Genomic DNA, 144,179 nt, shown 5'->3' with positions numbered 1-144,179 from the left:
GTTCTGAAACTGTGATCTGTCATCTGTGTGAGTTGCCATAAAGGAAAACACCTGTGTCATAGTGCAAAATCTGTATCATAATGCCAACAATCTCCCCCTTTGGACTTGATGGCAACCCCAACTGACTCTCCCCCTTTGTCATCAAGGGCAAAGGGTTATGCTCCCCCTGAGTACATGCTGAATTCTCTGATACGCAGAAGTGTGTTGTCCATGCTCCCCCTGAATGTAAGCAAGGTTTGAAAAAAGATGACTTTATACATCATAAATGACCTTCCTATCACCAATGACTTATACATACATCCATCTCCCAACCAAGTGGGTACATACCAACAGTTTATACATGTTAAAACAAGAACATTACATCATCCATCCCATGCATAGAGGGGAAACAAAATGGGTCATTTCATAACCTTGACATTAAAAGATATACATGACATAGAGGCCAAATATTTGAAATAAGACTATGATAGTTATCAACATCTATCATCAGCAACATCTGTCAAACACCACCAAAAACCATGATCTCCCCCTGAACCTGAATCAAAAACAGCTGAAAATTTGTAGTAAGATATTCTAAGATAATTCCAACAATGCATTACTATAAGTATATGATCCCCCTAAACCTATGCCAGATGAACACTATCAGACCATATCAAACTCCTTTCATCCACAGTTTTTCTTCAACACATCATATACGTGCCTGTATCCACAACAATCGGCGTATGTACACGGATACGCTTCATGAAACTCGCGTACAACCACTTTTCTCTGAAATAGATAAGTTTTAACAGCATGATGATGCATCAACTACTCCCAGCTTCTGTTTGAGATATTCAAATGTCTCTCTGGGCAGTGGTTTGGTGAATATATCAACAACCTGTTCTTTGGAGGGAACATACTCCAATTTGACCTTTTGTTCAAGAACTTGTTCACGTAAGAAATGATATTTGATGGGTATGTGCTTGGTCTTGGAATGCATGATTGGATTCTTTGAAATACTGATTGCACTTGTATTATCACATAGAATGGATATGGGTGGAGTACATGTGATCTGAATGTCTTGCAATGTTTGCATCATCCAAAGGAGTTGTGTGCAGCAAGATGCAACAACCACATATTCTGCTTCAGCTGTAGATAATGCAATTGAACTTTGTTTCTTGCTAAACCAAGACACTAATTTGGAACCCATATAGAATGCACCACCACTAGTGCTTTTTCTGTCATCCATGCTTCCTGCCCAATTTGCATATGTATATGCATGAAGTGTAAGGTTTGTATCTCTAGGATACCATAAACCCAAGTTTTGTGTTCCTTGAAGATAGTTGAAGATCCTTTTGACTGCTTGAAGGTGTGATTCCTTTGGATTTGCTTGGAATCTTCCAACTATTCCCACTGCATGTATGATGTCTGGTTAGGTACCTGTTAGATAAATCAAATTGCTAATCATGGATCTGTAGGTTGGTTGATGTACTGTTGCTGATTCATCATTTGAGCTGAGACTACATCTTGTTACCATGGGGGTACATACTGGTTTAGAATCTTCCATGCCATATTTTTTTAAGATCTACTTGAGATACTTGGTTTGTGATAGAAAAATACCATCTTTATTCTGTTGAACTTGTAGGCTGAGAAAATATGTGAGCTCACCAAGCAGGGAAATTTCAAATTCTTGCTGCATTACCAAAGCAAAGTTTTGACTCATGGCTTCTTCATTGCTACCAAAAATGATATCATCAACATACACTACAAGTATTAGCAATTTGTCATTATCAATCTTTATATATAGATCGTTGTCAGTTGATCCTTTTGAAAAACCTTGTTGATGGAGGTATTTGTCAAGACGGTAATACCAAGCCCTTGGAGTTTATTTTAGACCACAGAGAGCCTTTTTGAGCCGACATATAAGTTTTGGATCATTTCCAAGGATGAATATGTCTAGTTGCTCAATATATACTTCTTCTTCTAAGTCTCCATTAAGAAAAGAAGATTTTACATCCATTGGTATACTTTCAATTTTTGAAAGCTAGAAAGAGTAAGGAACATTCTTATGGCTTCAAGTCTAGCAACAGGTGCAAAACTTTCTTCAAAATTTATACCTTCTTGTTGAGCATATCCTTTACAAACAAGTCTAGCCTCATTTCCGATCACTTCACCATTTTCATTCAGCTTATTTTTAAATATCCATTTTGTTCCTATGATGTTCTTATCATGAGGTATAGGAACTAATTCCCAAGTATTATTCTTTTCAATTTGCTCAAGTTCTTCATTCATGGCCTTGACCCAACATTCATCTTTCCATGCTTCATTTACATTTTTGGGTTCAATGGAGGAAATCAATACTAGATAGCTTGAAGCTTCTGAAATATTTCTTCTTGTCTGCACACCTGCCTCTTTCTGTCCCAAAATTTGAGTCTCTGGATGATTTTTCTGAACATACCTGGATGGAATCTTTTCTTCTGCCATTATCTACTCTTTTGGTGATTCATTGGTTTCTTTCTCTTCAGAATTAGTCACATTTGATGTGGAAGGATAATCCTCATCATCTTCCCACTCTTCGGATTTTACTCAAACACTTGTTTTGTTGAGGATAGTGACGTCAGCAAATGCAGATTCACCCCATAAGGTTGTAGGTGTTCCAGACTCATCTAGCATGGTCCGAGCCATTTGTTGGATAGTTCTGTTCATCCTTTCTACCACTCCATTTTGCTGAGGAGTCCTTGTGGTGGAGAATTCTCTTTTTATACCATGTTCTTCACAAAAATCGAAGAATTCATCTGAGGTAAATTCCCCTCCTCGATCAGATTTGAGGCATTTGATTTTGTGATCTGATTCATTTTCAACCAATGCTTTGAAGGCTTTTAACTTTTCAAATGCTTCATCTTTATGCTTTAGAAGTCCTATCCAACACATTCTGGAAAAATCGTCAATGAATATACCAAATATTCTTCTCCACGAGGTGACTTTTTCCTTGATGGACCACACAAATAAGTATGAACAAGTTCAAGAGGCTTACTAGCTGATCCTTCTTTTTCAGGGAAACGTGTTCTGTTTTGCTTACCAAATTGACATGATTTGCATATTGTATTTTCTGGAATGCTGATATCAGGAAGATCACAAACAACCTGGTATTTGCATACTTTCCTTATTTGAGGGAAGCTTAAATGCCCCAATCTTCTATGCCATAGCCAATGTTCATTATTTTTACTTAGATAACATTGTTGTTGTTCTCCCTTGAGTATGTATAAGTTGTTTGGTGTTCTTATGCATTTGATCATAGTTTCCCCTATATCAAGCTCACGAACAACACATCCATTTGATTGAAATACAACTTCATTTCATTGGTCACACATTTGACTGACACTTAAATAGGTTATGCTTTAGACCATCAACATACATAACATTCCCAGCTTTAACCTTTTCTTTTAAGAGAACAAAACCTTTACCTTTTATGACTGCAGGAGTGTCATTTCCAAATGAGACCTTCTTTTCTTTTTCTAAGGCATTGTATGAATGCAGTTTATCTTTATCACCTATCATGTGTTTCGAGCATCCACTATTGATGTACCACTGATTTTCTTGTCCTTCTGCATACAAGGCTATACCACATCTTTTTGTTTGTGGTTATTTCTTTCTCCATATTTTGGGATTGAATGAAGTTTGCTCCTTCTGAGATGTTTCCCGAAATTTAATCCTGCATTCAGAATCTTCATGACCGAAGTTGTTACAGATAGAGAATTCTATTTCATTTTCAAGAAGCGAAAAGTTATTGTAGGTCCTTTTCATGATCCCTGTCACATTTCTTTGATTTCGTGCCTCTCTAGTCATGATGGTTTTGTAGGCAACACATTGAGCAACTTTGTGTCCAAAGTTGTGACATGAAAAACATTGACCATTAAAGAAGTTCCTGCAATTATCGAATCTACTGACCTCGTGATTGTAGTTTGCATTGACATTCCTTCTTGAAGTAGACTAAGTGTGATTTACCTGAGGTTGGTTGTAGCTTCTATTCATCCTTAAAGAAGATTGACCCTGATTTACTTGGTGATCTACTTTATGCCTTTTCTGACGGTTGTCAAACTGTTCACTGCTCTTTATTGCATCAAGGTAGCTTTTAGAGGAGGTGGACGGTTTCTGTGCTTCTTCAGTATATCCAAGACCTGTCTTTATTAGAGGAGAACGCTGCACTTTGATAATTTCATTTAGGGTCTCTGATCCTTTAACAAATCTAAGATTGAGAGCTTTTGTTTTCTCAATATCCTTTCTTAGACCCACAATTTCACATTCTAATTTTTCATTGTGTTTTTCCCTTTTAGCAAGTTGGAATGTCAAAGTATCTATAATCATATTCTTTTATTCTAAACAAATTTTAAGTTTAGAGATTTCTTCATAAAGACCATCTTCATCTAAAGCATCCAAGAAATCATCATCTTCAAAATCCATCAAAAGTCTATAATCATTACTATTTTCATCTTCATCACTATTTGATAAAACATCACTTTCTTCATGCATATAGTGGCTCTCCTTACTTACACTTTGTTTTCTTTTCCGTTTTACTGATTCCTTACCTTTATCAAGCTTATCTTTGTGAGCAAATTTGGCAACATAATGATCGAATCTTCCATAAGAAAAACATTTGAAAGGTAGTTTACCTCTGAATCTTCCAGAACCCCGTTGAAGGTTCTTAACAAAGTTTGCTTCTTCCTCTCCTTCGGAAATATGTCCTGATTCATTTAGATATTCTCTTCCTGAAGCTTTGAATGCGGCTTCTCTCATATCTGATGGACCTCCTTTTCACATTTCGAAAGTAGTTAGGATTCCGTGCAGCGGTGTCATAGTAATCCTCTAAAGATCCTGTTTTTCTTCTATGGCAGAAACTTTTGAGTCAAACTTAGTAGATAAGGATCTTAAAAGATTTTCAACTAAAGTAGCTTCTTTATATCTTCACCCAAGTTCTTCATGCAGTTAACAATCTCATCTATCCGTAAGAAGTAACTGGCTATACTTTCATCATTGTGCATTTTGAGATTTTCATATTGAATTCTGAGAGATTGCAGTTTTGCACGTTTTACTTGATTATCTCCTTCGTAGCTTAGAATGAACTTGTCCCGTATTTGTTTGGCGGTTTTGAGCTGCATAACTTTGACAAATTCTGATTGTGATAAACTCCCCAGTAATGTATTGATAGCCTTGGCATTGGTTTCATATTCCTTTTTACCTGTCGTATCTATAGGAATTGCTGATGGAAATGTATATCCTCCTTCCACGTTTCCCAAACATCTGTTCCAAGAGATTGGAGATAGGCAATGGTTCTTACCTTCCAATAAGAGAAGTTGCTCCCATCAAAGATTTGTGGTCTAATGGATCCCTCTCTTTCGTAGTGACTCATGATGAAAGATCTTCCTTTAAGCGATCAAGCTTCTTTTGAAGGACCTGCTCTGATACCAATTGTTGGAAATAATACTGAGGTGGGGGGGTGAATCAGTGTTAGAAAGTCAATAATATTTCATTTCCATATTCCGATTCATATACGCTACTTCAGTTAATGAAACTTGCGTATATACACAACTGTATATAATGAAACTAGCGTATGCCCTGTAAACTTATAATTTAGTTAATTCTTCATATGTTGATCTTTAATATGTGTATCAGAACCATATAAACAGTAACCAGGAGCAATAAAAACAAAACAGACAGTCACACACATGAACACAAGATATAAGGTGGAAACACAATGTGGGTGAAAACCACCTGTTGCAATCGTCTCTATCTTCCTTTTAATAAGAAACTTCTTTTTACAATATTTTGTACTGGTGTAGTCTTATACCAATACGCAGGCTTCTACCTGCAAAAGGCTACAAACTTCTCTCATTCTCTAGTTTCTCCTGGAAGGGAGCTACAACCCCCTTGCTCTTGTACTAGTTGATGTGTTTACTAATATGTAGGTGCTGACCTACAGAAGGCTGGAACCTTCTCTTTTCTTCGAGGGACCATGTTTCATAAATGTTCAGATTGGATCCATCAATAACGTCAATCAAACATCAAAATATATCTGCATCAACCAATATTCTTTGCAGTAGTCAAAACTGAATCAAATAATCACTTCTCTGAATGTTGTAACCAAAATACAATAACAGTAACCAAAACCCAAACCAGAACCCAGAACACTGTAACATCAATCAGAAGTAGCTAAAGCATATTTTATGCGGTGTACGCTACTTCAATGTGTCGAACCCGTGTGCATACACACCTAAATCAAGGCAAACCTGTGTATATGCTGTGTTGTTATGCAGAGCCAGCATGTATACACACCTTTGCTAAAGTGAACCTACGTACAGATCTGTAAATGATGATTTAAACTTTATAACAATTTCAGACATCAGTTATACCCAGATCATTATATTTACAGATTACAACATGTGCTAGTTATTCAGATAAAAGATCAAAACCACACAAAGATACTTCTCTTCAAGCCTTAAGATCTTGACCCATCAATAGAACTTATCCTTCATCAAGCACTCAGGTTCATCCTTGATTCAGATCCAGCTGTGCACCATAACCCAATAACCTGTATTCTAGATCTTGCTCTTCATTATATATTCAATTCATGAGTGCCTTTGCCTAATGATCTTCTCCTCCTTTTATAGTCTTAGGCCTTACTCAATACCATGGTCCAAAACCACTTAGAATCAATACCTTGGACCAAATACCTGGGATCAACACTTCGGACGAGATACCTTAGACCAATACCATGGATCAAAATACCATGGACCAAAACTAAGTTTTCCAACATGTACGCGCCTTTCCTTGCATGAAAGTGCGTGTGTACGCTGTAGATGCCTTTTGTTCTGTGAACCCGCATGTACACGTGATTTGGACAAAGGGTACCTGCGTATATCTCTCTTTCTTCATTCTATGATTCTAAAACTATGATCTGTCATCTATGTGAGTTGCCATCAAGGACAACACCTGTGTCATAGTGCCAAATCTATATCATAATGCCAACATTATCCACCTGCAAAATCAATGCCTAATCAACTACACATATGCATAACCGCATGTAGTCAAGCATAAGCGATCAATTCTTGTAATCAACCTACAAGGCTGATGCATGTAATAAATAACCAAGAATGCAACCCAACGTACAAGGATAAGTTTCATATAATTGTATAACTAATCATATACTCATGATGATTCATTCCATAAAACTGACATCAAGTTCCTCATGATAACCTTACTACTACCATGATAAATATGATGCAGTGCAACAAGCACATGGAATACAAGTGTAAGAGCCACACACGCAAGTGACATGCATGCATGACCACCAAATTCACCCATATATGTAGCACCATATATGACCCAAAGAGAGTGTAACCATGCTATGATACCAATCTGTAACACCCCCTCCTAGGTCTACCGAAAGTAACCATGCCAATTGGGGTAAACATGAGGAGAGATGATACCACAATCAGATTTGACCTCCCATGTATCCTTAAGGAAGTGGAATCAATGGAACATCACATGGTCATCCAAAATCATCAAAAGAACTCTTAGGAGACAAGTCACCCACTCAGAAAACCTGTCCCTGGGTCCCATTGCTTTTCTGTAGCTCTTAAGCCATAGTCACTCTGATTCTATGAGCAAAGAAGTGGCCAGGAAACTAAAGTCACTTTCACAGGCCTGCCTGCTAGCGACTCTGGACCAGAATTTCCAGTTCTATGCCAACGACCCCAAGATTTAAGCCACTTTTCTAGCCCAGAATCCTGGCCTCTACCCAGAACTTATTGTAACTTCCAGAATTCATTAAAAACATAATGACAATTGTGATCAATAAAAAATATGTAGAAATTCCCACCTGTAGATCACTTGATAATGCAATATACTAAGGAAAAATACTTGATCTACTTCTACAAACAATTTAGTGGAAGCTTAATCGAATTGAGCAACATCAATAAGAACACATATAACTAATAAGAAGAAATCAATCACACATAACACAGAAGATATAACCAGGGGAAAGCCTCAGCCTAAAACCCCAACTCTGTATTATCATACAAGTGGAAATATAGCTAGTATTACAAAAAGAATCAACTCAAATGCTATCCTACTCTCTCTGCAATACCTCTACTGCTCATAGACAATCAAAGGCCTCTATCTAACCTCTGGTCTGCCCTCCAAGCCTCCTATTTCTTTGTGCAATTCTGATTGGGGTCCAGTGCAGCCACTTGCATGAATTTGACTCTTCACACACTCACTAACCTCTAATCCAACTACGCAGTCCTGAAGGAGATAAATCCTCATCATGGATGACCTTCCTTTATAGGAAAAATATTCATCCAACTGATAGTACACTATCCCTTCTCTGATATCAACTGGGTCTCTGTCTGAACTGACATGCATGAGTTATCCATGAGTGAATACTCAGTTATCTGAAATACAATAGTTACATGCATGCAAGCATTAACTAACTGAACTCTCATTAATTTAACAAACTGCTAAATTAATATAACTAGAGTTGACTAAGTTAACTGAGCCAACTAATTACAACTCAATATTATAACTCATCCTTATCTCTTTAACTGATGGATAAATTCCTCAATTAATAGATAAACTATTGCATGTCCTCACATAGACTTCAAGTTTGTTTTTCCTTAACTAATTAATTCAAGATGGATTAATTACTTAATTTACAAACTGTTTTTAATATCAAATTCAAATTTTATTCCTATTTCTAGTTCAGGGACTGACTAAAATAGGAATCCATACTGAACTTCTAAAAATAGAATTCTATTTTTAGCACTTCCATTTTTCATTCCCTGTTGCTCAATCCAGCACTGGTACCCAAACTGTTATTTTTAGTAGTGCTATTTTTAGCATTTCTTGTTGCTATTTTTAACACTCCCTCTCAACAAGAAAGGATTCCTCTCAAACCCGATCCTGTACCTTCAGAATGTTCTACATGAAACACTTCTACCAAGTGTGGTTACTCCAGCAACTCTTGGAACAAAAAATACTCCCAACTGACCTCTCTGTTGGGCTAGAAACATACTCTGATGCTGAAGCTCTACCTACTACTGACAAGTACTTCCTCTCTGACCTCTACTTTACTGAAACATCTCCATGCATCTCGCACCGTTGCATACCTCTCTGTGCCATCCTGCACTGGTGCAACACACTTATGCCTCTCACATTGCTGTAGCCTGCTAGCTCTGCACTGTCTTGGGATTCTTGCACTGTAGCTCTGTTTTCTGCTCCATCTGCATCTGTCTCTATCCAACCAATCAGTCTTTCTACTCCTCATTGGGGATTCTGTAGCAAAGTCGAATCAAAGAGGTTGGGTACCTCAAGGATCGTGCCCCTCCTCCTTGGGAAGATCATTCCACATCTCCCCATCTCCTACTTGGAGGTATGGCTGCATGTGATCCCTCAGCCCACCTGGCTTGAAGTTTCCCCCTACTGGAGGTCTCTACATGAGTAGATGTCTCTACTCTATCTCCACTCAGCTTCCCCTGTTGTGGCTACTCCACAACCTCCTAAAGTTGCTGCACCAATCGTGGCTCCTCCACAATCATCTGAGACTTCTTTTGGCACTGCATGTTGGGAGGTAATATACTCTCCCTCTCAACCACCAAGTCTCCATTAGTTGGCTTGCTGGTCAAGGCTTTGCATGCATCTTGAACCTCAAGAGCATAAAGGTTCTTGACCCGTGAACCAATCTACTTCACGTGTCTAGTGATGATGTGTCTAAGGAAAACCTTTCCCTTACTGAAGATTACATCATAGCCTCTGTCCTTCAGCATCACGATCAACACCAAGTTTCTCTTCATTTTTGGTACATACTTGACGCTAGTCAAGGTAAGGCGAGCTCCATGTTCCCTTTGAAAAATAATCGTGCCTACACCTGAGACACTGTACTTTTCATCTTTACCCATCGCTATGAGTATCTGGAGATCTTTCTCCTCCAAAGTACTGAACAAACTCTTGTCGCCGATCATGTGGAAAGAAACTCCACTGTCAAGAAACCAACCACTTCCCACCATGGATGAAACCATGCATGCGAAGAGTGTGAAATCCAACTTGAACTATGAAGAAAGTGCCTCACCTTCAGATCCTTCCCCAGATCCCTTCTTAGATTTCCTCTGTGGACAATTTGTAGCAAAATGGCCCACCTCATGATAATGAAAGCATTGCACTTTCGATTTGTCAACCTTATTCCCTCCATGGGAAGAACTGGATTCAGAAAGAGAAACCCTCTCCTTCCTCTTCTTCGCCTTACTCACTAAGGCACAATTTTCTTCATCCTCCATGGATGAAGAACCATCTCTGGTGCTTCTTCTTATCTCCTCCTGCATCAAATCCGACCAAAGTTGTTCCCAATCTGGCAGTTTCTCTCTTCCATTAACTGAGTCTTGGTAGCTATGCTAGCTCTTACGAAGATTGAGAAGTGCAAGACTCACCATGTCATCATCAGCTGTCACAATCCCTACACTTCCAAGCTCATCTCTGCATGTGGTGAGCTTGTTTAGATATGTAGAGATTGTGTCTCCCTTTTCACACTTGATCTTCTGAAGCTTGTCTTTCAGTGCCAACTTCCTCTGATCACTTCTATTCTGATATAGATCTTTCAATGTTTTCCACATTGAAAATGGTGTCTCCTTCCCATGGAGACTTGAGACTATGTGATCCCGAACTCCCTTCAAAAGGATAACCTTGCTCTAGCGACACATTTCTTCCATTCAACCAATTCAGTAGCACTAGTTGGCTTGGGGAATTCTTGATCAATGAAGTCCTTTAGATCGTTATCCTTTAGTACTGCTTCCATGCGATCCATCCAGGCTATATAATTCAAACTGCCATCAAGGGAATATTCGAGTCTCAAACCATTGAACACCATAGGTGAAATAGAGATGTGATAAGAAATCGATTTCTATATTCAGGAATCAAAAACTTCAAACTTATCCCTTCTTGTATATTGTTCTTCCTTGATCACCTTTGCTCCAATACCATGTAGAAATTCCCACCTATAGATCACCTGATAATGCAATATACTAAAGAAAAATACTTGATCTACTTGTACAAACAATTTAGCGGAAGCTTAATTGAATTGAGCAACATCAATAAAAACACATATAACTGATAATAAGAAATCAATCACACATAATGCAAAAGATATAACCAGGGGAAAGCCTCAGCCTAAAACCCTAACTCTATATTATCATACAAGTGGAAATATAGCCAATATTACAAAAAGAATAAGCTCAAAAGCTATCCAGCTCTCTCTGCAATACCTCTGCTGCTCATAGACAGTCAAAGGCCTCTATCTAACCTCTCATCTACCCTCTAAGCCTCCTATTTCTTTTCGAAATTCTGATTGGGGTCCAGTGCAACCACTTGTGTGAATTGGCCTCTTCACACACTCACTAACCTTTGATCCAACTACGCAGTCCTGAAGGAGATAAATCGTCATCATGGATGACCTTCCTTTATAGGAAAAATATTCATCCAACTGATAGTACAATGTCCTTGCTCTGATCTCAACTGGGTCTCTGTCTAAGTTGACATGCATGAGTTATCCATGAGTGAATACTCAGTTATCTAAAATATAGTAGTTACATGCATGCAAGCATTAACTAACTGAACTCTCATTAATTTAACAAACTGTTTAATTAATCTAACTAGACTTGATTCAGTTAACTGAGCCAACTAATTACAACTCATCCTTATCTCTTTAACTGATGGATAAATTCCTCAATTAATAGATAAATTGTTTCATGTCCTCACACAGAATTCAAGTTTGTTTTTTCCTTAACTAATTAACTCAAGATGAATTAATTAATTAATTTACAAACTACTGTTAATATCAAATTCTAATTTTACTTCCTATTTCTAGTCAAGGGATTGACTAAAATAGGAATCCATACTAAACTGCTAAAAATAGAATGCTATTTTTAGCACTTCCATTTTTCATTCCCTATTGCTCAATCCAACACTGGTACCTAAACTACTATTTTTAGTAGTGCTATTTTTAGCACTTCTATTTTTAGCATTTCTTGTTGCTATTTTCAACAAAATCACCATTAGGACTAGGTCTGAGCATCTCCAACTGGGACCGACATTCTATCAAAAACTTGGCATTAATGTAACCTACATGTCTAGGATGCAAGATAGATCATAAACAACTGAAACAACTTATGAAACATAACCAAAAGGATCACCTCCTTCTCCATTGAACTACTACATCATCAATTAGGTCTTGCATACATCCATTTAACAGTTGCAAGTAAATATATGAAATAACCATGACATAAACCAACCAATTAACCATGCTTATATCCAACATAAAACCATACAAATATTAGAGATATGATAGCCATTAAATCCACATATAAATCAGTGCAAGAGTAAGAGAACTTAGCTTTTATTAATCATAGGCAAATCCAACTAGGTTCGAGACTTCCAAATACCACCTGACCATAGACATGGCTGAACCAAATCTCTCTTTCAGGCAGTCACCCCCATGCCATATTCCAAGCATGAATGTGGGATCTCATAGAACAACCAATCCATAAACAACCAAGGGAATCCAGAGGTTAAACCACCTCCACCCTCATCAAACCATGATCACATTAAAACTGGTCTTCTGATCACAATCGAACATAACTTGGAATTCCATTCAGAATCCATCACTATCCTTGAGGAATTTTCCATCTCCTTGTCTCTTAGGCTTTACCACAATCCAAACCCCGATCACTAGGCCTTAAACTCAGATTGCTCCCTCAGGCTTTATCGTGTATCCTACCAAAACTGGTCAAGGGATTCCTAGGCCTTTGGGAATGAACCTTAAGACCACCTCCGCTCAGGATTCAGAAATCCATCTGGCAATTCCAAAGTTCTAAAACCAAAACAAGCATCCCAACAAAACATGAAATCCAGAAAAAGACTAGGTGAGGCTGAAATCCATTGTCATAACTCGGAAAAACCATGCCACTAACAACAAGAGAACCATACACCAACATTTAAATCCATGCATGTCCAAACCATCTAGGAAATCACACATGCAAAGGGTTAGCTGTAAGTATTCATGGTGAAGCTACTTGAGGCCTATTTTCCTTTCCTTGATCCTTGCTTGCTTTTCCTTTCCTTTCTCCAAACTAGAGTGTTCCAAGAAAACACTAAGTGACCGAGTGAGAGACAGAGAGAGAATAATGAGAGAGCTCCAAAATTGAACTTAACAAAATCCATGAACTTGTTGGAAATAGTACCTGGGGGGGGGGGTGAATCAGTATTAGCAATTTAACAATTTTTCATTTCCATAAACAGATTGATATATGCTACTTCTATTAATTCAACCTGCGTATATACGCAACTGTGTTTAGAGCAACCAGCGTATATCTTGCAGACTTATAATTTAGTTAGATGATCTTAATTTGTGTATCAGAATCATAAAAGAGTGATCAAGTGTAGTAAACAGAACATGAAATCACACATATGAACACAAGATATAAGGTGGAAACTCAATGTGGGTGAAAATCACCTACTGCAATCGTCTTTATATTTCTTTAATAAGAAAATTCCTTTTACAAATTTTGTACTAGTGTAGTCTTATACCAGTACGCAGGCTTCTACTTATAGAAGGCTACAACCTTCTATCATTCTCAAACTTTTCCTGGAAGGGAGCTACAACCCCCTTAGCTCTTGTACTAGCTGATGTGTTTACTAGTACGTAGGTGCTGACCTACAGAAGGATACAACCTTCTTTTCTTCCAAGGACCACGTTTCATAAATTTGCAGACTGGATCCATTAATAACATCAATCAAACATCAAATATATCTACATCAACCAATCTCCTTTGCACCAACCAAAACTAAATCAAACAATCACTTCTCTGAATGATGTAACCAGAATATAGTAACAGTAACCAGAAACCAATTCTGAACCCAGAACACTGCAACGACAAGTAGAAGTAGCTAAAACATATTTTATGAGGTGTACGCTACTTCACTATGTCAAACTTGCGTTCATATGCACTTTTATCAAAGTGGACCAACGTATACGTAGAGTTGAAATGCCAAACCAGCGTGTATATGCGCCTTTGCTATATTGAACCTACGTACAGATCTGTAAAAGATGATTCAACCTTTGCAACTATTCAGACATCAATTATATCCAGATCATCATATTTACAGATTACGTCATGTGCCAATTATTTAGATAAAATATCAAAACCACACAAAGATACTTCTCTTCAAGCCTTAAGATCTTGACCCATCAACAGAACTTATCCATCTTCAAGTGCTTAGGTTCCTCCTTGATTTAGATCCATCTATACACCATAACCCAATGACCAGTATTCTAGATCTTTCTCTTCATAAGATATTCAATGCTTGAGTGCCTTTTCCTAATGATCTCCTTCTCCTTTTATAGTCTTAGGGCTTACTCAATACCATGGTCCAAAACCACTTAGAATCAATACCTTGGTCCAAATACCTGGATTCAACACTTCGGACAAGATACCTTGGACCAATACCATGGGTCAAAATACCAAGGACCAAAATACCACGGACCAAAAACAAGTTTTCCAAAATGTATGCGCTTTTCCTTGTGTGAAATTTCGTGTATACGCATATGCACCTTTTGGTCTGTGGACCCGTGTGTATACGTGTCTTGGTCAAAGGGAACCTGCGTATACCTCTTTTTCTTTTATTCTGTGAGCCTGGACTGTGATCTATCATCTGAGTGAGTTGCCGAGTGAGTTTCCATCAAGGACAACACCTGTGTCATAGTGCAAAACTTGTTTCATAACACCAACAATCTCGCCCTTTGGACTTGATGGCAACCCCAAGTCACTCTCCCCCTTTGTAATCAAGGGCAAAGGGTTATGCTCCCCCTGAGTACAGGCTGGAATCTCTGCTTTGCTGAAGGGTGCTATCCATGCTCCTCTTGACTGTAGGCAAGGTCTGCAAAAAGATGTTCTACAAGAAGAACATGACTCTATACATCATAAATGAACTTCCTATCAAAGACTCATACATACATCCATCTCCCAACCAAGTGGGGATATACCAAAAGTTTATTCATGATAAAACAAGAATATTACATCATCCATCCCAGGGAAACAAAATAGATCGTTACATGACCTTGATAATAAAAGATATATATGACATAGAGACAAAATATATAAGACAAGGCCATGATAGTCATCAACAACTATCATTTGCAACATCTGTCAATCACCATTCAGACCAGCAACCATGATCTCCCTCTGCACTTATTCCACCTGAATAAAAAGAAACTATGAAATTGTACTAGGATCTCCTAAGATAATGCCAACAATGCATTATTAGAAGTATATGCTCCCCCTGAACTTGTGCCAGATGATCACTGTTATACCCATATCAGACTCTTTTCATCCTGAGTCTGGCCCACTGATATTCTTCAAACCATCATATACGTGATTGTATCTACAACAACCAGCGTATGTACACGGATACGCTTCATGAAACTCATGTACAACCACTATTCTCTGAACCAGATAAATGTCAACAACAAGATGATGCATCAACTACTCCCAGCTTCTTTCTGAGGTATTCAAATATCTCTCTAGGCAGTGGTTTGGTGAATATATTAGCAACCTGTTCCTTGGAGGGAACATACTCCAATTTGACCTTTTGTTCAAGCACTTGTTCCCGAAGAAAATGATATTTGATAAGTATGTGCTTGGTCTTGGAATGCATGACTGGATTCTTTGAAATACTGATTGCAATTGTATTATCACATAGAATGGATATGGGTGGAGTACATGTGATTTGAATGTCTTGCAATGTTTGCATCATCCAAAGGAGTTGTGCACAACAAGATGCAGTAGCCACATATTCTGATTCAGCTGTAGATAAAGCAATTGAACTTTGTTTCTTGCTAAACCAAGACACTAATCTGGAACCCATAAAGAATGCACCACCACTAGTGCTTTTTCTGTCATCCACGCTTCCTGCCCAATTTGCATATGTATATGCATGAAGTGTAAGGTTTGTATCTCTAGGATACCATAAACCCAAGTTTTGTGTTCCTTGAAGATATTTGAAAATCCTTTTAACTGCCTGAAGGTGTGCTTCATTTGGATTTGCTTGGAATCTTCCAACAATTCCCATTGCATGCATGATGTTTGGTCGGGTACCTGTTAGATAAAGTAGACTACCAATCATGGATCTGTAGGTTGGTTGATGTACTGCTGTTGATTCATCATTTGCGCTGAGGTTGCATCCTATTACCATAGGGGTACACACTGGTTTCAAATCTTCCATGCCATATTTCTTCAAGATATGCTTGAGGTACTTGTTTTGTGATAGAACGATGCCATCTTTATTTTGTTGAACTTGTAAACCAAGAAAATATGTGAGCTCACCAAGCAGGGACATTTCAAATTCTTTCTGCATTACCAAAGCAAAGTTTTGACTTATGGCTTCTTCATTGCTACCAAAGATGATATCATCAACATACACAACAAGTATTAACAATTTATCATTGTCAATTTTTATGTATAGATTACTATCAGCTGATCCTTTTGAAAAACCTTGTTGATGGAGGTATTTGTCCAGACGATAATACCAAGCCCTTGGAGCTTGTTTTAGACCATAGAGAGCCTTTCTGAGTCTACATACAAGTTTTGGATCATTTCCAAGGATGAATCCATCTGGTTGCTCAATATATACTTCTTCTTCTAAGTCTCCATTAAGAAAGGCAGATTTCACATCCATTTGATATACTTTGAACTTTTGAAAGCTAGAAAGAGCAAGAAACATTCTTATGGCTTCAATTCTAGAAACTGGTGCAAATTTTTCTTCAAAATCTATACCTTCTTGTTGAGTATACCCTTTACAAACAAGTCTGGCCTTGTTTCTAATAACTTCTTCATTTTCATTCAGCTTGTTTTTCAATATCCATTTGGTTCCTATGACATTCTTATCATTAGGTCTAGGAACCAATTCCCAAGTGTTATTATTTTCAATCTTATCAAGTTCTTCATTCATGGCTTTGACCCAACATTCATCCTTGCATGCTTCACTTATATTTCGCGATTTGACGGAGGAGAGCAATGCTAGATAGCTTGAAGTTTCTGTAATAGTTCTTCTTGTTTGCACACCTGCCTCTTTCTGCCCCAAAATTTGAGTCTCTGGATGATTCTTCTAGACATACCTAGATGGAGTCTTTTATTCTACCCTTATCTATTCTTCTCGTGCCTCATAGGTTTCTTCTTCAGCATTAGTCTGATTTGATGTGGAAGTATAGTCTTCAAAATCTTTAATTTTTACCTGCTTTGGATTTTTGCCTACTTCATCAACCACAACAACAATACTTTCAACAATTTTCCGAAGTCTTTTATTATAACACTTATATCATTTACTTCGAGAAGAGTAGCCAAGGAGAATGCCTTCATCTGATCTAGGTTCAAACTTTCCAAGCTTTTCATTAGTCCTTTTGATGTAACATTTGCTTCCAAAAACTTTGAAGTATTTTATAGTAGGAGTCTTACCATACCAAAGTTCATGAGGAGTTTGAGTGTTGTTTACCCAAACGTTTGTTTTGTTGAGAATAGTGATGGCAGCAAATGCAGCTTCACCCCAGAAGGTTGTGGGTGTTCTAGACTCATCAAGCATAGCATGAGCCATTTGTTGAACCATTTTTTTCATCCTTTCTACCACTCCATTTTGCTGAGGAGTCCTTACAGTAGAGAAATCCCTTCTTATTCCATGTTCTTCACAAAATTCGAAAAATTGATTCGAGGTAAATTCCCCTCCTCGATTAGACCTGAAGCATTTGATTTTGCGATCTGATTCATTTTCAACCAAGGCTTTGAAGGCTTTGAACTTTTCGAAAGCTTTGTCTTTATGCTTTAGAAGTCCTATCCAACACATTCTTGAAAAGTCATCAATGAATAATATAAATTATTCTTCTCCACGAGGTGACTTTTTCCTAGATGGACCACATAAATCAGTGTGAACAAGTTCAAGAGGCTTACTAGCTGATCCTTCCTTCTCAGGGAATGTGCTCTAGTTTGCTTACCAAATTGACAATATTTGCATATTGTATTCTCAAGAATGCTGATATCAGGAAGATCACGAACAAAACGGTATCTGCATGCTTTTCTTATTTGAGTGAAACTTAGATGCCCCAATGTTCTGTGCCATAACCAGTGTTCCTCGTTTTTTCTTAGATAGCATTGTTGTTGTCCTCCCTTAAGTATGTACAGATTGTTTGGAGTTATTACACCCTTGATCACTATTTATCTTGTAACAAGCTCACGAACAACACATCCATTTGATCGAAATACTACCTCATTTCCTTGATCACACATTTGACTGACACTTAATAGATTATGCTTGAGACCATCAACATACATAACATTCCCAGCTTTAACCTTTTCTTTTAAGAGAACAAAGCCTTATCTTTTATGACTGCAGGAGTGTCATTACCAAATGAGACCTTCTTTTCCTTTTCTAAGGCATTATCTAACTAAATTTTTTCTTTATCACCCATCATGTGTTTCGAGCATCCACTGTCAATGTACCACTGATTTTCCTATCCTTCTGCATACAAGGCTATACCACATCTTTTTGTTTGTAGTTCTTTCTTTCTCCATGTTGTGGGACCCAATTTCTCCTTCTGAGATGTTTTCCGAAACTTACTCCTGCATTCAGAATCTTCATGACTGAAGTTGTTACGAATAGAGCATTCTGTTTCATTTTCAAGAGCAAAAAAGTTATTGTAGGTCCTTTTCATGATCCCAGTCACATTCCTTTGATTTCGTGCTTCTCTAGTCATGATGGTCTTGTAGGCAACACACTGAGTAGCTTTGTGTCCAAATTTATGACATGAGAAACATTGGCCATTAAAGAAATTCCTATGATTATCAAATCTACTGACCAGGTGATTGTAGTTTCCATTAACATTTGTTCTTGAAGCAAATTGAGAATGATTTACCTGTGGTTGGTTGTAGCTTCTGTTCATCCTTGAAGTAGATTGAACCCAATTTACCTGGTGATTTGCTTTATGCCTTTGCTGAAGATTTTCAACCTGTTCACTTCTCCTTACTGCATCAAGATAGCTTTTGGAGATGGATGGATTTTGTGCTTGAGATGCTTCTTCAGTATATCCAAGACCTGTCTTTATTAGAGGAGAACGCTGCACTTTGATAATTTCATCTAAAGTTTCAGATCCTTTAGCAAATCTAAGATTAAGAGCTTTTGTTTTCTCAATATCTTTTCTAAGTCCCACAATTTCACATTCTAACTTTTCATTGTGTTTTTCCCTTTCAACAAGTTGGAATGTCAGAGTATCTATAATCATACTCTTTTCTTCTAAACAGATTTTAAGTTTAGAAATTTCTTCATAGATACCATCTTCATCTATAGCATCCAAGAAATCATCATCTTCAAAAGCCATCAAAATTCTATAATCATTACCATGTTCATCTTCATCACTATTTGATAATCCATCGCCGTCTTCATGTGTATAATAGCTCCTCTTACTTACATTCTGTTTTCTATTCCACTTAACTAGTTCCTTACCTTTATCAAGCTTATCTTTATGAGGACATTTGGCTGCATAGTGACCGACTCTTCCACAAGAAAAGCATTTGAAAGGTCGTTTACCTCTAAATCTTCCAGAACCTCGTTGAAGATTCTTGATAAAGTTTGCTTTTTCCTCACCTTCTGAAATGTGTCCCGATTCATTAAGCTCTTCTCTTCCTGAAGCCTTGAAAGCGACTTCTCTCATATCAGATGGACCTCCTTTTCTCATTTCAACATCAGTTAGGATTCCATGCAGCTATGTCATAGTCATACTCTGAAGATCCTGCTTTTCTTCTATGACAGAAACCTTTGATTCAAACTTAGAAGATAAGGACCTCAAATCCTTTTCAACTAAAGTTACTTCTTTTATCTCTTCACCCAAAATTTTCATGCGATTAACAATCTTATCAATACAAAGGAAGTAATGAGCTATACTTTCATCATTGTGCATTTTGAGAGTTTCATAATTAATTCTGAGAGATTGTAGTTTTTCACGTTTTACATGATTGTCTCCTTCATAGCTCAGAACGATCTTGTCCCATATTTCCTTGGCGGTTTTGAGCTACATAACCTTGACAAATTCTGATTGTGACAGACTCCCCAAAAGTGTATTGACAACCTTGGCATTTGTTTCATACTGCTTTTTACCTACCATATCTGTAGGAATTGCTATTGGAAAGGTATATCCTCCCACGATTTCCCAAACATCTGTTCCAAGAGATTGAAGATAGGTTGTGGTTCTTACCTTCCAATACACGAAGTTTCTCCCATCAAATATTGGTGGTCTAATGGATCCCTCTCTTTCGTAGCTGCCCATGATGACAGATTTTCCTTCAAGTGATCAAGCTTATTCTGAAGGAACTTCTCTGATACCAATTGTTGGAAATAATACTGAGAGGGGGGGTGAATCAGTATTAGCAATTTAAAAAAATTTCATTTCCATAAACAGATTGATATACGCTACTTCTTTTAATTCAACCTGTGTATATACGCAACGGTGTTTAGAGCAACAAGCGTATATCTTGTAGACTTATAATTTATTTAGATGATCTTAATCTGTGTGTCAGAACCATAAAACAGTGATCAAGTGCAGTAAACAAAACGGGCAATCACACATATGAACACAAGATATAAGGTGGAAACCCAATGTGGGTGAAAACCACCTACTACAATCATCTCTATCTTTCTTTAATAAGAAACTTATTTTTACAAATTTTGTACTGGTGCCGCCTTATACCAGTACGCAGGCTTCCACCTACAGAAGGCTACAACCTTCTCTCATTCTACAGCTTTTCCTGGAAGGGAGCTACAACCCCCTTAGCTCTTGTACTAGGTGATATGTTTACTAGTACATAGGCGCTGACCTACAGAAGGCTACAACCTTCTTTTCTTCTAGGGACCACGTTTCATAAATTTTCAGACTGGATCCATCAATAACATCAATCAAACATCAAATATATCTGCATCAACCAATCTCCTTTGCACCAACCAAAACTGAATCAAACAATCACTTCTCTAAATGCTGTAACCAGAATATAGTAATAGTAACCAGAAACCAATTCTGAACCCAGAACACTGCAGCAACAAACAAAAGTAGCTAAAAAATATTTTATGAGGTGTACGCTACTTCACTGTGTCAAACCTGCATTCATATGCACTTTTATCAAAGCGGATCAACATATAAGCAGAGTTGAAATGTCGAACTAGTGTGTATACGCACCTTTGCTATATTGAACCTGCGCACAGATCTGTAAAAGATGATTCAACCTTTGCAACTATTCAGAAATCAATTATATCTAGATCATCAGATTTACAGATTACATCATGTGCCAATTATTCAAATAAAATATCAAAACCACACAGAGATTCATCTCTTCAAGCCTTAAGATCTTGACCCATCAATAGAACTTATCCATCTTCGAGCGCTCAGGTTCCTCCTTGATTCAGATCCAACTATACACCATAACCCAATGACCAGTATTCTAGATCTTGCTCTTCATAAGATATTCAATGCTTGAGTGCCTTTGCCTAATGATCTCCTTCTCCTTCTATAGGCTTAGGCCTTAATACCATGGTCCAAAACTACTTAGAATCAATACGTTGGTCCAAATACTTGGAGTCAACACTTCAGACAAGATACCTTGGACCAATACCATGGGTCAAAATACCAAGGACCAAAATGCCACGGACCAAAACCAAGTTTTCCAAAATGTACGTGCTTTTCCTTGCGTGAAAGTGCGTGTATACGCATACGTGCCTTTTGGTCTGTGGACCCGCGTGTATACGCGGCTTGGTCAAAGGGAACATATGTATACCTCTTTTTCTTTTATTCTATGAGCCTAAACTGTGATCTGTCATCTGAGTGAATTGCCGAGTGAGTTTCCATCAAGGACAACACCTGTGTCATAATGCCAACAAAACTGATCCTAAGAAGCCTTTTTATGCATGAGGCCTCTAATTTCTTCATTTTCCATTATTTTCCTTCAATTTCCTCCTCACATGCAACCTGTGACCTTTCACCTTATTTTTCTCCTATTTTTTTTATTTCATTAAAAAATGTTTCAAAATGCCTTTTTTCCTTTTAATGCCTTTTCCTTAGCCTTTTCTAGTTTTCCTTAGCGAAAACACACATTGAGTGATGCCCACTAGGATATATTTGCCCAACATTCAACTTGGAATAAGTGTCTCTTACCCATGGTCTTATTTTTCCTTTATTAGCTTTTATTACACAAGCTTTTCACCAGGGTTATTACAGTCAAATATGAGTGACACATGTCACCACTCTAGAGGCAATGTGTGGCACTGATAACAAAAGCATGACATCGTCCCATAGGAAAGTCCCCAGAATGTTTTTGTAGTGCAAAAAGAGGATTCGACGGGATGACTTGGTAGCATGCTACATGGTAAATGATTGACTCATAGGCCTAACAAGTGGACCCAATGGGACAAATAATCCCTAAGGCTTGACCCAAAAAGGTTTAAAAGTCACATAGGCATAAGAAACATGCTAATGAGGCACCAAGCCAACACAATAGAGGTGAGGGCCAATGGGAGTGTAGGCAGGCGGCTCCATGGGACAACTCATCCTGCAAGGCTTATCTCGAACGAAAATAAGGGTTCATAGGTTATATTGTTGGGATAAATGTGTCAGGGGCCAAATGCAAGCACCAAAGCATGGTTATGTGCAACTATAAGACCAAGGGCTTAAAGTTGTAATGATATCATGATAGAAAGGCATTGCAATGGCATTACAAGTCAACCTAATAGATTTTGATTCGCTGGTGGTTGCAAAAAGTGAATCCACAAGACATGTCATTCCATAGGGTAGACCCCAAAACGATTTAAAGGGTGCAAAAGAAAAGAACAGGGATAAATGTAGTTGGGGGCTAAAGTAAAACCCAATATGTGGTCCCGTGTGTGGATGGAGACCAAGGGCATGGAGGAAGATAAGTCCTCGGGACTAAAAGGTAAAAGGGAGCGTTGAAGGTAAAAGGTTGGAGGTTAAGGTTAAGCCCTAGACAAGGTTTTGTGCAACTGTGTTACCAAGGGAACAAAGGTTTAATGTGTGGCACTTAAGCGCTCAGGGATATAGTTCAAAGCAACGCCTAATATCTCAATTTGTAGTGCTTTTATGTTTCAAGTGATTTAGATTCGTTGGGTTATTTGCAATAAAAAGCATAGTGGGAATTTGGATCGAAGGACATATGGGTCTATAGTGCTTTGGCACCATGGGCTAAGCTTGGAACTCATGCCATATTTGGAGGACATCTATAGATAATAGGAGAAGGCTTGGACATGCCAAAAACTCTTTAGCACTATGTGCTAGATTTGGAAGATGTGAAAAAAATTGGCCATTAGCCATAGTTGGATTTTGCAAGCAATGAACATGTTGACTATTGTTTGAATGTAGGTCTGGCTAATGAAGTAAATGGAAACTGTGAAGAGATTTGTATTAAGCAAGTAAGGACCACGATGCAAAAAATGAATTAATGGAGTCTGTCTTGAATAGAAATAATCCATCTCTAATAAATGAATTGAATTACATGTTAAATAACAAACAATTTATTCATACACATGATGCCATACATAAATATCTTTATTAGGAAAAATAAGTTATGCATTCCAAGTCAATGAGTTACAAACATAATAAACAATGGGTAATTTCATTTTTTATATTAAACCATCATTGAATAATGGAAACCAAGTATAAATAAGTATACAAATATTTCAAGATACATATGTCCATAACTAAGGATTTAGCAACTATACATCATTTTTTTACTACAAACAAGCATAATAATATAGGATAATTTTTGATAAAACAAATAACACCGTTTACCAAGGTAATGTAATTTTATTTGAGATCTATTAATTTCTTGTGTTCCCTTTATGCCTTATGGACATGTAGAAATTTATGTGTCTCGATTGAATGTTGTTGAGTCATTGGTTGGCATCCCAACCTACTTCTTGGGTACACTTCTTCCTCGCAGATCTTCGAGTTACAATGAGGCCATATGGAAGAATATAAATACTTGCAAGTGGATGAGAGAACTCGTGCTGAAGATTTTCCCACCCAAAGAGCTTCCACTTCAAACAAACTCAATGTAGAACTCAATAGCCATTCTAAATACACAATTGCATTAGGATAGTCATCCAATAGTAGGGAAAAATATGATCCCTTTATCATAACTCGATCCTTCTTTTACAGAATGTTTTAGTGATGACACTTGTTACTTCATGCAAAAATAATTGTTATCATTAATCCAATATTTTATTATTCATTAATTCATGTGTCAACCTCTCACCAAATCTCTCTTTAAATTATTTACTTAATTTATTATTAAAACTTTTACTCTCCCTCACCACACATTATTCCCTATTTCTTCTCCTATTTGTTTCTTGATCTCAATCTCTACTCCATAATTTTTGTTTATTAGCTTTAGTTAAAAGGTAGGTTTCAAATTTTGTACCCCAATTACTTGCTATTTTTTCTCATGTTGAAGTCCTAGTTGGAGATATTTGTGTTATGCTCTTTCCACATGGATGCTCTCTCATGCAATTTAATTTATCTAGTTTTATATTATTATAATTTAATTTCATGCACAACCCCATTTTATTATTGAGAGTAAATTATCATTCAATTAATGTTTCTAATTTAACTCTATCTCCCCTTCCCCCTTTGTTATTAGGACACCAAAAATGAGGAGGGTGGGGTTACTTATTTGGTTCAACTTTTATAATTCTGTTTATTCTCCCCCCTCCTAAGGTCTACTTCTTATTCAACTATTTTTATTCCAACAATATACTTACTACATTATGTGAATTAGTTCTTATCATTTCATGATCATTAACCCTTAATTTTCTTCCTAATGTCCAGAGCACCAAGTCGATTATACCTTTCAAGAAATTTCTTTGGAACTTCCATGGGTGCCACACTACTTTCCCTTTAAGAATCCATGACTACAAGGGGAAAATTGGGTCAAAACAAAGACCATTGCCATCCCTTTTGTCGGTATCTATGGCGAGAATAATTGTGTTGGGTAATAAGGAATCCACTTTGATGTGTGCCCCCCAGTAAATCCTCATGAGAAACCCAATATAGGTTTCACCCTCATGGAATCATGATATTCAAGGTGAAGTTATCCCAATACCTTCTATCCAAAGTCATAGTGGGTGGAATCGGGGACAATTTCCCACACCTCCCATGAAGTTCCATCTATCTTAGACAACCCCATTACTGATGCATGAGTCATTTGGTGAAACAAATGACCTATTTTTGCATCCATTATTATGCCATTAGTAATCATAATAAAATATTAATTAGAAATTTAAATTTTAGTGTAAATAGTATGCATCAATCGAACTAGAAGTCGTTGGCACATTACATGCAGGGGCATTCAAGTGATCTCCTGCCACACCTGATAATCACCATTAATATTTTCTCATAATGTTATTCATTGATATAATTGCACATACTAAATTATCATTATGGCATAATCATCAACATAATCACTAAATGTAAGAAAGAAGCTAGTTCTCAAAATATGTAAACAAGACAACATAATGAATTCATCAACTTGATTACACATACTCATCAAACAAGTCCATCACATCCATCATCATAACTAAAATAACATCATGCTAGTACTTCACAATTATTATCACATTCACCAATACTGAAAGTAAAATAACTAGATTCCTTCACCTCAGGTCCTCAAAGAATAATGCATGAGCCATAAGGTTCCATCAAGGTTAATGTAATATCAAAGTTGGTCAGCCAGATTGGGGCACTACAACTAATGCATACTTTCTCTTTTATTTTGGGAGACTACCTTATCCACAACCATATCCATTAATCGACGAACTTTATCCTTGTACTTTTAGCCTTAGTTTTGGAGGTTTCTTGTTATTTTTGAGTATGCGTTGCATGAGGGATTATTCACTTTCGTGATAATTTTTTTTTGTCTCCACTTTTATATAGTTATCCATATTCTAGAATCTCACTCTATTTTAGGGTCTCCTATTGCAATTTCATGCTATTAGCTAATCAGGAAAAATCCTTTCATATTTTTTAGTGTGCATGCACTATCGAACCCTAACCTAGTGTTCATTGATTCTCTCTCAAGGAGGGCTATTTAAGTGTATTCATATCAATCAATAAGGCATAAAAGAGTTATGAATAATATGAATAGGTCTATTTAGCTACTTAGTTCCTTTTAGTGAAATTTGAATAGGTCTATTTAGCTACTTAGTTCCTTTTAGTGAAATTTCATTCTCGCTTGTTTCTTGTTATGAAATGCTAGTGTAGTATTTTTCACACAATAGAGCTTGTTCTTGTGCTTAAAATATAGCAATATGTACTTCATATAAAATATTTCCTAGTTCTTAACAAATTTTTATTTGTAAGTGTTGGAAGTTGGATTTTGAGAATAATTACATAGTGAAAAGGGGAACAATTAAGAAAAAATGACAAACTTTAGAGGGATACAACTTTTATCTTGTGACACAAAATGAGGCATGAGTGTAGTCATTAGAAAAATGATTCAAAGGAAAGTGTATCCAAAGGATAAGAATATCCTTTTGCACATTTGTACTCATCATGAATTGAGATGAAGAATGTGTTATAGCCTAATTAATGTGTTTTTTTTCGTTATTCATAACTTATAACAACAATAGTTGCTTACACATATTGCAGAATTAGAGGCACAAACATAAAAATATAAGCTCAAGAATTACATAACAATAATATGGAGGATCCACAAAGAGACTTTAGTCATGAAAAATGATCTAAATTCCTAAACATTAGTTTAGGTAACAGGGAAGCAATGGTTTAATGGAAATATATGTAGGGTGGATCCAAAATAGTTGTAGACACTACAAGGAGTTTGAAAGTGTAGGGTTATAAAGTTAATAATGAAAGAATAATAAGAACTCAAGAGGAATGGAGTCCAATAAATACTTAGTTGCCACAAAGTATAAATCAACAACAAAGGCAAATGAAGAATGTAATAGGTTTAAGTCAAGAGGAAGAAGGAATGCTTGATGCATGGAAGGGTAATTATAGAGTATACATGCACTTAATAAGTGCTAGTAGAGATAAAAGACATCCCTACTCATCTATGTATTCAAATAGGATGTTTTATGCATATCATGAGTCAAGGAGTAGCCCATAAGTATCTCATATTAGGCACTAAATAAGAAGACATAATTTGACACCTTGTAATGAGAGCTTTGGAAGATTAAGAGACCAACCGTGGATGGTGAAAACAAAAGAGAAGATGGTGCTAAAAGATAGTTATTTGGGGAAAAAATATTCCCAGTTTTAGAGTTACTTATCCAATCTAGTGGCCATGATTACCATATATCATATACAAGGGAAAACTTATATGGGGTAAAACTAGATGAAACAAGTCAAGCACATTAATGAGAAAATGATTTCTTGGAAGTAGTTCAAGAAATATTTTTTTGCAGTAATATGTTTCAAATCAATACTATGAAAGGAAGATGCAAGAGTTATTTGAACTCAAGTTGGGAAGCATGGCTGTGGAAGAATATAAAAGGATTTTTTTTTTTTTTTTTTTTTTTCTCAGATTTTAAGATATACTTGATTTATTGAGGGAAAGGTGATAATTTAGAGGTTCTTAAGGGTGAATGCATAAATATGGGTTCCTTTTTTGGGCCAAATGTGCCAATGAAATTTCAAAAGTTTCCTCTTTTATCGAATTGAAGCCCTCAAAATTCATATAAGCATTGTGAATTTCGATTCTCATTGAAAAGATAATTTGTGGATAATTATGTTGTTGTCCTAATGATATTTTTTTCAAATTTTTTTAGTGTAGTATAATTTGTCAATTTTCCATTAAATGCAATGCTTGTCCTTGCAAATATATGCACATACTAAGAGGTATGCATGTGTTCATGTAGCATAAATTAGACTCAAATGTTTAATTTTCAAACACACACACACACACACACATATATATAAGAATGTTCTACATGGAGAGAACTAAGTTTTTCATATTAAAAAATTATTTATTTAAGCACAATTATATTTTTATTATTTTTCGAAGTTGGTGAAGTAATATTTCAATTGCATTTTATAGACACATGTGTTTGCATAATATTTTTTTCAAATGTTTAGATAAATTTAAAAACCAAGAGTACCCTTTTGAATAGGACTTGTAAACAAAGATAGTGGTATTTTTTGAATTTTTTTCATTGTGTATGTTTTATGTTATTGATTTTTTATTCAACCCTTTTGAAACCATCCCAAAAAAGTTCAAACATTATGTATAAAATAAATTAGATGAAAAATGTCATATGAATTCAAAAGTTTCAAACTCATATGCCTCTGGATAGAGGATTCTTTCATGAATACAACATGAACAACTCTGCCACTTAAAGACAAATTCTGCCCTAAATCTGCGAGGGTACAAAATGGGGTTGCAGAGAAATCTGTAGAAGGGGTGCTAAAACTATAATTTTTAAAACCTCAGTGGCTCAATCGAGTGCTTAAAAAAGTCGATTGACACCTTGAGTTTGAAATTAAAATATCTTGAATCACTAAATAAACCCTCGATTGAGCCATGAAGTTCATTAACCAACGGCTCGATCAAGCGCTTGAGTTCGAAATCCAAATAGCTTGATTGAGGATTAAAGAAACCCTCGATCAATCCATGAAGTTCGCTAACCAACGACGGGATTGATCAAGCTAACTCCTGCTATCAACGTAAAAAAAGAAATAAATCCAAATTTGAATGCATAAAAAACTAACAACAAACATTCATGCATATAAAAATATATTTCATGAAAATTACACAAAATTTCACAATAAACATGGGAAATTGGAGAATGGACCTTGTAAAGGAAAGAAATTGCCAAGCACAGAGGAGATGTGGGAAAAAACTAGAGAAAGGATGATAAAAGGATGACAAACATTGTGAGAACGAGAAGATCATGCAATTCAAGAAATTCATGCAAATACAGGTAATTTGATGAGATGGGGTCCCCTGGGTTAGTTTTGTGGAAAAAGCCCAAGTTTTATGTAAAAGGATGTAAAGTCTCTACAAATTGTGGTCCCGAGTGCGTAGATAGTTAAAGAGTAAAAAAGGGTTTTACCCTTCTTTTATGTAACTTGAGTCGACTTTTGAAGATCTACCCATGGTCCGAGGACCATGGGATTGTATAAATAAGTGTGTCTTAGGGATGTCTAAGGCAAGTAATGAGTTTTGGTCAATGGAGAGGAGTCTAAGTTAGTGTAGAAGAGTGGGAAGAAAGGCTTTGCAGATGTGTGCACAGAGGCCTAGAGTAGTGTCTGCAGCTGAGTATGTGGACCCCTGCAGTTGAGTGCGTAGGGTAGTCTTGAGTCTGTAAGCATTAACTGAATATCAATAAATAATATTGTTACAAAAATTCATATGTTTACCACTTTAATTATGTTATGTGTGAATGCGCTTTATGTTGTGATGAATAATGGGTTTATGGAATAATGTTGTATTGATGCACAACTTTACTGGATCTACATTGTTATGTGAATGCAATTGATGTTAAGTCTTTACATGAATATTATATCGTTATATGTTAAAGTTATCCAACACTTAAGCAGATCTGAATAAACACCGGGTTAGGAATAATCTTGGATGCGCATAAGTAGCTGATTAGTTTGTTCAGGGTCTGCAAAATCCAGTCTTATACCTTCGCGGAGGTCTACAGGCTGATTAAGGGAAGTTACATCGATAAGCCCTAAAGGATTGTCAATCTATGTGAAGGAAAATCTAGGTCACAAAATGACATCACAATGCTCTCTTGGTGCGGAAACTTGGTTCCAGCATCCCCCCATACTGCTTCAAGTGAGACTCCAGCCCATACTCCGTGGATTGATGCCGAAAGGGGTAGTAGTGTATGGTTTTATTTAGCGTCAGGACCGAGATCTACATAAAGAGATGTGTGATGTCGCATCACTGGAATCCGACAAAGAAGGAAATTGAGAAGTGGTTGGATAGAAAGATCCACAAATTCGCAGCGCAAGAAAACATAAATCTACACCTGATGAAAGAGTAGTGGTTGGATAGATATGTGCACATAGAAATACATGAAAGTTTCTTCTACACCTTCCCGATCAAACTATACGAGTGGATCACTAAATTGGAAGATGACCAAGGAAGATGGAGGGTTGATGGTCTGATAGTGTGGACCCCAGAGCTAGTGCAGAGGTTGGAAGCTTCTGAAGATAAGATCGTGCACATTGTTGATCACTGACTTGATTGAGTCATAGGAGGATTTGTGACAGAATTCACAGTCGACACCTCAGTCAACTATAGTGAAGTGAAGTAGTGCTTCTTCAAGGGAACACGAGGTAAGTATTTGAGATCTTTGAATACTTGGATTAATATGCTTTCATGTGAAAATAAGGTTATGCCACTGCCTTGATGTTTGGATCTATGCGAAGTGGACAAATATTTAGAAACTAGGAAAGATCAGGTCCTGAATATAGTCCATTGATAGAACCTCCTTTGAGTGATGGCGATGGAGTGGTACAAGCCTCACTATGGAGTGTTGTACAGTTGATAAGGCAGGTTTTTCTGCGAATACCTCATTTTCCCACACCACCTCCACCTTCACCTCCATAACATACACCTTTTCCCATGCCACCACCACCTCCACCTTCACCTCCACAACATACACCTTTTCCCATGCCACCACCACCTCCATTGCTGTTCAATAGGTAGAATACCATGAGGTTGCCCATTTTCAAGGGCTTGGGAGGTGAGGACCCGGATTAGTTTTGGTTTGTTGCGAAGGCTATGTGGACAACCAAGTAGATTACAGATGATCATATAAAAAAGGCGCAATTGGTAACTGCTCTACACGATCATTTGTTAGCTTGGTACATTAAGTACTACACTGATAATCCATTGGAATAGTTAGCGGATGCTCAGACCACTCTAAACAAAGAATTTGGTAGGCCTAAGTCTGAAACGCAATTAGTAGTGGGGTTCAAGGAAATCATGATGAGGGTCAGCGAAATGCTTTGGAAGCTAGATCATAGACTGGAGTGCAGGATCCGCGAAATATGAATCTCACAGATAATCAACATTGTGATTGTTTTATAGTTGTGCTCATGTCCCACTTAAGGATTTCTTTGTCACAGCAAAAGATCAGAACGCAGGCAAAAGCTCTGGAAGTTGAGATGAGATTGCATGAGGCAAATATCCATTATGCTTCTTTGGATGTTTGAGAGATTCATTCAGAGCTACAGAGCCTCTGCTTGGAGTTACAGAGCTTGAAAAAGTAAAAAGCGGTTCGATCAGAGGTGCACAAAAAAGTTTAGTGCCTCAAATGTAAAAGTCAGGGGCATGATAAAGATCACTGCACTGTCTTCACAAATTACATTATAGGGGGAGGGCTAATGCCCCTGAGCAGGAATCTCCAGCAGGACCAAGTACAGGGCCTGTGCTATGGTGCTCTATTTGTCAAGTGGTTGGAAGAATGTAACATATAATCGTCACTTGATGCAAAAGTTTGTGCAGACACCACAACAATTATTTTGCAATTTCTGTAAATCGATGGGACACGATGAGCATAATTGTCATAGCTATGAATTAATGATGGAAAGGACGCTCGCGTATCAAATAAAAGTAGAAATCGACCTCTAGATCAGGGTGCTAGGGGAGCGCATGGAGGATATCAGGGGTGCAGACGAGGCTGAGGAGGAGGAGGACTTGGTAGAGGTCAGTGACAAGTTATTTTCTATAATTGTGGAGTGCCAGGACACTATGCGTGAGAGTGTATGAGATAGACGTGACTGTCATGCCAACACTGCGCTCAGTTTGACCACACAATAGAAGAATTCCCTATATTGATAGCTAAGATGTAGGAGAAGAAGGTGCAGCCTTAGCAGTTTACCCATAATTTACAGATGATGAGGGTCGAGCCCTGCGAGGAGGATCCCAATGTGAATATTATGTTGTGAAGCAGAATGATGATGGGTGATGATAAAGGGAAACAACCTGAAGAAAGTGGGTGGGTCTGCAAGGCTCCAGAAAAAGAAGTTGGGTTTGATCTAGAGTGCGAAAAGGAAACTTTCATGGAAGCAAAGAAGAGCTTCGCTGAGGCCTCTACCTCAGGAAGTCAGGACAAGCTATTTGAAGAGGTTGACACCTCTATGCTTACTACCTTCTTGGAAACTTGTATGAAGCTATTGCATGATAGAAAGGTTGTAAAAGGGCTACAAGAACTGATAAATAAGTGTGATGGTAAGGAAGGTGCCCCTAAAGGACACCACCTAGTCAGAAAAATCGGTAAACATAAGACAAGAATAGGGCGCAAAATGAGGCTCACCACGCAAATAGGAGACTATGAGATGGGCCAGGTTATGTTGGATCTAGGCTCTGATGCAAATGTTTTTCCTAAACAGACATGGGCAAGAATGGGGAGACCTACACTATAGTGGTCTCTGATTCCATTAAGAATGGAAAATCAATAGAAGATTATCCCTATGGGGTGATTGCATGGAGTAACTGTAGATATAGAAGGTGTGATCATGTTAGATGATTTTGAAGTGATAAATATTGATTATGATACCAATCCATATCCCGCACTCCTGGGAATTGATTGGGCTATCGACATGAATGGGGTAATCAATTCAAAGAAGTGGACAATGTTGTTTGAAAGGAAATCGCTCCACATAGTAGTCCCATTGGACCTTGCAGAAGGACCGTGCTATACTAAATCGGTTCGCGACTACAAGGAAAGTGATGATGATTTGGATCAAATCTATACAATAACAGCGCGAGACCAATATTGGGTTAATCCAACTGCTGATGGACGAATTGCATGGGACCATGAGAGCTCATGTACCTCAGATTCAGATGAAGAGTTAGAACATTGGCAGAATAGGTTGCACGAAGTATCTACACTGTGTTGTAATATGATGACCAAATAGCTACATTGTGTGTCATTGGAGGTAAGAATTTTACCTTATTATGATGGTTTAACTAATGTAGATAAGTTTTTGGATGCCTTTGAAATAGAAGTACCTGAGAAACATCGCTTCCAAGCACTGGATTTGGCATTGCGCACTACACCTGCACAGTGGTGGGGCATTCATAAAGACATCTTTGATGAATGGCGCGAGTACAAAAGAATGATGATATTACGATTTGGTCGCCCAAAAGTTAATCTCACTGAGAAATATGATGGGAGAAATGATTTGCGCGATCATTTAGCAAAGTGGACTAAGTTTTATGGAACAAAACCACAACCAGAGTGGGTGCATATATTTTGTCACACTTTAGACATCATTCTTATGAATTGGTACCTGGAAATGCAGCTTCGCCATGACACCACGGAGTGGGAAATATTAAGGGAAGTATTTTTGATGACCTTCAGCTTTGAGTATGGATTTGAAATCATCGACGAAGTGCTACAGGAGGTTAAGGCAACAATATTCAGAATACCACAGGATCCTTTAGAATTGATTCAAACAGATTGGAGCACCTAGCTGTACCATGAGTTGGAGTGCTCTAATGTGACTATCGAAGGAGAGGATGAGGATCCAAGAAATATTAACATCACAGAAGTAGAAGGCCACTCCGAAGTTGAGGGAACACATATATAGAATCCATACATCACTGTACCACTTAAAACTAGGCAAGTAAACATTGGCATAGAAGTGAAGCCGAAATTTTCAAATATCGGGGATTAATGGGATGATGTCACAATAGATAAAGTCACTGAGTTGCTCCACGAATATCAATATTTGTTCCGTACAAAGTTTTCATACCTGAAAGGTATCATAGGAGACTTGGGCATGAGGAAGATTACCTTGAAACTAGATGTGAAGCCGATTAAGAAGAGACCATATCACCTTAATCCCAAATGTAAAGAAAAGGTTCACTTGGAGTTAGATGAGATGCTTGAGGCAAGCATTATTGAATCTGATCTAGGTGGCTCCAGAGAGACACATAGGACAAAGAGGGCTCAAAAATCAAAGTTGTTTGATTATGCTCAAAATAGGTTCGTGTTAAGTATCTTGTCATCCTGATCATGGTGGTGAACGATTCATCAAACTGAGTTCGTATGCGAAAGATAGAGCTCCTTAAAGTTTGACATGACAGGGGAAAAGTGGGGCCCACAGTGTGCCACATGGCATCCCAGTAAGTAGGTGGGACCCAGATGGCAGCCCATCAGCCATTAAGACTTGGCGTTCTTTCATTGGTTCCATAACCCCTTTAAACAACCATCGCATATTTTAAGGCCGACAGCCATAACCCCCGCCGGCCTTATCGCAATCGCAACATATATATATATATATATATATATATATATATATATATATATATATATATATATATATATATATATATATATATATATATATGGGATTGGCAGCCATAACCTCCACCGAACCCTCCAAAACCGCTACATGTTATGTTATAACCATATATGCCATATATATATACATTGTTGTATTATTCGGGGTGGGCATAGGCCATTGGCGGTGGACCCGGCCCACACCCTATCACCCTGACCCAATATACATGCGATAACAAATTGCCAATATACATATCGACGAAACCCCGATAAAAGTGCTGATTGTAACGCGCCGATGGCAACACCATATATAGCGCCGACTACCGATATAGATATCGGTGAAACCCATTATATCACACCGACATTTTATATCTTCGATTTTATATTCCTGATTTATGCAATGACAGTCCGTCGATACAACGCCATCGCCGATTTATAAGGGTTGATCGCCGATTTTTGCGTCGCTGATACAGCGCCATCACCGATTTTAAAGGCCGATCGCCGATATTTAGTGCACCGATTAAGGTGTTAATGTGGGGTTTAAGGGCAGGCCGCCCAATGTGGACCCCACCCCCATTAATACATCAATTTAGGTTTATTAAAATTTATATATGGAGGGGCAGGATTTGATCCCCCGACCTCTCCTCAACCAACCTCTGTGTTTGCCATTGAGCCATAATGACCTATTTGTTAGTAAATCTACCCAACAATTTTATTTGAACTCAGAGTTTTTGCCTCTACACAGAGTTTGAGGAGGAAAAATGCGGGCATGGATTTCGTGGTAGTGAATTAATTAATATTTTAACATAGGAACCATGAATTTTGTAGGAGGGAAAAATTTTCAGTTTGTCAGAAATTAACAAATTTTATATGGATTTTACACCTCTCATTGCCATGAACACAACGGTACTGTCAATTTCTTCATCGGAGTTCTGCATTTTTCGGTCATTTCCAGAATGCACGTGGAACCATGATTTCAGCAAAAACAGGGAGCGGAACCATGAGCCATGAAATTTTCCCAAGGAGGTAAAATTTTGAAATTTCAGAATATAGTAAAGTTTATACTTGTTTATCATGGTTTTCCATAGGGATCGAAATGGCGAGATCAGATTCACCATCTGAGTTGCAGATTTGCAGTCCATCCATGGAGCATAATCTTTGAGGAATCCCGGGGGAATCTAGGAGATTCCTTGAGCCCAGAATTCTCAACTTCTCAGAATTCGGATTTTGGATAGTCGATTCAACACTACTCGACACCAAAAATCTGATGGTGTCTTCAGATTTATTATTCCCTCATTTCTTCTTCTAGTTACTTTTCTAAGTTCCAATTCAGATGTCCACATTCATGTGCGAGCAACCATCTTCATACGATCGATGCCTTGAGATCGATGGTCCGAGCAACTTCAGCAGTGTGACATCCACTTCTTTAGATGGCCCTTAGTTGTGAGTTATATGATTTGTTCATGCAATTCTTCTTTATGTATTAGGTTGTATAGATCCTTGATTGATGTTGATGCAGGATCTTGTTTATTATATGTTGTCATGATTCCTTGATTTGATTTAGAATATTCTATGTGATGTACTTGCTATCATAACTCATCATGTTATGTTTTGAGATCCCTTGTTCTATGTTGCTGGGATATTCTTGTTGGCATCATGCATGTGTTTTTTTTTTACATCCCTTTTGTGCCTGTTGGCGGGATGCTCACCATGCATGTTTTTGTGTCATACTGATAGGAGTCCTTTGACTGAGAATTCTAGTAGTGGAATATCTCTTAGTGCCACTCCTGCATGAGGGAATTTTTCCTTGTATGATGGAGACATCATCTCTGTGTACATCACCATTATTGACAACACTTAATGCAGGGGTCTACACCATCTTGACACTGGGGCCCAGAGACGTAGTCCCTCTTGGACGAACTTTGTTATCAACGCTTATGTTTTCATGTGTTGATGATTGTTATGTTCCTCTTCTTTACAACATACAGATGTATTCATTAATGTTCTTTTAAAAATGCATTTTTAACACATCACAAAATTAAAGGCCTTGGAAGGGTCCTTATTCACACCTGGACTTGGATCAAGTGGTATTAGAGCGATCTTTGCGTTGATGTGAATTGAAGTGTGAACAATGATAGAGGATGAAAGAGCGATGTATGAGACCATGCTCAACATTGCCAAGACAGTGGAAATTGTGTATGAAACTCTATAGAAGGAGATAGAAGAAAAGGAGCGGTTGCAGCTTCAGTTGCAAGCCACAGAAGAGGCCATGGATGAAATGAAGCAAAACAAACATAATCCTCAAACAAAGAACGATGAATTGAAGATGTGCTTACATGAAGAGAAAGAGGAAAAACAAATTTTGCTACGAAAGCTTCAAGCAAAGGACAAGGCCTTGGAAAAGCTGCAGTGTAACCCATGTGAGGTAAAAAGTAGTTCTCCATCTTCATGTATATTTGCTGATGATGATTTTGTCGTGTTTGAAAATCATACTACAGGAATTGGCTCCAAAATTATGAAGAGAATGGGGTACGAAGGAAAAGGCCTGGGTGTTAATGGCTAAGGCATTGTCAACCCCATCAAAGTAGACGAATTACCTCGTTAGGTAGGACTTGGGCATGTTAGGAAAGAAGTTGGGAAATGCGTTGAGACAGGTAGTGAACCACCAATGACGGATGACGAGCAACCCTCATCAGTTCTTTCCAAATCGAAAGAGAAGGTAAAAGATGTTGATTTCCTTTCGATTTCATCTTCTCATAGTATGATGTCTATTGGATATTTTGATATCCAATTACACGAACAAACATGAGGCTCCTTACAAGGATGAGGCATGAGGAGAAAGAATAACTTGGTGCTAATAACTAAGGCATCACTCAACCTTTGGAGGTTGTGCATGAACATCCATTTTCAGGCTTGAGGTACACTAAAGAGAGTGCTCGAAGGTGTTATATTTGTCTAAGACATTGTCAAGGAAAGAGAATGATGGGAAAACATCCCCATCATCCCATGGCAGTTTCCATTGCGGGAAGAGAGCTAAGGCAAGCTCTCATCGCCATACTGACATCAAAAACAACAAAGGAAGGTATAACCATTTTCGATCTTTGAATGTTCATTTTGATTATGATCATGTTTTTAATAATGAACGAAGATCAAAGCATCGAAAAACATGTACCTTTTGTGGTTTACCTAACCATACATTTTATAAGTGTTAGAAAAGAATGGAAGTACTCATGAGGCATGAAAGACCCTCTAAACAATATGAAAAGAAATAGGTTAAGTAGATATGGAGGAAGAAAGCCTACTGCAGTCATTGCAATAGAAATGGCCATCAAAGAGCCACTTGCTAGAAGCTCCATCTAGAGCAGCACCTTAAAGAAAAAGCGTCGGTGCGTGGACCAGGAAGAGCAGTTGTTCGACAAGAAAAACCACCTCAAGGAGGTGACCCATTCACATTGATAAGTGAAAAATGTTTTTTTTGACATGTTGTCATTTCATGGTCATTCTTTTGTAAATCACTTCTTGCATTTTAAAATGTAAACATGATGATGTGTTTCCATCACGTAGTCAGCAACAATGATGTTTGGTCATGTTTTGAGACGTATTCTGAGTTGCATGTTAAAACAATGAAAGTGATGTTATGTTTCCATCACTTGTCAAAACAATAGTGTTTGGTCTAATGTATGTAAATCATGTGTTGCAGTGATGATTTGTTTTCCATCACTCTTTGAAGCAACAATGATATGTTGGCCTTCTTGTCATAGCTGGGGTATTACATCCATCTTGTTGTAAACTTGGCCACCGGGTATGTGTTATAAACTTGTGGCAAGTGTGGGACATTTGGGTCTTTAGTTGGTCATGTCATTCAAAGCATGTAATTTGCAAACAATGTACTATAGGTTGCAGAGGTAGCCGGTGTTGGCTCATCGCTTAAGGCTCCGAAGAACAAAGGTGAAGGAGATAGAAGCAAGACCTTTTCAGGACTCTTGTGATGTAGACAGGGTACAGAGAAAGTTGTAGATTATTTTTCATGCTTTTGGAGGACGAAAAACTCCTCAGTAGGGAGGATTGATCCAGGTGGCTCCAGATAGACACATAGGACAAAGAGGGCTCAAAAATCAAAGTGTTTGGATTATGCTCGAAACAGGGCCATGTTAAGTATCTCGTCGTCCTGATCATGGTGGTGTGAATAGTTCGTCAAACCGATCTTGTATGTGAAAGATAGAGCTATTCAAAGTTTGACATGATAGGGGAAAAGTGGGGCCCACAGTGTGCCACATGGCATCCCAGTAAGCAGGTGGGACCCACATGGAAACCCATCAGCCATTAACACTTGGCGTTCTTTCATTGGTTCCATAACCCCTTTAAACAACCATCGCATATTTTAAGGCCGACGGCCATAATCCCCACCGGCCTTATCACAATCGCAACATATATATATCTATATATATATATATATATATATATATATATATATATATATATATATATATATATATATATATATATATATATATATATATATATATATATATATATATATATATATAGATAGATAGATATAGATATAGATATAGATATATATTCGGGATCAGCGGCCATAACCTCCGCCGATCCCTCCAAAACCACCACATGTTATGTCATAACCATATATGCCATATATATATATATATATATATACTGTTGTATTATTCAGGGCGGGCACGGGCCACCAGCGGTGGACCTAGCCCACACCCTATCACCCCGACCTAATATACATGTGATAACAAATCGCTGATATACATATCGACGAAACCCCGATAAAAGCGCCGATAGTAACGCGCTGATGGCAGCACCATATATAGCGTCGATCACCAATATAGATATCGGCGAAACCCATTATATCACGCCGACATTTTATATTGCCAATTTTATATCACTGATTTATGCGATGACAGTTCGCCAATACAGTGCCATCTCCAATTTATAAGGGCTGATCACTGATTTTTACGCTGTCGATACAGCGCCATTGCCGATTTTAAAGGCCGACCGCCGATATTTAGTGCGCCGATTAAGTTGTTAATGTAGAGTTTAAGGGGTGGGCCACTCAATTCGGACCCGACCCCCATTAATACATCAATTCAAGTTTATTAAAAGTTATATATGGAGGGGTGGGATTTGATCCCCCGACCTCTCCTCAACCAACCTCTATGTTTGCCATTGAGCCATAACGACCTATTTGTTGGTAAATCCACCCAGCGATATTATTTAAACTAAGATTTTTTACCCATGCACAGAGTTCAAGGAGGCAAAATGTGGGCATATATTTCGAGGCAGTGAATTAATTAATATTTTAATGTAGGAACCATGAATTTCGCAAGAGGGAAAAATTTTCACTCTGTAAGAAATTGACAAATTTTATATGGATTTTACACCTCTCATCACCACGAGCGCAATGGTTCTGTCCATTTCTTCATCAGTGTTCTTCATTTTTCGGTCAGTTTGAGAATGCACGTGGAACCATGATTTCAGCAAAAACAGGGAGCGAAACCATGAGCCATGAAATTTTCCCAAGGAGATAAAATTTTGACATTTCAGAATATATTCAAGTTTATACTTGCTTTTCATGGTTTTTCGTAGGGATAGTAATGGCGAGATCAGATTCGCCATCTGAGTTGCAGATTTGCAGTCCATCCATGGAGCAGAATTTTTGAGGAATCCCAGGGGAATCTGAGAGATTCCTTGATCCCAGAATTCTCAACTTCTCAGAATTCAGATTTTGGATAGTCGATTCAACACTACTCAACGCCAAAAATATGATGGTGTCTTTAGATTTCTTATTCCCTCATTTATTCTTCTAGTCACTTTTCTAAGTGCAGTGTAGATGTCCACATTCATGTGCGAGTAGCCATCTTCATACGATTGATGCCTTAAGATCGATGGTCTGAGCAGCTTTAGCAGTGTGACATCCACTTCTTCAAATGGCCCTTGGTTTTGATGTATATGTTGTGTTCATGTACTTCTTCTTTATGTATTAGGTTATACAGATCCTTGATTGATGTTGATGTAGGATCTTGTTTATTATATGTTGTCATGATTCCTTGCTTGATTTGATGCGAATCTTCTATGTGATGTACTTGATGTCATGACTCATCATGTTATGTTTTGAGATCCCTTGTTGTATGTTGCTGGGATACTCTTGTTGTCGTCATGCTTGTGTTTTGTATTGACATCCCTTTTGTGCCATGTTGGCGGGATGCTCACCATACATTTTTTTGTGTCATACTGATAGGAGTCTTTTGACTGAGAATTCCAGTAGTGGAATATCTCTTAGAGCCACTCCTGTGTGAGAGCATTTTCCCTTGTATGATTGAGACATCATCTCTGTGTACATCACCATTATTGACAACACTTAATGCAGTGACCTACACTATCTTGACACCCGGGCCCGGAGACATAGTCCCTCCTGGATGAACTCCTTTATCAACGCTTATGTTTTCATGTATTGATGATTGTTATGTTCCTCTTCTTTACAACATACAGATGTATTCATTAATGTTCTTTTAAAAATGAAATTTTAACACATCACGAAAGTAAAAGGTCTTGGAAGGGTCCTACTTGACACTCGGACCTGGATCAGAACCAGTGGAAGAATCTGATTGGGTGAGCCCAATGGTGGTCCAAGAGAAGAAGCAGAAAGGAGAAATATGAATTTGCATAGATCTTAGGAAGCTTAACAATGCTAGCATTCATGATCATTTTCCGACACCGTTCATAGATGAAGTACTGGATAATGTTGGAGGGCAGGAGGCCTAGTCATTCACTGATGGGTTCTCTCGGTAGCATCAGATCAAGATTGTTCTAGAAGACAAGAGTAGGACCACCTTCACAATAGAATGGGGATGTTTCCAGTATACAGTGATGCCTTTTGGACTTAAGAATGAGCCGATGATATTCTCGCGTGTATTTATCATGGCGTTCAAAGAGTTTATTCACAAGTTCTTTGAATTATATTTTTATGACTGACCAGTGTTTAGGTTAGTAAAGCACCATGTAGCCAGTCTCTGCTTGATGTTGGATACATGCCAAAGGTATCAAATTGTGCTAAACCTGAAGAAATGCTTGTTTTGCATCCCTTTCGAAAGCTTGTTGGGTCATGTGGTGTGTAAGCAAGGATTAATGGTGGACCCTTCCTAGATCACGGTCATAGTCAATTTGGAGGCTCCAAGAAGTGTCAAAAACTTGCGCGCAACACTGGGCCATACGGGATACTATCGGAAATTCATCAAGAACTATGCTTAGATTACCGCGGCTATGGAAAATTTGTTGAAGAAGGATGCTACATTCTGTTGGGATGAAGAATGTCAACACAGCCTGGATGTATTAAAGGAAAAAATGGTCACTGCGCCGATCTTGGTATTCCTGGATTGGAAGAAGGAGTTCCATGTGCATGTTGATGCCTCATGTATTGCGCTAGGAGCAGCGTTGACACAGGCTGGTGAAGGGGAGATGGATGATCCTATAGCACTTGCAAGTAGGAACTTGTCAAAGGCTAAAAAGAATTATTCAATGATAGAGCATGAAGGGTTTTATATGCTGTGTGTGCTCTAGAAATTCAGACATTACCTTCTAGGCATAAATTTCAAGATGTACACAGACCATTCTGCATTGAAGTATCTAGTCAATAAGCCTATGTTTGGGGGTAAAATATGCAGATGGCTGCTCTTGTTTCAAGAATATGATTTCGAGGTAATTGTGAAGCCAAGAAGGTTGAACGTAGGGCCAGACCATCTGTCATGCATTGAAACAACATAGGAGCCTAGCAATTTAACGGAACAACTTCTTGACGTTCAACTCTTCGCAGTGCATGTAGCAGATAATTAGTTTATGGATATTATCCATTTCTTGACCATAGGGACAGCTCTAGAAGGATACACCAGTCAACAGAAGAAAGAAATAGTGGTGCGCGTGACAAATTTCTCTGTAATTGCAGGACATTTGTATAAGATGGGATTGGACGAGATACTTTGACGTTATGTGCCTAATTTTGAACGAAATAGTATGCTCGCTAAAGCTGATAGAGGAGCTGAGGGAGGGCATTATGCAGGAAAAGAAACAAAGCAGAATATTTTAGGCTCTGGGTTGTGGTGGTCGACACTGTATAAATATTTTAAAGCATATTTTAGGGCATGCGATACATGTCATAGAACGAGCAGACCATTGCTGAGGGATGAGCTGCCTTTGAATCCGCAGGTGTCATTGCAGCCATTTGAGAAATGGGAAATTGATTTTGTAGGATCAATTCAACCCCCATGCAAGAAAACTGGTGCGCACTATATCATCATCGCGATAGAGTATTTGATCAGATGGGCAGAGGCACAACCTATTAAGGATTGTACAAGGGAAACAAAAGCAAAATTTTTGTTTGAATATGTGTTGAACAACTTTAGTTTCTCAAAGGTTTTTATGAGTGATCGTGGTATGCATTTTCTCAATGAAACAATCAATGCGACGACAGAAGAGTTCTAGTTTTACCATCAGAAGAGTACACCATATCATCCCCAGGCCAATGGGATAGTTGAGGATTTCAATAAGATACTAGAGAATGTGCTGATGATGATTTGAAATGCACAATATAATGATTGGGACGTGCGCGTACTAGTAGTGTTATGGGCATACATGACAACTTGCAAAAATCTCACTGGTCAGACACCTTTTTCGGTTGGTTTATGGCATAAAAGTTGTGATGTCTATGGAGTATATCATGCCTAGTCTACGCATAGCGGCTTTCACAGGAATGATGGACCGCGGAGCCTTCGAAGAAAGGCTCGCGCAACTAATGGAGATTGAGGAAGATCAGTTTTTGGCTGGATTCTATCAGCAAGTTCAGAAGGAACGTGATAAAGCTTGGCACAATCAACAAATCAAACGACGCACCTTCAAGGTAAATGATTTGGTTTTATTATATGACAGTAAGCTTGGCACGATCAGAAATCAAACGGTGCACCTTTAATCATACCCCTTCACAGAGGTACTGAAGGGCGGAATAAAGGGATAGACTAACAGAGCCTAAAACCTAGTGATCTATGCGAAATTAGGAACATAAGGAATAAACTGACATCACGATCATCTCACGGTGCGGAAACTTGGTTCCAGTATCCCTGCATACTGCTTTGGGTGAGACTTCAGTCACCGCTCCGTGGGCTGATGCCGAAAGGGCAAGTAGTGTAGGGATTTGTTTGGCTAACTAAAGTTGAACCTGGGTCAGGCCCCATGCAGCCAACAACCATATGTCATCAAAGAGATTACAGATGGTTGAGCAGTTCAACTCATAAAGCTGAATGGAGATCCATTTCTAGGATCGGTAAATGGAAGCCGATTGAAGCCATAAATAGAGGATCTAGCCCAATGACTACATAACGGTAGCAAAGTCTTAGCGCTCTAGGCAGCTGCCAGGGAGCTCGGGACTATAAACTACACTGCCCGGTTACTAGAGCTACATGACAGAGCTATTGCGCGAAAAGGGGTGGTGTCACAGTACCAGAAGAGGCGTGCAGGGAGCTGTGCTATAGAGGGATATACTACGCAACACAGCTAGAAAATGACTGTTATAGTCACTGTTCATGATTTAATAGAGAAGAGACGGTTAAGAGGAGTAAGGGATGACATTTAAGGTTGAATTTAAGAGTTAAATCCTTGGAGATCTGCCACCAAATTGACATTTATGGACATATTTTGGGGGGAATGGTCGAATTTGAATTCAAATTCGCTTATAAATTACATGTGGCCATCCAGTGGAAAAAAAATTGCATCCTTATAATTTCTATGTTGTGTTGTCTATTGTGCATGAACCATGAGTTCTTTGAATATTTAACCGAAAGCCTTGTGTTCGATAAATTTCTTGAGTCAAACAGAAAGCTCATTCGCAATATCATGTTAGAACTAGGTCCCACTGAAACTATAAGCACTGTTGGGACTGTTGCCTCTGAAGGAGAAGCCCCAGAAGTCGTGAGAATGGAGGCTCCGGCTACTATGCCTACGACACCAAGGTTGCCTAGGCCAAAACCTACATCGGTGCGGGAATTCCCCAAACCCAAGAAAGACAAGCAGAAGAGGCAAATGTCAGTGCGTGAGTCACTGAGGAAGCATTCTGCTACCCAAGTTTAGAAGAAAGAAAAATAGTCGGAAAAGGATAAGGAGAAAGTGGTAGATTTGGAGGCCAAAGAGGGCATGAAGGATATAGATGCTAAGGGGTGGAGCCTATCTCCAAACTATTGGATTATATCCCTCTGCATAAGGGAAAAGTGAAGATAACCAAATATCTCATCGCAGAGAAGTTCATGATTCATAAACCTCTATTACCAGAAAGCATCACATTTGAAGGAATGCGCCTGGTGCAGGTTCCCCAATTGAAACTTGAAGACTGGGATTTGGCAGACCATGAAAGGTTTCCCCACCTTGCGACGGAGAACTTACAAGGAATCTAGTGTCACCCTGTTGGAGCCTGTCGAGTGGATTCGTAGAGTGAATCAGTCAGGGTTACTGAACTTGTTATGGGTGCCCCACTACAACCGCTCTAACATCAACCTCATTGTTATCAAGCAATTGTTGACCCTGTTGCATGACAAATGTTTGTGGCTAAGCGCGCTGATCCCAATTACTGATATGATGATCCAGTAGATCATGTTCTTGCCGCACTCAGGGTTGAATCTGGCCAAGGAGTTTGGCGAAAAGACGAGTGAGCATGACCTCGCAGAGAAGATGAAGGAAAAATTCAAGCTACTGAAGAAGCCATGCATGTACTCCATCACCTCTATCACCCTGTGGTGAAATTTTCTACACAGATCCTAGCTAGGAAAGTCATGGGAAAATGTCACATGAACAAAGTTCTCGCGCCAGTAATTTCATTGGCTGCACAGTGCGCAGAGGGCGTGCAGCTCAATTGGTCACGCTACCTCTGTAGTGAGTTCCTTGTGAACTGTCACGAGGCTCAGGATGAGAGAAAAACCTTACACTACATGTTTTGGTTTCTCTCCATTGTGCTCATAGCTTGGGAGTTGCTGAAGGATAGTTATTTTCCTCTTGTGGACAAGGGATTACCGGAGGCTACACAGTTTGCCTCCCTTTGGGCCACAAAGGATGTCGCATGGGTCACAGAGACCAAAGTCTTCTAGTTGTTAATGGAGGCGAGTCTTTGCATGGCCATCAACCAGAAGCCATGATTATCTCTAATGGTGTTTGAATAGTTATCAGAGTACACAGAGTTTAAAGCAGACTTCCACCATGTGTACATCAAGGCGCAGAAGGATCCACAAAAAAAATTGTTTGATCTGCCTTACCTAGCCATGGATGATGCCATCGAGGAAACTATCAAGCGTTGGCTAGTAGATTAGCATACTCCATCCGATCTGGCCATAGGCACCAACAAATACGCATAGAAGAGAAAGAAGGAAGTAGCAAAGCAGGCAATCCAGCAATTGGTCGGGAAGCGAACAAAAGAGGTCGAGGAGAAGGCCCAGTTGGAAAAGGAGCACTTTGCAAAGCAGTAGGTCGAACAAGAAGAGTGCTACTATGAGCGGAGTGGTAAGTCCCCTTCGCCTTAGATAGAGGAAAAGGAGCAGTCAGAGGAGGGCGGTAGCGATGAGGAAGGACAGAGCACTCCCTTCTGAGTAAAAAGGTACAAGGATTAGTAGAAGGAGGGACCCCAGAAGAAATCTAAAGTGACTAATCCATCATTGGATCTGATCACACTAACAAAAGGCGATTTTGATGAGATCAAAGACAAGGTATGTGATACCATACTGGAACTATTGCATTAGTTTGAACAGCAGCAACAGAGATCAAGTAAGCAGCCACAGAGAGCGTGACTGAAGTAGTGGTTGCACAAGTGGAGTTGGGGAATCTTTGCAACAAGATGTCCGTGCTAGCTAAGTGACTCGAGGGCGAGTCACGATCTTTGTGCTGGGGGGCTGCTAGAATGGGGTCCCCTAGGTTAGTTTTGGGAAAAAGGCCCAAGTTTTATGTAAAAATATGTAAAGTCTCCACAAATTGTGGTCATGAAGTGCGTAGATAGTTAAGGAGTCAAAAAGGGTTTTACCCTTCTTTTATGTAACTTGATTCAGCTTTTGAAGATCTACCCATGGTTTGTAGACCCTGGGATTGTATAAATAAGTGTGTCTTAGATATGTCTAAGGCAAGTAATGAGTTTTGGTCTATGGAGAGGAGTCTAAGTTAGCATAGAAGAGTGGAAAGAAAGTCAAAGTGCACAGAGGATGTTGGGAACAAGCTCCCCCAAGGACAGTTTTGGGGCTGAAAGCCGATGTTTTGGGTCAATTTTGTAATAAAGTTGTAAAGTATCCACATTTTGTGGTCACGGAGCGCGAAGGTGTCAAGAGTCATAAAGGGTTGTCTACCCTTATTTTGTAAAGTGTAAAGTTAGTTGTAAATATCCACCCATGGTCCACGAACCATGGGATTGTATAAAAAGGAGCTAAGTAAGTAAGCCCTAAGTAGTATTAAGTATTTAGTGAAGAATGGAGTGAAGAGTCTTGGTAGAGAAGTCTAACTGTTCAGTTCTTAGTGTAGGTAGAGGCTCTACAACTGAGTGTACAAAGGCCTAGGGTGGAAGTCTGCAGCTGAGTGCGCAGACCCCTGCAGCTGTGTGTGCAGGGTGGATAGAGTCTGTATCAAACTGAAGATATCAATAAAGAGAAGTATTCTACAAATTTTGAGTATTTAATTCTTGTTACTGCATCTGGTTATATTGCGTTTTGGGTTTAATTCACAATGTTTATATGATGAACGAATATATGTGATTATATTGGTTAACTGAATGAAAGTAAGAATATCAGTTTATGCAGAGTTAACTGTGATTGTTTAGTAAGATAAGTAACACACTTAAGATAACTTGGGAACCTATACAATTCGTTGTCATAGCAGCGTGAAAGTACCTGGACCGCAGGTTAAGGCTACGCAAAGGTCAATCGTACACCTTCGCGGAGGTACTGAAGGGCGGAACAAAGGGCTAGATTGACAGATCCCTAAAGCTTAAAGACATGTGAAAGTAGGAATATAAGGTATAAACCAACATCACGACCATCTCAGGGTGTAGAAACATGGTTCCATCATCCCTCCATACTACTTCGGGTGAGACTTCAGTCCATGCTCCGTGGGCTGATTCCGAAAGGGCCAGTAGTGTAGGGATTTGTTTGGCTAACTAATGCTGAACCTAGGTCAGGCCCCCCACAGCCAACAGAGGCCTAGAAAATTATCCACAACTGAGTGCACAGACCCCTGCAGCTGAGTGCATAGGGATGTCTTGAGTCTATAAGCAATAACTGAATATCAATAAAGAAGATTGTTACAAAAATTCATGTGTTTATCGCTTTACATATGTTATGTGTGAATGAACTTTATGTTGTGGTGAATAATGGGTTTATGAAATAGTGTTGTATTGATGCACGACTTTACTGGATCTATACTGTTTTGTGAACGCAATTGATGTTAAGTCTTTACACAAAGATTATATCGTTATATGTTAAAGTTATCCAACACTTAAGAAAATCAGAATAAACATCGGGTTAGGAATAATTTTGGATGCATGTAAGTAGTTGATTAGCCTGTTAGGGTCTGAAAAAGCCAATCGTAGGTATTTTCCGAGGTCTAGAGGTTTATTAAGGGAAGTTACATCGATTAGCCCTAAAGGCTTGTCAATCTGTGCGAAGGCAGATCTAGGTCACAAAAGGACATCACATTGCTCTCTGGGTGCAAAAACTTAGTTCCGGCATCCCCCCATACTGCTTCGGGTGAGAATTCAGTTTGCACTCTGTGGATTGATTCCAAAAGGGCTAGTAGTGTAGGGATTTGTTTGGAACAATTAACTCTGAACCTGGGTCAAGACCCACTAAGCCAACATAATTCAAGTGGTCTTACTTCTTATATTACTTGCTCCATATTGTATGTATTAGGAAATATGATTTAAAACAAGAAAATAATGGATAATTAAACAAGAAAACTCTGATAAAATAAGCATTGAAAGTGATACCATTTAGTTACAAATTGAGGTGTAACAACAACTAAAGAAAACCACTTGAATTCATGCAAATTATGAACCACCTTCGAATTGTAATGGTTTATGATAACCCACAAAAAATAAGGATGTGATTTAACCAAAGAAAACCATTGTAACATTTCCATATATTATTAACATGGATTAAAATTCATGGAATTAAAAGAGGGATTAACAAAAATGGTTGTCACATAGTTTCTCCAAAACCTATAAACATTAGTTTCATTGATTCTTTCTATCCTTATAGGAGTTAAAATATAGGAAATGGGTCAAGTTCTAGAAGGAGAAATAGTATCCCTCCTTCTAATGTGAATGCTGAGAAGACATTCTTTGTTAAACATATAACAAAATTAAATTTTCATGACATCCATGATCATATATAAAATTTAATGGTTCCTTTAATCCTAAAAGATGATATATACCTTTGAAAGCCTCACAAGTTTCTTCTTTTAATTCTCACATGAATGTTATGAGATTTTTTTAAAGAGAAAAACTTTTCTGAAAGACATAAAAAGTGTAGCGTAGATTCGTGCTTGCACAAAAAGAAGTGTATTATTGCTTATCACTATAATGCTCCACAGCAGGATCATGTGGTTAATCAATATTAAATTTATAAATAATAAATGCAAAATAAATAAATTAGCATGCACATATTGATGATATGCTAGAAATGTTTACAATGTTAATCTTAGACTGTGGGAATCTAATGTCGATTAAATTCATACAGTTGTTTCTCAACATGTAATCATTAAATATATTGGAAAGTATGGTTCAAAAGTAAAAAGTAGGAACCTTATTTTAAAATTTGTCAAGATTTAATGAAAATAATTGAAAACATAAAAGTTATTAGATATCCATATTTGCACGTGCATAAGAAAGGGTCCTTGTAGAAACATATAGTTTTTAAAATTATCTTAGCCCTCCTTATGCCCTATTGATTATTATGATAAAATATCCATGTACATTTTCCCAAAAAAAAACTCAAATCATTTATCCCCCTCTTCGCCACAAATGAAAACAATGTACATCCAATGTTGATAAGACCTTGAAGCATCTTCCTTCTAAATCAACTAAAACATGTATCTCTTGATTTCATTTTGTTCCCTTATTAACAATTTCAGTGGTCTTCTCATACTTCTCATCCCATATTTCTTCCACTTTTTGTTTGGAATTGTGAAATTCTCTGTAGTTATGATAAGTTCTTCCTTTAAGAAAGTTCTTCTTACTATTGTTTTATGGTAATTTTAGTTACACATTTTAAAATGCTAAATGATATGGTGCTTCTAATGAAGAATTTTTTTTCCAACTAATTTGATCTTGTATAGTAGGCTTTCAAATATTAACATACTTAAAAACTAGTTGAATATGTTCCTTCTTGTATCATGGAGTGTGTATTTATGTATTGTATGGTTTTTTAGTCACAAATTATCTTATACTTGATTAAATTTGCATAAATGTATAGATATAGATTTTGTTTTCTCTCATGAGATAAACTTGGCCCTTCAATTTGGTAATTACTACCTTGATTTTTCAAGAATCTCCCATTCTCTAAAATTCAAAATATTTTCCATATCATTAAGTTAGTAATAATTCCCTTTGAAATATGTGTTTAGACTTCCTATATAAGAATTTAAACTTAATTTCTATTAGTCAAGTTAATTAAACAACCTTGCAAATTATTATACAATATTTGCTTCATCAACATTGATATATCTTCATCCTCTTCTCATTTTTAAGCTACTCTCTTTGGCATCTTTAGCAAACTCTCCAAATATTCTAATTTTAGTCCTAACACATATTTTCTTAATCACTTAAATCTATTTCATTCTCTTCTCACAATTCCTTTTAATTGATATTGGCTTTAAATAATTTAAATATTTGGTAAATGAGATATAACACCATCCTTGTTACAGTAGCGATCACTTTTAGTTTGGGTTTTATATAGTATTTTCAAGAAATGGAAAATTGTTGCTAAGAAGAAATAATTAAAAAAAAAGGTCAAATGCTTCACTTGGTAAATGCGACTTATTGTGAAACCAAATAAATCTTCAAACCTAGATTCACTAGTAAATTTTGGGATTGTATCTAACAATAGATCACCTTTATCACACATCCTTCAATCCTATGCTCAAATGGTTAAGTTTTTTCATTTCTTAAACATGTGTTGGCGGGAGATTGAAAAAAAAATATTTCTTGTGGGACTAGATCGCTTGTGAAATAGGTATATTGACAATTTACTCTTCAATTTTTATAATTTTATTGTAAACACCTATTCTTTTAAAATCATTTTTCTCTTTCCTTCTATTCTCACAATCCCTTTTAATCGGCAATGGATTTTAATTCAAATGTTTGGTGAACGAGATATATGAATATGGATATAACACCATCCTTGAAGAAACAAAAAAGTGTTGCTAAGAACAACTAATTTTGAAAAAGGTCAAATGATTCACTTGGAAAATGGAGAGATGAAGTTAGATATATTAAAAATATATATTTATGAATTCATTTTTTTACATTATTAAATGAATAAAAAATTTCTCTTTTTTTTTAGTTGTATGGTACATTTTCTTGAAGTAATTGATTAAATACAAAAAATGTATATAAAGAAGATTAAAATATATTAACAATTTTGAAATATGATAAACTGATTGATATATATATATATATATATATATATATATAATAAAAAAATTATTTAAAAATAAATTAATACTATATTTTATTAACCGTTTATAGAAATATATAACCACACATTATAACTATATAATACACATTTCAAATCACAATTTTCAATCACTTAAATTATAATATATCATTAAAATTTATATATGATTAATTAATTTTTTTTGCCAACATAGTCATGATTTAACTTAAAAGATAAATTTAATTTTTATCATTAAAATTTATATATAAATGAGTCAATTTTTCATTGTTAGCATAGGATCATATTTAAAACGTAACCTATAAATTTAAGTGCAAATATTTTACAACTTGCATACCTTCAACTAGTTTGCAAATTTCTTATCTTTTACGCGGGGGTTCCTCTATTAGGTGTTCTCAATTATGGCATCCCTTGAAGTTAAATAATGATTTATGTATAAAAAACAAATTTTAGTTATTTAATTAAATCAAGTTACATAATTCAATTTAGTTGGTAATGGAAATATAATGTTTCTTAAAGCAATAATTTTTCATCTCCCTATATGCTCACGTATAAAGAAATCGGGAAAAGTAAGTGGCCCATTATCAACACATCGTTTCTTTTCTTGTAAGGAACAAACATCACATAGTGTAATTAGGGGAATTGTATTAAAGGATCATGAACCATATATCCACATACTTGCAATTAAAACACTTTGTATGTGCACTATTTATCTTGCACACACCGTCACTACTGACCAATTTTCTTTACTAACCATTACAAGTAGAGTAATTGCTTATATTTTACTTTAAAATTTTGCACACAAACATAGCTTAAAACTAGAAGGATTGAAGTAAGTGGCCCTAATCCACATATAATTTTTATTTATTTTTTTCTCATTCCAATTCACACCACACCTAGCGTAACTACGAGGAAAGTAAGTGGCTCTAAATCCACAATTATTTTTTACTTGTTTTTCTAACCAAAGCTTTTATTTCATTCATGTAATTTTGGGACTAGGACTTCGTGTTAGTAAAGAAAGAAGGTAGGAACTTCCTCCCTTACGTCCTTGTGGTGAACTTGTGGTGGCATCTGGAACCCTCTCAAAGAACTAAATATTCCATCTTCCTATATGCTCACATAGTATAATTAGGAAATAAGTAAGTGACCCATCATCCACACATCATTTATTTTCTTTAAAGGAACAAACATCACATAGTGTAATTAGGGGAATTGTATTAAAGGACCATGTACTAGATATACACATACTCATAACTCAAACACTTTGTATGTGAACTACTCACCTTGCACACCCCATCACTACTAACCATTTTTATTTACTAACCATTAAAATTAGAGTAATTTCTTATATTCTATTTTGAAATTTGACATAGCTAGAAACTAAGAGGATTTAGGTAAGTGGCTCTAATCCACATATCTTATTTACGTGTTTTAATCATTCCAATTCACACCACATCTAGTTTAACTAGGAGGAAAGTAAGCGGCCCTAAATCCACAAATGTTTTTTTACTTGTTTTGATAACCAAATAAATTATTTCATTCATTTATTTTCAAGACCAAGACTTGGTGTTAGTAAAGAAAGAAAGTAGGCACTACCTCCCTTACATCCTTGTGGCGAACTTGTGGTGGCATCTGGACCCTTTCTCAAAGCACTAAAGCTTCCATCTCCCTATATTCTCACATAGTATAATTAGGAAAGAAGTAAGTGGCCCATCATCCACATAAAATTTATTTTCTTACAAGGAACAAACATCACATAGTGTAATTAGGGGAATTGTATTAAAATACCAAGTACCACATATACACATACTTGTAATTCAAACAATTTGTATGTGCACTACTCACCTTCCACACTCCATCACTACTAATCAATTTTCTTTACTAACCATTACAAATAGAGTAATTGATTATATTTTACATTAAATTTTTGCACACAAACATAGCTAAAACATAGGAGGATTTATGTAAGTGGCCCTAATACACATATCTTGTTTACATGTTTTTCTACTTGTAATTCACACCATACCTAGCTTAACCAGAATGAAAGTAAGTGTCCCTAAATCCACAAATGTTTTTTACTTGTTTTTCTAACCAGAGTTTTTATTTCATTCATTTATTTTCAAGACCATGACTTGGTGTTAGTAAATAAATAAAGTAGGCACTTCCTCACTTGCATCCTTGTAGCAAATTTGTGGTGGAATCTAGACCCTTTCTCAAAGCACTAAAGCTTCCACCTCCCTATATGATCACATAGTAATTAGGAAAGAAGTAAGAGGCCCATCATCCACAAATATTTTTTACTTGTTTTGCTAACCAAATATTTTATTTCATTCATTTATTTTTGGCACCAGGACTTGGTGTTAGTAAAGCAAGAAAATAGGCACTTCCTTCCTTGCATCCTTGTGGCAAATGTGTGGTGGAATATGGTCCCTTTCTCAAAGGACTAAATCTTCCATCTCCCTATATGCCACACACGTTATAATTAGGAGAGAAGTAAGTGGACCATCATCCACAAATCATTTATTTTCTTGCAAGGAAAAAACATCAAATAGTGTAATTAGGGGAATTGTAAAGGATCACTTCATATCCACATCATTTCTCACTTTGTATGCTCACAATTTCAGTTTCACACCCATTCACCCCACATGCTAAACACACTTAGATTTTGTATAAAGGGTATTCTCGTTCAGGAATATTTGCACTTATTTTCTTTGAGCTTATATTTTGTTTCAAACCCTAAATGAAGTAAAGCCTTTCTAAAAACAATGTTAACCTAAACACACTAAATTCCCCATAGGGGCCATAAGATAATTCATAGTTCAAGATAGAGTTGTGTTGATACGTAACACATAACCCGTCATGGTTGTTTTTCATATTGAAACATTGAAAGTTTCCTTTTAGGGAGCTTAAAATCCTGCATCATCTAGTGACAAATATGGTACATGGAAAGAAACTCATGAAGGGGGTAAGGCTTTGATAGCAGATTATCATGAACCTTCATGTTGTCTCTTGACATGTGGTAGGGGTTCTAGATCCAAAATTGACAACCAGAATCTAAGATTCATCCATTCCCACTAGATGCAGGTAACTTAGTGGCCAAACCATAGGGGATGTTTCCCTATAGATTGAGGTGCAAGAGCACTTTGACCTAAGGTGATATTGATCATGCTACTGGAAGTGTCGCCAAGTCTTTTGGGATGTAGCACTAATACGTCAGGCCACTATAACCCTCTCCATACCTTGGTTGGATTTTTGGTTGTTGGAAGTGTCACTAGTGACATCTATGATGTGGCCCCAATACCCTATTCTAAAATATTCACAAGGCCCAATTTCTACTTGAGTGGAAGGACGTTAGGTCTCTTTATGAATTTTTATCATACCACAACCTCACAAAACCTTTTTTGTTGATTGTTTCACACATTATAATTAAAGGGAAAAATAATCATTTATTTTTCGCTTTGCTTTATGTATGTGATTCATTTGGTTTTCCTAAATAAGATATACATTTTTAGGTGTGCTTATAGATGTAATAGTCTTAGGTGTTGTTGACTTCTCTCCTTTCTTGCCAAATGATTTATTTCTAAGAAGAGAAAAAATTTCATTAGTTACATGTTTTGTAGGGATTCGTATCATCTTCAGGTGCCTCCTACATACAATTCATATCATCATGAAAATTATTTTTTCCAATAGAAAATTGAACCTCTTCTGAAGCAAAGGATTCATACTCATGATTCGACCCATAAATAGATGAAGGGAATTGAAGTGTCCTACCTGTTGGCTTGATAGGCCCTGAACTAGGTTCAACATTAGTCAGCCAAGCAAATCCCTACACTACTGGCCCTTTCGGCATCAATCTGTGGAGTGTAGACTGAAGTCTCACCCAAAGAAGTATGGGGGGATGCAGGAACCAAGTTTCCGCACTCTTATATGGTCGTGATGTCAATCTTATACCCTAACCCCTATATTCATGTAGATACACAAGCCCTTAGGGCTTATCGATTTTCCTTCCTCTCCAACCTTCAGAACCTTCGCGCAACCCTTACTAGTGATCTAGGTGATGAGCCCCAAAAATGGATAATTATTTGGGCTCATTCAACCTCCTAATTCGACTTAATCCACCATTCTCATTAGTTTATTGCATGTTTTTGATTATATTTATGCTAATAGAGTGAATTGGGTTAGTCATTATGCCAACAAGTCTAATGTGTGCTTTGTGTAGCCTTTTCGGTCCATTTGGAGACAAAATCAATGGTTGAAATGAGCACTTGGCAGCCAAATTCGTGGAGAGTATTTTTAGGAAGGTGTTCCCTTCATTTGTGGGCCCTTACCTCGAATTCTCCACCATCATCTCGGAGTTCAAGGGCCACCAAATCAATTAGCACAAGGGCAGCCAAGCAAGTCAAGTAGGACTGCTGTTAAATACAAGTTTTGGGCAGCCGAGTCCCTAAAGTTTAGGAGGACTGTTGGGGTCCTCAATTTGTATAAATAATAAGGCTTAGGGCCTCATTTGGGTTAGCTGGTAGTTAGCCAATGGTTAGTCATTTTGTAGGCAGAAGTTAGCTAGTTTGTATTTCGATTTTGAGGCAATAGATTAGCTTTGCTTTCAGCTCATTTTCAAGTTCTCCTTGTGGACAGTTTTGATGTAACTCTTCCTTTCTTGCTCAATAAAGATGAATCCAGCTTTGCACCAGCTCTAAATCTCTCTTAGGAGGCTATAGATCTTGGGGTTGGGCCCATCTCAAGCACCCAGTACCTCCTTTGTTTACTTTCATGTGTCTTTGCTGCATTCTTAGAATAAAATCTGCTATTTAGATTTAAATATTTTGTTGTTATTTAGGTTGCTTTTGATGATTAAAAAGGTTCTTCATGTTCAGATTTACTTGATAGGTTAATCACAGGGAGTATATTCAGAAAAAGGCTACCAAGTACTTTGGATCTCACCTCCCCTTCAGTGGAATCATGAGCTGGGACCAATGTAACCTTGCTGCCCACAAAAACACATTCTTTGCTTCACCATGCAATTAATAGTGTTGGATTCTTAGTTGTCGAACTTGATATCAGTTTTGATTGCATGCTTCAGTTTATGATTTCTTAGTTGCATAGTCATTTCACGTATCTCATTTCGAATAAACTTCTGTTCATTTCCTTTTGTTGTTAGGTCAGATTAGAGTAAAGTAACTAGGTCATAGGTTTTATAAGTGTTTGTTTGGTAAGTTTGAAAAACCACTTGCAGAGTACCTGTTATCCTTCCTTACCTGCCCATACTCCATCCAACCTACCTGCTTCACCCTTCACTTAGAACCCTTACCTTACATTTGCCTCATCTGCTTACTTTTCCATGATTCTCATATTCTTGTGCAACATCGTTTCATCCCTCCTTGAACAGATCTCATTATCTACGCCACTCCTCAACTCCATCCTCCAAGTCTTGAACTCCCCTACACCCCTATTTCACCTCCATACTCATTCCTCCACCTTTTTTCCTCCATACATGCTTCAAAACCCCATTTCTGAACATTCTGTAGAAAAATTACAGAACATCCTGTAGAAATCCTAAACATCCTGTAGAACCCCTGCAGACTTCCTGTAGAAGCTCACGAATGAGGTTTCTTGATAGCTAAACTCTGTGAAACTCTCTGGAAGGGTGTTGGGGACTCCTTAGACCCTCTCTGAACCTTCCCGACCTCTTCCAAGCATTTCTCCTCCTTGATCCACCTCTGCACAGTCAAAAATAGTTAGAAGCACATGCATGATAATCCCAACAACTTAATCAAAAATACAAAAAGATGTTTTCTTCAGATAGTGATAACTTAGACACATGCATTTTACCTTCATAGAAGTAATGGCATCTCTTTTAGTAGTTTGCATGCTCTCCTTTGCATCAATAGGACTAGCTGGTAGAATTAGGGTTTGCTAGGGTTTGTGTTTCTTTTTGGCTTTCAGTTTCTTTCCGCAAGTAGATTAACTTCCTTTGAGTTAGCTTTCATCCATCAGTTAAAAAGCTTCTTATAAGAGCTCATAAAGGTTGGCTTAAGCCCCTAACGGACTTGTGCCAATTGACCAAGTGACAGCTGCGGCAAGAGCTAGTACTTGTGCATACAGCACCGTCGCTTCCAAGTTTGTTACGAACTACCAGGTTGATAAAATTAAAGAAGGGAGTTCCAGGAGTTGTAGCATTATTGCTACAATACTAGGGCGCACCATCTTTTTGGCACCGTTGCTGGGGAAGCGTCAGAGTATTGGTGATTGTCGCTTTTCTTCTATTTTCCACTACAATCTTCTGCTAAGTAGTTTATTTCATTTCCATTCTGTAATTTTGTTTCTGCAAAAGTAGATTCGCATTTCCCGCTTTCGTAGATTAGCATTCCAATTCCACAATTTCATTTATGCAAGCGTAGATTAGCATTTCAATTCCGTAAGAGTAGACTAGCATTTCATTCCTGCAATTTCATTTGAGCAAAATAGATTAGTCATTTCCTGCTTCCATTTCAATTCCGCATTTTCATTTCAGCAAGATAGTTAGTTGCAATTCAATCTATTTTAGTTTTTGTAGGTACAAGCAGAAAGAAAGAAAAAAAACAACCAAAAAGATTTCCTTTCATGCCTTGTAGGAGTAGAGGTAAGTTAGAAAAATGTTTTCACAACACCCCCACTGCTTCACACAGCCAACCTTCTCTCTTCTTCGATGGCTGTGATTAGAGAACCCTTAGGTGGATAGCAAGACATATTTGAAGAACCTCAAGGGAAGAAGAAGAAGAAACCATTCCTCTGGAGCAAATGGCTACAAGCAGAAATGTTGGGAGCAACACCTTGTCCATATATGAATTTGAAAATCAGATCGAAGATTTCAAGAGTGATATGAGGCAGTTTCTTGCCATGCAACTGGATACCTTGCGGATCCAAAAGAAGCACGAAGAAGCCAAGAGGGCTTTGGCCATTTTTTTTCCTAGGTGCACTAGAAAGCATCCTAGGAATGAATGTCCATTGTACTCCATAGAAGTGTGTTTTGTATGTGAAGAATACCATCCTACAGATCAGTGCCCTTCCTTACCCAGAATCAAAGCTGCATATCAGAGAGCCAAAGGAGCCACTGAATCACTCTATTATATGAACCAAAGGAGGCCACATGAACCTAGATCTTATCAGCAGGAACTGCAAGGGACATCCTAGACCTATTATGACCCCTATCAAGCCACTTTCATGCCTTCTTGTGGTCCCCCTGCTCATCTTTCCTAGTTCACACCTCCTCCTTGTTCCTTCACAGATCCATATTATGCCCAACCAGTTGCTCATTCATTTCACTCTTATGCTCAGCCACAGCCTCAATGGAATGCACCTCATCAGGGGTGGAGGCCCCAATACAACACTCCTCCCGATTCTTTTCCTCCACCACCTGCTCATCCACAACCATCGCCTCCTGCTCCACCAAGGCAACCCCAATTGCCTGCCCAACCACAATGCCATCCACCTCCATCTCAATTACACACCTCCACTCAGCTACCCATACCACCATTTCCAAACTTGTCCATTGGAGTAGCTCAACAAAATTGCAATGCTAAGACACAACATGTCCAAATGACTCCTCTTGAGCTCGATGATCTTCACCATAGCTCAGGAAGAGTGTTGCAAAGCAGAGATTATCTTGAAAGCATTGAAGGACCACATCCAGCAAAAGAAGATTCAAAAGAGGAGATCAAAGAACCATGGGCTGCACTTGATGAAGAGAAGAGATCAGAATCAGAGATTGAGAGAGCTCCCTCATGGTTACCATCAAATCTTCCATGTATTTAAGAGAAAGATCATCAAACAGAGGGAGATGAGAAATTCATGATAGAAGGTGACATGAAGAATGATCCAGATTAGCAAAAGGACCAAGGACATCAAAGCTATATTGAGACATAGTTCCAGACAGTCACTAAGTTGCAGTGGTACTCTCTTCCTCAGCTATGTTTGATCCATTCAAAGTTAGATCATTTGGTCTCTAAAATCTGGATACCTGTCAAAGCATGCATTTCGAGCCTTCACATCATCTTGTCTCTAATCTCGATGTGCACATGGCTCCATTGGAAGTATTCTTACACTTGAAAATGATTTTGTTTTTCAAGTAGGGTAGGGTAGAGGAAAAAAAACAAAAAAAAAAAGAGAAAAGAAATGAAAATAAGAAGAGAATAAAAATCTAAGGTGAAAACCTCCTCGGAGGCGCCTTAGATTGGCTCATTGATTGAAAACCTCCATGAGGCGGTCAATGGGTTGGAAAGAAGAGAAAATAAAAAGGGAATAAGATCCCTGGGTGAAAACCTTCCTTGGAGGCGCCCAAGGCAGGCAATTAGGGTGAAAACCTCCATGAGGCGCCCTAGTTGTTTTTCAAAAAAAAAGAGAAAAGAAAAATAAAAATAAACCTAATTTGCATTGAATAATTGCAGGTTGCAGCAAGGATGTTTCAGGTCAGGAGGATCACTCAAAACAAGGTCAAAGGAATTTTTGTGCCTTATACAGGAAGTTCTGTATTTCTACAGGAAACATCCTGTAGAACCTTCAAGCGAGCCAGATTCGATTTTTGAAGGGAATCTAAGGCTTGGAATATATTGTTTAGGCCTGCAAGCACCTTTGTGTCCATCCCTCGCCTTGCTCCATCATTTTTCCACCTCATTGTGCTTCTCATTGTGCTTCTACAGGAAGTTCCTGTATAAATTGTAGGAAGCTAGAAATGGATTTCAAAAAGGTGGTTTGGTTAACGTGGTAGCTTCCTCAAGGGTTCAGAAGTCCTCTTGCACTTTTCAAACTCCTCCTCCATCATCTCCATGCCTGCATCACAGCCCAAGTTCATTTTTCATACCATGCAACAAAACTGCAAAATGCCTTGAAGCAAAAATACCTAGAACAGAATTTGTTTCTTCCATAACTTGAAAACCATGCATCCATTTGGAAAACCATTTTACAGAGAATCAGACAAGGGCGATGGCAACATGCTTGAGAAGTTTCAGCCAATTCCAGTGCACGGTTTCCAAGAAATCAACCTCCATCACCATCAGCCATTTTTGTATTTTCTCCATATCCGTGCATCCGTTTCAAAACTTGTTTCATGGGGAGATGCATATGGGTGATAGTAACCTACCCAAGCAGTTTCAGCCAATTCCGGTGCACGGTTTCCGAGAAATTGATCTCTGAAATCTTAAGCCATTTTCCATTTTTCGCAAAATATGTACATCCATTGATCACGATTTTGCTATGGGAGGTGCATCATGATGATAGGAACATGCTCAGAAATTTTCAGATCGATCCGGTTTACCGTTTGGGAGCAATGGCGAAAACAAGTTCTGGTCCTGTGAAAATTCAGCAGCAACAGCTTGAAGGTGCAGATCTGAGCGTGGAAATGAACTCCTGCAGCATGCATCCGGCCAGAGGACACCTGCACAAGGAAAACAACCAAAAAATCATCAGCCAAGCCCTCATGCAACCAAAGAAACCAGTGCATGCAGCAATGACTAGCCTCAGCACCTCACAACAACCATTTGACTTTAGGTACGTGACTGAAACTCGTTCTTCTATTGCACAAATCTAATATAAAAACTGCATGAATGAAGGGAATGGTGGAATTGAGCCACAAATATAGTAGGATTAAGCCGATAATTCCTTGTCCAATTCTCTATCAATCAGCTAGGAATCATGCAACGTATGTGTTAGACAACTCACGTGAAATTTGAAAAAACACAGATAGTTGTGGATATTTTAAACTCTAGTGCAACTAATGGTAAGGGATTATAGGCAGATGGCACTGCAGGGGACCATTAGTTTGCATGAGCAGCGCACATCTCTGCCACCTCACCACAAATCACGCAGTAATTAAAGGAATGCTCGGCTGAAGACTCACGTTAACTACTGATTCATTTACACTTGCAAACCTCTTCAGCTGAATCCTCTGCCTCTGAACTCTGTCAAACTAACGTCCTTCGCCAAGTTTTTCGACTTGTTAAAAATTCTCCCGCATACCAAGATCATTCAAAGGCGCAGAGACATCCTACAGGCGTTTCTACAAGAAGTCTTCTACAGGAAACGCAGAAAACAGCCATGCAAAAAGAAAACCTGGGATTTTCGGCGAATTTCAAGCTCCAAACAAGGTAGGAGTGGGGAAGCTTCGTTGTGCATGATTTGTTGGTGAAAAATAGTGAATTGAACATGGAATTAAATTTTAAAAATGAGAGGAAAAGTCTGCCTACACATTGAAAAAATGTGAAAAGTCTGCTTGCATATTTTCTGAGTTCTACACAGTACCTTTTTCCTCTGCATTTGAAGCCTGGCTTCTTCCTTCTCACCTTCTTCTGAAAAGAGAGATGCAACCATAGGAACTAGGCTTGTGTGAAAGAATGAATTTGCAAGACTGACCACTTTCTAGAAGGAAAAGAAAACTATGTTATTTGGTCTCTGTTTTGTCAAAAAAAAAAAATGATTTCTTTTCAAAAACTAAGGAGCAAATTCAGGTTGGAAAAGTTTGAAGAGAGAAAAAATTGGAAGTTGTTGTTGTGAAAAACACGAAAATTCTAGGTGCAATAACAAGTTTATAAGAGGGGCAATGAGCTATCTTTTTAGAAGAAAACACAGGTTTTTGCAAAATTCTTGGCTTCAAGAGAAGAAGAAAACAAATAGTTTTATTTGTTGCATGTTTATGCAAAAGCAGTGATGCAATTCTAGGGAAGAATCAAGCCTGGAGAATGTGAAAAAACCAATGATGAGGGAGCACAAATCATTCAAGCAGAGGGAAAAACAAAGGCAAAACATAGAAAAAAGGCTATAGTAGAGAAGGCAGAAGCTAAACAAGATGAGAAGAAAGCCAAAACAGAGCATGAGGAAGCAAGCTAACAGAGGCAGAAAAGACCAAATAAGAGGAAAAAAGGAGGAAGAGACACACCATGAGATATCAGTGACAGTAGACTGAAACAGTTTCTACAGGAAGCCAGAAAATGGCCACTACAGGACTTTCTACAGGAAGTTTGGGGAAAGGGCAGCAGAAGGAGAAATTGGCCGAGATTTTAGCTAGGGAGGCAGCACCTGTGCTGGCCACCCTAAGCACATCCATCCCCTCCATGAACACTCATTTTTTTTTCAGGGTTCGGACACAATTTAGTCATTTACAACCTTCTACAGGAAGCTACAGTACTTTCTATAGGAAGTTCTGTATTTTTACCAGAAACATCTTGTAGAAGCCTTTGGGCAGGCCAGAATAAATTATGGAGAGGGATTTGAAGCTTGAAGTTTGTTGAGGAGGCATGCAACCACTCTTTTCTTCCATCCTCCACTGGTTTCATCTCCTTTCACCACCATTGCCACCATCATATTGAATATACTTGCACAATCATACCAAAGTTGAGAATTCTCTAGGAAAAGAAGCATAGGCAGTGGGAAGAAGCAAAGAGAAAAGCATGGTTTCATGACAGAGAAGAGGGCATCACTTCAGAAGCTTGGCATCACAGGGAGGCCACCAAGGCCATCAAAGATGAGGAGATAGATTGGTTGCTCAGAGGATGAGCAACACTTTCAGTAGGGGGGTGATGATGAGCCCCAAAAATGGATAATTATTTGGGCTCTTTTATCACTGAAAATATTTCAAAGGAAAAAGGTAAGGTAAGGGAGAATTGGTCTTGGTTATTCTCATGCTCCTCTTGGTCGTGTTCATGCAATAGACATTTGACCCAATTCTTAGTTTGAGCAAACAAGCCCATGGTGAGCAGAGATAAGAAATCTTCATCAAATTCAAGCAAGTACATGAGGTACCACCAAGGGCAGAAGAAACAGTTTGAAGACTTAAAGATACAATTGAACCAGCAAAAGGGATCTCCATAAAGAAATCTCACTTCAAGTAAGGATATGCTTCAAAGTTTTGGTAGTTTTGCTTGGTATAATCTTTTCAAACATTTCCATTCAGTTTTGGAGAGTCTTGAAACATTTGAAAGAATGTTTTAATAGAAAAGTTCTCAAATAGCAAAGTTTTGGGTTGAAACTGTGATTTTTGAAACAACTCAGCAGTTTCGTAGCGCGCTACGAAACTGCTGAAGGTGACAGTTTTGTTTTTTGAGGATCTACCTTGAAAGAAAAAGAAGATTATTTTGAAACAGATGTTGCTGCAGAGGTTTAATAAGATCACTTAAGAATGTTTGAGCCCTAATCAAAAGGAAAATTCAAGAAATGAAGATACATACGCATGCTAAACCTTGCGCTACGAAATCAGTGTTTTCGCAGCGCGCTGCGAAACCCCTGTAGCAACCTGTTTCAGCAGAGAAAACTGTTTTACTAGGCAACTTCCAGAAGCTTTCCAGCGCAGCTGAGAACTCAATTTTGCAAAATGAAAGAGGATTTTCTTCCTAACATGTTGAATTACAAAAACCTCTTCAGTTTCTTCAATTCCATTCTGAGGTGGGAGAAATGTGTGGTCAAAGTTGCGCTACGAAACTGATGTAGGTGCAGTTTTTCATCTCTTGTTTTACACCTGTTTTTCAAAGACTTATTCTAGGAAGCTGGAGACGTTTTTCAAAAAACCAAAAGAGGTTTTTGTTCAGCATGGATTTTTTCACAAAAACCTCCTTCAGTTTTTCCAAATACATTTTTTACGAGAAGTTATGACCTCTGTCCCAAGACCTATTTTTCAGCCAGAACAGAGCAAGGGACAGTTTCCTGTTTGACACGTGTTTTTCAAGGACAGATTCTGAACAGTTGGAGGAATGTTTTAAAAAACCAGGAGAGGTTTTTGTTCTAGACATCATGGGCTACAAAAACCTCCTTCAGTTTCGTAAAATGTGTCATGGATGAAGAGATAAGGGCTCTGCAATTTTCAAGAATCAATCCTAAAAACAGGGAAACATGTTCCCTAATTTCTAGGGTTTGTCTAGGGTTTGTCATCAACAGTTGGGTGACCACGTGGGAGGCTTCATCAAATTCGACTTCATGGAGTGTTAGGTGTCAAAGAATGCTTTAAATGCTTAGATAAGGTTGTTGAATCATGATAAGGAGTTACACTCCTAGTTGTATTAGGTCTCTAGGACTGCTAGTTAGGTGTCATTTGCATTTAATAGTTAGTTTTGAGTGTCATTAGGTGTCAGGTCAGGTAGAATTCGAATTTTCCTCATCCTAGAAGAGGAATATAAGTTGTGTAAAGAGCTCCATATATAGCAGAAGATCTGATGTACAAAGGGTTGGATATTTTATGAAAACAGAATTCTATTTTGGCTTGTGTAAAGAACAGCTTCAGTAATACAATTGGCTGCTTGTCTTCTCATGATTCATACAGTTTTTCAATGCTCAAGATATGTGGTTTTGCTCTATCTTTAATGTTTTTTACAGTTGTATAAATACACAATCACTCAGAATTCACTTTGTTGCTCTGACTTCCTGTGTGTATTTGTAAGCTGAGGTTTTCTATGAGATGTGTTTTGAGTATTTAAACATCACATGCCCTGACTTCTATGTATGAGCAGTGTTATAGTTTACTGAAGTTTGATTAAACTCCATAAGCCCAATGGAAGTCTTTGTAATGTCTGTCCAGCCATCATGTTTGTTAAATTCACCTTGCAAGAGTTAGCCATCTTATCAATAGTTAAAATCAATAACCTTTTGAGAGAGCCCTCTCAGGCTCAGGAGGCTAAGCCTTAGTCAAAAGATTGGTCTGAAACAGTTACACAGAGTCTACTGATCAGCAGCCCTTCAGTGCTTGATTTTGTGATAACATTTTGGTGCGTCTGCCGGGAGCCTGAAGATTACTCATTCCCGGAATTATGAAGCTGAACTTCTGAAGGTAGCAGGAGCTCAGAAGGTTTTTGAGGCTGCAAATCTACCTTGGCGACTCCATTGTTGAAGAATTCGAAATTCATAGATTCATGGTGATTCCACTGGAGTTATGAAGGACCCAGATGCTACCATTCTTAGTTCAAGGTATGCATGCATAGATTTTTCAGGAATTCATGGTTTCCCAAATCATTTTCCCAAGGATGTGTATTTTCTAAGGAATGGTCCAAAATTCAATGGAGAAGATTTGAGTTTAACTTTGAAGCATATATCAGATTTTTGTGATTTTACAGAGCTTCTTAGAGTTAAACATGAGGATGTTTGCATTATGTTGTTCTATGATTCATTTCAAGGGAAATGTAAACAGTGGATTGAAAGCTTCCCTACCAAATCCATTAAGTCATTTGAAGACTTTTGGCTTATGTTTTTGGAGGAATGGATAGATAGATCAGATGTGGTGGCAAACTCTCCTTCAATTCAAGGTTTCAAACAATGGAATGATGATCATATTAATGAAGAAATAGATGAAAGTTTTTCTTTGTCCTTGTCTTCTTATCTAAAATCATTTGACTGCAAGGCAGAGGATAAGATGAAATTTTTGGATGAATTTGCCAAAGACATTGAAGGTTTACAAGGTCAAATTCAGGCATATAGTTTTCATAATCATGATCATTATTTTCAGAAGCTTTCTATAGCAGAACACAAGGAGAGAGTGTTGCTTCCTTTCTCTTTCACGATTGAGGAACTGTACACTGTTGTTGAAGATCAGTTTGCACAACCAGAAAATTACGAGAACCATCAAGCTGATTATGTATTCTGGGATCCTATAGCTGACTACATGGAAGAGTTTTACTCTCCAGTGTTTCAGTTTTTCTATGAAGATCAGAGGCAATTTCAGTGGCAGCGGTCATCACAATATCATATTGGCGCTGAACTCCGATGCAGTCAAAGAAATCAAACATCAGATAAGACAAATGATTGGCTACATTGGAAATTTCACATTGATTGAGCTGAAAGAAGTTTGAATTGTTAGGGTAGGTAGGTAGGAAAATGCAAATAAGCTCAAGGTTGACTGAGCATTTTTTTAGTAGATATAGATTTCTTTCTCCTACAGTGATCATCTAAGGTGAAGGCCCAAGAAGCTTAAAGAAGATGTTTGTCAAATAAATTTTTGTTCATCATAAGAGGATAAGGCACTGGAACTGCAGGTTCTTAGTGTACCACAAGGGCACACTATCCCAAGTGGAGCCACAGCTATTGATAAGATGGCTAACACTTGCAAGGTGAATTTAACAAACATGATGGCTGGACAGACATTACAAAGACTTCCATTGGGCTTATGGAGTTTAATCAAACTTCAGTAAACTATAACACTACTCATACATAGAAGTCAGGGCATGTGATGTTTAAATACTCAAAACACATCTCATAGAAAACCTCAGCTTACAAATACACACAGGAAGTCAGAGCAGCAAAGTGAATTCTGAGTGATTGTGTATTTATAAGCTGAGGTTTTCTATGAGATGTGTTTTGAGTATTTAAACATCACATGCCCTGACTTCTATGTATGAGTAGTGTTATAGTTTACTGAAGTTTGATTAAACTCCATAAGCCCAATGGAAGTCTTTGTAATGTCTGTCCAACCATCATGTTTGTTAAATTCACCTTGCAAGAGTTAGCCATCTTATCAATAGTTAAAATCAATAACCTTTTGAGAGAGCCCTCTCAGGCTAAGGAGGCTAAGCCTTAGTCAAAAGATTGGTCTGAAACAGTTACACAGAGTCTACTGATCAGCAGCCCTTCAGTGCTTGATTTTGTGATAACAGGCTCATTCAACCTACTAATTCGACTTAATCCACCATTATCATTAGTTTATTGCATGTTTTTGATTATATTTATGCTAATAGAGTGAATTGGGTTAGTCATTATGCCAACAAGTCTAATGTGTGCTTTGTGTAGCCTTTTTGGTCCATTTGGAGACAAAATCAATGGTTGAAATGAGCACTTGGCAGCCAAATTCGTGGAGAGTATTTTTAGGAAGGTGTTCCCTTCATTTGTGGGCCCTTACCTCGAATTCTCCACCATCAGCTCGGAGTTCAAGGGCCACCAAATCAATTAGCACAAGGACAGCCAAGCAAGTCAAGTAGGACTGCTGTTAACTACAAGTTTTGGGCAGCCGAGTCCCTAAAGTTTAGGAGGACTGTTGGGGTCCTCAATTTCTATAAATAAGAAGGCTTAGGGCCTCATTTGGGTTAGCTGGTAGTTAGCCAATGGTTAGTCATTTTGTAGGCAGAAGTTAACTAGTTTGTATTTCGATTTTGAGGCAATAGATTAGCTTTGCTTTCAGCTCATTTTCAAGTTCTCCTTGTGGACAGTTTTGTTGTAACTCTTCCTTTCTTGCTCAATAAAGATGAATCTAGCTTTGCACCATCTCTAAATCTCTCTTAGGAGGCTGTAGCTCTTGGGGTTGGGCCCATCTCAAGCGCCCATTACCTCCTTTGTTTACTTTCATGTGTCTTTGCTGCATTCTTAGAATAAAATCTGCTATTTAGATTTAAATATTGTGTTGTTATTTAGGTTGCTTTTGATGATTAAAAAGGTTCTTCATGTTCAGATTTACTTGATAGGTTAATCACAGGGAGTATATTCAGAAAAAGGCTACCAAGTACTTTGGATCTCACCTCCCCTTCAGTGGAATCATGAGCTGGGACTAATGTAACCTTGCTGCCCACAAAAACACATTCTTTGCTTCACCATGAAATTAATAGTGTTGGATTCTTAGTTGTCGAACTTGATATCAGTTTTGATTGCATGCTTTAGCTTATGATTGCTTAGTTGCATAGTCATTTCACGTATTTCATTTCGAATAAACTTTTGTTCATTTCCTTTTGTTGTTAGGTCAGATTAGAGTAAAGTAACTAGGTCATAGGTTTTATAAGTGTTTGTTTGGTCAGTTTGAAAAACCACTTGCAGAGTACCTGTTATCCTTCCTTACCTGCCCATACTCCATCCAACCTACCTACTTCACCCTTCACTTAGAACCCTTACCTTACATTTGCCTCATCCGCTTACTTTTCCATGATTCTCATATTCTTGTGCAACATCGTTTCATCCCTCCTTGAACAGATCTCACCATCTACGCCACTCAACAACTCCATCCTCCAAGTCTTGAACTCCCCTACACCCCTATTTCACCTCCATACTCATTCCTCCACCTTTTTTCCTCCATCCATGCTTCAAAACCCCATTTCTAAACATCCTGTAGAAAAATTACAAAACATCCTGTAGAAATTCTAAACATCCTGTAGAACCCCTGCAGACTTCCTGTAGAAGCTCACGAATGAGGTTTCTTGGTAGCCAAACTCTGTGAAACTCTCTGGAAGGGTGTTGGGGACTCCTTAGACCCTCTGTGAACCTTCCCGACCTCTTCCAAGCATTTCTCCTCCTTGATCCACCTCTGTACAGTAAAAAATAGTTAGAAGCACATGCATGATAATCCCAACAACTTAATCAAAAATACAAAAAGATGTTTTCTTCAGATAGTGATAACTTAGACACATGCATTTTACCTTCATAGAAGTAATGGCATCTCTTTCAGTAGTTTGCATGCTCTCCTTTGCGTCAATAGGACTAGCTGGTAGAATTAGGGTTTGCTAGGGTTTGTGTTTCTTTTTGGCTTTCAGTTTCTTTCCGCAAGTAGATTAACTTCCTTTGAGTTAGCTTTCATCCATCAGTTAAAATGCTTCTTCTAAGAGCTCATAGTGGTTGGCTTAAGCCCCTAGTGGACTTGTGCCAGTTGCCCAAGTGACAGCTGCGGCAAGAGCTAGTACTTGTGCATACAGCACCGTTGCTTCCAAGTTTGTTACGAACTACCGGGTTGATAAAATTAAAGAAGGGAGTTCCAGGAGTTGTAGCATTATTGCTACAATACTGGGGCGCACCACTAGGCACTTACACACCTTTGTAACTACGTACGGTTACAATTTCCCAAATTACCTTAAGTGTTTGCCAATTTTACCATGAAATTAAGGTTATCTTCATGTAAACATATATTATTACTTGCATTCAATTAATAGATAAAACCAGATACATTCGCGCATCAAATTAGCATTATAATGTAAACCTAGACCTTAACATAACATAATCGAATGCAATAATCAGAGACAAAATACACAGTAATTTCTGAATACTTCTCTTTATTGATGATTCAAGTTCCCAGTAGAGACTCTTTCCACCCTGCGCACACAAATGTAGGTGTCCATGCACTTAGCTATAGACTTCTACCCTAGGCCTTTGCGCACTCAGCTACAGAGCCTCTACCTACACTGAGACTCTAGCTCTTAGCTCTGTTATGACCCAGGTACATAGAACTCTACTTCTTTCTACTACTCTCCTAGAACTTACTTAGCTTCTTTTTATACAATCCCATGCTCCGTGGACCATGGGTGGATATTTACAGCTGACATGATTATTTACAAAACAAAGGTGGACAACCCTTAATGGATCTTAACATCTTCATGCTCCACGACCACACAATGTGGAGAATTTACATTTCTTTATACAAATTTCAGGCCTTCTACCCCAAAACTTGGGCTTTTAACCACAAAATTGGCCCCCAGGGGACCCGTTCCCAACAGGCCCCCAACACAAACATGGTGACTCGCCCTCAAAGTCACTCAGTTGGGGTGGAGATATTATCCTGAAGATCTCTGAGCTCGACTTGGACAACTGCTACCTCAGAGATGCATTGCACGGTTGCCTGTTTCATCTCCTTGACCAACATCTCGGTAGTTGGCCCTGTGGTATCAACCTGCAGCTTCTGTTGAGTCTCCTGCAGACTAGCCAGCTTGCCTTCAATGGAGGTCATGATCAAGTAGGCCTCATCCAACCAAGGCTTCAAGTGGGCCTTCAGCATTGCTTCCTTATGCTGAGTGGTATTGACTTGTTCTTTCAACGCCTTGGCCTCTTGCAGCTTCGTGAGTCTCTGCATGATGGCAATAGTGCACGATGTCGCTTTAACCTTGTCGTATTTCTATTGTAGTTCACGTGCTTCTATCTACAACATCTGCACATTGGGGTCTTCTTGCAGGCTAGTGAGTACCTTGAGCGACTGCTAAAAAAGAGTCGTGTAGTTTGTCACTACACTCGCTACTACTGCTATCACATCTGTCATGGCATTCACGTGTTGCTCCCTGACTTCCGACGAAGTTAAAGGCTATGCCTTCAACTGCAGTTCTTCAATTTGGAGCTGAACCTTTTCCAACTCTGTGCGTGTGTCATGCACTCCTGCAGCGAGTTTCCGAACTCGCACATGGACTCGCTCAACCTCGAGAATGGCCAGCTCCGGCACAGTTCTGCATGCCTCATCCACAACCTTGATTATGAATTGATTCTTGTCTGTTAGGTCAGTCACAAGGTTAACAACGGAGTCTCTCTGCATGACTATCTGAGCATTGTTGACCTTTTTCTCACTAATCACCTACAAAGCGCGTTGTTTGCAGGCTCGATGTTCTACAATCACACCAACCTATAGAAGGGGAAGTGCCTCGCTAGGAAGTGCTGCCAAGTTAAGTCCCACTCCCTTGAGGGCACTAAAATTGGGATTGTTAGCTTCAATCTCTTTCGCCAATGCTCCATCTGGCAGCACTATGGCTCGGGGGTCTCTTACGTGCGGCATCCCTGTGGCTTCTGAGGTGCCAAGGGTCAAACTAGTGGATGTCGCACTAGTTTGAATCTGTGATGCATGGATCTGCAGCTCACGCAGACCCATCTGAATAGCCCCCAATGCCTACTGCTTCTGTTGCTCGAACTGTTGCAATAGTTTCTTGATGGCATCTCATACTACATCCCCTATATCATTCAAATCCCCCTCTATTAGGGTGATAGGATCCAGAGACATCTTGCTAGCCTTGGATTTCTTTCGCAACCCTACCTTTTCTGGTCCTCTGGTACGCTTGATACGGAATGGAGTCATCTCCGGGTTGGCTCCTCCCTCCTCGTCTATTTATCCCCTTCTTCCTCTGTTTCTGGTGAAGGCGACTTTTGACCTCCGTCATAGCCATGCTCCTCTTCTCCTACCTAACCACATGACTGTTGCATAGCAGCACACTCCACCTTGGCCCTCTCATCAGCCTCCTTTCTCCTTTTCGCAGCCCGTTATTCCACCCTCAGCTTGGTTTCTTCCTTCTTGCGCTGTGCGGTGGACTTGCTCGATCTCGCAGCCAAGTTCAAGGTAGTGCGCCACTGTGCCAGCCAGCAATCAAGGACCGCATTGATCATGTCATCTGTTTCCAAGTAGGGCAAGTCGTGCCACTTCTGATTAGGGTCCTTTCATGCCCATATTGAGACATAGTGAAAGTCAGCTTTGAATTCCACGTACTCTTGAAATCTATCAAAATTGATAGGTGACAGCCATGGCTTGTGGTTGATGGCCATATGCACGTTCATCTCCATCAAGATCCAAAAGATCTTGTTGTCCTTTATTCATTGAGGGTCCTTAGTCACCCATAGCGAAGTGTACTTCACTGACTCTCGTAGGTCCAACACGATCGAAGGAAACTGACTGTCTTCGGGTAGCTCCCATGCTACTAGCACTATGGACAACAAGAGCCATGCATAGTGGAATGTATTACTATGATCCTGCACCTCGCAGCAGTTTGTGAGGAACTCACCACAGAGGTAGCGCACCTAATTAAATTGAACTCCCTCCGCGCATTGGGCCGCCAAAGCTATGACTGGTGCCGACACTTCATCTGCGCGACACTTCCGCATGAACTTCCCTGCCAAGAGTTGTTTTTCCACTTTAACCATGGGGTCAAAGATACTTGTAATGTCATAGCCTTGCAGCTTCTTTACTAACTTGAAATTTTCCTTCATGGCCTCCGTGAGGGTGTGCTCTCTAGCCTTTCCACCAAACGCCAAGGCCAGATTTTCCCTTGTGTACGACAACCATGTGATCCTATGGATCAACATATCAGTGATGGGTATCGGCTCCTCCAGCCACAGACACCCATTGTGTACCAAGCACAACAACTACTTGATTACCACCACTGTGATGGGCGCAGGGTTGTAATGTGACACTCGTAGCAGGTTGAGCAGTCTTGCCTTATCCACGCCTCTTAGCCACTTTCGTAGTTACAACGCGGTCATTCCCATGGTTTTGTGGAAAACACAGTTCATGAGTTGGGTCATTGCTAAATGAGAGAACCGCTCTGTGTTCGCTAAATCCCAGTCTTATAATTTCAGAAGGGGGAAACACCCTAAGTGCACTCCTTTGAACACAATTTGGTCTGGCAAGAGGGATGTGTGGAGGGTGACCTTACTCTCATCAATGTCTTTAGGCACCTTGGTCTTTCTCCTACACAGAGGAACGTACTCAAGCAGCTTAGTGATGGGGTCGAACCCCTCAATTTCAACATCCTCCATTTCCACCCCAACATCCTCATCATCCATTGGGATATCCTCAATCTCTTCTTCTTCTAGCTCTAGGTTAAATGTCTTGCCCTTTTCCTGTGTGGTGGGCTTATCCTTTTGTTGGTGTTTTCTGGGAGATGCACGCACTGGTTACGATGTCGCAGACTGCTTTCCCTTCTTGTTCTTGGGACCCTCGTTGTTCAGGGTAGGCCTTAGTCTCGGTGACCATGGAGATTTCGGTAATTCAGTTGGTATTTCTACAGGCACAACCTTCGAGGAAGTGTCGTCTTCTTCCATAGCAACCTCCGGAAAAACTCCCTTGGCTGTCATTACTTTAACATCCATGGCTACTTCTCCTAGACAAATATCACAGATGATTTTGCGTCAGTTTCTGGAAATCGATCAAACATTGGGCAATCTAGTAGCTCTTCGAAAAATGCTCGGTTCATGCACAACACATACAACAACTCACAATTTGTCAATATACAAATTGTTTTCTGCTAGGCGACCATATGTAATTTATAGTCCATTGTTAATTCGAGTCTGACCGTTCCCCCCAAATTCGGTTCATTAATGCTAGATTGGTGGTATATTTTCAAAGATCTTGCCCATAAATTCCGACTTAATTGTCGTCGGCCCCCCCGCTCCATTTGGCCATTTTTTTATCATCAAATCATGAACAGTGAGTTTAACAGTCACTTTCTGGCTACTCTGCGTGGTTGTTCCCTTGGTAGCGCATCTCTCTGTATGCTATTATGGACTATGTAACATTCCCTCATTCCACGCAATTCTCTCCTCATGAGCTCTCCAACCCAGGTAGTATAGTTTATAGTCTCGTGCCTCCTTAAAACTATTTGGAGCGCTAAGACTATGCTTCCTTCATATAGTTCCTAGTTGGATCACTGGTGTATGGCTTCAATCTGCTACCATTCACCTTCCCTGGGAAGGTTTCTCTATTCAATTAACCAGCTAAACTGCTCCACCATCGGTAATCTCCTTGATGACATATGGCCCTAGCCAATGCATCCTAAATTTCCCTGGAAATTTATCAAATTTACTGTCATATAACAAGACCAGATCATTTACCTTCAAGGTGCGCAGTTTGATGTGTCAAGTGTGCCATGCCTTTTCGTGCTCCTTTTGAACTTGTTGATGAAATCCAACTAGAAATTGGTCCTCTCAAGCTCTGTGAGCTATGCGAGCCTCTCTTCCAAGGCTCCACGGTATGCCATTCCTATGAGTGCCGCTATGCGCAGAATAGGTAAAATTCATTCCATTGACATCATAGCTTCTATGCCATACACAAGTCTAAAAGGAGTTTTCCCAATCAGCATCTTGCAGGTCATTCTATAGGCCCATAGCACCGCGGTACGTGCACATCCCAGTCATTTCTCTAAGCATTACAAACCTTCATCAATGCACTCTCCAGTATCTTATTGAATGCTTCCACCGTCCCATTGGCCTACAGATGATAAGGCATACTTTCTGATGATACACCTGAAATTCTTCTGTCAACGCACTGATTGTTTTGTTAAGAAAGTGCATACTGTGATCGCTCATCAAGATCTTTGGATAGCCAAATATTGTCAACACATATTCAAAAATAAACTTTGTTGTTGTTGCACCTATACAATCCTTCACAGGTTTCACCTCCACCCACTTGGTCAAGTACTAAGTCACGGTGATGATGTACTGTGCACCCGTCTTCTTTCCTTGAGGCTGAATTGGACCCACAAAGTCAATCGCCCATTTCTCGAATGGTTTTAATGTCACTTGCGGCATCAGAGGAAGTTAATCCCTTCGCGACGGCCTGCCAGTCCTTTGACATGTGTCACATACCACACAATATGCTTTTGAATCCTTATGCAGGGTTGGCCACCACAACCTAACAAATAGAACCTTTTGCATTGTTGCTTTCCTTGCATAATGTCCTCCTGTAGCTCCTCCATGAGTCTCAACAAGTATGCTACTTCGTTTAGAGTCAGGCACAAAATGTCACAATATTTCTTCTGACCCCATTTTGTACAAGTGCCCTGCAATGATAGAAAAGTCTATCGTGCACACTACTAGTTCCATATTTTGTTGAATTGTATAACCTTCCGGAGCCGATCGTGTCGTCAGGAAGTGGATGATACCTTCAAAGTGATTGTTCGCGACACATACCACAAAGAGTTGCACGTCAAGCAACCCTTCCTCCAAATTAGTAGGTTCCTCTCCTGTTTCAATGCATGACAAATGATCAGGTCCCGCATTCAGTCATCTTGGCTTCACAGTAACTTCAAATTCATACTCCTGGAACAACAAAAACCATATGTAGATCTTCCCTCCCAACACAGGCTTATTGACCAGGTATTTGAATGCAGAATGATCTATATATATCTTAAAATGTCCACCCAACAAATAGTGCCTGAACTTTTGAAGCACGTACACCATAGCTAATCCTTCATGCCATGTTGTGGAATAATTCTGCTCTTCTTTAGACAACTTCCTACGTGTGAACGCTATAGGGTGATCCAATTCTCCCTCACCGGCCTGTGTCAGCATGGCCCCCAACACAATACATGATGCGTCCACATGCACATGAAATTCCTTCTTCCAGTCCGGGAATACTAAGATTGGCATGGTGACCATTTTCTCTTTTAGCACGCCCAAGCTCTTCTGACATTCATCATTCCAATAGAACGTAGCATCCTTTTTCAACAATTTCTCCATAGGCGTGATGATTTCGGCATAGCTCTTGATGAAATTCCTATAGCATACAATATGCCCTAAAGTTGTGTGCAATTGTTTCACATTCCTCGACGCCTCCAAGTTGATTATTACCAAGATCTTCATGGGGTCTACCATCAATCCTTCTCTGCATACCACATGACCCAGCAAGATCCCAAAAGGGATGCAAAACAAGAATTTCTTCAAATTGAGCGCGATTTGGTATCTCCAACATGTATCAAGCATCAAGTGTAGACTTGCCACATGGAGTTTGACCAATCCAAACACTCTCCAATCATTAAATTATACCTCCAATAATGACTACGTGCAAAAATATTGTTGGTGCATTCTTTAGTCCAAAAGGCATTACGGTATACTGAAAACATCCTCATTCATTCACGAAGGCCATCTTTGTTCTATCCTCATGCATGATTTTGATCTGATAATACTCAGATAACCCATCAGTTAAAGAGTATGCTTCTTGGCCTCCTACATTATTCAGGACCTTGTCAATGAACAGGGTCAGGAAAGGATCATGCACACAAGCATCATTCAATTTCTAGAGGTCCACGCATATCCTTATTTCTTATTTCTATTTCTTTTCCTGAACCACTATCAGACTTACCCAATCATATTCTTCCACTAGTTCAATAATTCCCATCGCGAGCATCTTGTCTAATTCAGCGCAGCCCTTTCCTTATACTTCATATTAAGGCGGTAAGGTCTTTGTTTTACAGGTTTCACGTCCAGTTTCAGGGTGATCTTCATGAAACCCAGGTCTCTTATTATTCCTTTCAAATAAGAAAACTTTGTGGGGAAAAATCCTGAAATTCACGGAGGAGCTCAGCGCCTTTTTTACTGTAGCATCGTCCAAATAGTCCCCAATATTTTCAAATTTTGGCTCCACCTCTGTGCCAATGTTGACCTACCTAGTTTTTAGTGTCACGGTTATGTCTAGATCCTCTATCTATGGACCTTCAACCTCGCAATGACCCTCAGTTTCTGGAATATTAATCTTTCTGGGATCCTCGTCTTCTTCCTCAGTAGTCACGTTATAGCATTCCAACACATGGTTCAGCTGGGTAGTCCAATCAGGTTGAATTAGGTCCAAAGGATCCTGCGGTATCCTAAATATCATTGCTTTAACCTCCTGTAGCGCCGCTTCAATACATTCAAACCCACCCTCAAAGCTGAACGTCAGTATAAACCCCTGGCGCAAGATGTCCCATTCTTCAGTGCCATCGCAGAGATCTATTTCCAAGTACCAATTCATTGGTATGACATCCAGTGTATGACAAAACAGATGAACCCATTCAGGCTGGTGCTTCGCTCCATAAGCCTTGGTCCATTTGGCCAAGTGGTCATGTGGATCATCCCTTCCACCATACTTGTCTATCATATGCACTTTCGGCTACCCAAAACATATTATCATCATCCTCCTATAGTCGCGCCAATCAGCGAAATTATCCTTGTGTGTAGCCCACCATCTTGCAGGCGTAGCGCGCAGTGCCCAATCCAAGGCTTGGAAGCGATGCTTCTTTGACACTTTTCTCTCAAATGCATCCAAAAGTGATCAACATCAGTTATCCCATCATAGTGAGGGAGATTCCTTACTTTTGATGACACGAAGCGCAATGACTTGGTCATCATATTACAATGCAACGTATATACTTCATGTAGTCGGTTCTGCTAGTGCTCTAATTCTTCATTCGAATATGATGTGTAAGAGCTCTCACGGTCCCATGTGATACATTTTTCTGCTATCATATTTACCTAATCTTGGTCTTGCGCCATTATTTTGTAAATCTAGTCCAAATCGTCATCACTTTCTTAATCATTGACTAGTTCTATATAGCGTATTCCTTCTGCAAGATCCAGCAACACCACTACGCAGAGCGACTTCTTTTCAAATATCATATTTCGCTTCTTCTAGTTGATTACCCCATTCATGTCAGTGGCCCAATCGATTCCAAGGAGCACAGGGTAGGAATTGCTATCATCCAAAATCTCTATTACCTCACAATCCGCTAGTGCACTCGCACCTTTGATGTCAATTGTCACCCCTTGCAGCCTCTCCATTGGGATAATTTTTTGTTGATTCTCCATCCTTAACTAGATCAGAGACCACTGGAGCACAGGTCTCCCCATTCTTTCCCATGTTTGCTTTGGCAAAACATTCGCATCGGACCCTAGATCCAAGATAACTTGGTCCATTTCATATTCCCCTATCTGTGCGGTGAGCCTCATCTCATGCCTCGTCCTTGCCTTATGCTTGCCAAGCTTTCTAACTATGCATGGTTCACCAGTAGCGCCGTCCTTACCAGCGCATCGATTGGTTTGTTCCTGCAGGCCCTTCACAACCTTACTATCACGGAGCAGTTTCATGCAGGTCTCCAAGAACATGGTAATCATGGATGGGTCCATTTCTTCAACTATTTCTTTTGCGCACTCCAAATCAAACCCAGTCTCTTTTTCTGGTGCTTTGCAGACCCATTCACCTTTTGCAGGCTGCGTTCCTTTATCCTCCCCAGTCATTGTTCTACTTCGCAGCATAATGTTTACCTTAGGGTCTTCCTCGAGAGGATCAACCCTCATCATATGGAGATTCTACGTCGGTTGTGGACGTCTCACCCCCTTTTTGCGAATATTAGCCAACAATATAGGGAAATCCTCAGTCACATGGTAAAACTAAGTACAATAACGGCATGAAAATCGCGTTAGATTGAGACAGTCCCTCGTGTAGTGTCTTGATCCTCCACGATTGTAACAAATAAGCTACCCTTAGCCTCTACTAGGCCCCCCTCCACCTCTGCCTTGGCCAAGCTCCTAATACTTACCTCGCGTTCCCCCAACGCCTAGGTCTGGAGACCATGTTTCTGCCTACACCCTAGATGCAGGTATCTTGTCCATCATTAATTCGTAACTATGGCAATTGCACTCATCATGACCTACTAATTGACAAAAATTGAAGAAGAGTCGTTGTGGTGTTTGTACAAATTTCTGTAGCAAATGGAAATTGTTGGTCGCATGTTTCCCAACCACCTAGCATATAGCACACCATAGTGCGGGCCCTGCACTTGGCCCTGCCGTAGCCTCCGGTCGTAGAGGCATTGGTTGATTCGGATTTAAACAGGAATGAAACAATTTATAGAGATAACCATAAACACAGATATGCAGTGGAAATAATACTTCATTTCATTAATGTAAAATATTGAAATATGCTTACAAACAGTAATGGAAATAAACCAGCTAGGGCGATGGTAGCTTATCTCTAAGAAGAGATGTGGTGGCTACATGCCTCTGAATTGTATTACAATGAGGATCGAAGGCCTATTTATTGTTGAGAAACATGGGAAAACCCTAAACATCCAAAAACCTAACCGTAGAAGATGAAACGCCAAATTGTGGACCCTGTTTGGGTAAATTGTTACATAAACTTCTTGGGGTCATAACTTTGGCATACGATCTCCGTTTTATGTGTACAATATCTCGTTAGAAAGATCTATCTAAGAACTACAACTTTAGGAAGAGGAACAGCGGTCCATGGACCCATGTTGCTCCCAACGTTCCCAAAAAACATCGTTTAGGGCCTCAAAATGGCTCCAGAAGTTCAGGACCCAAAAAATTGCTAAAAATAGTAAATTGTGCCACAATTAAGGAAACTAAAAAGCTGAAAGAAACAATGGTGGCGGTCCAAGTGGAAATGGTGGGTGCACACCAATATCCACCTGGATCATTCCTCCCCCCTTAAGAAGCAATGGTCCCCATTGCGTTGAGTTCCTCCATGAGATGAGGAAAATTCTGCTAAACTTGGTCCCTGGTGAGCCACTTGCCCTGGTGAAGGAATTGGCCTGCTTTGACAACTCGATACAGTTGGATATTTTGCTGGAGAGTGTGCTTGATCTGTGTCTCCATGATCCGATCAGTTGCAGCTTGTTCCATGCAGTCTGGATTTAACTCTGTGGGTGTGAGTTGTTCTGCAATGTCGGATGTGTCTAGTAATGGTGGAAAGCATGGCCGAAGGCGGTCTACATTGAACACTGGGTGCAGGCTAAGGAATGGGGGAATGTTGAGCTCAAATGCATTGTCTCCCACAACCTTGGTAATGGTGTAAGGACCATATCAGAGTGGTCTAAGTTTTCGATAGGCTCTGGTAAGGCGTTCCTTTTGCAAATGCAACCAGACTTTGTTGCCCACCTGAAACTTCTGTGGCACCTGATGTTGATCATGTTGCTACTTGTACTTGGCATTTGATTTCTCTAGAATGTCATGGACCTGCTGGTGAATATGTTGGATGTGCTCAATGAAGTTGTTTTCCTTATCTGTTTCAGACTGGACATGAGCCGAATTTGTGTGACTAGCTGCAAATGGCATGGCCACATTAATGGGACATAGTGGCTGGAATCCCAAGCCCACCTGAAAAGGGATGTGGCCAGTCGAGCTGTGGAGATCTCAGTTGTAGCTATGTTAAACATAGGGGAGGCTCTCGTCCCATGTGCATGGATGCTTTGAGTTGTACATGTGCAGAATGTGTGCAATCATCATGTTGACAACCTCTGTTTGGCCATAAGTTTGAGGATGGAAGGTTGTGGACTTAGTGAGTTTGGTGTCCAGCATCGACTAAAAGACTGGACCAAAATGTACTGAGGAAACTACTGTCCCGATCTGAGATGATAGACTGTGGGATCCCAAAGTGTACCCATACTCTTTCAAAGAAGAGTTTAGTAGTGGCTTCTACTGTGATATTCTTCTTGCAGGCCGCCATAATGGCCATCTTCGAGAACCTGTTGATGACCAAAAAAACACAGTCATTTCTGTTATCACTGAAAATGCTGTTGTCAAAATTTTTGGTCTAGCTTAAAGACCGGGTGTTTTCACAGCGCCTGAATTCTTTTAGCGGTTTCGCAGCGCCATCTATTTTAGTGATTTCGTAGCAAAAGCACTGACTTTGCACTGGCTGCGCTACGAAATTAGGGATTTGCTCGAAGGTTTCAGTGAAGGCCCAAATTCTAAGCACGCCTATGGTATACTGGCTATAACTGCTGTGGATGAGGGTGAGGTGCTTAAAGGTCTAGTGTTGACTAAAGGATATAACTCTGGTGTTGTTGCATACAAAACTCTGGAGCTGCATCACTTAATAAAAAATAAGAGGGCCATGTGGCAGGCAGCGTTTCTCTTAATGCCTTGATTCAAGGGCTTTGCACCACAGGCAGAATAATGGAAACAGAGTATGTTTTACAAAAATGTCAAAAAGGAGTTTCATTCCAAATGATGTCAGTTGTAATTTCTTAATTAAATAATATTGCAAACATAAAATTTGGGTAGAGCAGAATCCTAATGCTTGGCCATCTAGTCCCAGTCTACAGATCTTTCAGAGGACGATGATAAGTGTCAAGGTTATGTTGAGTATGGCAGATGTCTATCTTATCTCATTTCTTTATCTAGCAGTCACATTGCAATATTTCTGAGGAATTGAAATTAGTCCAGTGCATTCTTATCCGCTGAGTTATTGTAGACAAATGCTGGCCTTTGGGTGTCTGACATTGACAGTTCTGCAACTTATGAGTTTTTTGTATTACATGGAGATGATTGTTCTCTCTGCGACCAAGAAGCACATCCTTGATTGGCTGAGGGCATTTGGTGAATTTGAGATCATAGGAAACATCATCATTCTTGAAGAAACAACGATGAAGTGGCCAATTTGTGATTGCTTTTTATTAAACCAGCTACCCTTTTGAGAAAGTTGAAGCTTGCTACTCTTTGGAAGCCTTTCCTCGTGAATGAGCTTAGAGCTTAACATCTTCTCCGTGATAGTCGAAAGGTATATGAGCGCCTTCAAAAATTTCGCATTCATACTCCAAGGTATGCACTTGTGAACAGAGATTACCCCTATTAAGAGTTGAACTACTTTGTGGAGCAAGGGATTTTGTTCAAAACCATGCATAGTGAATTATGAAGCCTTTTGTGGAAAAAACCAGTTCATGGAGATGATCACAGTGTCTATGGTTTAGTGGCCAATCTTCTGGCTTATCATATGTTTTCGAGCCTCTTACACTATTATGGAGGATTGAACCCGCGTTATCAAAGGCAAACAGAGCGAAAAGTTGTAGAAGGACAATGGGATTTCCAAGAGCCAAGGCCGCTGCATTACTTGTATCATTTTGTCCGACAATATTCGTATGGAGAAGACGAAGGCAGATATGAAGAAGGCAGTTCTGAAAGTGTTCATGTCGAAGGTCGAGGAAGCTAAAAGCCAGAACCTTATCAATATGAAGGTTGAATCAATTTTGGAAGATTTGTCTTCGGGATTATTAGAGTTTATGATGGATCCTAATGATTGAAATTCAAGGAGGTGTGGCGTCTTTGGAGAACGCATGCCTATTGTTTGATTAAATGTATACACCAGAATGTTCTTATGGAATGTTAATTCAATTATATTTCCATGTGCGTGGCTATATCAGCAAGGCGTGTTGACCACTTGAAACCGTAACAGGAGACCTGAATTACAAGGTGACAGTTGGTGGCGGGGTTGTGCTGAGGTGTATTTGAAATTTGTGAATCGACCTCTTGACACACTGTGAAAAGGACGTGTTTATCAAACGAAAAGAGAAGCCGCAAATTTTGCTGTGGTGTTGCGCCATTTGCCGTGTATGATTATTGCTGTTAAAGGAACTGAAACTCCCGGAAATCTTGTGACAGATGTTCTCTGTAGGGAGTATGCGCTGTCAAAGAAAGATTTAGATGAATTAATTTCAAATTCCATGCATTGCATTGTCCCGTCTTTTTCAGATCCATTTGAATTAGTGTGCTGTGATCCTGAGACAGAAGATATTAAAAAGGCGGCATTTCTGAGATCTGTTGAGTTACTAATTTTTATCCATGACAGAGTATGTAATTGGCTAAACTTGTACATGTCCCCAAAGCTAGGATCATTTCTGCGTGGGAGTAATCCTATTCGCACAAGTATCCAAGGTTTTAATATACAGGTTTGATGAATCATTCCGGAATATAGATTGAACAGGTGTTGAAATTATGTTGGAATTGTTTTCTGGGAGAACAAGTATAATATGGATGCAGTGTATTCCTGGGGAAAGCAGAATTGCTTCTAGTTGATGACATGAACAGGGTTAGGGTGGTAAAACTTCATCATCGGCCTTTGATGAAACCTAAAAGTCTACAATGTGTTCAGACCGCAAAGAGGAGATTTTCTCATCTTCTTCTCAAGAAACTTCTCAGGCTGTAAGCAAGGCCTCATCAGAATTTGAGCTCAAAGTTTACATGCTAGGTGATGCCATGTCCTTTTTGAAGGACATTTCCTTGGATAAGATCGCTGAAGATGTTGGTGATTTCCAGCCACAGAAGTTTTGGAGTTTAGAGAATTACCAAAGCACAAGTCAAATTCAGAGGGAGATTGTAAATATTCCAAGAACCATGGCTCTCAGAAGACTTGCGCTACATGAGATTACATTTATCACATTTTTGATAAGAATGCTGCTAGTTCTGCGCTCTGTAGCGAAAGTATCAGGCATCTTACCTTCCATGTTTTGATGAACAAAGAAAATGATGGACAAAGAAAATGTAAAGAATACTTGCAGCTTCTGATTGAGCAGTTAGAGAAAGAAAAAGGAAAGGATTTTTCAAATCTCGGGATTTAGTTTCAAGTTATCATGTCTGAAATCTGGGACTCAAATGTTGTAGATGTTTTGTTCTCTTCTTATAAAAAGAGGCCTTTGGGAAACCGGATCTGTCAACTTGTTTGTCTTGTACCCATCCAGATAGCCCGGGCTGAAAACAATGGATTACATCCTTTGCTTGATGGGCTTCAGATACCTCCCCATCACACTTATGAAGATAGCATATCTCTAGCAAACTTGCTCCGTTTTGGCTTATATAACGCTGTGTTGAGTCAGTGGGATGGTAAAATTATGGTGGTCTCATCAATTGCAGTTGGTTCATCTGATGAAGGTTCATGTTACAGGGAATGTGATTCTGAATCTCAGCATAGCAAAGGTGAAACCGAAGATTGGCAACATCAGCTATTCAATTTTGTGAGAAGTTTAAAGGAGGACTGTGTTTTTTAAATCACACAGCAGTTTCGTAGCGCGCTACGAAACTGCTGTAGGTGATGATTTAAAGCGCAGGGCAGCTAGTGTGATACTGTGAGCAGCTAGTTTGACACGGTGAGCGGGAGTTGAGGAAGAGGAACAGCTGTCTATCAAATACCACCTACAGCACATCAGAAACCTGGCATCATTCCATACTTGGGGTTATTAAAAGATTTGGGAGAAGGCTGCTATATTTTAGGAGAATGTTGGGAGACAGAAACCGATAAATAGGAGCACACCTTCTGGTCATTAAATGAGCCATCAGCGCTTTCAAGCATCCCAAATCAGCATTCATCGCATCTGTAAGCTCAACCATCTCAACTTAACTAAAGGAGGACAGCTGTCACAGCATTCAAGAAAGCATCAAGCCTGCAAGGAGAAAAGAATTAGTGTTTTAGTTTGATTAGGACTTTATGTAATTACAGCCCAGCATGTTTGTAATTAATGCATTAGTTAGTAGCATGTAGGAGTAGTTAATAGGGCTTTCGAGCTCCCTCTAGAAAGGGAGGAATGTATTCATATAAATAGAGGAAATTAGGATGTAATGGGGGTTGGATACTATATACAAAAACAGAGTTTTTTGAGCCTATGTAAAGACTGTTACAGTAATGATAAAAGAGGTTGTTTCTTCTCAAGATTCTCTATGGATTATGTTGTTCAAGTGTGGTAGTGGTTTAGTTTCTTAATGTTCTTTTTACAGCCTTGTTATAGCACAATCACTCAGAATTCATATTATATGCTCTGACTTCCTGTGTGTTTGGCAAGCTGTGGGTTTTGGTGAAGCATGTCTGAACATCACTCAGAATTCATTTTTAATGCTCTGACTTCCTGTATGTTTAGCAAGCTTTGGTTTAGGTAAAATATGTTTGAACATCTGATGCAGAGAGCCTTGACTTCCATGAGATGACTGTGATTTTGTCTATTAAATGTGAGAGACTCCATAGCCCAATGAAGACTTATTTCATATGTGTCCAACCAGCTATATTTTCATAAGTGTGTGAAGAGTTAGCCCTCTGTTGTTGTGATTAATTCTCTATCAAAAGCCTGTGAGAGAGCCCTCTCTGATTAGGAAGGCTAATTCCTAGTCTAAAGTCTGGTCTGAAACAGTTACATGAAATCTTGCTTGGTTGCAGCCCCTAGTACTGGTTTTGTGATAACAATTTCCATGCTTAGTGGAAGAAAGGACTGACATGTAATCCATGGAGATAGATTCCCAAGGTCGACTAGGGGTAGGCAGTGGGGTATAGAGGCCTTGCTTCTTGATGGTCAATTTGGCAATGGCTTAGGCAGTGCATGTTCTGATGTACTTTCCAACATCCTGTCGAAGATTCAGCAATAGAAATAGTTCTGCAGTACTACCACCATTTTCTCGACCCCAAAATGCCTAGCAGCTCGACTATAGTGTGCTTCCCAAATCATCTCGGCACGCTCGCTTGAAGGAACACAAAGGTGACCCAGGTGGCATAATAGGGCATCTTTGAGGTGGAAAGGACATGCCGACCCTCCAAGAGTGTCTGGTATGTGTGGCTAAATTCTGGGTTGCCTTTGTAGAGAAGTGACGAATCAGAAGTCTCGTGTCCACAAGAGTTGAACACGGTGGTTAATGCCATGATCGGTGGTCGACTGAGGCAATCTACAACAATATTGGTGCTGCCCTTCTTATACTTGATATTCAAATGGAACTGTTGCAGGTATGTGGATCACTTCTGATGGTGATCATTCTACAATTTACCTTGGGTCTGCATGAACTGGAGAGGTCAGTGGTCTGTGTGGATGACCGTTTCCTTCCCCAAAATGTGGTGTTTCCATTGTCAGCGGGCCTTCACAATGGAATACATCTCTTTGTCATAAGTGGGATACTTTCGTACTTTGTTTGAAATTGTCTCACCGTGATATGACACTGGATGCCCGTGTTGAGTAAGGACTGCCCCAATAGCATAGTCAGAGGCATCTATCTCAACCTCAAATGGTTGTTGCAATTCTGGAAATGTGAGAACTGGTGCCGAGCAGAGGCGATCCTTCAACTCTATGAATGCCTTCTATTGAGATTCAAACCAAAAGAATTTTTCTTTCGCTCCTCCCTTGGTGATTTGACTCAAGGGCCAAGTGATATGAGAAAATCCCAACACGAACCTGCAGTAGAAGTTGGCAAGACCTAGAAAGCTGCAAAGCTTTGTAAGAGTGGTTGGAGAGGGCCAATCCCGAATGACTTGGATATTGGTTGGATCCACATGCACCCCCTGTTCATCAATATTGTATCCCAGATAATGAACCTGGGTCATGCCAAAAATGCATTTCTCCAAATTAGCACATAACTTGTGTTGCCACAATGTTTGGAGAACCTGTCGGATGTGGTGGAGGTTCTCTTCCCAAATTTCGCTGAAGATCAAGATGTCATCCAAGTATACCACTACAAATGAGTTCGTGAATGGCCACAAGGTGTCATCCATTAGCCTCATTAAGGTTGCAGGAGCATTCGTCAATTTGAAAGGCATAACCAACTATTCGAAAAGGCCCTCCTTGGCTTTGAAGGCAGTCTTCCACACATCAGAGGGTTTGATTGGTACCTGGTGATAGCATGACTTCAATTCAATCTTGTTGAAATATTTTTCCCCCTTCAGTTGGTCCAGGAGGTCATCAATCTATGGGATCGGGTACCTATTATGAATAGTGATCTTGTTCAGTGCTCGGTAGTCAATACAGAGTCTCCAAGTCCCATCCTTCTTCTGTATCAATACGATCGGGCTCCCACAGGGCGATGAACTCATACGGATGTGACCTTTCTGTAGCAGCTCCTGAATCTGCCTCTTGATTGCATCGTTCTCTAGAACAGAGCACTGATAGATTGGTCCACTAGGCAGTGGCGCACCTGGGGTCAGATCGATGGAGTGCTTGACCTGACAGTGCAGAGGAACCCTTGCGGGGGAGGTGAAGATGTCCTTGTACTCCTCCACGACCTTGTCCATCCGTAGTTGTCATGTGGAGGGGCCCTGTCTGGAGGTCGTGGCCACCATCTTCTTCTTTCCTTGAGGGCGTATCATTAGGAAAACAAATTTCCCGGTTTTGGAATGATCTTACTGCATTGTTTTGCAGTAACCAAAGAGATGGCGGTCGGTGGTGCTGCCTCCGGTATCCTGTACAATTTATTTCCCAAAGTAATAATAACAGCACGGGGCCTTGATTCATACACAGCATGTCACTTCCACAAGTATGGTTGTCCTAATAATACATCACAATCTTCAAGGGGAGAAATGTCACACAATACCTCATCCGTGAAGGGCTTAATGTTGTATGGAAGGAGACACTGCTGGCTCACGCGAAGATCCCGTCCTTGGTGAAGCCACCCAATGGTGTATGGTTGTGGATGTGCTATGGTCGATAAGCCCAGCCGCTTCACGACCTCTGCCGAAATGAGGTTCTCTTGGCTCTTGCTGTCAACAAGGAACTGTAGTGGGGATCCCTTTACCCACATTTGGGAGTGGAAGAGACGCTCCTCCTCCTCTGGATCTTCGGGTTCCTCCTTCTGGATCTTCATGGTGGCAATGGTGGCATTGGGCTCCACATCGATAATCTGCTTCCCTTTGTCATTCCCCTTGTTTGGTTCTGACGCAGAGTTAGAACATGCATTTGATTTTGAAACCTTTAGCTCAGCCACCAGTGACTACTTGGCCCGACACTCACTTGTGTTGTGAGTGGAGCTCTTATGGAACTCACACCATTTCCTGTGTCCTTTTTTGGCTTCGCAATGTTGTTCTTTGCTTGCAGCTTTGGTGGGTTGTCTTGGGCTGCCCTGCCTTGGCTTTGTCCTTTGTTCTGCAGTTTATGGGCACCTTTCCCTTGCTTCGGATTCGTAAATCCAAAGTCTTGCTTCTTTTGTCTAAACTTCTGCTCGACCTTGACAACATATTGGTATGTTGTGCCGAGTGAGGAGATGTTCAGGAATTCTATTTCTTCTTGGATGTATTTGTGTAGGCAGCCTCAGTATTTGAGTATCAAATTCTGCTCTAAATCCTTGATACCCAACTTTGTGTGAAGGGTATGGAAAAGCTTGGTAAACTTTGGCACATCTTAGTCCCTTCCCTGCTGCAGCGTGGTCCACTTTATGTATTGATCCTCATAGCCTCCGACAGGGTAGTACTACTCCTTGATGGCATCCCAAAATGAATTCCAGGTGGGTGCGGCTAAAAATAGTGAGCCGGTATTTTCATCCTTCTGCTTGCAGTAGGTTTCCCACCAGTCCCTGACGTGGGGGGCTTGCTTTGAGAAGAGCGAAAACAATCTTTTCCTGACTCGAAAATTCATGAATAGAAAAATAACCCTCTAGCAGATTTAACCATTTATCTATGACATCTACGTCTATCTGACCCTCAAATATGGGGATTTCAAAATTAACTTGTACCTTAAAGGGCATGGCATTTCCAGAGTAGCTGCTGGAAGCCGATGCGTCGCTTCTGGGTAGCCGTTGAAGGATCTGGGAAAAGCTGTCCATCATCGCGTTCCTTTGTCGCTCGAGGGTTTCTTCAAGCAAGATTTTGATAGGATCTCCTGCCCCCTCATATTTCTTCTCATCTGCCATGGCAGGCCGTTAGGATTTGAGAGGCTGGTCTTGCAAAGGTTCGACTAGTTAATGCCCTAACTCCTTATATCCCGACCTCATTGGGGACATGTAAAGAAAAACAGAGAAAAAAGGAGACTGCTCTGATACCACTGATCCAGGTTTAAATAGGAATGCAACAATTTATAGAGATAACCATAAACATAGATATGCAGCAGAAATAATACTTCATTTCATTAATGTAAAATACTGAAATATGCTTACAAACAGTAATGGAAATAAACCAGCTAGGGCGATGGTAGCTTATCTATAAGAGATGTGGTGGCTACATGCTTCTGAACTGTGGTACAATGAGGCTCGAAGGCCTATTTATTGTTAAGAAACATGGGAAAACCCTAAACATCCAAAAACCTAACCCTATAATATGAAACACCAAACTTTGGGCCCCGTTTGGGTAAGTTGGTACATCAACTTCTTCGGGTTGTAACTTTGGCATACGATCTCCGTTTGACATGTACAATATCTCGTTAGAAAGATCTATCTGAGAACTACTAATTTGGGAAGAGGAACATCAATCCGTGGACCCATGTTGCTCTTAGTTTTCCCAAAAAACATCGTTTAGGGCCTCAAAACAGCTCCGGAAGTTCAAGACCCGAGAAACTGCTAAAAATAGTAAATTGTGCCACAATTAAGAAAACTGAAAAGCTGAAAGAAACAATGGTGGAGGTCCAAGTGAACAGGGTGGGTTGCCACCAATATCAACCTAGATCATTGGCCCCCCTGCTACAACATAATTCACAAAGACTAGACAATGATCCTTGTCATGCCCTTGACCTTTGCATTTTAGGCACCAGACTTCCTCATGTACCTCAGGCTGAAATATTCTATCATTCTTTAGAATCTGCATCTCTAGGTATAGGTTCTGCAACTATGCATGAATATTTTGAACCCCTATATTAGCATCTGGAATCGTTGTTTCATGTAGTCTCATTGCAATCTCCGAAGCTTCTTCCTGGGTCCCAATCTTCTGCTGTAATAGTGCAACCCTTAGATGAGGCATGGTCACAACCACAAACCATTCGTGGTGCTAGCCATCTCTTAGATTAATGTTGGCTTGACAGATCTTACACTTCAATCTTTGATCCATCTCCCAGGGCATCTCGCTAGGCTTCATCATGATCTCCTTGAATCCCACAATTGATTGTGCTTAAGACTTAGGTCTACTAAATTCTCTATTCAGCACAGCCTGGATATCTGCCAACGTGGACGTTGGTTTATTATTACTGTACTTAATGTACCACATTAGTGCACAGTTCTACAAAGCACTAACTAATGTGCACTTCTTCATTTGGTCGTCCAAGATACCCTGAGCTTCCCATACAACCTTCGCGATGAACCAAAACTGGTCTGGATCTTCATTTCCTATGCCCTTGAATATAGGTTGCTTTACGAAGTTTGCCATGTTGAACAGTGGTGGAGGTGGGGGTGGTGTAGGTGATGGGGTGAGTGGTGTGGGTGAGGATGGAGGTGGTGTATGTATTCGCGGGAACCCTTGTCTTATCAGCTAAACAACGCTCAGTGGAGAAGACTGCATTGCTCCTTCGTCGTCACTCAAAGGAGGCTCGATCAACAGGCTATACTCAGGACCTTTTCTTCCTTCGTCCCTGAAAGACCTTCCACTTCGCATAGCTCCAAACATCAAGGTAACCGCATGACCCACTTTTCACACAAGAGAATCTTAATCCAAGTATTTAGTGACTTCAAATACTTACCTCGCGGTCCTTTAAAGAAGTGGTGCTCTGCTTCGTTGTAACTAACAGAAGTATCGACCACGAACTCTGTCACAAATCCTCCTATGATGCGGTCGAGCTAATGGTCGACAATGCGCGCGATCTTATCTTTAGAGGCTTCCAATATCTGTACTAACTCCAATGTCCAAACAATCAAATTTTCAAGCCTCCACTTTCCTTGGTCATTTTCCAACTTCGCGATCCACTAATATAACTCAACCGGCAAGGAACATAAGAAGATTTCATGTATTTCTATGTATAGATATCTATCCAACCACTGTTCTTTCATCAATCGTGGATTCTTGTTCTCTTGGTCCACGAATTCATGGATCTTTCTATCCAACTAGTTTTCGATATGTTTCTTAGTTGGATTCTAATTATACGACATCACACATCTCGTTATGCAGATCCTAGTCCCAGCTATAGAACCATTTGTTGGTTTGATAGACCCATGGTGAAGTAAAATAATGAGTGCGGACACAAACAATTCCTTTAGCCCGATAATGGTTCTAGCCATAACTGATACATTCTAAGGAATATTTCCTTGGGTTAGAACCAATTAAGAGGGCTTGCCTCTTAGTATTCTTACCCCGCTTGATGATGTCCTTGCTTGCTCACTCCATGTATCTCTTGTTTCGTTCTTCAAACACCTGAAACAAATAAACAACAACAAAAAAACAACCACGATAATATACAAATTGTAATTCAACCTACTTAACAAGTCAAAAAACATTAAGCCATGAACATGTAAGATGACAAATCATGTAGGAAATCAATCGATAGTTGCATATATATTGAATCAAGAAGAGATTACAACCATTGTCTTGACGTTGCCATTCTCCTACGACAAAACCAGGTTCCCACACGCTTGTGCTAGCATTCCATGATGGATTTAACAATAATAGCTTTAAGGCTCTTCCCTTTAGGCTTCACACTAAACCAAATTCACACTTATCCCTCACACAACTAGAGAGCTACAACTATGAATAAATTGTTGTTTACTCCAAACTTAATTAGCACTATCACACCAACATTAACACTCCAACACTAGCTTGTGCTTGGGAAAAATGTAGATTTATATAGCATGAATGGATGGGAGATGGATCCTCTTCTCATGGGAGAAGGTCTTATCTCTTGAGGTAGTTCCATCCTTATAGGGGAAAGGAGCGCAAACTGACATCCTTGACCCCATCCAGCCAAACCACTTACTAGACTTCCGTTACAAAGCTTCTAGAGCTGGAAGCTTCGGATATTTATTTAAAAAACTTTCCATAAGAGGACATGTCCGATTAGAACAAATCTCAGTCACTCCAATCGAAGCTAGGGATAGAGTTACTCCCTACATATCGGCATGAGGAGGACAAGGGCCATTAGCGCCGGTCTTGTAAACTAGGAAAAACATAAGATTTTGGGGAAATGGTGCAAAAGGGAATTGTTCTGCTCACGAAGAGGGACACAATGGGATTTTCTTCATGAAGGGAAAGCATGTAAGGTTCACTGTAGAGGTCCTCTAGGATAAAGGAATGGGGAGTATAGGGAGAGTGACAAAATTCTATGTAACAGATGCCCCCTAAAGCGTGAAGGCCAAACTAGAGTGAGGGACAAAATTCTTTTTGAATTAGTGTGGGGAACCATAGTCTGTCGTCGGAAAACATGAAAGCAAGTACATATACATATACATAACTTAAAACTTTGTCAAATGATACATGAATCACAGTATGGATGCATCCATCCAGAGAATTATCATGTGAATTGATCCATGCATGGGCACAACCATCTGTCAAAGAGAATCATAATGAAACCAAGGTATGGGTGCAACCATCCAATAATGAGAAGGATCACATATGATAACTCATGGTATGGTCACAATAATCCATCTAAAAGATACATGTATATCAATATAACCATGTCACATCACTGTGCAACCTGGACTTTTGTGAGCTAAGCCCAGGGTCTTGCGCTCCAACACGACCCGATAAAAGTACAAATCCTAACATGTGAATATATGTGTTGACATCGAACATGCTAGAAAGTCACTTGATTACCAGTCAATGATGTAAATTGTTAACAAGTGTGAGAGAAACCACTAGTAATGACAATGATCCTCAAGGTACTATTAGCACAATCCATGGAATGTGAATAGAGGAACTAAAGTCGAACACCCGTGAAATCACTTGATCGAAAGCCAATGATGTGAACTTGTCGTCGAATATGAAGAACTTGTCATTAGGGCATGCAAGCTCTAAGGCACTGGAAGGGAGTCTCTCGGTCAACTTCCTCGATAATGAGTTGAAGCCGACAAGAAGTGACCATGTCAAAGGAGGGCCATACAATATCCCACATCATTGACCCGAGACAAAAGAATGCAAAATGATTTTGGATGATACAGAGAATTAGAGGTAAATGTAATTGCAGAAGGACAACTCTTGAACATATCGGGGACACGAATGGAAGTTTGGAAGCTTTTGGATCCATAGGATCGATAGTCATGATGACATGGCAAAGACAAAATGGAAGGCAAAAATGAATGGCCCAACCCAGGAAGGTCAACAATACAAAGGAGGATATCCCAACCCGACACGAAGCAGAAAGTGTCATGTTCAAGAGTGAGTTGCCGACAGAACTGATTAGATTTCCAAATTGCCCCCCACCATTTCTGGCCTACCTCTTAGTATGCTTATCCTATTTGATGATATCCTTGCTTGCTCACTCTAGCTATCTCTCGTTTCTTTCTTCAAACACCTGAAACAAGTAAACAACAGCAAACGACAATCGTGATAATAGACAAATTGTAATTCAACCTACTTAACAAGTCAAGAAACATTAAGCCATGAACAGTAAGATGACAAATCATGGAGGAAATCAATTGATAGTTGCATATATATTTAATCAAGAAGAGATTAAAACCATTGTCTTGACATTGTCGTTCTCCTCCGACAAAACCAAGCTCCCACACACTTGTGCTAGAATTCCATGATGGCTTCAACAATAATAGTTTTAAGGCTCTTCCCTTTAGGCTTCACAATAAACAAAATTCGCACTTCTCCCTCACACAACTAGAGAGCTACAACTATGAATAGCTTTTTTGTTTACTCCAAACTGAATTAGCACTATCACACCAACATTAACACTCCAAATATAGGAGGTTTATATAGCATGAATGGGCGGGAGATGAATCATCTTCTCATGGGAGAAGATCTTATCTCTTGAGGTAGTTCCATCCTTATAGGGGAAAGGAGCCCAAACTAACATCCTCGACCCCATCCGGCCAAACCATTTACCAGACTTCCGTTACGAAGCTTCTAGAGCTCGAAGCTTTGGCTCTTTCCATAAGAGGATTGACGCAACTGGAACAAAGCTCAATCACTTTGGTCAGCACTAGGGACAATTTTAATCCCTGCATATCGGCGCAAGGAGGACAAGGGCCATTACCGTCAGTCTTGTAAACTAGGAAAAACAGAAGATTTTGGGGAAATGGTGCAAAAGTGAATTGTTCTTCCAATGAAGAGGGACACAATGGGAGTTCCTTCATGAAGGGAAAGCATGTAAGGTTCACTGTAGAGGTCCTCCAGGATCAAGGAATGGGGAGTACAAGGACAGTGACACAATGATGTGTAACAGATTCCCCATAAAGCGTGAAGGCCAAACTAGAGTGAGGGATGAAATGCTTTATGAACTAGTGTGGGGAACCATAGTCTGTCTTTAGAAAACCTGAAAGAAAGTAAAAATACATATACATAACTAAAAACTCTGTCGAATGATACATGAATCACGGTATGGACACATCCAACCAGAGAATGATCACATGAATGGATCCAAGCATGGGCGTAGCCATCCGTCAAAGAGGATCATAATGAAACCAAGGTATGGGCACAACCATCTAATAAAGAGAAGGATCACATATGATAAATCATGGTATTTTTGCAACCATCCATCTAAAAGAGACATGTATATCAAAATAACCATGTCACATCACTGCGCAACCTGGACTTTTTTGAGCTGAGCCCAGGGTCTTGCACTCCAACACGACCTAATCAATGTACAAATCCTAACATGTGAATAGATGTGTTGACATCGAACATGCTAGAAAGTCACTTGATTACCAGTCAATGATGTAAATTATTAACAAGCATGAGAGAAACCACCAATAATGACAACGATCCTCAAGGTACTATTAGCATAATCCATGGAATGTGAATAGAGGAATTGAAGTTGAACACCTGTGGAATCACTCGATCGAAAGCCAATGATGTGAACTTGTCGTCGAGTGCGAATAACTTGCCATTAGGGCATGCAATCTCTAAGGTACTGGAAGGGAGTCTCTAGGCCAACTTCTAGGATAATGAGTTGAAGCCGACAGGAAGTGACCGTGTCGAAGGAGGGCCATAAAGTATCCAACATCATTGACGCGAGACAAAAGGATGAAAAATGATTTTGGATGATACAGAGAATTAGAGGTAAATGTAATTATAGAAGGACGACCCTTGAACATATCGACGACACGACTGGAAGTTTGGTAGCTTTTGGATCCATAAGATCGGTAGTCATGATGATATGGTAGAGATCAAATGGAAGGAAAAAATGAATGGCCCAACCCAGGAAGGTCAATGATACAAAGGAGGATATCCCAAACCAACACAAAGTAGAAAGTGTCATGTTCAAGAGTGAGCTGCCGACACAACTGATTAGATTTCCAAATTTTCCCCCACCATTTTTGGAAGGTACCCCAATTATTTTTTAATCGCAAGCTTGAAGGGGATAACATATGCTTGCACTATAAGTTCATCCTTCGGACGAATCCAGCCTAGTAAGTTTAACGAGCCCTAGGAAGGAGAATCTCATGTTCATTATGGTGATGAATCCGATGTCGTTTAATATTTTAACGAGTCTAACAAAGGTGTAACTCATTATCTTTTTCACTTTTAGAGAGTTTGAAAAAGACACAGAAAATAAAACTCCACATGGTCCCTTTTCGTACATTTGTGTCTCTTGAGCCCGAAAAGTTAGAAAATGATACTTGAGAGAACCTCTTAACCATTTCAATCAAGGAGTACCTTTTTTCATAAATAGTGCATCCCAGCCTGAAAAAATGGGTAAACTTATAATGAGTGCACAACATTTCGCAACCTTTAACGAGTTCAAAACGACAAGATATCAACAATATTTTCATGTTTAAAGGGTCGGGAAAGAGCTGAAAGTAGACCTCCCATTTTATTCTCTTTTATGAGTCAAAAGGGAAAAATACTCGACAATATTTTCATTCAAGTTTTACAAGCCAAGAAAAGAGCTTAAAGGTGACTCATCTTGGAGGAACAAGTGGTATAAAGGGTAGAAACTAGTTCCAGCAATGGTGGAAATTCTCAAAACATGTAATGGTCAAGAGGTTGGCTAAGAAAACCACTCATCACTGTGGTCCCTTAGGAAAGGAAAAAACAATCAAGTGAAATCATATGATCAGCTAAAGAGATGGTGGCGATGGAATAAAACATCCAAGGCTCATCTAGTAGAAATCAACTAATTAAAACGTCAATCACGAGATGTAAATTGGGCATGGGTTCATTTTTACACAAGTTTGAACCATGGAGAACTTTGCTTGGATTTAGTTTCATGTTTACACAAGCTTGAAACAAAAAACTATGCTTGAGATAAGTTTGCAGGCCCCCGACATAATGACTCAATTTGAGGTACATGCCCCCAAAGCTTCATTTCATTCAGCTAGGTGGATGGAATGAAGGTTCACTTTCAAGATCCATGAAAGAATCGATTGGGATTTTATGAGACCTTAATCAAAGACTCGATTTGGAAAAGGGAGCTTCTTCATTTTTTAATGAGGTTGACATAGTAAAAGAATTATCCTCGAGACCCTTGTTTCATTTTTTAGCAATCTTGACACAAGACAAAGAACTATGCTCACACCCTTTGTTTCATTTTTTAACGAGGTTGACACAAGACCAGGAACTATCCTCATGACTCCTTGTTTCATTTTTTAACGAGGTTTACACAAGACTAGGAACTATCGTCATGACTCTTTGTTTCAATTTTTAATGAGGTTGACACAAGACCAGGAACTATCCTCATGACTCCTTGTTTCATTTTTTAACGAGGTTGACACAAGACCAAGAACTATCCTCATACATCTGTTCATGAACCATACGAGAACATGGCCCCCAAGAGGTCTTCACTAGATGGAAGGATCATACTCTGGGAGGAATACATGTCATTTGGTACCAAATACAGATCGGGTTCTAATGCCCCGAGTACATAATGTACAATACCATCTATGTGATCATCAATAGATGCAGAGATGGAATGGGTTGTAACATAATTGACCTGTGGTGGGGAAGGTGCTTCTTGAAAACAAGAACCAATAGGGGATGATGGTTGCAATGGTCACTATTCTCCCTTCATGCAGAAAACAAACCACACGGAAAATTGAAGAAACAAGAGATCCCATGACATAAACATATTTGCATCCAAGGAGCAGATTGAAATCTAAAGGACCTTGCACTACCATCACATCTATATAGACGGTCTTTCCTCCCAAAGTAATAGAGAACTTTGTAAGGACCCCCAAGGGTTGACTGGTTCCGCTGTTGAAAGCCAACAGATTCTGAGTGACAGGCACAAGCTATGGGGAGCCCAAAGCTTGCCAAGTAGTAGAAGACATGATGCTAACAGATGCGCCTTCATCTAATATAGTGCCATGTAATACTATATTATAGGCTTGTACTGTGATCTAGAAAGGCACATAAGATGGGAGGCAGAAAGTAGTCAATTGACTCAAATCAAAAGAAACAACAGAACTACTTGGTGGGGGTATTGTATGATTTCCCCCATGCCTTGCAGGAGAAGGAGAAGGACTGTCCCAAACAACTGGGATGGGAGGGTCACTCTTTGATTCATGAGAATATGAGGAGACGAGAAGAACATGATAAACATGATCATCACTACTCTCTTCAGGAACAGAGTGAACAATTGAAGGTGGAGCCAAGTGGGAACTCTTTTCAACCAATGGTTGGTCGGGAATAGACACAAGAGAGTCATGCTTAGGGAGAGCGGGATGGGAAAGACATGAATCCAAGTCAATATCTTTACCAACCAAGAGAGGGTCAAAAGAAAGCCTCTGATAACCAACTTGAAGTTGGGGTTGCAGAGCTGTTAGGTTTTCCAAAACTTTGGAAGATCCATCCATAAGAGGACAAAGGTGAAGAAGATGCTCTCCTTCACATAACCTACAATGGAATCTAATCTTCCCTTTCTTATTACCATGACTAGTCGAGGGTGTATCATCGACATGATCTCCAGAGGTCAAAGGGGATGGTCGGTTTAGGTCTTAAGACCATATCTCTATGTTAAAATTGGAAACTAGGGCCAAAATCCATGTGGGTCATCTTATTCATGGCTGATAATATTTTCATTAGATTCCTCTCGTCGAGAGGTGTAGGATTGATCTAAAGATCATCTGATTTCGATAAGTATTTATGGAGATATGAATAATTATCAAGCCGACCTACAACTCATGTAGGCTCAGAAGCCCAACAATTACATCTATTCAAACATCAACAATTGTGTATAAATTTAGGAGGTCTTTTCCTCACTTGGACTCACTCATCTCATCACATCTCTCTCTCTCTCCTGTGCAGAAAAGAGGCTCTTTTCTACTACGTAGAAAAGAGACTCTCTCTCACACATGTGGAAGGAAGGACACAGTTTTAGGGCAGCAACTGCAGAACCAAAGAATGACCAGCGTTGACTAGAAGACTCCCTCCTTAGAACTACACTGTAGTTCCATCTAGATCTCCTATGAAGGCCACATTTTTTGGTGGTGGAATCAAGCCGATCCGACGGTCGGTTTGCGAGATATTGTTTTCCCTAATTTGGGACTGATCTAGGGTTTGTTGTTGCTAATGTAAATCCGATTTATATACTATTTCTCTCTACTAGATTATTGAAGATAAAGGAAGATTTGATCAAAGGGTTTCCCCACATTGAGGTTTGTCCCTGGCTAGCCACCACATCTTGTGTCTCTTGTCTTGGCTTGTTTTTTGTTGATCGTTTAATGTTCTATCTACACTTTACTTTATGTACATGTGATTGCTAATCTGTGGATAATAATAAAGAAAGATAAGTAAAATGTTATAAACATAGAAAATACCATAACTGAACACTCTAAGACTCTAGGAATGTCAGGACAATCTCAGAGGAGATGGTCACCCTTACACAACTTGCAAGGGAATTTGGCCTTTCATAGAGGATCAGAAGGTTTGAAGATGGGAGGTGCATTTGGAGTAACAATTGCATAGTTGGCCTCTTTCTTATCTAACTTCTTGTTCTTTGTCTTCTTCTTCTTCTTCTTCTTCTTAGCCTCCTGGTTACTAGATTTGAAACTTTCACTAGGAAAAGTAGAATAGGAGGGTGAATAAATGGGGAAAGAAGGTGAGGGGTCAACCTTAGAATCATCGTGATGTGATTCGAATGAAGGATATGGCGAGGCAGGAGTTGGGACACTTGCGACCACCGAGGTTGAAAATAACCAGACATGTAAACAAATGGTTAACCTAGGGAGGGACAACGTTTCCATATAAGGAGCAACAACATTTCCAAAAGAGGGAAAAGGACTAGGTTCCCATCTGAGGGGAATCCTTGACTGGTTGACTTTGGAAATGTTGCCATTGGAAAGGACCCTAAAGAATCACTATGGAAGATAACTTTAACTAGGAATATTTCGTGGGTAGTTAATTTTAAGACGCTGAAACAAAAATTTTCCTTTTCATATTTTAAGAGTTGAGAAAAGGGAAAAAGGTGACTCTAGTCACTTTCAGAGTTAACGAGCTTGAAAGGAAAAGTGCTTGATGATATTTTAAATTTAAAGAGTCAGTAAAGATAAAAAAATTACTACTCAGGGTACTCTAGGTATAAAAGATTACCAGGTAACTGTGAACTACAGAATACCTCCCAACGAACCGAGAAGTACGAGCACGAAATCTCCTCGAATGTTGTGTTCGGTGTATCACGTTTACAAGGCAACACACTTGGCTTCCTATGGATAAAGGATTATAAACCTAGTGGGGTCTCCCTTTATATACACAAAGGTACAAGGAGCACAAGTCCGTACTAGCACTATCTAGTGCCAAAGCGAACGACAGCTGCTAGGTTTAAAGATGTGAGAACATGTCTCTAGCCTAGACCACTAAATGTGAGCGTTGAATTTCAATGTTTCCTTAGGTTAATTCAATAGATTGTAACAATGTATCTTGAATTAGGTTTCAATTACAAGGCCCTACCACTGTCATCTGACAAAACTCCTACATGCAGCTATATGAGAAAAGAGATCTTTGTCTTCAATGAAAGTTAACACTAATTGATGGATAGAGAGCACACAATCAATGCAACAATCAAAGAATGAAATATTTCACTAAGATATGTCCCCTAATGCACTTAATCTTCCCTTAACAACAAAATAAGTTTCATTTCATTTCCATGCCTATGATAATGCAATTCTAGCTTCTCAATAACAGTACTAATGCAATATTTTCACTTAATTCACTAGAATAATGTTCTCCTTTTCATAAAATGCAAAATGAATCTTTCACATAAAGCACTTTAATGAAACTTTTCATAATTCCGAACAAGCAAGCATCGATCAAATCCAAAGCATGATAAATGAAACTAGAAGCAACTTCTTCCCTGAATCAAACAAACCAGACAAATAAAAGCTTCAATCGACAAACCAAGCAATGTAATCTATGCTCAGAATGAGAAAAGAGACACTCGAAATAAGAGAACAAACGAGACTCTTTCACTCATTCAATTGAAAATGAAGCAATGAATATGGGAGTCTGAAGAAGGGAGTCTGAGGGTCAAGACACACTGGCATAGGAATGTGAGAAATTCAGATTTTTTCTTAACTCAGAGACCAGAGCGACTGCCTAACTGACAACTAGCAGTGATAGGCACAACCGACATGATTGACTAGTACTACAATTAGCGTTAATGGCCTGATCGGCGCGACTTCCTAACTGACAACTAGCGCTGATCAAGGGATTCAAAGAAAAAATAAAAAAGAACTTCACATAGGGCCATACTTAACATATCAGATGGTGGGATAAACCAAGCAAGCACACAAACCAAGCTAAGTGAAGCTTTCTAGTCAGGGAGAACACAACCTAAACAAGCTACAAGGCAGAAATCAAGAGAGCAAGACACATTGGTCGAGATCTGAGGTAAACCCTAATATTCACCTACAGGCATCAGCGCGACTAACTAACTAACAACAAGCACCAGAAGGGGGTCAGAGTGATTGTTCCTGAGTATATCACGTCGTTCAACATGATTGTCAACAAAATAAGCACGATGGTTGAGGATAAAAGGAAAAATTAAAAAATTTCAAAGGCTGAGACTAGGCTTGCTACTGTAAATTTCAAACCCAGAACAATAAACAAGGCAGAGCAGATAGAACTAAAGGGAAAGGGTGATACTATAAAATTTCACACAAAAGCATGGAATTACAAACAAGCAAATAGAAGGATTGGGTCCCCAATGGAGTTGTCAATTTGTGGTGAAGTAAAATTATGAGTATGGACACAAAAAATTCCTCTAGCCCGATAATGGGTCTAGCCACAATTGATACATTCTATGGAAGATTTCCTTAGGTTAGAACCAATTAAGAGGGCCTACCTCTTAGTATTCTTATCCCATTTGATGATGTCCTTGCTTGCTCGCTCAAGCTATCTCTCGTTTTCTTCTTCAAACGCCTGAAACAAGTAAACAACAGAAAATAGCAACTGTGATAATAGAAAATTTGTATTTCAACCTACTTAACAAATCAAGAAACATTAAAATATGAACATGTAAGATGACAAATCATGTAGGAAATCAATCGATAGTTTCATATATATTGAATCAAGAATAGATTACAACCATTGACTTGACGTTGCCATTCTCCTCCGACAAAACCAGGTTCCCACACACTTGTGCTAGCATTCCATGATGGCTTCAACAATAGTAGTTTTAAGGCTCTTCACTTTAGGCTTCACACTAAACCAAATTCACACTTCTCCCTCACACAACTAGAGAGCTACAACTATGAATATCTTGTTGTTTACTCCAAACTTAATTATCACTAGCACACCAACATTAACACTCCAACACTAGCTTGTGCTTGGGAAAAATGGATGTTTATATATCACGAATGGATGGTATATGGATCCTCTTCTCATGGGAGAAGTTCTTATCTCTTGAGGTAGTTCCATACTTATAGGGAAAGGAGCCCAAACTAACATCCTTGCCACCATCCGACCAAACCATTTACCAGACTTCCATTACGAATCTTCTAGAGCTGGAAGCTTCGGCTCTTTATTTAAAAAACTTTCCATAAGAGGACCGATGTGACTAGAACAAAGCTCAATCGCTCTAGTTGGCGCTAGGGACAGTATTAATCCCTGCATATCAGCGCAAGGAGGACAAGGGCCATTAGCGGCGGTCTTGCAAATTGGGAAAAACAGAAGATTTTGGGGAAATGGTGCAAAAGGGAATTGTTATGCTCATGAAGAGGGACACAATGGGAGTTTCTTCATGAAGGGAAGGCATGTAAAGTTCACTGTAGAGGTCCTCCAAGATCAAGGAACAGGGAGTATAGGGACAGTGACAAAATGTTGTGTAACAGGGCCCTGACACAGGTTCAACATTAGGTAGCCAAGCGAATCCCTACACTACTAGCCCTTTGGGCATCAATCCGCGGAGAGCGGACTGAAGTCTCACCCAAAGAAGTATGCGGGGATGCATGAACCAAGTTTCAGCACCCTGAGATGGTCGTGATGTCGATCTTATACCCTAACCCCTGTCTTCGCGTAGATCGACAAGCCCTTAGGGGTTATCAATGTTGTTTCCTCTCCGACCTTCAGAATATTCGCGAAGGTATATGACTAACCTTTGTGTAGCCCTTACCCGTGATCCAGACACTTACATTCCTTTGTAACTATGTACGGTTACAAGTTCCTGAATTACCTTAAGTGTTCACCAATTTTACCAATGAATTAAGGTTATCTTCGCATAAACATATATTCTTACTTGCATTCAATTAGCAGATAAAACCAGATACATTCACGCATCAAATTAGCATTATAATGTAAACCTGAAACTTAACATAACATAATAGGATGCAATAATTAGAGACAAAATACACAGTAATTTCAAAATACTTCTCTTTATTGATGATTCAAGTTCCCAGTACATGCTCTTTCCGCCCTGCGCACATAGCTGTAGGGGTCCGTGCACTCATCTGTGGACTTCTACCCTATACTTTTGTGAATTCAGCTACAGAGCCTCTACCTATGCTAAGACTCTCGTTGTTAGCTCCCTTATGATCCAAGCACTTAGAACTCTACTTCTTTCTACTACTCTCCTAGAACTTACTTACTTAGCTTCTTTAGAGCCGACATGATTCTTTATAAAACAAGGATGGACAACCCTCAATGGATCTTGATATCTTCGTACACTGAAACCACAAAATGCAGAGAATTTACATTTCTTTATACAAAATTCGGGCCTTCTACCCCAAAACTTAGGTTTTTAACCCTAAAATTGGTCCCCAGAGGACCCGTTCCCAACACTACCCTATAAAGGAATCTTTGACTGAGGAGGATTTCTTTTACCTTTCATGATATTATGGATTACCCTTTTTTTTGACACATAGACCAATAATTTTATAGTTGCACTTTTCTCCAACACATCTTTCCCTGAGCTCAAAACCATTTTCTTTTCATGTTTCAACTTAGAACCCTTTATCCATGCCAACTTCTACTAACTAGTTGCCAAGTCTCAACTTGTTTTTCATTTAACCCTTTCCTAAGGTTTGTGACAAGAACCCTAGTGTTTCCAAATTCATTTTTAACTAAGATGTCATCCTATGTCAACACACAAGGTCATTAAATCATGGATAATACTAACAGGATACCCTTTTTCACTTCTTTAAATATCTCAGATTTGATGAAAATTACAAATGATTCCATTACTCATAATCAACAATGCCCCCCCATGCCAACCAAGTTACCATTGGATATCCCTAAATTCAATGGAAGATAGGGGAAACACCCAACAAATAATATCATGACCTTCCACCTATGGTGATTTCTTACATAAATGTGTAGATATACTATTCACTAGTCTTATGCTTTTAATTCACTTGACTCACAAGTATATTTTTTATTCCACCATGCAGGGATGCAAATTTAGCAGCCACATGAGGAAGAAGATGTGTCCTATCAAGCTTATCAACCACATGATGATCAAGACATGCCATATCAAGATGATCAACCACTAGAGGAACAACATGTGCCCTATCAAGATGTTCAACTGTCACTAGGGGAACGATATGTGCCATATCAAGCTAATAAACCATTAGAGGAAGAAACTTTTCCCCACCAAGCTGATCAACCAATAGAAGAACAAGTTGTTTCCTCTTTATTTGATACAATAACAAGGAGTTACAGTGGTTTGGAAAGGGGTGGAAGGTTTGAAAAAAAATTGGATGCAAGCACAAAAAATGACCTTGGGGAGCCTATCCCTTCTCACACTGTTAGAGAGCATGTCAATAAAATCATCTGAAAATATTTTGAGAAACATCCAATTGTTTCAAAAGCTCATATACTACATGGGTTGATCAAACATAAGCAACTAAAAAATGCCACAAATCTTTTGGGTGTCCAAGATGATAAAACAAGGAAGACATGTATGAATTTCACTGAAAATATATCAAAGACATTCATTATGTTTGGAAAATCAAGAAAACCTATGTTCAAGATGCACGTAGGGGAATTAAAAATGCTATTGTTGCACCAAGTACATCAAGACAAAAAAAGTTTCCAACAATGTCAAAATTTCTCCATGTCTCAAGAAAAACATTGAACAAGCATATAAAATCAAGGGTTTGAGTAAATGAAAATGATGAATTTGCATGTTGGGATCTTATCACTAAGTAACCCTACCAAGACAGGCTTACAACAAGATTCAAAGCACTTGTGGTAGGGTTTTGGTAGATCCATTTCCATGCTATTCTAGATAGAAAGAATGTCATACAACATTGCATAGCTAAACATGAGTATGTAGATCATCCTAAGAACGTTGTAGAAATGACAAAACTTGCACTGTTTGAGGAATTTAAGGAAATCAATCACCATGAGAAGATATCCATAAGGATGTTTCGGAAATTGAAACCATGGTTTATTAGGCCTAATAAAATCCACGACATGTGTTGTTGCTAAGATCATGTTGAATTTCAACTTCATTATGACACTTTTTGGGAATTTTATAGGAATAATTGTCATGATCACCCTCCTCCTCATACAATGCACAGTTTTGTTTCATCAATATTGTGCAAAATGGAGCTAAAAGAGTTGTTTTACAAGAAAAATTGTATATGTGGGAGAAGATGCATTGAATGTGGTGATTTTTCATTTTTCAAAAGGAACTTTATTATTGATCCCAACCAGTCAATGATGTCAGATGTTAACGTCACATGGAAGCGATATGAGTATGTCATGGGAAATCAACCATCCTCTTCAATTATAGCGCATAGGATGATCAATTATGCCGAGGATGAGATTCCTATTTCACAATTCATGGGGGTGTTTTAGAACTAGATCTATAAATATATCAAACACTTGGAAAAGTCTAGGTGGTAAGCTTATGAATTTAAGCATTCGCATGAAGTATTTTAGCTATGCACAATCTTATCAATGGTAGAATTGGCTAAGAATTACAGATTTTATCCTCAAACAAAGATCCAAAGTGAGTACTATCACTTAAACCAAGTGTCCATATTCATTGCTGGCTTGTTGGGGCCTAACCCAGGTTTAGAAGTGTTTTAACTGAACAAATCTTGCATTACCGGCCCTTTTGGCAACAATCTATGAGGTGCGGATTGAAGTCTCACTCGAGGTAGTATGGGAGGGTGTTGGAAATAGGTTTTCGCACCCTTGGGATGTCTTGATGTGGTCTGGAGTGGTCGTGAACCATTCTTCGGTCTCTCGCCACTCTGGGCTTCTGCGTAGATTCTTTTAGATGTGCTTTCTTATTAATGAATTTATTACAGATCCGATCTTCTTCTTACAGTATTTAAGCAAACATTTAACAATAAAACCCAGTGCACGCAATCATAATTCCTAAAGACAGTGCATAAACTTAGAACATAAGCAATAGATAAATTCACAATAAAGCACACAATGATTTAGAAATTCTTATCTTTATTTATCTTCCACAAACATGTGAGGACATACCTGGTGAACATCCTGGTAGGGTAAGTGCCTAGAGAGGCAATGGTGTCCAAATTTTTGCTTGCCAACATTGTGCTCTAATCTAATGGAGAGATATAACTTGTTAGTCAAGGCCTTGCTATTTTGAGAATGTTGGCTATGATGATGTAAATCATTGTTGATGCTTATCAATCCAAATCCCTTCTTATATGAATATTTCAACTTGAGAGTACCTTTTTATCTCATTATGAGTATCTCCCTAGTTTAGAGGGAGTGTCATCATCGTCATTATCGTCATCATCACCACTATCGTCGTCATTATTATTGTCATCATTGCATTATCGTCATAATCACCACTCATGTTTTCATCATCATCATCATCATGATTATGGTCATTGTCGTCAATTGTTCATCATTATAGATGTCGTAAGAAATATCATCAACCCAAAAAATGTTACAAGTGCTCGAAAAGGGTTGTTAGGACACATGATATATGCAAGAGAAATAACAACTTTATTTTTGATAGATGATCGATGGTCATCATCATCACTACCATTATCATCGTCATTATAATCATCATCATCCCCATCATCATAATTAATGTAATTTTTATCATCCTTGTTGTCATCTTCGCCATGAACATCATAATCATCATTCATGCCATTATTGTTGTTGATGATGACCAAGATGAAAATAATTATAATGATGATGACTTGGAAGATGACGCTAAAGCTAATGATTATGATTATGACCATGACAACATTTAAAAATTGGGAATATTGGCCAAGGTCATTAGCATCGTCATCATAATTGTCATCATCATCATTGTCACTATAACCCCCATTGTCTTAATCATCATTATCATTATAATAATAATCACAATTCATGTAATCAACATCATCTTTGTAGGGAGAGGATGGAGTGCTCTGCGATAGACCGTAAGGGTTTCAACTAGCACCCTCACTGTTACCTGTTAACTCTCTGCCCGCGAACCTGTTGCTGCCTGTTACCCGGCCCGGTTTTTCAGGTCCATCTGTCGCTTTCAGGATGACTACAGCTATAATGGGTGATGTTATGGAAATGGAGGAGGCTGTAGATTATTCAGAAGACCCGCATCCTAAGCAGGTGATATTTGGGTGCCCTAATTTCTCTTCTGCAGAAGCTGGTTCTAGCCGACCATCGATCCCATCGCCGCAAACAACTTCTCCGGTGGTAACCCTACCAGATCACCGACCTGCTCAGCATTCTGCCGGAAATTCCCCCCAGGAGCCTCCTGCCTTGGACCTCCCCCCTCTGTCCCCTGGGACCCTTCGCTTTCTGTCGACTGTTATCCCTCTGTCTCCCTCTTTTGACCCGCATCCGCACAATACAACTTTCTTCGCCGCGACATCTTCGGGTCCTCCCACTTCGGCAGCTGCAGCTCCCTCTGCCTCCCTTCACTCGCCCTCGGGCTATTTTGAGGCTCCTACTGTTAGGGTTAGATCTTCAAAATCAATTCATTTGGAAGGCTCCCCGGATCCATTAGTGGATCACCCATCTGCACCGCGTACCGGGAAGAAAAGAACCAAGTGTGTCAAAGCGACTTCAAGGGACATCTCGATTCGTTTTGGAGATACGTCTGCTATTGGGGAAGCAGCTATCATGGCAAGCACCATACTTGTTGGGCATGTCCGCGGGAGGGCGTATTCGGCGACCCACCTCACCCTATGGGTGAAGGAAATTTGGGGAGGGGTTCTCAAGGAATTACCTGAGGTGCAAGTTTTACCCAGAGGCTGGTTTTCCCTACACTTTGCAAAGGAGAACTACACAGACTTGGTGCTGGCGAGGTATTGGCACATTGAGATGGCGTCGGTACTGTTAAAGAGATGGAGCCCTCTCTTTGACCTGGAGAGAGAACAAATTGGAGCTGGTCCACTGTGGGTTCGTCTGCCAGGGCTCCCCCTCCAGTACTGGAGTGAGGAGGTCTTCATGCGCATTGGGAACGCACTGGGATCATATCTTGATCATGATCGAACCTTCGTAGATTCTTGATCATGATCGAACCTTCGTAGAGTCAAGGAACAGAACCCTCATTGGCATCCTGGTATATCTAGATACCCACGAAGGCTTGGAGGAGAAGATTACTCTGCACTGGGGGAAATACACAAGGGTTCAGATATTGGATTATGAAGGGGTTCCATTTAGATGCTGTCGCTGCCACAAGGTGGGGCATATATTCAAGGACTATCCACTCAACAAGAAACTGGAAGAAACCCCTGCGCCATCCAATGTACCCTCGAGGACTATCTCGCCGGCCTCTCTGCGCACTCCGGCACCAGGACCCCCCATCAGCAACCCTCAAAATGTACCTGGAGCCGCTCACAGAACTCTATCGCCGCCGGTCACCAGATCTCGGGCTGCTGCAGCAGCTGCCACTGCATCGGGTACATCTCTCTCTTCTCCCTTATCTTGTTTTTCTCCTTGCTCCTCATTGCATACTCCATCCATGTCTGTTGCATTTTTCACTTTACCCTCATCTCCGGTCTATGCTCCAACAGCACCCTCATTGCATTCTCACCCCTCGCCATCCTCTTCTCCTTCCTCATCTCGGGGGTCAAAACACCATTATAATCTGCGCCCTCGAGTACACTCTCACGGATCTCATCTTAAGATTGTTGGTTTGGGTCTTGTATCATCTGGGTCGACTCCCTTGACTGTCCGGGGGAGAAAATCTTATTTGTCAAAAGCTATCAGGCGTGCTGGAGCGGAGGTTGCCTCTGGGCGACAATCTACAATTGATGGGGTTCTTAGAGCAGCGAACACCCCTGGCAATCTCCCCCCATGAAGTGCCTTTCCTTCAACTGCAGAGGCTTGGCTAGTGCCTCCAAGAAACTAGCTCTGCGTAGACTTTTTGAATCTGTACCTGTTGACATTATTCTCCTCCAAGAAACCCTAGGCCCGGCTGACCCTATTACCGACTCCTTATCCTCCATCATCCCGGGATGGCAGTTTTTGGCTATGGATTCTACTGGAAGATCGGGGGGCCTTGCGATTGGTTTCAATCCATCATCCATCAAAGCACAAGCTTCCTGGGGAGGACAGGGGTTTATGGGCATAGACCTCTTCTCGGCAGACCTTGGGACCAGCCTCAGAGTTATTAACATATACGGCCCCTGTCAACAAAGGGAGAATTTTTGGAATCATTTACTAAGCCTATCTATCTTCACTGCTGACAACATCATTATTGGGGGTGATTTAAACTTCTCCTTGGGATATAGTGAATCGTGGGGATCCATGGCTCAAGTAGACTCGATCACAGGTTATATGACAGACCTTCTGGAGCGACACAACCTGATCGATGTCCCTATGCACAAACCACTCCCTACCTGGAGGAACAGAAGAATTGGAGAAGCTGCTCTTGCCCGCAGATTAGATAGATTTATAATGAAAGGAACCCTTATACAACAGCTGCATTTTTACAAACAATGGGTGGGTACTGGTGGCATTTCGGATCACTACCCAATATACCTGGAGATTTTGGGTCCTCATAAAAAGCCAAAAGCCCCCTTCAAGTTCAATCATGGCTGGCTACAGGATCCTACATATATCAAGATGGTTAAGGATTTTTGGACTCAAAACCCGATTGATAGGTCAGATACCTTGGAAAAAGGGTTCTGCTCTAACCTATCTCAGCTCAAGCACCTCTCTATTACATGGGCCAGAGAAAAATACCAAAAGGAAAACTCAGCCCTATTGCATATAGAATCTGAACTATCCACACTATCGGACGAAAGAGGATTGGGGTTTTCCACAGCGGAGGACAAAATCCACCTAGTGGAACTAGAAAACCATAAGACAAAAATACTAAAAGAGCGAGAGGAATCCATCTGTCTACGTAGCAGAGCCATTTGGTTAAAAGCAGGTGATGACAAAACTCGGTTCTTTCATAATTATGCAAAAGGTAGAAAGGTAAAAAATACAATCTGGAATATACCATTGCCAAAAGGTGGAGTAGCAAACTCCTTCAATAAGCTCTCACACCTAGAATCATTTCATTTCAGGAACCTCTACAAACAACCTCCTGGCTCGACTATTGTTGATATTATCAACATTGCTGGACACTTCCCCAGGTTTGTAAATGAGGATGAGTCGGAGGCACTATTTGATTCAGTGACACCTGGGTAACTTGAGAGCACTCTAAAATGGTTCAAAAGGGAGAAAATCTCGGGACCGAACTTATGGACCATTGAGTTCTACATTACTTTCTATGATCTGCTCAACAATGATTTATTGAGGGTTGTGGAGGAATGCAGGGTATCTGGGTCACTGTACAATGCCATCAATTGGACTTTCATAGCCCTGATCCCCAAATCAGACTCCCCTTCCTCCTTCGATGGTTATTGCCCCATCTCTCTATGTAATGTGCTCTACAAGATCATCTCCAAGATCATCGCAAATCGCCTCTGACCTATACTGTCATGTAATATTGCCCCTCAACAATTTGATTTCCTTGAACATCGTCAGATACATGAAGCCATTGGTTCAGCTCAGGAAGCCTTTCACACCATTTGGACCAGGACCCATAAAGCTATTATCCTAAAGATTGACTTGGCAAAGGCATTTGACCATGTCAGCTGGCTCTACATCAAGATGCTCCTCATCCACCTAGGTTTCCCTATCAACTTCATTACCTGGATCATGGCTTGTATCTCCACCCCCACCTTTAGTGTTCTGATAAATGGGTCGGCATCTCAGTTTTTCCACTCTAAACGCGGTCTCAGATAGGGTTGTCCTCTGTCTCCCCTTCTCTTCTTGATTTCCATGGATGGTCTGATTTGATTAATTACTTCAGCTAAGAGAAATGGGGAATTTAGTGGACTCAAAATATCTGATGACTGCTTTATCACCCATCCTCTTTTTGTGGACGATGTCATGATTTTCCTTGATGGCAGCATCAGGGACTCTTGCACTTTTTCGAAAATCCTCACCCTTTTCTCATCAGCCACTGGGATGCTTGCAAACCATTCAAAATCATCTATCATCCTCACCAAAACCTCTATCCATGAGTCCCATTTTTCTCGTCAACTGTTTCCATTCTGCATTAGTCCCTTAGATCGTGGTCTCAAATATTTAGGTTTCTGGATCAAGCCTATCAGCCAAAAGATAGCTGACTGGGTTTGGCTTGTAGCTAAACTGGAAAAGCACCTTAACATATGGAGCCACCGATATCTATCCAGAGCTGGTAGACTTGTATTGGTTAAATCTGTCCTGGAGGCCACACCGGTCTTTTGGATGGCTCTTGCTTGGATTCCGAGGAGCATCTTGGCAAGATTACACCAAATATGCAACAGATATCTTTGGAATGGGAACTAGGACAAGCACATATTTGCATGGGTAGGATGGAAGAAGATAGCTCTGCCCAAAAAATGGGGAGGTTGGGGATTAAAAGACCTGCCTACATTTGCACAAGCCCTTGCTGCAAAAATGGGGTGGACGTTACTCACAGGTCATAATCTCTGGACTAACATTACATATCACAAGTACATCTGGCCTCTACACATAATGGAATGGATCCGACTTCCAAACTAGCCTAAATCGGCATCTCATTTGTATGGAAAGCACTTCTAAAATCCATGCCTCTCATCAAGGACAACCTGGTTTGGAAAATCAACGATGGATCTATGGCTCGTATTGGTACAAACCCATGGAATGGATGCGGAGGCAGACATATACTATCTGAGGCCCTCATACAGCACCTACATTCTCAAGAGATCAAAGTGCTAGATGACATTGCAGATCCACATAATTCATCCATTTTAGAACAGCGCTAGAAATCTGTGCTACAGATCAATCTTCCACTCCACTAGCACCAGGAATGGATTGACTATATTAATGTTTTGACAGAGTCACACATCAGGATTAAACAGGGGCCGGACGAACTTATTTGGCATCAATCCAAGAATGGAATATATACACCAAAGACGGGCTATTTAACGTTGATATCGCACAAGGTACCGGATATGATCTCATTTTGGTGGAAGACATTGTGGAAGCTCACTGCGCCCCCCGGACAAAACTCTTTTTTTGGTGTATCCTAAAAGGTATAGTCCCCACTGGGGAATATCTTACGCGCAAAGCTGTATACGAGCCTACCTGGTGCACCCTATGTAAATGCACTTCTGAAACGAGTCTTCATTTGTTCCTGAATTGCACAGCGTTGATGAACCTGTGGCAATCCGTATCCACATCTATACATTTCACAGGCAAATGGGAAGGCGATGATATTAACAGAGCTTGGGAATCATGGTATTATCGACACAAAGGATCCAAATTACAAATCCTTCCCATTATTATCAGCTGGTACCTCTGGCTGGCTCGAAACCGGGCTATTTTTGATGATAAACCTATGAGCTGGCCTCATCTATCTGCACTCATCATATCAGCCTATAACGATTTTCCTGAGCCTCCGCAACCTCGTACTCGAAGACCACGCGACCCTCCGCATATTGATAAACGTTCTCCATGGGATTTTTTTGATGGCGTTGCCCAGCAGCAGGGGTGCGAGGGTGGTTTTATTTTATACATCAACGAACATCATTTCTATAAAGTCTGGATGGGTTTGGGGATAGGCTCAAACAATTTCGCTGAAATCATCACTCTTCGTCATCTCATGCATTTCTCATTGGGGCATAATTGCATGCACATTCATATATTTGGAGACTCGAAGATCATCATAGATTGGTTCAACAATATTACTGTTTGTCACACACATACACTCAGTAACATATTGGATGAAATAAATATATTGAAGGCACAGTTTATTGACATTACTTGCAATCATATCTACAGGGAACACAACAGCAGTGCCGACCAACTTTCCAAGGAGGCCACGACACTACCCAGAGGAGAGTGGATGATACAGGAGCAGCAAGGATCAAATGCATATCAATACTATCATCGACCTTATATAGATCCACATTACCATAGGGCAGCTAGCCCATGAGATGCAAAAACAGGAATTTTGTTACCTTTTTGAACAGCTTATTTTTGTATATAGTTGATAGAATCTACTTTACAGAAGCCCTGCGTGGCAAATATGTACATATAAATAGAACAACTAAACGAACATCCTGCATGATGATTTTGGATATATATCTGATATTATAGACCATATACTGAGCCCTCAAAAGGCTGATAGACTCTATAGCATATGCATAGTGCATCTACAATATGTAATTTTTCAAGTTTATGAAATATTACAATTTTTCCAGTGGAAAAAAAAACATCATCTTTGTTATCATCATTTTCATAATTATTGACATCACCATCAGTTGTTCATAATTTTCAATGTCATAATAAATATCATCAATGCAAAAAATATGATCAGTGTTGGAAAAGGGATGCAAAAGTGAAAAATAAAACGAGGGCAACAATAGACGTAAAATTGGATGAAGAGTGGACACAACATAAGTTGATGAAAGAAAGACAGAAAAATTGACACAAAAGTGGATGAAAAAGTAGATGCAAACTTGGACACAAAATAGGATGCAAACATCGTCGAAAGAGTGGAAGAAAACATGGGTGCAATAGCAGGCATAAAACTTAGCATGAATTGTGGTGAAACAAATGTAGATACAATAATAAATGAAAAAAAGGAAACAAACTTGTATGCAAAAGCGAGGCAAACTTGGATGCAAAAAGGGATGTAAACATGGACCGAACATGGGTGCAATAGTGGACACAAAATTAGATGCAAAATTGGACGCATCAGAAGTGGATGTAAAAGTAGATGCAAAAAACATAAACAATATTTCATGCAAACTTGGACACAAAAGAGGATGCAAATGTGGATTCAAAAGTGGAAGAAAATGTGGGTTGCAACAATAGGCACAAGATATGGCACAAATTGTGGCACAACAAAAGTGGATGAGAAAGTGGATGTAATAACAGACACACAAAAAATATGCAAACTTAGATGCAAGACAAGATGAAATAAGGGATGTAAAAGTGGATGTAAACATGGGTGCAATAGGAGAAACAAAATTGGATGCAAAATATGGATGCAATGGAAGTAGATGCAAAAGAAGATACAAAATGAGACGCAAAACCCAACACAAAAGTGGATGCAAAAATAGATGCAAAAGAGGATGCGAAGATAGATGAAAAATTGGAAGCAAACGTGGGTACAACAGTAAGTACAAAACATGGCACAAATTGTGTCACAAAAAAAGTGGATGTAATAATATATGGAAAAAAAGAAGCAAATGAAGATGCAAAAAGGGATGCAAAAGTGGACGTAAATATGTGTGCAACAATGGATGCAAAATAGGATGCAAAAGTAGATGCAATATGAGACACAAAACCTTATTCAAATCTTCACGCAAAAGTGGATACAAAAGGGTATTCAAAAATAGATGTAAAAGTCAATGAAAACCTAGATGTATATGAGGATGCAATCATGGATGCAAATTTAGAAGCAAAAATGGGTGCAAAGGGAGGTGCCAAACTAGGTGCAAACTATGGCACAGGAAAATTTGATGCAATAGTGGACACAATAAAAGATGAAAAAAAGGATGTAAATATGGATGAAAAAAATGTAAAAGTGGATGAAACAAAATTAGATGCAAAGCTAGATACAGACCTCGATGGAAAACTTGGCACAAAGGGGATGCAAAAAATGATGCAAAATTGGATGTAAAAAATTATGCAAAAGAGGATGCAAGAGATCATATGCAAAAGTTGATGAAAGTGTAGGCGCAAAAAGTGGATGAAAAAGTTGGTGAAAGAAAATTAGGTGCCAAACTTGATGCAAAACATGGTGCAAAGGATGGCACAAAACTTGGCATAAAACCTAGTGTAAAATCTGGTGCAAAACCTATTACAATAACTAGTGCTAAACTTGGTGTAAGACTTGGTGCAAAACTCGGTGCAAAACTTTACATCAAGTTTTGCACCATATTTGATAAATGGACACAAATAGCACCAAAAATGGGCTCTAGACGCAAAAAAGGAAGCAAAAAGGGACGTTAATCACAGGGTTTTGTTGTAGTGATACAACCAAATCTACCTTGGGCACTCAGCTGCAGGGGTCCGCACACATAGCTGCAGACTCTACCAAACCTCTACGCACACAGCTGCAGAGCCTCTATCTATCTACCAACACCCATGACTTGGACTTACAGACGCTGAGAGAATATTGTCTTCACAAACCCATTACATTTATGATCCCAAACCAAGAACTGACTTCTAACCATAGAGCCTTGCTCTATTTATACATTTCCATGGTTCGCGGACCATGGGCAAGCCGAATCACTTTCTATTTTCTTACATTATTTTTGGGTTGAAAACCCTTTGACTTGACTTATTACAATTCATTCTCCGCGCACCTCACGGAGACTTTACCATACTTTTACCCAAAATTGTGGGCTTTGATCCCCAAAAGAGTTATGTGGGGCCTCCACTACCCAAAAAGCCCACAACACAATCATCATGACTCGTCCTGAGTCACTCGCCTGGTGTGGCAATCTTCACGTGGAGGTCATTCAGCAACTTCTACGCTTCACTTACACTTGCAACAAAATATTCCGTCATCTGTTGTACCTGTTCTATGCGGGCCACCTATGCATCGGTCTCTATTTTAGTTGCTTGTCTAGATTCATAGATAGCCTACATGTGTGCTAACTTTCCCTCGATGGTGGTGGAGACTGTGAATGCCTCATCAAGCCAAGGCTAGATGCGTTTGTTAAGCACTGCTTCCTTTTGCCGAGCTATGTCAACTTGTGCCTTGAGAACCTGGGCCTCCCTCATTTTGGCCAATCGCTGCATGATGTCGACCATCTATGCAATCCCCCAGACATTTTCATAAGCCTACTGTAACTCCTGCGCTTCTTTCTCTATTTGCTGTAATGTTGGGTCTTCCTAGAGGGATGTAAGCATAAGGAGGGACTGATCCAACAATCCTGAGCACTCTTGGATAGCACGCTTTATCACTTCCAATCCTGCTTGAATTGCGCTGCAGTACTGCTCTCGAACTTTGGGGGTGTGGGTGGTTGCGCCTTCAGTCTTAGCTCTACAATTTGTAAATTTAATTCCCACTGAGATTTTTCCGCCTCCTCTTGGGCCATATGGAATCTTGTGGCCATGTGATGAATCTTGTCAGTTGTTCGAAGTTCTGTTGGGATAGCCAACTCTGATACTTTCCTGTAGGCCTCTGCCATGGCCTGTTCTACTTGCTAGTTATGTGTGACCAAGTCATCGCGCTGTAGACTGACCTGCTCCAGATTTGCCTTGTGCTCCATTAAGATTTGGAGGGGGGGGCATTCTCGGGCATGAAGCTCGATGGTTACCCCATCCTGCAGTTAGTATAGTGTTTCTCTAGGAAGGGCGGCCAAATTCAATCCCCAAATTTGCATGTCACCTTCAGTTTCTACTAGGACAGTCCCTACTGGCAACACTAAAGTGTTAATTATGTGGGTGCACACCATCTGCTCGGCTGCGACTGTGTCCTCTACTAGGTTTGCTATCATCACTCCTAGGGGTTGCACCTGTAATGCCTGCAACTACACTCTAAGTTCCCCCAACATAGTTGTCTACTCTGTCATCAACTCCTCCAACGCACCTATAGTGACATTGTGTGCCGCTTCACTGCTGTCAAGAAATTCCTTCTCCAAAGTTTTTGCTGTTTTTGACTTTTTGCATGTACTTTGGTGATTCCTTGCTGCACAGCCTCTTTCCTTGGGTCAATTTTGTGGTAAGGTCTGGGCGTTCCTATGTCTCTAATTCCCTCTACATGTCTTGTCTCGAGGACATTTTCTGATCTTTCATGATCTCCTCAACAATTACTTCCTAGGTTGCCACCAGCTGGGAAGCAACCTTTTGTCCCTGACGTGTCTTTTCTTCCAGTTTAGTGAGTTGGAGCTAGATTTCCTTCTTTCACTACTATGCGACCATTCTATCTAAAATAGTCATGTCTAGGGCGTGCCACTCCAGAGGCCATGTTGCCAATACCTTGTAAATTGCATCGTCCGTTGCAATGAACGGAATCTTGACCCATGTTCGTTTTGGATCCTTCTGTGCCCGGATATATAGGTTATGCATGTTCACTTTGAACTCGGCCATGCTTTGCAAATTGTTGTATATTGTTGGGGACATCCACGGTCTACAAGCGATCCATGTCTAGATACTTGCATCCATGAATATCCAAAATACCTTGATCTCACGAACCCTCATGGCATCCTTTGTAGCCCAGAGAGAGGTATACCGCACTACTTCAGGTAGGTTGTTCTCAATGTTGCGAAACTGGCTACCCTGCAAAAGTTCTCCTGCAACCAGAGGGATTGATAGTAGCAACCATGCATAATGGAAATTTTTACCTTTTTCATGTGCTTCCTTACAATTTGTCAAAAATTCGTCACATAATAACCTCGCCCAATTGAACTGAACCCCTTTTGCACACTGCTTCGCAAGCACAATGACATGAGCTAACACCTCATCTGCATGGCATTTCCTCATGAGTTTACTGGCTAGTAGCTGGGTGGTGACTCGCACCCCTCAGTCTTTGATGCTTGCTATTACATACCCACGCTTTTGCTTTTCCAGCTTATATTTAGCCTTCATTGCTTCTGCAAGACCCACATCGCTACTTGTTCCAGCTATGTCTGTGGGGTCATTCCCTTTACTAGGCAGGTGGGTAATCTGGTGTACTAAATTAGCTGTGATAGGGATCGACTCCTCCAACCAGAGATACCCATCATGTACCAGACATAGTAACTGTCGGATAACAAAAATGGTGATGGTCGCGCGGTGATAGTGGGGTATCCACCTCAAATTAAGTAATCCCGCCTTTTCTACACCCAATAACCACTTCCACAGCAGTAATTGGTCTTGGGCCAATTGGGGGAACTTTTCGCTATCTACAAGATCCCAATCTTTGAACTTGATACTTGGTACTCGGCCTAGCTATTAGCACCTAAATCTGCCTTAGGCTAAAGGAAGGCAAAAATTAGGGTAACCACAAACCACGCTCAGTCTGGTAGCTAGCCCTACCAGAACAGGAGAGGCATCTCTCCGAGTCACGCTCAATGAATATACAAGAAAAACGGTCTAAGATGACTTGTAGTGAAATATTCATCTTATGCTAGTAAGTGAATAGGGATACAAGAAACCATTTTCATGAATGACCAAGCTTCTGGGATGGTATGGGACCAATGGTCAGCAAGGAACAAAGAATTTAATACAAAGGCATAGATTATTCTATGAGGCAAGGCAGGTGGAAAATGTAGCAATATAGTTTGAGGTAATGCAGAATGAATAGATTACTGAAGAAAGTGAAAAGGGCATAGTTACATGAATCCTTTTCAACAGAAGAAAAACATTGCACATGAAATTTTCCCACAGGAAGAGCAATAAAATTGAATTCTACCTAATCTCACTCAGAAAATTTCACTGGAAATGAGCATGAATTGAATTATGAAACATAATGAAATACATATGAAAACATAAGAGACACATTTTCTACACTCACAACCACAAGAATCTCATGAAACAGAGCCACTGCCTTTCATTAATTCTTTGTCAAAAATACACAGTGAAGAAACAAAGTTTCTTTCCCACAGTCTCCCAGAAGTTACAAGCCAGCCAACCCTTTGTAAATAACTTGCATACAATATATAGAATGTGTAAGGAAGAGATAGAACACCCAAGGGTTGGGGAGTTACTTGAGTCATTACAAAATGGAGATGAAGAGCCAACCATCAGCTACAAGTGCAACGCTACAAACATGACATTTGGCTTGGGTGACTGTTTGCCTTCCTTCGCCACTTGGATAGAAGCCAATCTGGAGAAAAAATACTTTAAATGCCACCTTTGGTGCCAAAAAACTGAAGTGTAGATGAGCGGGCCCACTTGGAGAAGTCGCGAACCGAAATTTCACAAAACGGAAGCAAATTTGGCAATTTTTCCTCTGTGCGTCGCGCCATTTTCTCTATGCGCCATGCTACTTTGGGGCCTGTTTTGGGGCACTTGAAGGTGTCCAAAATGTGCCCAAGTGGGCTTATTGGAAATCCTGTCCTGTCTACTTTCTAACCACAGTATAATTTTTGAATTTGGTGCTCATTTTCCAGTCCAAATCTTCATTCTCCCAAGACTGCTTCCTGTGTGTCAAAAAAGGGGCAGAGAGGCAATTTTTGGGTGTTTTTTGACCTTTTGGAGACTCATATCTTGCCAAAATTTCTTGTCCAGGCACTAGTAGTCATGATTTTCCATGCTGAATCCAAAAATGCAAACCATTCCTCATTTGGAGCTCTAGAATTTTAGTAGGGAGAAAAAACCTGTGTTTTGCCCAAAAATTTGTCATGTGACAAAAAATTCCCCAAATTTATTGAAATTTGGGCTCGAGGTTCCCTATGGGGTGTTATGATGGGCCAAGGAAGCCTCAGCCAAGATTTGAAGCCGATATTTCTCTTTTTCCTCTTTTTCCTTTCTTGTTGCTTTCCTCAATTTCGCCTTCAAGCTCCTTATCCAGGCCCTTGCACTCATATTTCATGTCCTATAATGATAAGCCATGTGTCTCAGTAAGGCAAGGTCCTGATTGGCCTTGTCCAGCAGCCTCTCCAAATGCATGTTCAAGCTCTCGAGATGGGCCTCCCCATCCTCATTGATCTCTTGCTCCAATGATGTGGGCTTAACTCTTCTCCTTGGAGTAGCTTGGCGATGCTCACGAATGTTTTGCAGCTCCATAATCTCCTGCTGATCCTCTAGCTATTTGTTTCTCTACTCCAGCTACTTCATGTTCCACTTAGCCCTCTCCAAGTCAATGGATAAGGCCTCAATCTCTGATTGCTGCTCCTAGATGATCTCTGTAAGCTCTGCATTTGTTGGTTCTGTATCTGTCTCATCATCATGAAGGAGAACGAATTCAGTCTCTCGTTCACCTAATGGCCCTTCGTCCTACACTGGCTCCTTACCCTTACCCTGCTCATGTGATGCTGATGTCGAAAGCGAGGCCCCTTCCACCTCGGGTGGAGATAACACTCGCTTTGCTGCTACAAATAAGGGTCTACTTCCTTTCTGATAGGTGATGAATACTGGCATAGTAGTGGTCTTGTGGAACTCATACTGACGTGAAGGACCACCTATCTAATGCTCTACCTCTAATACTACCTGTGGAGCACTGAAGAAGTCATGGGAGATGAAGTCCTCCTAAGCAATACCTTGCAATCCCAACTGATGATCTACCAAAATCTGAATAACAGCAAAGTGATAAACCCGGTTAAGCTGCTGTCGAGGGGTCTTGTGCTGCATGAAATTTTTCATCCTCTCTATGTTCCCATAGATGAAAAATGGGAGGTTCATCATTCACACCTTGGTAAAGTGCATGAGAAACATGATGTGATAGGCATAAAGGCGAGAAAACCTCCCCTCACAACTGAAGTATTTCATGATCAGTTTCATGAGTGGAGCATACTGATCTCTCAAAAATCTGAATGGGAAAACTCTCGTGAGCTAACTCAAACAACTAGCCTTAATGTAAGGTTCATAATAATCTCTCTCCACCTTCTTCTTCTTATGCCACTGTTCTCCAACATTTGGTATGCCTGTTGCCACTGATATGGTTTCGGGTGTCAATGTGAAAGTGACCCCAACCAAGATAGACTAACCTCCATGTAGGTGAAGTGCAAAAAGATGGGCCAACTCATGATGAACTCTGACATTTGCCACCCTTTGACAAAATTCAAGACATGCTAAGTGCTGGAAACATGACGTAGGAAGAGGGCATGCCTGCAACTCGGTGAGGGTGTTTGGCTCATCTCTAACATGTTTTCTACTCTAGTGATGTCTCCTGGGGGCCTGTTCTCCTGAAGCTGTATCACTATGGGTTTCCTCCTCATACTCTGATGAAACCTCGGATGCCATGACTGCTATTTTATAAACTAAATTTAGGCTGCCCCTTTCATGATGATGAAAGCTAGGTTGTTTTGATAATCTTTCAAATAGATGAGATCCACAAAGATTTGAGGCGATTTGGTGAAGTTTTGGGCGTTTTGTCCCTGTGCGCCGCACGCTGGGTATGTGCCGCACCTATGGAAAATTTTAACTATGGGCAGGGTCTGTGTGCGCCACGCCCGGTGTGTGTGCCGTGCCCCTGTCTATGTGCACCGCACACCTTCAAAGTGCCTCCAACTCCCTCAAACACTCACGATTCGCACTCACACCCTTTGCAACGTTTCTCCAAGGCTTGGATTAGCACAATGCCTTTGATTTTCCTGAAAACTTGTATATATAGCCTTGGAGGTCATGTTTTAAATTTACTTTTTAAAAAACCCACTTTTCTAATGTCCTGTTCAACACTTTTTCACTAATTTTAGTATAACCCTGATTTTCGCTTTCCCTCTGAAATTTTGGCTCAAACGATGAAGTTTTAAACACTTTTTGCAGGGATTGCATGACAAATCATCTGGTCACGAGAACCATGACTGCACCTGAAGAAATCAACTGTCAACTCTTTTTGAAAATTTTGTCACAAATGACACTATTTGACTTTTCTTCAAAACGAAGTTTTGAAGAATAGTCGAAGTCTATCAATATGATGGTGAAACTCTGCGGATCATTGCTTTGCAAGAGCATCCCTTTGGCCTGCATGGCTTTACTAGACATGTTAAAGACCAAATTGATCAATCCCTAGACCTAATGACCAAAAATGACTTTTGTCCATTAAAGGACCAGACCTTGACTGTTATGGACCTTTTGATTATTTGACACAAAGACATAATCCAGCAGGAGCCAAACATGAGGGGAAATTACTAGCATGACTTTCTCTGTCATATTATGGCATGCCCCTAGCAGAATGCAGTTGAGTGAATGGAGCAGGACACCTAAACATGAAATGCATAAAGAGTTTTGATCTCTGACGGAGGACTAACCAGACCGACTCTAACATTGGCTCCAATGGGGGATGGTAGCTCCTTGGAGGTGCCAAGAACAACAGATCTCTGGAGGAGCTAGATAGTGCCTTTTGTCCATTGGGCTATGGAGTCATCATTTCGACTACAACATAGGACTCTGACTTATTTATGAAACTGAAATGACCAAGAAATTGACTCAAACTTGACATTGAAATGACTCAAAAACTAACTTGACAGACTAAAACCAAACTGAAATAAAAATGGTATTTATAATGACAGTGGAAGTATCGTTAATAAATCAGCAGTGGTACCGCTTGAGCAGTCTACCATTGATCGGCCCTCCAGGACAATCTTCCCCGTTCATTTCCTTTAGAAGAAAGGCATTCTGACCCCTATATGCTGCAATCTTGAAAGGACCTTTCCAAATATTCTCGAACTTTCCATGCTTACCTTTCTCTTCATTCCTTGCATCCCACTTCAGCACCACATCATCCAACTGAAATCTATCAGCCTTTGCTTTCCTGTCATAGATTTTCTTTATTTTCTCCTGCAATTTGGATGTGTTCTTGAAAACTTCTTCTCTTGTCTGCTGCAAGTGGACCATTTGATTCAACCTTCTCTGCATGTGATCTTCTTCACTTCCTGCCTCCTGAAGAATTCTGACTACCCAAGAAGCAAGAGAGGTGGGAAATATTGTGTCAACTCCATAAACAAGCTCAAACGGTGACATACCAATGGATTTTTTCTAATTGATCTGATCTACCCAAAGCGCATGGACCAGCCTCTTATTCCAACTCTTTTTATTTATTTCCAGTAGCTTCTTGATGATGTTGACCAATTATTTATTCGAAGATTCCGCCAATCCATTTCCTTGCGGATGATAGGTAGTTGAGTGACCCAAAATGATGTGATATTTATGACAAAATTCTACCATCCTTTTTTATTTTAAAGTTGCTGCATTATCGGTGATTAACTTATTCAGACAACCAAAGCGAGACAAGATGTTATTTTCAAGAAATGAAATGATTACCGTATATATAGCTTGTCTGGTGGGTGTTGCTTCAATCCATTTTGTGAAATAATCTGTCGCTGTGAGGATCCATCTATGTTGTCCGGAAGAAGCAGGATGAATTTCACCAATGAAATCCAACCCCCACTACTGGAAAGGAGCGCTCACCTCAATAGGCTTAAGTGGTAAAGGCTGTAATTTCTATTTTCCTTTGAAAATCTGACATTTATGACAGCGCTTGACCATCTTGTACACATCAGCAAACAATGTGGGCCAATAATACACTACTCTCAAAATTTTATTTGTTGTTGACTTCCAAAAAAGGTGACCACCACACTCTCCTCTGTGGAAATCCTTCATGACTTTATTTGCCTCCTCTTCCACCAAACAATTTAACAAAATGCCACCAGGATCTTTCCAATACAGCGCAGAATTTAGAATGCAAAACTTGGCAGCCTTCAACTTGAGTGTTTTCGCTTTATTTCTAGTCATGCCGGGCGGTGGTGATAGATTTTTTAGCACATATATTATATCTGAATACCATGGGGACAGAACAAACATTTCAGATACCTGAATGGATGATATTTCCTTGTTCTCATCGGACATAGCAGTGATCAGATTTATGTCCAAGGCATGCAAGTTCGATTCGGCCATTAACTTCGCCAACCCTGTCCTTTGACTAGCTTTGTGGGCTTTATTTCCACATCATATTCCATCAAGGCTGCAATCCATTTGCCTCTTCTTCCTTCCGAATCGGTCTGCACTAAAACATCTTTTACAGCAGCATTAGGAACATAGGCCAAAATATGAAAATGTATAATATATACTTGGAAATCCTTCAATACCTTCACAAGTGCCAGGGATTGCTTCTCAATGATGTTGTACTTTAAAGCTACATCTCTTATGGCTCTGCTGAAGAATGCAATGGGTCTTTCATGATTATCTCTTTTCTGCAATAATACTGCTGCCATAGTGTGCTCCGAAGCAAATGAAAACAATATGAAATCTTGAGTGTAGTCCGGGTTGACTAGAACTGGAGCTGAAGAAAGGGTCAATTTGACCAAGTTGAAAGATTTAACAGCCTCCTCTGTCCATTTCACTTGGCTTTCCTTCTTGAGCATGTTGGTCATCTCTCTTAAGTGTTTAGCAAGATTAGGCACAAAGCGACGCAGAAAATTCATCTTACCATTGAACAATTGTATCTCTTTTTTATTCCCAGCCAGATCGATTTGCTGAATTGCTTGCACACGTGCTGGGTCAATACGAATTCCATCCTTTGAAATAATGTGCCCAAGTAATTTTCCTTCCTCCATGGCGAACAAGCTCTTCTTAGGATTCAGCGATAAACAATATTTTCTGCACTTTTGAAAGACAGTTTTTAGATGATGCATGTGTTTTTCAACAGATTTGGAAAACACGGTAAAATCATCCAGGTACACCACCAAAAACACATCCTTCTCATTCGCAAAAGCCAAGTCCATTGCACGCTGAAATGTGGCACCTGCATTCTTTAAACCGAAAGGCATTTTGGCATAATGAAAGGTTCCCCATGGAGTGGTGAATGCTGTCTTGTCTCGGTCATCCTCATGGACATAAATTTGGTTATATCCAGAATAACCATCAAGTAGTGACATACGAGATGCCCCCACTACTCGCTGAAGTATATGGTCCATTTTGGGCAGTGGATAATTGTCCTTCAATGAGACTTTATTTAGATTTCTGAAATCAATACACAAGCGGATCTCTCCCGTCTTCTTTCATACGGGCACCAAGTTAGAGATCCAATCTGAAAATATTATGGGCACAATGATACTTGACTTGTATAGCCTGTTTACCTCCTTTTCAATAGATGGCAGCAACTTTGGATTTATCCTTCTTAGCTTTAGTCTAAATGGTTTTTGATTGGGCTTGATGGGTATCGTGTGCTGAATAGTATTGGTATCATAGGTCTTTAAATCAGAATAGTCCCAAGAAAACACATCTGCAAATGAAGCCATCAAACTAATGTATTTGTCCTTGGTCTTTGGCAGTAATGCTTTAGACAATTTTACCAACTTAGGAATGGCAGTTGTTCCGATGTTGACCTCTTCTACACCCTTCTCTGTTGGCTGCAATGTTGGCTTGCAGGCTACATCATCCTGATCAAAAAGTTCTTCTAGAGGTATCAAGCCTTTAGGAATAAAGTTATTCTTCAGCTGTAGCACATCCATTTCATTGATCTGCGCTTCATCTGTACCATTCCCTTTACCATTGTCATTTTATACATCGATTGAGATTTCTTTGAACTTGCCTTTGTTTTGCAGAAAATCATTAATTTCCTCATCATCTTGAAACACTTGCCAATATCTCTGATTGTGTGGAATGGTTGGACGATGCTTGACATGGATTTCAAATTTATTGCTGGAGTTCATTGGGATCTTCAAACTACTTGCTGCCTTGGCAAGAGCATCAGCAATACTATTTTGTATATGAGGCACACATGTCAAGGTGTCTTCTGAAAATAATTTTAAGATGTCTAAAAATGCATTATGGTAGGCCCGCATCCTAGGATGCTTTGCTTGATACTCACCTCTGACCTGCATTATTACCAATTCGGAGTCGCCATATACTGAAATCCTTTTAGCATCCAGCTTTCTAAGAATCTTCAGGCCAGCAATCAGAGCTTCATACTTAGCTTCATTGTTTGAACACTCAAAGGCCAGCTTGTAAGAGCAAACCCTCACGCTGCTAGGCACTTTGTTTGGGGCGGAGAAAGGAATGCGTACCCAAATTCCAATTCCAGCGCCATCATTTCCTATTGCTCCATCAAAATCCATGGTCCAAAAGCCTTCTTCCTCCTCTTGTAAGTGCTGGAAATCTATTTGTCGCGCCTTGCCTGCTTGTTGTCCATTGCTTTCAGCTGATTGCCCAACATTTTTCTGCTTTTCTTGTCCTTCTTTCTTCAAAATTTCTCTGAAATTTTCTATTATTTTCAGAATATCATCTACTTCTACTATCTAACTATCTATATCATTTAAACTATCTGAAAACAAAACAAAAGACTCTAAATCTATATGTACATAGTTAATTGGATGATTTATGGGTTTCTCCTTGCTTGTGATCATATATTTCATTTTCTATTCCCAATATAATTTCCTCATTTGTCCAAACACTGGAATTGTTGCATAGGAGAAATCAAGATGTAGTGCCCCTTTCAATTTCGCTACCCAAGAACTGGAAAGAAGCATGCCAAACATTGGAGGAATATTTGCTACCACCACATCCATCAAAACATTTTTCATTGGAAGCTAATCCAAACTCACAACCAAGTCTTTGATGAGTCCTATACATCTCACTCTACTAGAATCAAATGAATATAGATCATGGTATTGCTAGGTGATGTCCAGACTGAGCTTATCCATGATAGCCTTAGGCATGAGATTGTGATAAGCTCTGGAATCGAACATGGCATTATGTAACACAAAATCATGCAATCGTAAACTGATATAAAAGGGTGGCACATCGCTATCAGGAGACTCACCATTTGATGCTGGCCCAAAAATCATTTCAGGTTGATCATCTTCTACATTTACCATGTCGGACATTGGGTCCAAATTCAACATCTTAGATATTTGTCCTCTGTAACTGTTGTTCTTCATTATTTCGGTCAAGGGGATGGATACTTTTAACTTAGAAATCTCATTCTCTAAGCTAAAGGTGGGAGTCTTTTCTACCTCTTTGACTGAGATCTCTTTCTTTTCTTTTTATTTTGATGCAGCTTACTGATGTGATTGTTCTGCTGATTTTGATCTACTGCTCTCCAGACCAACTGCCTCTTTTCCTTTTCTTTGTGTAGCTGATGAATCATTCTTTGTTGTTTCAACCTCCTTCTTTTTCTGAATTGGTTTGGCCGTCACATCTCTGTTTCTAAGTGAATATCATTGCTGCTGTGCGGACAGAGCATTCATATACCCCCTTTGATACTACTATGATTCTTCTTGTAAAACAATGTCACTAGCTAGAATGAAATCTATGTCTTTGTGTGCAATTGAACTCACCGCACACTGTTCTTCTTCGGTAAGGTAAGTAGGAAACTCATCTCGAGTAAAGAGGTGATTTTCTTCACCTATTACATTCCCATCCTCATCTGACTCTGATCCATGCACAAAATTTTGCTGCAAAGGTGTCTGTACTGTCTGTTGTGTTGCCTGCTCTTGGGTTCGTTGATCTCTTTGTCTTATTCTATATTTTGGCTGCTGCTGGCCACGAAAGTTAGGATTCCTAACTTTTGGCTCAAGCTTGTCAAGCTTCACCATTTCAAGCATCTGCTCTACCTTTTTGAGTAATTGATCCATTGAAGAAGACTCTTCCTTAGCCGTGACTTTCTTTTCTGCTTCCGCTCTAGCTCTCTTGGACAACAGATTTGCTTCAACGCTGACCGCAATTTTCTGCATGTCTTCCATTGTGGCCGGTTCTCTCTCTCTAAATTGGTAGGCCATATTAGCATCAAAACCATCTGGAAAATTCATCATAGCTAGTCCCACAGGTGGCTTTAGATGATTTGGAATTTCGTTGTAAACAATATTGAATCTAACACAATAGTCTTGGACCAACTCACCGGCATTTCGTTTGATTTGCTCATATTCAGCTAGAATTTGAAGGGGATTCTTTTTCACTTCCCATCGATTTAAAATTTGTCTTTGTAGTTCAACCAAGGTAGTGATACTTGCTGTCGGAAAACCTCTAAACCATTTCCTCACATCACCTGCAAATGTCTGTACAAAGAGTCTCATTGCCACATTCTCCACATCGATCTCATGGAGTTCATAGAAGTCTGCCATTTTGTCCACATGTTGCTGAGCAGTAATGTTGTTAGGAGTGCCATAAAAAAACGTGATTTTACTTTGATAATCCACTGGCATATCATCTAGAACTTGGGGCAGAACAAGGGGTGCAAAACGGGCAGCCATCACTCTCGGTGGATTTGGCCTTGGGGGTGTTGGAGGAGTGTGCACAGTTTGTAAGGAGTTGGCAATTGGAGTTTGGGGTTGTGTTGTAATATAATTATCAATTAACCGATTAGCTCTTTCTATTTCGAGGTCCACAAGAAATTGAGGATTGGGGACAATATAGTCAACAACCCTTTCAGATTTAGACTCAAACAATGATATTTCAAAATGTTCGTCGAACTCAAGCTCTTCAAGATACTCAAAAATGTCAGGACATGAATGAGACTTGAACACGGGAGTTATGGTGCTTTCTTGACCAAGGAGTCTCGGAATCAAATTGGGGTTTTCGTAGATATGAGGAGGATCTGGGTCTGGATTTTCTCTGGTATATCGTCTCGAAGCCAGCGTGCTATTGAGAAAAATCACTGGACACAACCAAATTACTCAGCCTTTCCAATCCTAAGCTCATCATCCGGAAACTTAGAATTATTATGAAACAAGGGGATTTGATTTCAGTTTTGTCTCCAATGGAGTCACCACTATGTTAGCACCTAAATCTGCCTTAGGCTGAAGGAAGGAAAAAATTAGGGTAACCACAAACCACGCTCAGTCTGGTAGCTAGCCCTACCAGAACAGGAGAGGGCTCTCTCCGAGTCACGCCCAGTGAATATACAAGCAAAACGGTCTGAGATGACTTACAGTGAAATATTGATCTTAGGCTAGTAAGTGAATAGGGATACAAGAAACCATTTTCATGAATGACCGAGCTTTTGGGATGGTATGGGACCAACGGTCAGCAAGGAACAACGAATTTAATATAAAGGCACAAATTATTCCGTGAGGCAAGGTAGGCGGAAAATGTAGCAATATAGTTTGAGGTAACGCGGAATGAATAGATTGTTGAAGAAAGTGAAAAGGGCATAGTTACATGAATCCTTTTCAATAGAAGAAAAACACTGCACATGAAATTTTCCCGCGGGAAGAGCAATAAAATTTAATTCTACCTAATCTCACTCAGAAAATTTCACTGGAAATGAACATGAGTTGAAGTATGAAGCATAATGAAATACATATGAAAACATAAGAGACACATTTTCTACACTCACAACCACAAGAATCTCATGAAACAAAGCTGCTGCCTTTCATTAATTCTCTGTCAAAAATACACAGTGAAGAAACAGAGTTTATTTCCCACAGTCTCCCATAAGTTACAAGCCAACCAACCCTTTGCAAATAACTTTCATACAATATAGAATGTGTAAGGAAGAGATAGAATGCCCAAGGGTTGGGGAGTTACTCGAATCATTACAAAATGGAGATGAAGAGCCAACCATCAGCTATAGGTGCAGCGCTACAAACATGACATTTGGCTTGGCTGACCGTTTTCCTTCCTTCGCCACTTGGATAGAAGCTAATATGGAGAAAAAATACTTTAAATGCCACCTTTGGTGCCAAAAAACCGAAGTGTAGAAGAGTGGGCCCACTTGGAGAAGTCGCGAACCGAAATTTCGCGAAACGGAAGCAAATTTGGCAATTTTTCCTCTGTCCGCCGCGCCATTTTCTTTGTGCGCCGCACTACTTTGGGGCTTGTTTTGGGGCACATTAATGTGTCCAAAATGTGCCCAAGTGGGATTTTTGGAAATCCTGTACTGTCTACTTTCTAACCCCATTATAATTTTTGAATTTGGTGCTCATTTGCCCCTCCAAATCTTCATTCTCCAAAGACTGCTTCCTGTGTGTCAAAAAAGGGGCAGAGAGGCCATTTTTGGGTGTTTTTTGACCTTTTGGAGACTCATATCTTACCAAAATTTCTTTTCTGGGCACCAGTAGTCGTGATTTTCCATGCTGAATTCAAAAATGCAAACCATTCCTCATTTGGAGCTCTAGAATTTTAGCACCATGTCACTGGGAGAAAAACCCTGTGTTTTGCCCAAAAATTTGTCATGTGACCAAAAATTCCCCAAATTTCTTGAAATTTGGGCTGGAGGTTCCCTATGGGGTGCTATGATGGGCCAAGGAATCCTCAGCCAATATTCGAAGCCGATCTTTCTCTTTTGCCTCTTTTGCCTTTCTTGTTGCTTTCCTCAATTTCGCCTTCAAGCTCCTTATCCGGGCCCTTGCACTCATATTTGGTGTCCTGTAACGATAAGCCATGTTTTTCAGTAAGGCAAGGTCCTGATCGGCCTTGTCCAGCAGCCTCTCCAAATGCATGTTCACACTCTCGAGATGGGCCTCCCGATCCTCATTGATCTCTTGCTCCAATGATGTGGGCTTAACTCTTCTCCTTGGAGCAGCTTGGCGATGCTCACGAATGTTTTGCAGCTCCATAATCGCCCGCTGATCCTCTAGCTATTTGTTTCTCTGCTCCAGGTACTTCATGTTCCACTTGGCCCTCCCCAAGTCAATGGATAAGGCCTCAATCTCTGATTGCTACTCCTGGATGATCTCTGTAAGCTCTGCATTTGTTGGTTCTATATCTGTCTCATCATCATGAAGGAGAACGAATTCGGTCTCTCGTTCACCTGATGGCCCTTCCTCCTGCATTGGCTCCTTACCCTTTCCCTGCTCATGTGAGGCTAATGTCGGAAGCGAGGCCCATTCCACCCTGGGTGGAGATAACACTCTCTTTGCTGCTGCAAATAAGGGTCTACTGCCTTTCTGATAGGTGATGAATACTGGCATAGTAGAGGTCTCGTGGCGCTCATACTAATGTGAAGGACCACTTATCTCATGCTCTGCCTCTGATACTACCTGTGGAGCGCTGAAGAAGTCATGAGAGATGAAGTCCTCCCAAGTAATACCCTGCAATTCCAACTGATGATCTACCAAAATCTGGATAAGAGAAAAGTGATCAACATTATTAAGCTGCTGTCGAGGGGTCTTGTGTTGCATGAAATTTTTCATCCTCTATGTTCCCGCAGATGAAAAATGGGAGGTTCAATATTCGCACACTGGTAAAGTGCATGAGAAACCTGATGTGATAGGCATAAAGGTGAGAAAACCTCCCCTCACAACTGAAGTATTTCATGATCAGTTTCATGAGCAGAGCATACTGATCTATCAAAAATTTGAACGGGAAAACTCTCATGAGCTAACTCAAACAACTAGCCTTAATGTAAGGTTCATAATGATGCCTCTCCACCTTCTTCTTCTTATGCCACTGTTCTCCAACATTTGGTATGCCTGTTGCCACTGATATGGTTTCAGGTATCAATGTGAAAGTGACCCCAGCTAAGATAGATTAACCTCCCTGTAGGTGAAGTGCAAAAAGACAGGCCAACTCATGATGAGCTCTGACATTTGCCACCCTTTGACAAAATTCAAGACATGCTAAGTGATGGAAAAATGATGTAGCAAGAGGGCATGCCTGCAACTCGGTGAGGGTGTTTGGCTCATCTCTAACATGTTTGCCACTCCAGTGATGTCTCCTGGGGGCCTGTTCTCCTGAAGCTGTATCACTGTGGGTTTCCTCCTCATACTTTGATGAAACCTCGGATGCCATGACTGTTGTTTTATAAACTGAATTTAGGCTGCCCCTTTGATGATGATGAAAGCTAGGTTGTTTTGATAATCTTTCAAATAGATGAGCTCCACAAAGATTTGAGGCGATTTGGTGAAGTTCTGGGCATTTTGTCCCTGTGCGCCGCGCGCAAAGCCTAGTGCGTCGTGCGCTGGGTATGTGCCGTGCCTGTGGAAAATTTGATACGGGTAGGGTCTGTGTGCGCCGCACCCGGTGTGTGCGCTGCGCCCCCGTCTGTGTGCGCCATGCACCTTCAAACTGCCTCCAACTCTGTCAAACACTCACGATGCACACTCACACCCTTCGCAACGTTTCTCTAAGGCTTAGATTAGATCAATGCCTTTGATTTTGTTGAAAACTTGTATATATAGCCTTGGAGGTCATGTTTTAAATTTACTTTTTAAAAAACCCACTTTTCTAATGTCCTCTTCAACACTTTTTCACTGATTTTAATATAACCCCGATTTTCGCTTTCCCTTTGAAATTTTGGCTCAAATAATGAAGTTTTCGACACTTTTTGTAGGGATTGCATGACAGAGCATCTGGTCATGGGAACCATGACTGCACCTGAAGAAATCAACTGCCAACTCTTTTTGAAAATTTGTCACAAATGACACTATTTGACTTTTCTTCAAAACAGAGTTTTGAAGAATAGTCGAAGTCTATCAATATGATGGTGAAACTCTGCGGATCATTGCTTTACAAGAGCATCCCTCTGGCATGCATGGCTTTACTGGACATGTTACAGACCAAATTGATCAATCCCTGGACCTAATGACCAATAATGAATCTTTTCCATTAAAGGACCAGACCTTGACTATTATGGACCTTTTGATTATTTGACACAAAGACATAAGCCAGCAGGAGCCAGACATGAGGGGAACTGACTAGCATGACTTTCTCTGTCAGATTATGGCATGCCCCTAGCGGAATGCAGCTAAATGAATGGAGTGGGACACCTAAACATGAAATGCATGAAGAGTTTTGATCTCTGACGGAGGACTGACCAGACCGACTCTAACACCAGCAACAAACCATCAAACCTTATCTCATCTAGAAGAAGCGGGGTCTACAACATACTCTTCACATCGTCTAGGTCCTTTAGTATCTTGGCCATCCCATTCCATGGAGAGACATATGGGGGTAGCGAAGGTATTTGGAAAGCATCCTCTTCTTCCTAATCCTGTGCTTCAATCTGAGCGATTAGGGCTTGCAAATCTTCGTCGTCCTCCTCGAGTTCAGTGGTGATTTCCTTGCCCTTTTTGGCTACTGATGATTTATTGAATCTCGATGATACCCTGACTGGCCCCATCATCTAATTTTTTTTCGAGGCCGCAGTGTGCATGGGGACTTTAGAACCTTGGGGCCCGCAGCCACTTCATCTGGCTCTTCCTGGGTTGGATACAACTCTTTTGCGAACCATGGTTATGTTCTCACCATGGTACTCATGGGATGCCTAGTAGTTGGGTGTTTGCTAGTTTTTACTGGTTCAAATTTTAAATGTCCTAGGGTTGTCCATAGGTTTCTATAGGAACGCATAAATTTGAATATATCACTTCCCTCCACTTCCATTTCATTAATATCTTCTAGGCGACAGATCTTTTCATATCTAACTCGGAACTTCTGTCTTAATGATCCGCTGCCCGCTCTTTTCTGTCGTAACTTGAACTTCTTGTCAAGAATAGTGGTGTTAACGGTCACCTCCCAACCTTCCCACATGGTAGAGCAAACCCTTTAGTGCAGCCATGATCTTGCTCTTCGAATGGCCCTGTATGGAACCCTCTTTCTGCGCTGGCCTCCCACAGATTTGTTTATAGTCTTGTGCCTTCTTTCAACTGCATGTGGCGCTGAGACTGTGCTTTCCACAGCTAGTCAGGTGGTCACACCCTAGGTGTGAGGTCTCAGCATTCTTGCTAGCCCGGGCTGCAGGCACCTTTCGAGTGCCTTCGTATCTGTTAGCTCCTTAGGTGTGGCTATATGGGGTACACTCCTTCGTTGGTGCGGTCGCAACCATGATAGCAGGGTTGCAGCTCGTTCTAGTACCGATGTATTCCTGGCTAGACCTTGCTCCCTTATGCGCAGATTCACGCAGCTTGCTTGTGTGACACCACTTTTTATTTTGTTACTTCCTCCCCTCCACATCGCACTTTTCCTTCTCTGATGTGCCCATTCTTCATTGATTTCATGAAGCCTACTGCTACCACACCCATTCTGGGTTCCCTCTTGTCTTACTATTGAGAAGCTCACCTTCGCATCCCTCATGTTATAGGCCCATTGAACCCCTGGTAGCCCCATATTCTCAGTGGGTCATCTTATCCGACGGACGTTGTTCATGCTTCCCCCTGTTTTTCTACTGGCTTTGCTGCAGACAGCTGGCGGACTGCATTGCTTTGGATTTTTGATTCTTATTTGGTTGGGTGTCTTCACAACATGCACCTGAACCCTAAACCACCTATGGATGCCGACGTGCACCTGCCTTCTACATTCATGGCACTTTCCCCTAGTTTGTTGGTGTGTACTCCACCTTTGAGTAGCTGTTGCGCATGGTGCCCCCGTTTGCACCCCCTGCTGCTTTTGTTCCAGACTTGCCGGTTCACAGTGGTCTACGGGTTCCTCTACTTTTGGTGTACCCTCATCGGTTGGCGGCTCCCATTCTTCTATCGTTACCCAACGAAGTGATCTAACCATCAAATTACAATTTAGCGTTGTTACCTCATGTAATTGGTTCTGCCATCGCTCAATCTCTTCATCTCAGTCTGACGTGCAGGAACTATCATGTTCCCATGAGATTCCTCCGTCCACTATCAGATTCACCCGATGTTGATCTTGCGCTGTGATCTGGTAGATACAATATAGTTCATCGTCACTGTCCTCATTGTGCACAGGCTTAGTATAGCGCGGCCCTTCGGCTGGGTCCAGAGGAACCACTACGCGGAGAGACTTTTTCTCAAATATCATTTTTTTTCGCTTTAAGTTGATGACCCCATTCATGTCCATGGCCGAGTCTATCCCTAACAATGTCGGATACGGGTTACTATCATCCACAATTTCTATTACCTCAAAGTCTGCTTGTGTGCTTGCACCTTCGATGTCTACTGTAACTGCTTGTAGTCTCCTCATAGGCAAGATCTTTTGTTCGTTCGCCATCTATAATTGGATAGGAGACCATTATAATGCAGGCCTGCCCATGCACTCCCACGTTTTTTTAGGTAGGACATTCGCATCTGACCCCAAGTACAGAATGACCTGATCCATCTCATAGTCACCAATTTGGGCAGTCAACCGCATTTCCTGCGTAGTGCATAAAGCATGCTTGCCTAGTTTCTGGACCATGCGCAGTCCACCTGACCCTGCACACCTAGTTATCAATTCTTGCAATCCCTTCACCGCTTTAGTGTCCCGTAGTAGCTTCATGAATGTCTCTAAAAAGGTAGTTAGCATAGAAGTATCCATCTCTGGCTCAATTTGATCCTTGCCCACCCGAAGTAGAAGCCTCCACGAAGCTCTTCTTAGCTTCCATAAATGTTTCCTTCGCGTGTTCCAAATCAAAATCAGGTTGCTTTGTAGGGAACTTTGTTAGGATATTCTGACACATAGGAAATAGTTAAGTACAACTTGGTCTAGTATAGAGTTAGGTAATGTGTGTTTCTTTACCGTTGTACATTTTGTAACTTACAATCTGACGGTCACGATATGTAGTGATCTGACGGTTCATTCTCTCCTCGGTATTACCGACACTTGATCCGTGGCTTGACACTCGATTGGTCCATGATTTCTATTTAAAGCGCATGGAGGGTCATTTGTAGGGTAATCCGTGCATGAGAGAAACATATGTAAATTTTCATTCTTTTATTAATAAATTGCCTGAAGTGGCTGCGTTGGCTCAGGCCGTGGACTGTTTCCCTCTTTGAGGGTTTTAACCACGTCAAAAATACTGGTGTATTGATCTGCGATCTGGTTGTGAGTGGTGTCCTTTGGTGTTCTATCTGAGGAACTTACACTGTAAATTCCTACATGGTATCAGAGCTATTTGAGGGCCGCGTCCGTTGGTGATCCAAATCTGAAGCCGGTAGAACTGCATCCGACTGCTGTTTCCTAGATCTGTTGTTTCTGACTACTTTCAGGCCGAGAGGACTGCTCTGTTGTGTTGGGAGCATCTGTTCCAGTGAGGAACCCCTTTTGTTTCACGCGAAAAGGTTTCTGGTAGCCCTAACTATGTCATTTTTAAGACCTGGAGGTATACAGTGTTTATTTGCAGTTTACTGTTATTTTCTCTCTGTTTATTTCGGTTTCGGTTTATTTAGCTTTTTTATTACCGGATCTATACCTTTCATTTCTGCGTATGCTCTTTTCCTTGCGACTCTGTGCAATCTGGGCAAATCAGAAATAGAAAGGAAGGATTTTTCTCATGCATATGCTCTTTTCCCTGCACCTTAGGGTGATCTCGGAAAATCAGAAACATTGAGGAAAATATTTAGTTTCCGGCCAAAGCTAACTTTGAGCCACAAGGTTCATTTTTGAAAATATTTAGTTTTTCGGCTAAAGCTAACTTCGAGCCATAAGGTTCGTTTTCTTTGCATGTCCGTGTTGGGTTTTGTGTTTTTTGTTTTGTAGGGAAAAAGAGCCTTCTCAAAGCAAGCACACAACCTCTCTCTCTCTCTCTCTCTCTCTCTCTCTCATTTTTTGTATAGCTCAATTGGTTCAAAGCTATTCTAAGAGAGTAGAGGTCTTGGGTTCAAGTCTCCATTTTGTGGGGGCGGACTTTTTCATTTCCGCACATTCCCACACCTCGTCGGCAATTTCAACAACGTTTTTTCAAAAAGCCATAACTTCTTCATCCTGAAGCCGTTTTCAGAGCCGTTTTTTTTTAAACCAGCCTAATTTTTCGAGATCTATCCATTGGAACACTTAGTTTTAGCATATTTTTCAAAAATCCATAACTTCTTCATCCGGAAGCCGTTTTCAGAGCCGTTTTTTTTAAACCAGCCTAATTTTTCGAGATCTATCCATTGGAACACTTAGTTTTAGCATATTTAGCTTTAGTTTCCATTGAAATGGAAAGTCAATACCAAGTTACCCTTGATAGCACCAACTACTTCCAATGGTTGGCCTACATTGAGGATTTACTTAGAAGTAAAGGTCTCTATAGAATAGCCTCAGGCCAAGAAAAGAAACCGAAGGATGAAGATAAGGCTGCTAAATGGGAAAATAGGCAAGATCAAGCACGTGGATTGATAGGGATGTCTATTTCTCCAGATCTTAGATTCCATATTGCAGAACTTGATACTCCCGATGAAGCAATGAAACAAATCAATAAAGTTTTTGGGATTAAAAATGAACTTAGAGCCCATCAACTTGAAAATGAGTTGCTTACATTGGACCCTAATAATTTTTCTTGCATTGAAGATTTCTTGTCCAAGTTCAAGACCCTTAGATATCTCTTGAAAGGTGTTAAAGTTAAGAAAGGAGATAGTAACCTTATCTATTCCATTCTTACAAAGTTGGGACCAGCCTACTCTGTGTTTGTTTCCACCTTTCATTCTACAAGAGAAGCCTTCATTTCTCAAGGAACAGACTGCAAGTCCCCTTCCTTTGACTCTTTTTGTGATTCTTTAATAAGAGAACAAGAAAAACTCTTACACCTTGGTCTTCTTAATCTTGGAAACTCTTCCAAGAAAGCATTAGCCGCCCAACAACAACCAAATTCAAAGAATCCTAAGAAGTCATATCCTAAAAAGAATGGTCCTAAACCAAACAAGGTTCCTAAGCAATTTCAGCCCCAAAATGAAAAATCATTTCAACAAAATGATAAGACAAATAAAAACAAAGGGAAGAAGACTGATAGACATTGCAATTTTTGTAATCGAGATGGCCACATAGAATCAAAATGCTTTAAGAAGATGGAAGCCTTGGAAGCAGCAATGAAGAAGCATAACATCCATTTGGGGAAATCTTCAACTTCAACTTCATCTTCAGGAATGGCACTTTCTACATGTGTTTGTCAAGCATCTCGGTCTGACTATGCATTAAATGTATCTTCTTCTTCTCATTCTCATGAGTGGCTCATTGATTCTGGAGCTTCTTATCACATGGCCAAAAACAAAGCCATGTTTTCTTCTTTAAATGATTGTAACACCAAAAATATATATGTTGGTGATGATAGATCTCTTAATGTTGTAGGGACTGGAACTGTTCATCTAGACAATGGTCAGTTTAATGATGTACTATGTGTTCCAACCTTATCCTGCAACCTTCTATCTGTATATCAGAACTCATTCAGGTGAACGTAAAATCGTTGAATTTTCACCTCATGATGTTGTAATCAAAGATTTAAGAGATCCTAAACAGACTTTGGCTACTGGAATTGCTGATGATTCTACAAGGTTGTATAAGTTTCACAACTTTGGGTCATCAAATCTTCCCTCAGTATTTGTTGTTCATAACGATGAAGTGAGTAAACTTTGGCATGAGCGATTTGGTCACTTAAACTACCGCTCCCTTCAACATCTATGTAAAGAAAATATGGTGACAGGTCTTCCTATGGTATCTTGCAGAGATGGTGTTTGTTACGGATGTGTACTCAGAAAACATCATCGGGACAGTTTTGAAAAACGTGCCTCTTGGCACGCCTCAACCCCTTTACAGCTTGTGCATAGTGATTTATGTGGTCCACTTCCAGTTGTGTCATTCGTTGGCTGCAAGTATTTCTTAACTTTCATTGATGATTTCTCCAGACGCACTTGGGTATACTTCTTAAAACTCAAGAGTGAAGTATTTAACACTTTTTTGGCCTTCAAGGCCTTTGTTGAAAAATAATCTGGACATCAAATTCTTAAGTTAAGATCTGATAATGGCGGAGAATATGTTAAAAACACATTCATCAACTATTGCACTGAGAATGGAATTCAAATGCAACATACTGTTCCATATACTCCACAACAAAATGGTGTAGCTGAAAGGAAGAATCGCACCTTAAAGGAAATGGCTAATTGTATGCTACAATCTAAAGGACTTGGTCTTAGTTTTTGGGCAGAAGCAATTAACTGTGCAAATTACATAATAAATCGCACTCCTACTAAGGCTTTAAAGAATATCACTCCAGAAGAAGCATGGAGCTCAATCAAACCAGATGTAAGTCACTTTCGTGTTTTTGGAAGTGAAGCGTGGGCCCATATTCCAGATGAAAAGCATAAAGCTTTAGAACCTAAGAGTGAAAAATGTACTTTTGTTGGATATTCTAAAGATGTCAAAGGATATAGACTTATTCCATTTAAGTCCAAAAATGTTATCATTAGAAGAGATGTAAAATTTGATGAAAATATATCAGCCTGCGAGCCTAGTCCGGCGGATGTGCCACCTCTCCCTATCTCTTCTACCTTTGAAAACATTTCTTCTTCAGATGATGAAAGTGAGGATGACAATCCTCCCCCACCATCTCAGGATCCTCCTTCAGCTCTTGAGCTTCCAAAATGGGTTCGTGCTACTCGAGATGCAGCAGGTGATCTTGCCGGTGATCCTACAGATCAGCGACGCACATGTTCTCAGTTCGAGAGAGCCTCTTCTTTACTGGCTAAAGCTCCAGTAAATTATGATCCTGAAACCTTTGCAGAAGCTTCAGGCCATCAAGATTTGGAAGCAGCTATGAATGAAGAATATCATTCATTATTGGAAAATGATACATGGGATCTTGTTCCTCTACCAAAGGGACGAAAACTTGTTAGATGCAAATGGGTTTATAGAACCAAGTATGGACCAGATGGGAAAGTTGATAAACATAAAGCTCGTCTTGTTGCTAAAGGTTTTTCACAGGTTGAAGGCATTGACTACACTGAAACCTTCTCCCCTGTTGCCAAAATGAACTCTATCCGCCTTGTTCTTTCCCTTGCTGCCTCTTTCAAATGGGAAGTCCATCAGATGGATGTTAAATCTGCCTTCTTGCATGGGGACTTGCATGAAGAAATCTATATGGAACAAACCATTGGCTTCATACAAACAGACTCCAGCCTTGTATGTCGACTTAAGAAATCCCTTTATGGTCTCAAGCAAGCTCCTCGGGCTTGGTATGCCAAAATGGATAGCTTTCTTTTAGAATCTGGCTTTTCTAGGTGTCATTCTGACAATACTGTCTACACCAAGAAAGTGGGCAACTCTCTTATCATCCTTGTTCTTTATGTTGATGATCTTATCCTTACTGGTAGTGATCCCAACCTTATAAACCATGTGAAGTGTAGCCTTAAAAGGAAATTTTAAATGACAGACTTAGGACACTTACACTATTTTCTCTGTCTTCAAGTCTTGCAATCCAAGGAGGGTATTTCTCTTTCCCAGTCCAAGTATGCCTGTGATATTCTACGCCATTTTCACATGGAAGACTGTAAGCCAGCCCCTTCTCCCTTTCAGTCTGGAGTCAAAATTTCAGTCACTTGTACTTCTCCTGAAGTTGATGATACCTTATACCGTCAACTTGTAGGAAAACTTTTGTATCTAACCATACTCGTCCTAACCTTTCCTTTGCTGTTGGCCTTGTTGCTCGGTTCATGCAAAACCCCCGTGAAAGTCATTGGAAATCAGCTAAAAGAATACTTCGTTATGTTCGAGGTACAGTTCAGTTTTGGATTTATTACAGTGCCGAAGCATCTCCTCTATTGGTTGGTTTCACTAATTCCGATTGGGCTGGTGACCCTGATGATTGGAAGTCTACTGCCGGTTATGTGTTCACTCTTGGTTCAGGACCTATTACATGGGCTTGCAAGAAACAAGGTGCCATTTCTCTTTCATCAGCAGAAGCAGAGTATCGTGGTGCCGTAGAAGCTAGTAAGGAAGCCTTGTGGCTTCGTCAGATCCTGTCAGAGTTTGGCTTTGAGCAGCAGCATCCGACTACACTTTGGAGTGATAATCAAAGTGCCATTCAGCTATGCAAAGATCCAGTCCAACATCAGCGCAGCAAACACATTGAACTTCACATGCGCGTCATCGGAAAGCTCATTCACGACCATGTTCTTGAAGTGCAATATTGTTCAACAGATGATCAAGTTGCAGACATCTTCACAAAGGTTCTCACAGAGGCGAAGTTCACTAAACTTCGATTTATGGTTGGAGTTCAGGAAGTTGTCACTAAGGGGGGATAGGCTCTAGTGCCTCCTTCCTTCTCCTATTGTGTCATATTTGTAAATCCTTCAATCCTATCCCAAGTTTTTCTTAAGGGGGGATGTTAGGATATTCCGACACATAGGAAATAGTTAAGTACAACTTGGTCTAGTATAGAGTGTTGGAAATAATACTGAGAGGGGGGGTGAATCAGTATTATCTAATTCTTTTTCAATATATTTATACTTTGAATTATTGTATGTCAGTACCATAAAATAATGAGCATGAACAAGAAAAACAGATAGTCACACCAAAGAACACCAGATATAAGGTGGAAACCCAATATGGGTGAAAACCACCTGCTGCAATATGTCTCTATCTTCTTTCAATTAGAAATTCCTTTTACAATGATTTTGTACTGGTGCAGTCCTTTACCAGTACGCAAGCTGCAACCTGCAGAGAGCTACAACTCTCTCTCCTGGAAGGGAGTTACAACCCCATACTTCTTTTCTTTCAAGGACCACTTTTCATAAATTTTCAAACTGGATCCATGAACATCAATCAATCATCAAGTATATCTGCATCAAACAATCTCCTTTTCCCAATTAGCACTGAATCAAGTAAACACTTCTCTTATAGTTGTACCCAGAACACAGTAACAGTAACCACACACCAAATTCTGAATCCAGAATACTGCAGCAATAGACAGAGGTAGCTAGATCATAATTTAAATATATACGCTACTTCAACAACCTGAAACCTGCATGCAAATCTATAAAGGATAATTCCTTCTTTCAAATATTCAGACACTAATTTACCCAGATTGTCAGATTTATAGATCAAGCATGCGCCTCATATAACAGATCAAAATCATACAAAGATACTATTATTCAAGCATAAAGATTATGACCCATCAATAGAACTTATTCTTCTTTATGCGCTAAGGTTCCTCCTTCATTCAGATCCAGATCTGCACCATAACCCAATCACAAATATTTCAGATCTAGCACTTATTAGATATTCAATTCATTCGATGACACTTTGCCAAATGATCTCCTTCCTCTTTTTTAGTCTTAGGCCTTCCACAATACCACGGTCCAAAACCATAGGATCAAAAAACTGTTGGACTAATACCATGAACCAACCATGAAAGTGCGTGAGATCAACACTTTTGGATGCAATACTACGGACCAAAACCATAATAAACCAATACCACGAACCCAATACTTGGGATCAACACTTCTGACGAGGTATCATGGTCCAAAACCATAGGTTCAAATACCAAGGACTAACTACCATGGACCAAAGGTAAGTTCTCGAACATAAACGCGCTTTTCCTTGCATGAAAGTGCGTAAACTTTTTCTCTACATGCAATACCACAAACCAAAACCATAATAAACCAATACCACGAACCCAATACTTGGGATCAACACTTCTGACGAGGTACCATGGTCCAAAATCATAGGTTCAAATACCAAGGACTAACTACCATGGACCAAAGGTAAGTTCTCCAACATATACGCGCTTTTCCTTGCATGAAAGTGCGTGAACTTTTTCTATACATGAAATAAACTTTTCTCTGCATAAAAGTGTGTGAACGTTTCTCTACATGAAATAAAATTTTCTCTGCATAAAAGTGCGTGAACTTTTCTCTACATGAAATAAACTTTTCTCTGCATAAAAGTGCGTGAACTTTTCTCTACATGAAATAAACTTTTCTCTGCATAAAAGTGCGTGAACTTTTCTCTACATTATAATTTATTATCTGAGATGAGTGGGTTGCCATCAAGTACAACATATGTATCATAATGCCAACAATCTCCCCCTTTGGACTTGATGGCAACAACAACCAATCACTCTCCCCCTTTGACATCAAGGGCAAAGGGTTATGCTCCCCCTAAGAACATGCTCTCCCTGACTATAAACCAGATCTGGAAAGAAGAACCATAATCCATGACCATGAAAGAGATAGAGACGTATTGCAGCAATATTCAGACCAGCATCCATGATCTCCTTCTGTACTTCCTCCATAATGCCAACAATGCATGATATGATCCCCCTGAACCTGTGCCATTCGATCTTTGACCAATTCGCAACCCAGCACATGTACACATATACTTCAGATGAACCTTGCATACAACCAACAATTAGAAGAGATTCAACAACAAGATGATGCATCAACAACCCCCAGCTTTTGCCTGAGGTATTCAAAGGTCTCCCTAGGCAATGGTTTGGTGAGTATATCAGCAACCTGTTCCTTAGAAGGAACATACTCCAACTTGACCTTTTGTTCAAGCACTTGTTCCCGGAGAAAGTGATACTTGATTGGTATGTGCTTGGTTTTTGAATGCATGACTGGGTTCTTTAAAATGCTGATTGCACTTGTATTATCACATAAGATGGAGATGGGTGGTGTACAAGTGATTTGAAAATCAAGGTCTGCATCATCCAAAGGAGTTGAGTGCAGCAAGATGCAGCAGCAACATATTCTGCTTCAGCTGTAGACAAGGAAATCGAACTCTGTTTCTTGCTGAACTAAGATACTAATCTGGACCCCATAAAGAATGCACCACCACTTGTGCTCTTCCTGTCATCCATGCTTACGGCCCAATCTGCATCTGTATAAGCATGAAGTGTGAGATCTGTATCTCTAGGATACCATAAGCCATAGTTTTGAGTCCCTTGAAGATATTTGAAGATTCTTTTCACTGCCTAAAGATGAGTTTCCTTTGGATTTGCCTGAAATCTTCCAACTATTCCCACTGCATGCATGATGTCTGGTCGGGTACCTGTCAAATAAAGTAGACTTCCAATCATAGATCTGTAAGTTGGTTGATGCACTGCTGCTGATTCATCATTTGCACTGAGGTTACATCCTGTGACCATGGGTGTACATACTAGTTTTGCTTCTTCCATACCACATTTCTTCAAAATCTGCTTGAGATACTTGGTTTGAGACAAGAAGATCCCTCCTTCATTTTTTTGGATTTGCAAACCAAGAAAATATGTCAATTCTCCAAGCAAGGACATTTCGAATTCTTTCTGCATCACCAAAGCAAAGCTTTGACTCATAGATTCTCCATTGCTGCCAAAGATAATGTCATCTACATACACAACAAGTATTAGCAATTTGTCATTTTCAATTTTTATATAAAGATTTCTATCTGCTGATCCTTTTCAAAAACCTTGTTGATGAAGATATTTGTCCAAACGATAGTCCCAAGCCCTTGGAGCTTGTTTAAGACCATAGAGAGCATTTTTCAATCTGCATACAAGATTTGGATAATTTCCAAGAATGAAACCATCTGGCTGCTCAATGTATACTTCTTCTTCTAAGTCTCCATTCAGAAAGGCTGATTTCACGTCCATTTGAAATACTTTGAACTTTTGAAAGCTTGAGAGAGCAAGGAACATTCGGATGGCCTCAAGTCTTGCAACAGGAGCAAAAGTTTCTTCAAAATCCATTCCTTCTTGCTGCGCATACCCTTTACAAACAAGTCTGGCCTTGTTTCTAATTACTTCCCCATTTTCATTCAACTTATTTTTGAAGACCCATTTTGTCCCTATAACATTCTTATCCTTTAGTCTAGGAACCAACTCCCAAGTGTTGTTCTTTTCGATCTGCTCAAGTTCTTCATCCATTGCTTTGACCCAACATTCATCTTTGCATGCCTCTTTTACATTTTGTGGTTCAGTGGATGAGAGTAATGCCAAATAGCTTGAAGCTTCTGCAATTGTTCTTCTTGTTTGTACACCTGCTTCTTTTTGCCCCAAAATCTGAGATTCTGGATGATTCTTCTGAACGTACCTGGATGGAGTCTTCTCTTCTACCCTTATCTGTTCCTCTGGTGCTTCTTGAGGTTCTTCTTCTTCATCATTCTGTCTTTGAGGGTAGTCTTCATCTTCTTCGATATTTTCATGATTTACTTGCCTAGGAATGTATCCTTTTTCATCAACCACTACATCAATGTTGTCAACAATTCTTCCAAGTCTTTTATTGTAGCACTTATATGCTTTGCTGTGTGGAGAATAACCAAGAAGAATGCCTTCATCTGCTCTAGGTTCAAGTTTGCCAAGTTGCTCATCAGTATTCTTAATATAGCATTTGCTCCCAAAGATTTTGAAGTGTTTTACCGAAGGAGTCTCACCATACCAGAGTTCATGAGGAGTTTGAGTGTTGTTCACTCGGACATTTGTTTTATTGAGAATAACAACCGAAGCATATGCAGCTTCACCCCAGAAAGTTGCGAGAGTTCCAAACTCATCAAGCATAGCACGGGCCATTTGTTGGACTGTTCTGTTCATCCTTTCGACCACTCCATTTTGCTGAGGAGTTCTAGCTGTAGAGAATTCCCTTCTTATCCCATGTTCTTCACAGAAATCGAAAAATTCATTTGAGGTAAACTCCCACCTCTGTCGGACCTGAGGCACTTAATTTTGTAACCTGATTCATTTTCAACCAAGGCTTTGAAGGATTTGAATTTTTCGAATGCTTCGTCTTTGTGCTTCAAAAGTCCTAACCAAACAAACCTGGAGAAATCGTCAATGAATAATATCAAGTATTCTTCTCCTCGAGGTGACCTCGTCCTGAAAGGACCACATAAATCTGTATGGAATAGTTCAAGAGGCCTGCTGGCTGATCCTTCCTTCTCCGAGAAGTTGGTTCTGGTTTGCTTACCAAACTGACATGATTTGCATATAGTGTTGTCTGGAATTTTGATATCTGGAAGACCACGAACTGCCTGATATTTGCATGCCTTCCTTATTTGTGAAAAGCTTAGATGCCCCAACCTCCGGTGCCATAACCAATGTTCATCATCCTTGCTCAAATAGCGTTGTTTTTGTCCTTCTTCAAATATGTATAGATTTTTTGGAGTTCTTCTACCTTTGATCACTGTTTTCCCTGTATCAAGATCACGAACACTACATCCATTTGATCGAAATATTACCTCGGTTCCTTGATCGCACATCTGACTGACACTCAGAAGGTTATGCTTCAAGCCATAAACATACAAAACATTTCCAGCTTTGACCTTTTCTTTTAACTGAGTTGTGCCTTTTCCTTTTA

Source organism: Pinus tabuliformis, chromosome 6 (genome assembly GCF_031772625.1).
Source record: "Pinus tabuliformis cultivar Carrire ecotype Pingquan chromosome 6, CPIR1, whole genome shotgun sequence".
NCBI lineage: Eukaryota > Viridiplantae > Streptophyta > Pinopsida > Pinales > Pinaceae > Pinus > Pinus tabuliformis.
This window is presented reverse-complemented; position numbering follows the sequence as displayed.